Source organism: Alosa pseudoharengus, unplaced genomic scaffold (assembly GCF_046254945.1).
Source record: "Alosa pseudoharengus isolate Yale_2024_CS ecotype anadromous, Long Island Sound unplaced genomic scaffold, YU_APseudo_1.1 YU_APseudo_1.1_scf_2, whole genome shotgun sequence".
NCBI classification, from domain to species: domain Eukaryota; kingdom Metazoa; phylum Chordata; class Actinopteri; order Clupeiformes; family Clupeidae; genus Alosa; species Alosa pseudoharengus.
In genome coordinates this window covers 11,527,512-11,631,072 of record NW_027468663.1, presented here as the reverse complement: position 1 = coordinate 11,631,072, position 103,561 = coordinate 11,527,512, and the positions used below count along the sequence as shown (strand labels likewise).

General features: G+C 44.7%; 6 protein-coding genes and 1 long non-coding RNA gene across 12 annotated transcripts; 4 read left to right on the top strand and 3 right to left on the bottom strand.

Annotated features, from left to right (window-relative positions):
- Positions 1 to 1,847: 1,847 nt before the first annotated feature.
- Positions 1,848 to 14,758, bottom strand: mmp14b (matrix metallopeptidase 14b (membrane-inserted)). Its single transcript, XM_076293741.1, has 10 exons — positions 14,209 to 14,758; positions 7,797 to 7,945; positions 6,992 to 7,114; positions 6,236 to 6,543; positions 5,427 to 5,588; positions 5,059 to 5,222; positions 4,773 to 4,911; positions 4,510 to 4,660; positions 4,298 to 4,413; positions 1,848 to 3,578 (listed from the first exon to the last, which is right to left on the bottom strand). The coding sequence occupies exons 1-10, from the start codon at positions 14,290 to 14,292 to the stop codon at positions 3,118 to 3,120; spliced, it is 1,857 nt and encodes a 618-aa protein (XP_076149856.1). The 5' UTR covers positions 14,293 to 14,758; the 3' UTR covers positions 1,848 to 3,117.
- A 2,542-nt stretch (positions 14,759 to 17,300) lies between these two features.
- sall2 (spalt-like transcription factor 2) lies at positions 17,301 to 26,875 on the bottom strand. Its single transcript, XM_076293740.1, has 3 exons — positions 26,559 to 26,875; positions 18,634 to 22,655; positions 17,301 to 18,457 (listed from the first exon to the last, which is right to left on the bottom strand). Exons 2-3 carry the CDS (start codon positions 22,327 to 22,329, stop codon positions 18,110 to 18,112), a joined length of 4,044 nt encoding a protein of 1,347 aa, XP_076149855.1. The 5' UTR covers positions 22,330 to 22,655; positions 26,559 to 26,875; the 3' UTR covers positions 17,301 to 18,109.
- A 13,750-nt stretch (positions 26,876 to 40,625) lies between these two features.
- On the top strand, positions 40,626 to 49,771 carry trim110 (tripartite motif containing 110). The gene is made up of 9 exons (XM_076295773.1): positions 40,626 to 40,717; positions 44,638 to 45,007; positions 45,366 to 45,501; positions 45,672 to 45,767; positions 45,946 to 46,179; positions 46,457 to 46,479; positions 46,696 to 46,841; positions 47,184 to 47,455; positions 47,995 to 49,771. Exons 2-9 carry the CDS (start codon positions 44,646 to 44,648, stop codon positions 48,325 to 48,327), a joined length of 1,602 nt encoding a protein of 533 aa, XP_076151888.1. The 5' UTR covers positions 40,626 to 40,717; positions 44,638 to 44,645; the 3' UTR covers positions 48,328 to 49,771.
- A 1,000-nt stretch (positions 49,772 to 50,771) lies between these two features.
- Positions 50,772 to 51,669, top strand: cbln12 (cerebellin 12). The gene is made up of 3 exons (XM_076295772.1): positions 50,772 to 51,041; positions 51,175 to 51,294; positions 51,472 to 51,669. Exons 1-3 carry the CDS (start codon positions 50,772 to 50,774, stop codon positions 51,667 to 51,669), a joined length of 588 nt encoding a protein of 195 aa, XP_076151887.1.
- A 1,723-nt stretch (positions 51,670 to 53,392) lies between these two features.
- Positions 53,393 to 78,761, top strand: chd8 (chromodomain helicase DNA binding protein 8). Of its 3 annotated transcripts, none has more exons than XM_076293733.1 (40): positions 53,393 to 53,602; positions 54,460 to 54,700; positions 54,822 to 55,977; positions 56,418 to 56,720; positions 57,022 to 57,129; positions 57,474 to 57,973; positions 58,212 to 58,326; positions 58,601 to 58,810; positions 59,335 to 59,403; positions 59,534 to 59,589; positions 59,726 to 59,843; positions 60,327 to 60,410; positions 60,673 to 60,810; positions 61,025 to 61,146; positions 61,933 to 62,176; positions 62,499 to 62,675; positions 64,496 to 64,639; positions 64,984 to 65,082; positions 65,376 to 65,535; positions 65,646 to 65,856; positions 67,927 to 68,122; positions 68,285 to 68,455; positions 68,928 to 69,221; positions 69,802 to 70,022; positions 70,620 to 70,822; positions 71,868 to 72,024; positions 72,315 to 72,404; positions 72,507 to 72,610; positions 72,736 to 72,859; positions 72,964 to 73,039; positions 73,203 to 73,474; positions 73,824 to 74,056; positions 74,556 to 75,230; positions 75,419 to 75,531; positions 75,693 to 75,914; positions 76,365 to 76,451; positions 76,720 to 76,887; positions 77,129 to 77,239; positions 77,487 to 77,591; positions 77,743 to 78,761. In XM_076293733.1, exons 3-40 carry the CDS (start codon positions 54,934 to 54,936, stop codon positions 78,112 to 78,114), a joined length of 7,896 nt encoding a protein of 2,631 aa, XP_076149848.1. In that variant the 5' UTR covers positions 53,393 to 53,602; positions 54,460 to 54,700; positions 54,822 to 54,933; the 3' UTR covers positions 78,115 to 78,761. The 3 variants fall into 3 exon arrangements, with proteins under 3 accessions (XP_076149848.1, XP_076149850.1, XP_076149849.1); XM_076293735.1 differs by having other exon boundaries at positions 68,931 to 69,221; positions 76,720 to 76,845; positions 77,743 to 78,114; XM_076293734.1 differs by having other exon boundaries at positions 68,931 to 69,221; positions 77,743 to 78,114.
- Positions 78,762 to 79,243: 482 nt separating this feature from the next.
- On the top strand, positions 79,244 to 90,841 carry tox4a (TOX high mobility group box family member 4 a). Of its 4 annotated transcripts, XM_076293737.1 has the most exons (10): positions 79,357 to 80,447; positions 80,600 to 80,766; positions 80,986 to 81,051; positions 81,331 to 81,633; positions 81,859 to 82,119; positions 83,110 to 83,457; positions 83,750 to 83,830; positions 84,053 to 84,790; positions 85,264 to 85,412; positions 89,808 to 90,841. In XM_076293737.1, exons 2-10 carry the CDS (start codon positions 80,662 to 80,664, stop codon positions 89,863 to 89,865), a joined length of 2,109 nt encoding a protein of 702 aa, XP_076149852.1. In that variant the 5' UTR covers positions 79,357 to 80,447; positions 80,600 to 80,661; the 3' UTR covers positions 89,866 to 90,841. The 4 variants fall into 4 exon arrangements, with proteins under 4 accessions (XP_076149854.1, XP_076149853.1, XP_076149852.1 ...); XM_076293739.1 differs by lacking the exons at positions 79,357 to 80,447; positions 80,600 to 80,766 and adding an exon at positions 79,244 to 79,336; XM_076293738.1 differs by lacking the exons at positions 79,357 to 80,447; positions 80,600 to 80,766 and adding an exon at positions 79,244 to 79,348.
- On the bottom strand, positions 90,761 to 93,474 carry LOC143133836 (uncharacterized). Its single transcript, XR_012988560.1, has 5 exons — positions 93,429 to 93,474; positions 93,238 to 93,273; positions 92,682 to 92,766; positions 91,948 to 92,037; positions 90,761 to 91,587 (listed from the first exon to the last, which is right to left on the bottom strand). It is a non-coding gene; the product is annotated as an uncharacterized LOC143133836 (long non-coding RNA).
- Positions 93,475 to 103,561: the final 10,087 nt, after the last annotated feature.

The following is a 103,561-nucleotide window of genomic DNA, read 5'->3' as shown; positions in this document are numbered from 1 at the left end:
CTCATTACAAGAGGGTGCCATTTTCCCTTTCTCTTTGTGTTTTAAAAGGTCATAACACTACAAGACATGATCTATAGATGCATTCGTCAAACTTTATTAACTGTTTATTAAATGTGTATGTTGTGTAGGTGGAGCACAGGGGGATGTTAGCTGAATGTGTATGTGTGTATTAACTGTGCACAATAGGTTGGGTGAGTCAGTGAGCCTAGCTGTGTTATGCCATGTGATGTGTGCATGTACGTATGTGAGGCTCTACACAAACTGTGACAACAATGTTCCCATGCGGAAAATGAAGACGACCTAAACAGAAACCTGTAGGGACCCAATTGTGTTGCCCATGAAAGAATCAGCCATGATGAAGTCCACCAGTGCAGCCGTCACCCCCCGCTCTCTTCTCTGAATGTCTCCCTCGCTGTTCTGCTCCTCTCTGCTCTACTCCACTCCTCTGTGTGTCCAGCCGTGCCGAAGCAGTCAGAATTCCAGATGTTGCTCATGGAATTCTGCTCAAGTGTTGGCTTCCAAATGTGACTCAAATCCCTCTCAACCCAAAGCACAACCCCCCATCCCCCCATCCCCCGACCCCCTCACCCGAGAGCCTCGTGATCTCACTGCACAGCCAACCCCCCCAATAGCAACAAATAGCAGATGGAAATGCTAATGTAATATATTTAGGTTGGGGACAATGGCAAAGGGTGACTGTTACAGGCACTTAGCTGATGAGCTCCTGATTGCTTGAGACATTATTCAGCACATGCAATCAAACAATTGACATCCATGACCAGCCCTATGAAACAGTTTAGGGCTGAGTGACATAGACTGTGTTAGCAACACCATAAATAAATACACCTCTTTGCTATGGGTGGAAGGAGACACGCTTTCTTTTTTTTCTTTCCTGGTTGGTTCTGGAAATGTGATTATCCCAACAGGCTCACTCTCATTTGCACAGTATAGCTTAGATATGTTTTCCTGCACAGTGTGCCAAAGGGTTTACAAAATCATCATCGGTTCTGCTTTCACTTAAATCCTTGGACCCAGTGCACTTTTTCCGACCCACTTTTCAGGATTGCCTCTCTCCAGTTAGAGAGGGAGAGAGAGGGCAAAAGAAAGGGGGAGAGAGAGAGAGAGAGAGCAAAAGATGGGGTTTATTGTGACTTAAGTTGTGCTTTAGTATATATGTGTGTGTGTGTGTGTGTGGTATTGTGGGGTACATAGGAGTCCTTTCGGTACCCTGTGCCAGTCCAATAGGAATTTAGGAAATATGGAGAGTAGTTGGGAATTAGGTTAAGATAACACCCTCGCTATTGGAGCATGCCCCAGCGTCACTGATCCCAAGGGATGGTAAGTTATGTAAAATATTTTTTTTAACATGTTGTTTGGTGCCGAAGGTAACTGCTCTGGGTGTAGCTATGTGATACGCAAGAGAATTTCGATGGTTTTTAGAGTGGGATCACTGACATTGCATACCCCATCAATCTACTGAACAGCACAGACAAAAACAACATCCCCCTCCTGTGCAGACAAGAGAGGAAGATCCTTCTGTGAAGCAATAAATCAGACTGTTTTTAAGTACTGCCTGTCTCGCTGGTCCGCTATGCTTTGCACTGTAATAGCAATAAGGTATGACAACACATGAAATTTAAAAAATATTTTATTTTGATTCAGGAAATATAAAAAAGACCAACCCAAAAGTACAGGGACAATATTATTATTTTAATTTTTTAGATAATTCTCATTATCATCAAAATTATTATTATCATTATTATTGTTTTAAATTAAATAAAAAAAACATCCCCTCAGAAAAAAGCACCATTGAGTGAGCAAGAACTGTAAACAAGAGCAATAACAAGTTACTTTCATATTTTCAATTTATTTTTGAGATGTAAAAAAACAGATTTCAAAACAAATCCCCCCTCCCTTCACTTCCCAAAATAAAGGCCACTTCATAATTGCCTGTCCAGCAGGACATTTAATTGCAATGTTAAAACAACAGTCTTTACAAAGGAGAGCAACAACAATAATAATAATAGTCATAACAATAATGACATTATCATTTATAATTATAATAGTCATTAGCCATAAACATTACAGTACAATATTATGGGGTAGTACAGGACACAGGACAAACATTTCAGCATTTAGTGTAGAAAGACCATAGGCTGGGGCAGGAACTTAAAAAAAAACACAATACTGGCGCTGGATTCTTTGCTTTTTGAATGTCTTACAGGACACACATTGCCCTGTGAATGTATTTCTATGTATGTGAATGTGTGTGTATGTGTGTATGTGTGTGTGTGTGTGTGTGTGTGTGTGTGTGTGTCCATTGTGTAACTCAATATGAAATGTGCAACAAATGAGGCCTGAAGACCCAATGCAAAACATTTGGCTTTGTCCATGGTGTTTACCATGCAAGGAGACTGTCTCCATTTTGATTCAAATTCCCCCTTCGTACAACATGCTTGTAATACTGGAGACTGATGACTGTGGGCTTGTAGTCATGGATACAGTTCACAATGAAAAACAAACAAACAACAACAACTATAAAAAAGGCTAAACAAACAGCGATCAGCTGGCGTCAACTACACACTCAGAGAGGTCAAAAACCGCCAGAGAGGAGGAGAGCGAGACAGATGAGCAGGGGGAGAGGATGGAGGGAGATCATCTGCCTGTAGCCTTAGCAGAGGCAGGATTAGCATGACAGGAGTCCATTGGGTACAATGGAAAAGCCCAACATTAAGAGCTGAATATTGATGTCTTCGATACTTTTGATAAGAGTTTGTTATTTTGTTCTTCTTGTTGAATAGTTTCGACGTGAGGCCGTGATTCTGTGCAGAGCGTGTTGGTAGTGATGCATAGCTATACCTGGCTCCCTTTACTGTGATTCCGATTGGGTTTAATAGTTACATTTTCTATCTACATTATCACCACAAGCATTGATCCTGTGTTTCCTTTCCCCCTCTTCTCAATCAAGCTCTCACTCCTCCTCTCTTCTATCTTTTCTCTCTCTCTCTCTCTCTCTCTCTCTCTTCCTCTTAAACCTCTCTTTCCTCCTCCCTACTCTGTTATCTCTACCTTCTCTCTCTCTCTCTCTCCCTTTCTCTCCCTCACTCCCCAGTTCGTTTAGACCTTGTCCAAGAGGGAACGTTGGCAGTAGAGCAGGCGTCGAGGGTAGCCATTCCTACGGAAGAAGAGCAGCACTCCCAGTGTGAAGATGACGCACACCAGCAGCATGAGAGGCACCACCACTGCCGCTGCCCCGGCCCCTGCGCCAATGCCGCCCTCCTCCTTCACCTCGATGATGATCACCTCCGTCTCCTCCTTCGTCTTTGTCTCCTTGTCCGTCGTCCGGTGCGTGTCGTCTGTCTCGTCGGGCGTGTCGTAATCCGGGATGTCAGGGTTGGGGTTGGGGTTGGGGTTGGGGTTGGGCCTGTGGCCATCGTCGCCACCGCCGCCCGTCTTGGGGTCCTCGTCAGGGCAGCCCATCCAGTCCCGCAGAGCAGACTTGGGGTAGCCAGGCTCCACACGCATCTGCTGGTTGTTGAACTTCCAGTATTTGTTGGCCTTGTAGAAGTAGGTGTAACCTGAGACAGATTTAAAAAGAAGGTATGGCAGGTTCAGATTCCAGGACCGTGGCAATCGATTATCTACCTCATATCTGTGCAGGGGGGATGGGGAGCTACTCTATCAGCGCCCAAATGCAAGTCTCTTCCCTGTCCACACAGAACGCATAGGCATGTCCTCCCTGACTGGCCACTACAGGTCCTGCATGAAACTCGTAACCTGAGCACTGGCTTTTTGCCCAGCATGATGATAACCACTCATTTTCTTTGACGCTATTTACTACTCCCTTATTTTCTACCTTGCTTGCCTTATTTGCGCTGTACAGACGTGTGTGTGTGTGTGAAGGCTTTCCAGCCCAGGCTTACTATTTGAGTGCTTTGCCTATCCTTTAAGGGACCTGGGCGGGGTGCAACACAAGGGCTCTGTCTTTAGCTGTATCCCTGGTGAGGGACTCTGTCTCCCGTAACAAGCATCGGCAGCCAGTGGTGGGAGGATTGGCCCTGCCCTGTGTGTGTGTGTGTGTGTGTGTGTGTGTGTGTGTGTGTGTGTGTGGGAGAGTCCTTGAGAGACGGAGAGAGGGAGTGGCACGGTGTAGGCGTATCTGTGTGTGAGCCGCTGCGGGAATGCTTGGGGGAGCAGCAGATTGCTTCTGTTGATCTCATGCACAGACAGACAGACACACACACACTCAAAACTATGCATACAAACACACATACACACACACACAGAAGGAAATTACCTTGGTCCCTGCTCATGAAAGCGGCTTTAGGATTGTCGGGCACTCCCTGCCAGACGCTGACGGGCTTGGGATAGTCGGGGTCCACGGAGCGTGTGTCCTCATTAAAGCGATAATATCTGGAAGACAGAGCACTTGTTCATGAGCCCCCACCATTCCCACTCCACTGTGTTTCTGAACTATAACAAAGGGGACATTATAGTAGAGAGACTGACTTGTTTCCTCGGAAGAAGTAGGTCATGCCAGTTGGCGTGTACAAGAGGGCAGCATCGAGTTTGTCCTTGGGGAGTCCACTGCCCATCTCCTTTAGGGTCTTAGGGTAGCCATGCTCCAAGTTAGACTCGGCGAATACCCAATATTTATCCCCTAAGGGGAGAAAAATAGAGGAAAGGTGAGAGTCATTCTTCACATAACAATGTTTTAGGTAAAACTAATACCAGACATTTGGCTCAATGATGTTGATATATGATATAATTACCTTTGAAGAAAACAAATTTCCCATCTTCCCTTTCATATGCGGAATTAATGTTTGAAGGCAAACCACGCCAGAAGTGCCCAATGGGCATGGGGTATCCATCGAGGACTCTGTTGTTACGTACTCGCCAGAACCACTTATCCTGCAAGAGCACACAGGAAACTGTAAAGATACATCCATACATTTTCTCTCTCTCCCTCAAACACAAACACACACACACACACACACACACACACACACACACACACACTTTCCTTCAGAATGTACATATAGTGCCAGATAAACTCACCCTAAACACAAACATCTCCCCTCTGAGGATGGCCATGGTGTCGAAGTGGCCCTCACAGACATCAGGGCCGTAACGGGGGCCTCCAGGTCTGTGAGTGGGCCGGGGTGTATGGTGGGGTGTGCGCGGGGTGATGGGGTGGCGTGGGTGACCCCCAGAGCCTGACCCTGTAGACAAGAACACAACAGCCGCATTATACTAGGCCGACTACAAAACGCCTCATGAAAATTCATATCATATTCAAATTCACATCTATCTGTATCAAATCACTTTAGAATTCACATCAGTACGTTAGTAGCTGGTACTTTTCAGGGAATTTGGCATTTAGTGCAATGGCGACTTAACGTCGACGGTGATAGTCATTGACTCACCATAGAGCTGCTGAATTCCGCGCCGATCATCTTCGGGCAGCTCAAAGTTGTCTGTGTCCATCCACTGGTAGAACGGGGCCATGATGGCGGAGGGGTCGTTGGAATGTTCCAGACCGAGGGCATGGCCCAGTTCGTGCACGGACACCAGGAACACGTCATTACCTGTGACAGGATATAACTCATCAGGAACGCGACCTCCGACCTCGCATCCTACCTGAGCTCAGAGTGAATCACACAGGGGAAGCAGGAAGTGGTGGCCTTGAAGCAGGTGACACTCAAAGGGGGGGGGTGGAAAACTGATTCAGACTGTAAACATGATTTCCCCACAGTGACTAAATACTCTGCTCTCAGCAAATGGATAATATAGAGACTGCTTGTTGGGACTTGCAGTTGTCTTACCCGCTTCAGAATTCTGCTAACATATGACATTTAAAGTGCTACAGGGCATAGTGTTGAATACACAGTTTGCTGGATCCTGTGTTAAACACTGTAAATGAGACGTGTTTTGGTATGAGGTGGTATTGTTGTGCAGTGGTGGGTAAATCCCAGGGGGAGTGGCTCTCGGCAAATAGAGATAACCGGCCAAGTCAAAGCCCTCTTTGTCAGTAACCTGGGGACAAACCCACCAAATGGAATTCCCAACCACAAGAAGCACTTAAACCAGGTCAAGAACAGATCTGCTTGCCGAGACCTGCATGCTGCCACTCTAGCCAGGCGTTGAAAACAACAAGAACACAATGGACACAATGGTGTCGTGGGGGGATGGTGTCAGGAACTTTCTCACAGTGGTGCTTTTCCTGCTCTCTCACCTAAAAGGTCCCGGTTGCCAATAGTCCAGGGCTCAGCTGCGTCGAAGTGTGTGTCCCCTCCGATGCCTGCACCAGGGAAGTAGGCGTGAGCCAAAAAGCCGCCTTCGCCATCAAAGGGGCTGCTGTCGCCATGGAAACCCTCGCCAAAGAAGAGCATGATGTCGGCGAAGTTCTCGACCTTGTCCCGTATGTGGCTGTAGGGGATCTCGCGGAACTTCAGCGGGGTCACGCGCTCCCAGACTTTGAAGGCTTTCCGTATGGCTTCGTGGGTCTCATACTCGCCCACTTTGGGAGTATAGTTCTGTATACTGAGAGAGAGAAATGGAGGGAATGGAGAAAGGAAGAGAAGAGAGGAGTGCGGGATAGCAGGGACAATCGAAGAAAGTAGGCCAAAGGAAAAAGCAATACAGAGAGGGGGGAGAAAGGGAAAAAAGGGGGGTGGGGGTGATTTACATTACAGACAAGTCTCCCAGGAATTTTGGACACTCTTGCAGTAGCGTAGAGATTTTACAATATACTAAAGATTACTTTTCCATAAGGCCATTTAGGTATTTCTGAGTGGGTATCAACTTCCACAACAGTAAAGCTCTAATTTCTGATGGGAGGTTGCAATTAGTGTATTGGGTAATTATGTTGCATTATTCAATTTGCTCTCTTCTTAATGAGCAATTTCCTGAAATCCCTATTTCATTTCACATTTTTTTTTGTGACCATATTATTATTGTGTTACAAGGTACTGTGGCGGTGGCGTCTCACCAGAATGTGATTTCGTTCTTTTCCCACTTCAGTCCCTGGATAGCATAGCGCTTCTTCCTCAGGTTGGTCTTCAGCTCCGCACCAAACTTATCTGGGACACCACAGCGCGGCCTTTTCATCGCCCTGGAAACCACATCGCCATGGTGAGGTCATGCACAGTGAAGGGGGATCGAGTTTCAGACACTCCAGCTCAGGAGAGCACCACTGATTTTCTGCCCTAACATATTTTCCAGAAACCTGGGTGCCAGAACTTTGGAACTCTACTGTCAGGCCGGTTTTCTGGCTATCCAGTGCTAACGGACACTGAGCATGAGGGCCCCTGCCAGCTGCTTTCACATGGTGAAAGATGAGCTAATAAGACCCCATGGAGAGATGAGAGGGGGGAGAGAACCCCCCCCCCCCAACCCCACAGAGCATCAGACAGTGACACACTGTTATTTAGGGAGTAAGAGAAAGGAATCAAAGAGAATCAAATAACTCTGTCCTCTTTGAGAAAAACAGAGGAAGTTGGCATGTTGAAGGTACTGTAGCTCCCTATGTGTCTCTGATGACTTTATTTTACTTTACTTGAAGAGCTTTTTGAAACCTGACTTCACCATGTGTTGAAATAAATGGCATATATTGGGAAGAACATTCAGTGTGTCAACTCTGTCTAGCACCTGCTTTTCACAAATACTTATTTGGATGTCGGATTGGATTGGATAATCTTGTCTCCAAGGGAGACACAAAAGAGTGCAAGTACACAGCACCAGTGCCCACACAATCACATAAAACATAAATAAATGTGCTTAGGACAGGGACTTACTCGAGGGTACTGGGGTCGATTGTGCCGGTGACCTTCAGGCCGTAGAACCTCTGCATGGCAGAGATGGCGGAAGTGATGGAGTTTGGTGAGCGCGCGGTGTGCGTGCGCAAGTCTCCCGGCGGCAGGTACCCATACTGCTGCAGCCATGACTGAGAAGAAGGGAAATGACCGTTACCATATGGGGAAAGGGAAATGGGAAGAGAAATGACCGGGAAATGACCATATGCCCCACATTCATAGCTAAGTGTCACATTACATATAGATCCCTTTCAGATGTTGTACTACATATACACATGAGATAATATTGTCTGATATAATGCATATATATATATATATATATATATATATACACACACACAGAGTATATATATATATATAATATTAGACAAATGTAACTTGAAGGTTTGTAGATAGAGAATGAGCTTGATACTTAGGTAAGCAAAACTTCTTTATTCCACTTGGCCTGAATGTGTTTCTTGCTTTCAGCATTTTTTACCAGCCTACACAAACACCCTGAGCCACACACGAATCCCCCACTATAACACAAACACTGCATGTTCATATCACATAAAACACTCCTCATCGAAAGCGATAGGGATACATCAACAATGAAACTGGGGCAGCCCAGAACTTAAGTGTGTGTGCTGAGGTCAGCTGTTTACTGCCGAATAAAACAAGCTGAATGGACAGAATACTGGTCTCTGCAGAGTCTGAACAAGACCTCACTCGCCCCAACTACGACAATAATAACACAAAACATTAGGAGACACCCTGGAGGACGGCCAGAGGGGGTGGGTGGGGGCCTGTCTCCAAAGGGCTCCTTGGCAGCAGTTGTCGCTCTGGGCTGTTCATGTGACTTTTTTATTTTTTATTTTTGCATGAAAAGGAAGAACTTGAGAAGAGTCCCGAGCGTTGTCCAATCCTGTGGCAGGACAAGAGCTAAAAATGCGCTTTGATGTCATCATCAGCCACATGATTAGGAGAGATCTGAAGCCACTGTATTTTTTTTCCGTTCAAAAGGGGCTTTTATCAGGATAGGGAGGAGTGTGATAACAAAGCAAGCCAAGCATGGCTGTGGCACATGTGTGTTGAATTAGGTTGTTTTCAATGATTTACTTTAGTGTACGATCAGAGATGTCATGTCTGTGTGTGCACATCAAAAGGGTAGTTGCGTATACATCTTGTATTTAAAAAAGAGAAGAGAGAGAGAGAGAGAGAGAGAGCGTATTGGACACGGCCTTGTGCTGTGTTGAATTTGTATGAGACAGTTGCTGTCTCTAGTGAAACCACATAGTCAGTCAGTAATTTTACTGGGAATTTCTCTCTGATCCCGTCCAAACCTCAGTCAGAAGCTCACTCTCGTTCCAGGCCCTCAGCCTCCTCCTTCTCTGCCCACCCCCACCCGTCCCAGAATCCCGAGGGTCAATAGCTGTGTGCCGCCACACCCCGAGCAGCGACCTGACATCTCCGCTATCTACCCCTCTCCTCTTTTCCATGAACCCAAAGAGCCTTTCGAAAGTGCGGAATTTCCACGTTTTATGGGTGCGCGGCCTCTGCCGCCACGCACAAGAGCACTGCAGGTTTTGCAATGCTCTGACGCACTCTTGCGGTTCCACCTTCATCCGTCCCAGTTGCTTACATCTGTGGGGGATTTTGCCGGTTTTTGCGTGAACGCATGGTGGGTTTGTGTGCCAAACATTGCCAACTGTGTCACTACGCCTGCTGTTTAACACTGACGCAATACAGAGTTTTTATATAAATATCTCTCTCACTTCCTTCATCTAGTCTTCACATCCTCGTCTCCTCTACCCTCCCCCACCCACTCACTCCACTTTACAATCTCAAATTCACCGGGGTTAATGATGACAGTGTGTGTCTCTGTGCCCCCCCCCCCCTCACACACACACCACCCGCCTCTTTCTTTCACACACACACACACACACACACACACACACACACACACTTGTGTTTGGACTTCATCTCCAACTGCAGCCGCCCTGGCTCTGACTCACTCTCTCAGCTACAGGGCTGAAATAAAGACGCACTGTGCTATATCCATATGAGGAAAAGAGGAGGAAGGCCGGCGGCCGACATGAAAACGTGGGGGGAAGGGACAACGACAACAACACAAAAAAAAGAAAGATGAATGAAAAAAGCAAGACATAAAAACTATGGAGAAATGAATAGGACTAATTCACCTACAAGCCTACAAGGCAAACTACTGTGCACAGACAGTCCAGCGGGGGAGACTGGGGTGGCACACTGTAGATTCAATTATTTCTTTATCTCGTGGGCTTTTCTCTTTTTTTGTTCATCTCATTGCCAGTTCTTCCTGGCTTTGCGTTGGGGCCAGGGGGTTTTTTCATGAAAAAGGCATTCATGGAAAGTTCACTCTTTTTTGCTGGTCTCGGCTAATTCCACTTTGCCTCTCCTGCCATAAAGAACTCTCCAGACAAGTAGTTTCAACAGAAATCACGATTCTGGTATGCAAAGACCATCCACGTCATGCAGTCTAATTGACCAAAATGGGCCATGTATTCTTTCAGAAGCTCAGGAAGAGAGCTGCAGTACTTCTGACACTGTTGGACTGTCTCTGTAGTGAACCAATGAGTGTAGGACATTCACACATTAGCGCATCATCTACACTAGCAAGTAAATAATATGAATGAGAGTCAGAGTTACTCCAAACGGTAAAGTGTTGTGTGGTTTATGTTGTTTGCCTTGCCACTAATATGACAACCCCTGCAGACATAAGGGTCCTTTGACCATGCACTCCTGTTTCTTGTGTGGCACACACAAAGAGAATGAGAGAAAGTAAAAAGCAGAGAGGTGGGGGGGGGGGGGGGGGGGGGGGGAGAGAGAGAGAGAGAAATAGTAGAGAAATTTAAGGGGAAAGTTTTTTTACTCAGTTGTTCCGTTTATTCTGGGCCAATGGAAAAAACGGAATAGTCAACAGTAATCAAGTCCAAAGCAGTCACACACAGAGAGAGCCTCCCAACTTGCTCCTAATGCAATTTCTGATCCAAGACTGAATTAGAAACTGTATCAAAAGTTACCCTAGCATGGTCCCCCACTATCAAATTTAAAAATGCTCCACGCCCATCTACACATACCACTGACATAGTGTCACTGATATGTGGACACCCCTTGAGTAGATATGAACTCAAAACATAAACACACACTCACATACATGCCTATTGTCCATCAAATCAGTAATCCACATATCTATGCAATATGTGGATTCTATGTTCTACTTATTTCCTAAAAGAAAGAAGCATGCTGTGAATGTTAAAACCTTCCAATCTTAAAAGCCCTCGACCTAACTTATATCTGTTGCTTTTACCCTTACTTGCTTGTGGTTTGTTGAGGGACACTGAATAGGAAACTTGGAATGCAGCTCTTAATCTTCAAAACAATGCGTATGTATGCTAGTCAAATTGTTCCTTACCAAGGAGAAACAGTAAATACTTCCCTGACAATAAACAGCCAAGCATTTCAGTGTCCAGAAAAAAAAAATACCACTGTGGGTTACCAAACATCACTATAAAAAACAACCTAAAAGTGCATCAAGTAGAGCTTCCTGTTGGTCTGTCCAAGCCAGACAGTGCACAAGGCATGCCAATTAAAGAGTCATCATGATCGTAACGTCATAATAACACTGGGAGACTTCCATGTAACAGACCAACCTAACAGACCAACTATGTCCTTTAGGCACAGGAGAAGATGATACACTTGACCATTGCACAAAACAAGTGTGTCGCAAGACTGTGATTTTTAGCAATTATTGCTGCGCCCAAGGAGAGGTGCACGCGTCTCAGCAGTCCAGACGTCTAGACAAGCAAACTCCCACCTCCTGCCATCCCTTCCAGACATATCTATGCCCAGCTGCAGACACAAGGAGCGGATGCAAGTGGCAACTACGGGCATCCTTTTCCGGTCATTCTGGGGGAGCTTGATCTCATCTCACTCACTCACACATCGCACCCTCTCATTCCCACAATGACCTCATCTACGCCACGACAATGACCTGTCTGTCTTCCATGTGGGCATTGCTCCTCCCACAGAACTTCCTGTCCCTCATGGCCCTCTCCCCCTCTCTCTCATTGTGTTTCTTGAGAGACTTCCGTCAGTCTTTCTCTGTCAGCTATCCACACTAAAGCGACCCTTTAAGAGTGCCTATTCAGCTCAATATCATCACTTCAATTGTACCATTAACAAAGTATTAAATATTGATAACATCTCTATAAGCCATATCCTTCACTATCATCAAATAAATCCAGTAGTCAGCATTGGTTATTTCTTTACTACAACTAACCCTCCATGTCATATGAGGCCACATGAAGATTTCTCCCTGTCGTTTGCCACTTGTTTAGCCTTGCACAGTGATACATAACTATAGTCAATATTGGTAACTGTTTGTTAATTCTAACATGAATAATATGTTCATGCTTAATAATAATGATTAGATGCCAGATCTGGCTCTACCATAAACCATGACCATTAGTATTTCATACTACGTGTGCTTCCTTAATAGTGACAATGATAGCTTGTTCATGTTAATTAAGGCGTTACCAATGGTTAAGACTTTTAAATGAGGCCTTCTTGTAAAGCATGACGAGTGCCACCTCTCCCTCCCCACGCATCACATCCCAGATGGATCAAAGTGGGGAATAGCTACACAGGACATGACGTCAGGGGCTGTGGCCGGAAAAATACTGACCTTGTGGTTTCTGTAAGAAATGCTGGGACGCATCCTGCTGCACAACTTGTGATTGAGCAATAACCTCTTCAAAATATTTACTGAGCTGATGAGCTGATAAACTCCCACACTTCTAAGACGTCAAGTCCAATCGTGTTAAGCATGGCCTGAGTCAGCATTTTACAGGGCCAATTCAGCTGTTTTTTTTTTTGTTTGTTTCACCCTCGGTTGCGAAAGGTTTGTGTTGGAGGGATGATGGATGAGTCATTATAATTGCAACATCATAATGATTTAATTGTAATTACAAAATCCTGCCAAAGACTGGCCTACATATAAAGCAGTGCAGCTGTGAGGATATCCTCACCAAACCGGCCGGTGGACTTCCTTCTGAAACGAGATCACTTCCTGAAAATCGCTATGGGGATGGGGGGGTGGGGTCTTTCTGCATGTCAAAACCCCTCCCTCCAGCTTCAAGCATAACTCAAGACATATGTCAACCATTAGATCTCGCTTTAGTGAAAAACAGACCTCATCCCTTTTGAACCCCCATCCCCCAGACCCATCCACACCATATCTGGCCACATTCGACCACAACACAAAAGCCAAGACATTTTTCAGCCTTCCCTTTTTTGTGCATCCTCAGCATCTTGGGGTTTTCACCACCCTTGCCGTTCAACCTCCTGCCTCAGAAGAGAGCAAAGACTTCCTGAAGACTTTACCTGAAACACTTACACTTTTATGAATTATGTATGCATTCAGAAAGAAAATATACAGACCTAATGGATATGTACAAAATGTACATACTTAAGACGCCTGATATCAACAGATATAGACAGATAGATGCAAATCTGTGCATTAGCAAAGCGCTCTGGATTCAGAAAGCCCACTGACACAGGTGATGATATCAAAATATACAGACAGAAACAAGTCTGTGTATGATATTATCAAAGCTCTCTAGACTCAGAAAGTACACTGACACTGGACACTTCTGCATGACACTCCAGATGAAGATGAACAGTTGGCTCTGGCCTGTCTACGCTTTGGCCGGCTTCCAGCCATTTGCTGGACAGCAACACAGAACACAGTCCTTTGTCCTGTCTACTGTAGTTTGAGGGGGACACGTACCTATTCTTTCTAGGCTTGTTAATAAGATGGCCAGTCTTAACAATTTTTTTTACAGCAGTAAGGAAACAGAAGGTTGTTCGCAAAGGATTAAAACAGATTGAAACCAAATTCAATTATAGAGGCTGAGGGCTGTGACACCCATCATAGTTCTAGATCTAGCCTATTGCTTTCTAATTTGCTATACAAAGAAGGAAAGTAATTTGTTTACCCTAATGTTTATTTACGGTTGGCTTCATGCCCCTTCGTTTCACAAGGATAGGGCCACTAGGGACTCTTGCTTTCAAACAGTGAGTGGACCAAAGGGCATGATACATCATTTTCCTTATACCCAACCATGCCTAAACACCAACCCAAAAGTCACACTTGTAGCTGTTTTCCAACTGTGATGGGCCTTCCTTTAACATGTTGTTCTAAAACAGTGGCAGATCAGCAAGGTTTTAACCCTGTTAGTTTAACTCTGACATCAATGCTTAATATGAAGTCCTGTATTAGCTAAACACGTAGCCTACACGACTTATTGACATTTAATGCTTTATCTCAAAGGTGTGGCCATGATGTTTGCTTATCTGAGCGTATAGTGTAACTTACCTCTGCTTTGACTTCTTGTCTGGGTGCAGCCCCGTGAACGCACAACCAGCATGCGAATACGAGCAGCAACTCGGCGAGCGCCATTCTTTGGTCGACGTCAAGTAATAAAGTTACGAATTTGTGCTCCCGATTGCTTTCCCTATAGCCTACTTAGCCTATCTTTCGGTCCGACTTTTTCTCTATTTGTCAGAACATTGCAGCAACTAAAATGTTGTAAGAAATGAAGTTATTACAGTGGCCAAATGGTTGCATCCACTTTAAGGAATAAACATAGGCATGTGCATTTGCAATATATTTATAAATAGGCTAGGCTACTGCATCCAAGGGCACTGGAGTTGATCCTGTCTATTCTAAACTTGAGATGAATAACGGTTTGACAACTCTGCTAAGCGACTATGTCGGTTCCACTTATTACTTTTCCGACTGGTCTTTAAACCAAACGCTTCTCATTCCGTATCTTCGTAATTTCTTTCCGCCTTTGTTCCTGATCCTGATCTTCTCCTTCGGTCATGTGCTTGGCTGTGTTGATGCTCCACTCAAGACCTCTCAGCTGCAGACGTGGTAGGTTGATGGTCCCTTGAGGCCGTTATTCCTTTTCCAGAGACCAAAGCCCTCCCCCTAATGTTAAGTCCATCCCTCCTCCCTTCGCTTAGCCAAACGTCCTTGATATCAACCTTGTTTTTGGCTCGCCTGCTCATGAAAAGATTAATAGGCATTCTTTCCGCACACCAAGTTAGACTTTGTTGGACTATGGACTAGACATTAAAATATAGCCTACCTCTTAATGTCACTTTTAATCCATAATGTGAAGGTTTTGTTGTTTCTTGTCATCCTTTATCTAATGATGGAATCATTCTGGAGGCTTTCCTACAGTTTATGACTAATTTCACAGTTCCCGGCAGTATTTTAAATAAGTAGGCCTAAACAACATGCTTGATGCAGGCAAGTAAGTGTTCCTTGTGAGAGAGAGAGGCTTGTAAATACCAGAAATACCTTTTGGACAGTGACCCACCCGGCACAGATGAGGCAGGGAACAAGCTCCAAGCATCTGCACTCTCTCATGCTGTTGGCACATGCTTAATAAGGCCACTCTGCACACTGATGTTTCCAACTCTGCTCTAGCAGCATGAGAGTTTCAGCCTACTTCAAGGATGATTTCAGCGCTAGCCAACCTGGTCACATTCAGGGGAAAGACCAAACCTGATATCCCATTATACAAACAAAGCAAGAAAGCACATTCCAAAGTCACCATTCTCATAAACATTAACAGAAACCCTATGCCTCCCACTTGTTTTCATCTTTTATTTATACAGTCTATGGTTTTCATCTGTAGGCATTTAAGTAAAGGGGTTATTTTACATTATATATATTACATTATGGTCATATTATACATGATGGTGCAAAGAATACAGAACACAATTGTTTTGAATAACAAAGATTATTTTGAATGATTAAAAAAGTGTAGGCTAGGTTTTAAGCAATAGCACATATGTATACCTAACATAATTATGATAACCTCGTAGGCCTAAACATTCTGTACATGATGGATTGGGAAAATGCAGATAACACTTACATAGGCAGGGCAGTTGTACAGGGCTGGCTGCAGAGTTCAGACAGGGGCATTGGGGATTTCCAACAGGACACTTTTTTGTATTGCATTTTTAGAATGAGCATTTTCGTTGGGGGCAGAGGGAATCACATGCTTTGAACATAACACAAAGAAACATTACTAATGTTGTAACTCTTGATACTGCACATTTACCCCTCACCACCCACCTCTTCAAGCGCTGGGCCTGATTCTTGTCACTAGTTGAATGAAAAGCAGATATCATTTTTGCCATCTACTTAAGGAGAGACCATGAAAAAGTTGAAAATTGGAGTATATAAATAATATAATGCGGAGTGAGGATTTCTTGATTAAATGCTGGCAACCCATGATTGGTACCTACCAATACAACACCAGGTCCCACATCCACACTTGCCTATATTGCCACTCTAATGTGTTGTTTCCATTGAAGCAATTTCCCAAGGCTCAACAGAGACTCCCAGTGGTAAAAATAGGAAACAACCCTTTCTTCTGATGGCCCACACACACACATTGCTCAACTACAAAAGAATAAGTTCAAAGGAAAACAAACTGACATCACAAGACATTGAGTGTCACGCCACACACACAGTTTTCACATGCGGTTTGGTGATGACCAAGAGTGCTGTGGTTTGGTGTGAGTGTGAGTAAGTATCAGGCGGAAACCATTCATAACGATGGCGGCCATCAGCTGCCCACTTCTGCTTCCTTCCAACTCGACAGTCCACTGTTTTATTTCTCTGTTTTTCAGTGATATGTGGTACAGTCATCTGGCGTAGACAGAAGCACAACTACCACTGTTTTGAGTAGTACAACTCGAGTTATTCAAAAGAATAGTAGCAATTTAGCAAAGTTGTGCATGATTGTGTCCCATGAAGTCCTATGTTACCATATCACATGCCTTACTGATTTTGTGTAAATATTTTCAGCCTTGCTGAGGAACATTGTTTTGTGCCACACAACAGTCTTTTCTTTGAGAAATTGACTTTTGAAGTATGTATAGCCAGACATACCAACTCATCCTGTCACATTCTCTTACCCATATACACAGACAGACAGAAACACACACACACACACATACTCACACACAAAACACACACACACACACACACACACATACACAAAACACACACATACACACACAATCACAGCAACAGTACACCACTGCATGACTGTGCTGGTTGTCATGGCTTTGCAGATTAGTAGCCAGTGTGGGGCCATCTGGCCTTGCTCTGCCTATTTGCCATTCCTCTTCATTGCGCTTGGTGTGTCAGACACAGAAGAAGGCAGGGACGGTTAATTGTGTTAGGAAAGATCCGGGATTAGTGAAGCCTATATGTGAAGAGGCCTGAGAGGGTAGTGTGCCACACACACACACACACACACACACACACACACACACACACACACACACACAAACCTTCATGACAAACCACAAAGCCACTATTTGTTGATTTGTTTACTGCAGACAATGAGGTGGGGTAAAAAGTAAGACCGTACCTTCAGATAATGGTATCATTACCAAACTTTTATTTTACTCTTCAGTTTTGAGCATACACTGAAATAACAACTCACGAAAGGTACAGACTAATATGTCTGATTTACTGGTTTAAAAAGATACAACAGTAACAAAAAATAGCTCCATTTAGAGGAACTGAAACTGAAAAAACAGACAACATACGGCACTGTGGATCCAAACAGTAAACATTACAGCCAAACAATTCACAAATGGCTACCGTTAGTTATTAATTTAACTTAATACTCTGCTGAGACAGGTGGGCCTTCTTTAGTTTATTAGTGTAAGGAGGATAAAATGTAAGTCATATTGACACAATTTAATAACTGCACAGTAATACATGAGCCAGTCACAAATATCTGAAGCGTTGGGTCATATGTACAAAGTTTAGAGACCCCTAGTCTTTTCCCTGTTATTTCTTCACGTCTTAACAGATTTTCTATTTTTTTCTACTTTTGTTGAAGAAGATGCTTTCCTGATTTTCAGGTTTTGCTAGCTCACCATTTTTTTCTTCAAAACATGTCTTTTAAAACCGGGTCAAAATATTTTAATGCTGTCAAATCATGTAAAGAGTTTGTATGCTACATTTAGGCTATATTTTTTTTCCCAAGTTGTCCTCTTTGAGGAAAGAAAAAACAGCACAACCATCACATTAAACAACCAACAAATCAAGCCAATGACTCATAGACTAGCAAAAAGACTGACAAGAAGTGAAACTATATGAAAACATAAATGTACATTTTTTTGTCTAAAGGCATAGAACTGTTTAAAAGCACCAGAACACTGGTCTGCAAATCACCTCACTCATCCGTTTCATCCTCCTTCTCCAAGGAGCCAATCCCTGAAGCCATTTCCATCATCAGCTGCGACCTGATTGGAGAATCGGCTAACTGAGGCATCTCCAACCCCCCTTGGCTCTGACTGACAAGGCCGGGAGACGTGTCATCGGCTGGGGTTCCACTGTTGGTGTTGAGGAAGGCCTGGTACTGGTTCCAGAAGTTGACAGATGCCCGGGTGGCGGTAGCTGGCGGGGCAGGAAGGGGAGAGGACATGGAGGTGGCAGTGTGACGCTCGGAACTGAAGCGCGTAGATCTCGCAGGGGTGCGTGTAGGCTTGACCACTGCTCCACCATGGTGTTTCATGTGGCCCTGTGTCAATTAGACAAAAAAGTGACATATGTTTACCACATGGATGTAATGCAATGTCTTTTTTAAAAAAAACTGTACTGACTAAAACTTATTCACATGTAGCTTCTTATCATTACATTCTGTATAATATTGAGTATATACAGTATTTGTCTTTGAGTTCTGTAGTATTCTCTCACCTTCAGACCACTGCGGCTGGCGTACTCCTTCCCGCATTCAGAGCAGCAGTAAGTCTTCTTCTCTGGCCGCGCTGCAGGGTGTGGCAGAGTCGGTGCAAGGCTGATGGGCATCACCGTCTCTGCCTGTTCCTGCTCGGGACCTGCTTTTTTCCCAGGATCCATCATTTCATCCTTCACAGGAGGTGGAGGAGGAGGAGGAGGAGGAGGAGAGGAGAAGCTCTCCATCCTCAACCCTATCAGCTGTTTGAGCGCTTGCTCTGAGGCCTCTTGAGGAGGTTCAACTCTGTCCTTGTCCACAGTGTCCAGCATTGGCACTGGCTGGTTGCCCCCATCCAGGCTGGTGGTCACCATTTGGGAGATCTTTGGTGTTGAGCAGGAAGGCCCCTCCACCTTGCTTTCCTCACTGGGTTCTGGGCTGCAGGCTCTCTCAGGCTGGGCATCACCCAAGTCCACATCGAGTGAGCTAGTTTGATTCGCAGTGCCCAAGGTTGGCATCGAGTAAGGTGGAGAGCTGGCACTGGACTGAGGCGGGGGCTGTGCTGAAGAACTCTGTGCTGAAGACATGCTTGGAAGACTCTCCAGATCTGACCTGCTGCCAGCTGGAAACAAGGAGAGGAACGAGGGGGGATCGCTCAGGTCATTGTCATCGTCCCCGAGTAGACTCAGAGGACTGCTGGGTTTGGTCACCACGGGGGAGCACGGGGCAGAGGTGGCGCTTCTGGCCGGGGTTGCGGCGACAGGGTTTTCCACGTGAGGGTCACCGAGGGTAGAACATTCTGGAGAAGCAGCATCGGCAGGAGGAGGAGACGGGGAGAGAGGCTTGGGTGGCGGGAGTGGCGGTGGTGGAACGCTGGCACTCAGGACAGGCGGTTCCACGCTGCCTGATGGGGGAACGTGAGCGGCGGGGTTTAGGTTGGGGTCGGGGCTGAGGTCGGAGGGTGGGACCGGGTCAGGGCTGTAAGGCCGTCTGGGGCTGCCTGCAGTGGACAGGGACGCCCCACTGATACCGCCGCCGACAGATAGAGACACAGAGCTGCTCACAGATGTGCTATACTCTGTGCTCTGGCCATGGTCTGTGCTCTTCAATTCGCCACCCGAGGAAACGGAACTGACCGCTCTGGGCCCCATGGTGCTGGCGCCGCTCTCCGACTCCTGGAACAAAGAGAAGGAATCCGGCTCCGTGGCTTCTGAGTTCAGCTCTCCCTCGCCCTCTGGTGGCAGCTGGCCACCCAGGTGCATGCGGATGTGGTGCTGGAGCACCAGGGCGTTGGTGAACTTGCGCTGGCACAGCGGGCACGAATTCTGGGCACGAGCGTTGGGCGGGCGCGCGTGGTGTGTGGCCAGGTGTGCCCTGAGGCTGCCCTTGGTGGAGAACGAGCGTCCGCACAGCTTGCAGGGGAAGGGCCGCTCGCCCAGGTGCGTGGCCTGGTGCAGGCGGAGTGCCCGTGGGCAGCTCAGCACCCGTAAACAGATGCCACACTGGTTGGGCGCCAGGGCGGCGGCTGCGCTCATCATCCCCAGGTTGGGCATCAGTATGCCGGCCAAACCGGACGGCCTGCCAGTCGTTATGCCCAGCGCGGCCAGCATCTCCCTGGTGAAGGTGGACGCTGGTGTCAGCATGGTGGAGGAGGAGGAGGAGGAAGAAGAGGATGGAGAGGAGTTGTGGCCATGGGTGGCCCCGGAAGCGCTTGACATCATGTAACTACTGGAGGTGGCGAGGGCTGTGGCCGAGGTCATGCTCATGCTACTGCTGCTGCTACTGCTGCCGCCCAGTGCCTCCCCCGTGGAAGACAACCAGTGGGACGGACTCGGGGGCTCCTTCTCCAGCTTCTCCACCAGCCTCTGCAGCTTGGAGGTGTCGGAGGTCAGGGTAGAGGTGGACGGGCTGGCGGAGGCGGCCGACGAGGCTGCAGCCTTTGGGAAGGAGGAGAAGGGGAAGTTGAGCTGCTGCAGCTGCTGAGAGGAGGAGGAGGTGGAAGAGGAGGAGGAATGCTGGGAGGCAGCCAGGGAGGAGGCTGGGGATCGGAGGAGCCCCAGGGCAGGGTGGTGGTGAGTGGAGGCACCGGGGAACAGGAGTTTGGGAAGGTGGGCCAGCTGAGAGTAGGCCGAGTGTGGGAGCAGCGTCGGGAGCGGCGGCGTGTTCTCGTCAAACCGCTGCTGCTTGGCGCCCTTGAGGAGCCCCGCGATGGAGGAAGACGCAGAGGTGGCAGGAACAGACATCAGAGAGGAGGCCAGCGAGGAGGTGGAGGAGGTGGTGGCCAAGGAGGAGGAGGAAGACGAGGAGGAGGAAGGCGTCTGCGCACTGCGTTCCGAGGACATGGAGGCGGCGGCGGCGGCGGCGGCTGCTGCGGCCCGGTTGAGTTGTATGAGCGAGTGAGCCGTCGAGATCAGGGCGATGTCCACGCTAGGGGGCAGCGGGAGGGATGAGGGTGGGGTGCGCTGGGATGACCCCCCTCCTCCTCCTCCTCCTCCTCCTCCTGCGTTCACACCACCAGATGCGCCGATGTCCAGGCTGTCGCCGAACAGCTCGTCCTCCGCCTGTCTCTTCCGCTGGCGATGAGCGGCGGCCGCGGCAGCGGTTCCCCCGGTGCTGGAGCCCAGGGGCTGGCCGTGGTCGCCGGCGCCGCCTGCGGTGAAGAGAGCCGGTGGCAGCAGAGAGAGCGAGAGCTCAGGATTCTGCTCGCGATGGCGCAGGAAGTGCACCTTGAGGTTGCCGCGCGTGGTGAAGCGGCTCAGGCACACTGGACACTGGTACGGACGCTCGCCAGTGTGTGAGCGCAGGTGGATCTGAAGCGACGAGTCACTGCTGAACTGCTTGCCGCAGAACCGGCAGGTGTGGTGCAGGCGCCCCAAGAATGACGATGCGGAACCGAGCACCAGGGCGGCGGACGAGTTGGGTTCCGGTAGGGGCGCACCTTGGGCTGCGGCGGCCGGCAGGGCTGGATGGGACAGAGCCGCGAGCCCGCTGAGTCCACTTGCTGACAGGGCAGATTTCTCATGCATGGTACGCCCAGGCAGACCCAGGGACAAAGGGTAGCCAGAACCGGCGGAGTTGGAAGCACTGAAGGAGGTGGACGAGGAAGAGGATGAGGAGCGGGCACTGGAGACTGTATACGTCTGGTTGTCTGTGCCTCCTCCGATAACTGAGCTGTCCAGCTGGGATTTGTGAGGGCGGAGAACTTGAGAGAATGGGTGCGTGGGCTTCGGCGGTTTGGACACGGCCTGGGGCGGGAGCAGCGACGAGAAGCAGGCAAGGAGAGGGGGCACGGAGGCTGGCGTCGGGGCAGGGGCTGGGGCGGGCTGGGACGACGGCCTGGAGCCGCTCTTGGAGCCCTCCAGGCACAGCTGGGGCAGTGGGGGGAGGAGGAGCGGCAGGGAGTCCCAGGCACAGGACGCGCCGCCCAGGCGCAGCACCTGCCGGCAGATCTCCTCGGTCATCTGCATCTGGTGGATCTGTCGCTGTTGGAGCACGTGCAGCTCCTCCAGGATCACGGCGATGCTGAGGTGGGCGCGCGGCGGGCCGGGGGGCACGGCGCCAGGGCTGGGGTCGGGGGTCACCGGGCTAGGGGGTCCCTCGGGCACCGGGCTGGGACTGCCGGTGGGGGGGTGCGGTGGCGGGCAGAGCGGGGCGGCCGAGGAGGAAGACGAGGAAGACGTGGTGGTGGTCGCCGACACGCCAAGCTTGGGAGACGCCATGAGGAAGCGAGGACAGTGGCTCTGGGTGGACGGGGCTGGCGTAGGGGTCTGGGCGGGGTAGGACAGGTGAGGTGGAGGGATGTCCAGTAATGGATGGCCGTGGTGGTGGGAGCCTACAAGGGACGTAGGGGAGCCTTTGGGCTTGGGACGGCCGGAGTAGGCGGCTGATGCGGAGCTGTCACCGGGCAGGGAGGAGATGAGAGGCCCTTTGCTGGGAGGGTGGGAAGCCAGGGGGGGCTGGCAGCTCCAAGATGAGGAGGAGGTGGCAAATGAGGAAGAGTCTGTGGCAAGGGTTGTGTTGAATGACCTCACTGCAAACGTCTTTTCTGAGAAACCAAAGAAGAAGTTTTTTAAACACAGTGATTAGTAGAAACACAACATGATGATGAAGTACTACTTATAGTTTGCATTATGGGCAGACTGGAATAATTACCACAAGTTGTGTGTATTCATTTCATGATTAGTAGCAAAGCATGGTTGTGTTTGCTAGTTCTGAGAGTTCAGAAAAACTCTTCGGTATTCAAGTATCCAACTGTTTTCTATGACATGATTGAATGTGCTTGAAAATGCATCTTTACAAATGTAGCACATTCTGGTTTGACAGGATATCCTAAGTGCTCCAAACTCCAAGAGATACAATTGTGAGAACTGCCATCGTTCATTACAAGGCATTCACTGTTTTAAAAATAATTAGGCACTCTGGCTTTCGGCTCTTCCTTACATACAGCCAGTCTTTATCCCTTTATCCCAGCTCCTCTGAAATCCCATCCTTGCACTCACTCAAAACACTTTATACACCACTTACAGCCAACCTTGTTGCCACAGCAACACATGCCAGAGGACAATGGCCCTTCCCACAGAATCCACTAAACCTTCTTAACCCCCTTCCCCTCCCCATCCGGCCCCAAAACACAGAGACACAGACCCTCTGTGGGCTGGACCCTCTTCTAACCACTCACCTTCCCTCCTAACCCTGTAAGGAGTCAGAGGTCAGCCTAGATGAGGTGTTGGACACTGTAAGGAGACTATGATTGGTTAAAGGAACTGACCATCTCAACAGTGAGGTCTTTTTTTGAAAATGTTGACATTCACACAGCAACAAGAGCATTCAAATACATATATATATACAGTCCGTCTTTCATGGCAAAAGATCTCAGACACAAGTCATTTTCAAAGTTCATTTAGGCTATAGATGAATGCTTTCAAAGAATTTCCTGTACCTGCACATGCCTAGCTACTGCCAGAACTAAGGTCATGGTCCAAGGCTCAGAGAGAGACAGACAGAAAGAGAGAAAGAGGGAGACTTCCTGGCGGTAGCCATGCCTGAGTGCTTGTCCACAAAGTGCAGGAGCACAATGAGATCTAGCGCTATTTCAGTTACATTTCAAGTGTCCCTCTTCCTTGCAATTGGACAGTTTTACACAGACCATCTTTCTCGCTCTCTCAGCACAGTCATTTATCAGTCAGCAGTCTAGAATCAACTAAGTTCTTTTCCTCTTTCCATGCCTTCTCTTTCACCAAATATCGCCATGTCTAAATACCCCCCCCCCACCACCACCACCACCTGGGTGGTCTAAGCACCTGAGCCTCGAAACATGAGAAGCAACTTAGAAGAGCCAATGACGAAGGAACCTCCTAATGAGATATTTAAAAACAGGCACGGCTACTCCATTCGTCACACTCCACTGACTGGGCAAAGAAGAAAATAACTGCATTGAGCCAGGCTACTATTTGCAGTCAGGTAACCTATCTTTGAATCAGCAGTCTTAAATCTTTGCCTGACCTGTTACCTACTTAGTACTTCAGTATGTTCAAGGCTATGATTGGATACATGAAATGTTCCTTGTAGCCTTTTCTAGAGTGCGGCATCAACATTGTCATGTACAGTGTAATACACCCAATTTCATATCAAACATGAAAACTATAGCCAAAACTCTTGAAATCAAGTGAGCTGACTCCCACTGTGAGCTGAGAAACGCTGTAAGACAACATGAACATCACTTTCTCACCATGCCCGTGCATCCCTGAGCTCCATGGAGAGGAATTCATAAGCTGCTGTGGTCGTTTCTGTTTCCGGCGCGACATGCTTCAGATGGTTAATGAGAACTTGGATCACTGGTTAAAAGAGCATCGCTTCTCTTAAACGGATCTAGCTAGATCTCTTTTTTTCAGTCCTAAAAACAATTTATCTGAGGTGTTGTAGAGACACATCTTGAATCTAAGCAGTGTCTAAAAGTACGTCCGACTACCGACTACCAGTAAACAAGAGGAAACGTGTCTGAATGTGTGGCAAGTTATTTCTTCTTTTCTTCTTATTCAATCTCTCTCTCTCCCTCTCTTACACACACACACACACACACACACACATACACACACACACACAGTCACACACGGACATAGCACACAGTCTCCTTGTTCTCTCTCCACATTTGCATTCAAATGGCGACGGACACCACCTCCTCAGAGACATGTACCCAAAGCCTTCAACCAAAAGTCCTCTCTTCACCTCATTCAATCCGCTGCAAAATCTAGTAGAAAACTATTTTACTCTTCCTTCTCTTTCCCTCTCTCTCCCTTACTCTCCCTCTCTCTCTCTCTCTCAAACACCCACATACATACACAGAATTACCTCTTTCAGGAGTACAGCATAGACCTTAAATCCGTTTTTGTTGATAATATCACATAGTTCAATCTGACAGATTACGCCATGAACCATAAAATGACGCATGTTAAAACTGCATTAGATCACTCAGTGATCACACAGTAAAGGTTAATCTTAACCTGTGTGTGTGTGTGTGTGTGTGTGTGTGTGTGTGTGTGTGTCATAAGGCCTATATTTTGTAAAAGTGCTTCTACCGATAGCAAAAATTATCCCAAAGTGCACCACTGGAGTTGAAGTTATTGATGCAATTTATAAACCTCCTAAAGAAGAGACTGGCAAGGGAGACAAACTGAGTGAGAGTGTGTGTGTGTGTGTGTGTGTGTGTGTGTGTGTGTGTGTGTGTGTGTTTGGATGTGTGTGTGTGTGTTTGGATGTGTTTGGATGTGTGTGTGTGTGTGTGTGTGTGTGTGTGTGTGTGTGTGTGTGTGTGTGAGAGAGAGAGAAACAGAAAGTGTGTGTGTGTGTGTGTGCGTGTGTGTGTGTGTGTGTGTGTGTGTGTGTGTGTGTGAGAGAGAGAGAGAGAGAGCAGATGTTTTAGTCCTGTAGCTGGACTCCTTGGTCTTTCAAAAGGCAATAAATAAAAAAAAGCATCAAGACATATTCTCACAATGAGATCTTGGTGAGTTTGGTCATTAGTAGATATGAATTCTTCTACCATAAAAAAATAACATCCTTCCTTTGACTTTGATATGGTAATGATAGGGATCAAATAAATGTCTGATAACTGAATTAAAGTTTTCGGCTGATTGGTTGTTTTTCTGTAATTATAGTGTATCGTTCATTAATCTCAAACAAATGCTCCTCATGCAGACAGACTTTTTATACTGAAGAAATAAATGAAATTATAAACAAATTATAAACAAATGCATACCACAACACACACACACACACACACACATATGCAATTATTACTTACACCACCTAAGACAGTGGAGAAGCCAATCTGTTGGGTGAAACCAACATTAACATGAACACACTACATGTGCATTCAATCTTGCTGGGAACCTGCCCTTATAAGGTGTGTCCCATCAGTAAATTGTACTGTAACCATATAGTGGGTATATTGTTTAATATGCTTGCGTAAATGCACGTGTAACGTCTAAACGCTTGATTTAAGGCTCTCGTGTCAAAATAATGTTATTGTGTTGTCTGCCCTTAGATTAACCTTTAACAAAATCAAAGAAATAACAGATGTAGCCACAGCCAGTCCGACACATACAGTCAAAAAAATATATGTCATGGTTAATTTTACGATTACTATTGCCCCTAATCCCTAAAAAATATTTTACGTCTGTAGCCTATTCTGACGAATCATTTTCGCCACCCAGGTCTTTTTTCTGTCCTATGGCGAACCGTACAACTACACATTGAATATCATAATTGCGTCAGCGTAACGCACGCGATAACTTCGGCTGCCCCGCTACTGTACAGGGGACCTGTTGAGTCGCGCGCTATGATCATAACAAGTTATGATTCATATTTTTATGACTGCTAACACGACGCTGATTTGGTAAATTAACCAAAGTTATTGTGCGTAAATGTATACTTATTGTCGCGTTGTACTCACCATATAAAACTCGATGATGTTTGATAGTTCTTTCTGAAATTATAGGATAGGATATCAGACGGACAGCCTTCCTGTCGGGACATCAACATCGCCTTTTTCGGCATTGAGCCACAAAGATGCGCAGCCGTATTTGACTGCAAGGCGAAACGTTATACACTAAATTATTTACTTGTAACGTCGTTTAAACTAGGAAATAAATGTTCATATAGGCTACACGTAATTACACCGGGCCATTGTTCACCGAGTAGCTTACTCAAAGAGAGAAAAGGAGGCGGGGGCGCGGGGCTGATCGCAGCCTATATGCGGTATTGAAAAAGAATTGGATTCTCGCCTTCCTGTCATCCCCTACCCCTCCCCTCCCGTTCTTCTCTCTTTGTATTTAGTGAAAGCGGCCTGCATGTCGGCTGAAGCCTGCGTTGGGTGCTCTGCGGCAGCGATGGGTGTCTGTCCATCTGTCTCTTTGTCCAATCCGGACATTCTTCCCCGATAATGACCGTGACGGTAGTCACAGGGATACTGTGGAACAATGTCAGTGGCTTGAGCAGTCAAGAGCATGCATTTGCTCATGAACTGGCTTTAAGACAGTTATCCAGTACGGTGTAATTAAATCATTCACTATTACCCTGCTGTGTCTCTCTGCACTCGTGATTCCGTCTAGTCTGCACCGATTTAGCCCTGTGCGACTTTGCGGAGTAGCCTACTGTGTTTGGGTAGTCGTTAAAAAGCGTAACAAGACGCAGCTGACAAACATTCTAGAGACCACAGTGCGACTTCACTTCTCCACACCTATATCCCACTAGTTAGAAATATAGTGACATATATTAATCCGATTACGTAAAAGCATGGAGATGTTATGCTTTGTTTTGTTTTTCAAATGTAGTTTTCATTTCATGTCAGTGGTGAATTAACTTAACAGTATTACTGGTGTCACTAAAGTTATGGAATTCATAGCTGACACACATAGTGTGTGTGTGTATGTATGTGTGTGTGTGTGTGTGTGTGTGTGTGTCATCCATTATTCACCATAAACTGTTGCAGTGCACACCTTTTGTGCGCCTTATTTCAAACACCAAGATGACCATTGAACAGACCCAAAATAACTTAAAGGTAAGATTTATTCAGCTCTGCAGCATAGGACCTTTGTAAATCTGAGCTTAGCATTTCTTTCTGATGCATAACTGAAGATGATTCCACAGATACAGTAGGCCCATACACACAGTTGTCCTGATTAATGCAACATCCAAAAAAAGCTTGGGAGCATGTTCAAGAATGACATCGTTAGAACTCTGTGGACTATGTTTGTAAACAGCCTCTTACTGGAGATGAGTTCTTCAGTGAAAGGCCTCATCCTGATTTCTCCTGAAGTCTAATCTGAGCTAAAGGAAATCATCACATCCTGTTTAGTTAGCATGTTTAAGGATTACATCAAAAGCAAGAGAGTGAAAACATAAAAAAAGCCCTCTTTGGGATTTGTATCTATAACTATAAAAAATGTTGACATACAAATATGACTTGTTTTTATTCCTCAAAATCTTTTAATTATGTTATTAATTTATAACGTTTCCAAAATCAATTTGATGGCACATAACCTCATAACATGACAAACAGCACTTCTGCCAGTGTTTGAGTGGCTCTCTGTAGGTGATTAGCAACTTTCTAGTTTCGTTATTCATACTATTTATGCAAAAGACGCATATTTAGTTTATTTCTTCTCAACCAGAGGGGGACCCCGAGAGCAAATATTGTTAAGGGTGCCTTTAAATGTAAAGGTTATGAGTCTTCCACTCTCAGCCCATATCTTGCAGTGGGTTTCCCATATCCTGGGTGGGCCTCACAGAACTCTCAGCTGTTTGCCTGGACTCTTCCTCAGACCCTCTGGCTCTTCCACTGCAGACCACTCGTCTGAGAAGACCCCCAGCGCACAGCGAGACGCCCAGGGTGCTCCTGACATCCTGTCTCATGAATATGTACAGGAAGGGATCCGCGAGGGGGCCCAGATAGAGCACAGCACTGGTGACCATGAGTGACACGTCGCCCTGACATGTATTGTGATTACTGATGGCCGCCAGGAGGCAGTAAAGGTTCCTGGTGCAGAATGGAAGGAAGAGGAACATGTATATGGCCAGAACTAGAGCTAGGGTCCCTATAATCCTCCTGCGCTCGTCTTGACGTATGGCCCTGCAGTGGCGAAGAGCCCTGTAGGTGAGTGGGCAGAACACCATCAGCGGGAGAGCTGGCGTCAGAAGGATCACTGTCAAGATCTTCAGAGACACATTGAAATCCTGTACGAGTGTGAAATCCAGGAGGGCATAAAGCCCACAAGCTGCCCAGACACCACACACCATGATCATAGAGGACTTCACAGACCGATGGTTCCGGTACCATATGGGACAGGCCCCGGTGAGGTACTGCTCCATAGAGATACACACCATGAAACCCAAGCTGGCAGAGATCCCCAGTCACACAATGAGCCTGGAGACGCATCGCAGGATGACAAAGACAGGCAATGAACTGTCAAAGAACCGGCTGAGGATATAGTGGGGGGCCTTAAGCACATTTTTGCGCAAATTCATCTAAAAGCGCCAAATTTGGCACAGATGTAGCTTAGGTCATACTGAAATGATTTAGCTAGGGCGCCGGAGTCAGCGACCCTTGGGGCCAAGATGGCGGCAAAATCCAATATGGCCGCTGCGCGAAAAGGGTTCCGGCTGTAACTTTTGAACTACATGAGTTACAAATACAAACTTGATATCCTTTTCAGCTTAATTGATCATGGGGAATACATAGGAATGTTAATATTTATGACCCGGTGCATCTGGACCCCTTATTCCTCCAATTCTAATATGGCCGCTGTCCAAGAAAGCAGTTTTGGCTGTAGTATGGGGCCTTACACCCCATTGTTTGTGCAAATTAATCTACAAGCACCAAATTTGGCACGGATGCAGCTGAGGGCATAATGAAATGATTTAGCCAGGCCGCCCGTGCCCATGGTCCCTGAGACCAACATGGCAGCCAAATCCAAAATGGTTGTCGTCTGAAAGGGATTCGGCTATAGCTTTGGAGCCAGATGCGATACAAATACAAACTTGATGTCTATTTTACCTTTTTTGATGATGGGAAACCCATAGGAATACTTACATTTATGATTGGGCTTATCAGGACCCCCCAAATTCCCTAAATTCAATATGGCTGCTGTCCGAAAAAGGGTTTTGTCTTCAAATTTTGAACCAAATGCGCTACAAATGAGGATGTTGTGTCTATTTTTAGTTTATTGACCACAGGAAGTCCATTAGCATATTTATATGTATTGTAACGATTTGATAACAAACCACACAGTTGTCCAATCAAAAGGTTTATTCACTGGGAACGAGAGCCGGGACACAGATAGACCAAGACCAAGACACAGAACACAATGCAAACAGGGCAGGTCAAGCACGCACACACACTACACATACAGGGGAGGACGCAGCCTCCCACACAAAAAGGATCACACACGAGGGAGAACTAAAAGGGAAACATGTTACAATAAAGACGCTAACATTACACACAAAACTAAGGAGAATAACGACATAAACCCCCCAAATGTTCACCCTCGTGTCCCAGCATGCCTTTCGCTGGAGAACGCTAACACAGTCTTTATGCGCCGACGTTACACAGCTCCCCCAACAAGCCATTGCCGTCCTCGGCAATGCCCACGAGGTAGCCACATGCTAACGTCGGCGCGCGTCGCCCGCCACTCAGTTCAGTGCGACAGTTCCGCCAACTCACGTGGGGTGCACGCGCCGCAGGAGCTCACTCAACGGGGCGCCACGCTGCTAGCAATCCAGTTCGGGCGTGCTAGCAGCCACGTGGCCGACCCGCTCGTCACCAGCTCCCTCTCAGCAGCCGCCCTCAGGCTGCACTTTCCGCGGCGTGTCACCACGGCACTCCTCCTCTCCAGACGGGGCCCTAGGTGGCCTTACAACCGTTGACACTGTACCAAGCACCGGGGTTCGAGGGGGGCCAGGTGAAGCTGCGCCAACGCCACTCCGCTCCGTCGAGTCGCCGACCGGGACAGACAGGCACCGACTCCACAGCAACCGGACCGCGCTGAGCTCTCCCGCTGCAGCTACCGTCTTCGGCGTCCCTCCTCGTGTTGCCATCTCGCAGAGCCGTACTGCTCTGTTCCCAGCCCGTTCCACTCCTTCGCGGCCTCGGCGAAGGCACGACCCCCGAGATGGTCGTGCTATCGAACTCCACACAACGAACTTTTTTTTTTTTTTTTTTTAAAGGCGCCGGCCAACAGGCCAACTTGAACTAGCGCCTAGCACTGCACGGTGCCCCTCACACGCACCCAAAAGTTAAAGCACACACGAAACAGTCACACTCTAGAGAGCCTTTCCGTCGAAGCTGCCCCACCGTCGTGAGTTCGCTGCCCTCAGCGGCTCCGCCAACCGTCCATCGTCTAAGAACCTCTTCCTCGCCGCACTCCCTCGGCTCTGCTCACGCGTCGCGGCTCGCCGTGGAGTCAGCGCCCAGGCCAGCGTCGTCTTCTCCGCGACCGCTTCTTCCGGCCAGATCTCCTCCCATGGCAGCAGGCAGGTCCCGGTAACAGCTCCTCTCCTCCGGCGGCAGTCACGATAGAAGGCCTCGAGCTTTTTAGTAGCCCTGACAAGGGCTCTCTCTGGATCCTCTTGCGTGGGCCTCCACCCAGTGATGAGGTCTCCCGCTCCCAGCTTCTCCCGCTGAGTGGAGGCCATGTTCGAAAGTCGCTTCTGACACCAATGTAGCGTTTAAATAACAAACCACACAGTTGTCCAATCAAAAGGTTTATTCACTGGGAACGAGAGCCGGGACACAGATAGACCAAGACCAAGACACAGAACACAATGCAAACAGGGCAGGTCAAGCACGCACACACACTACACATACAGGGGAGGACGCAGCCTCCCACACAAAAAGGATCACACACGAGGGAGAACTAAAAGGGAAACATGTTACAATAAAGACGCTAACATTACACACAAAACTAAGGAGAATAACGACATAAACCCCCCAAATGTTCACCCTCGTGTCCCAGCATGCCTTTCGCTGGAGAACGCTAACACAGTCTTTATGCGCCGACGTTACAGTATGCTTGTGTAAGTCTGGAACCTGTATTCTTTTCAAGACTTTGGTTGAAAATCTTTTTTACCACAACTTTGAAGGTTATTCTCAATGTGGATTAATTTCCTTATAAAAGTGAAATGCTTTCAGTGTACCACAGGTGAATACATTTCGAAATGTAATCATATAAGAAAGAATAAGACACAATTATTATTGCAAGGCAATATTTATAGTATGTCAAATTGTTAAAAGAATAATATAGTCAATTTGTCCAAAACTCTTCAAAGGTTTGCTTAGCATATCAAAAAAAACTAACCTGGCCCTAGCCAGATGAATTTCGCTCCGCCTAGCTCCACTCATCCATCTGGAACCGATCCATTGAAGTGTTGCTTCAGAAGGCTGGACCTAATCAAAAAATGCTTGCATATGATTGAATAAGCCACTTGTCCGTCATCTATTGACGTGCTACTTCAACCACTCACATCGAAGCCAACCCGTGACGCTGATAACAGTCTCACAGTCGCTTCTACGCTATGTCACATCTATGAAACTCCCGCCCTGCGTCCTGATTGGCTAAACCATAAAGTTGGTTGGAGAAATCACTCTCAATGGAAGAGGTTCCAGATGGATGTGAGTGAAGCTAGGTGGAGCTAAGCGGAACGACATTCATCTGGCTAGGGCCAGGTTAAAAAAAAACAGCAATAACTTAAAAACAACAACAGTGAATTCTCATGGTCTCTCTCATTAATTTTTGCCTGAAGAAGACCCAGCAGGGTCGAAACGTTGCCTGTTGTGCATTAAATATATGGGAGTCAAAAGCAGTGTTGCGGACATTATATTTTTTCAATTGAGCAAGTTTTAATTTGTCCTGCACCAGAAGGTGGGATGTGCACACAATAACTGTTTGCTCTCTCATGAATTCTCATTCTCATGGTCTCTCTCACAATTGTAGTCATAAGAACAAAACACTTAGTTGGCTAAACACTGTTGTTGGTCATCTTCTGAGACCACAGGTGACCACTACATGGACCCATTACAATTTGCATACCGTCCAGAGGTGGGTGTGGAGGATGCCTTAATCTACCTGCTTCATAGAACACACTCTCACCTGGACAGGGGCTGGCAGTATTGTGAGGGATCATGTTCTTTGATTTCTCAAGTGCTTTTAACACCATACAGCCTATGCTGCTACGTGACAAGCTTTGAAGGATGCAAGTAGACACCTCCACAACTTCATGGATTACTGATTACCTGACTGACAGACCACAGGTTGTGAGAATGAAAGGGTGTGTGTCTGAACAGGTAGTCAGTCGCATAGGAGCACCACAAGGGACTGTGTTGTCTCCTTTTCTTTTCACACTGTACACCTCAGACTTGCAAAATACCGATGCATTTATTTGACATATCGCGCGTTGCGCCGTTAAAGGGAATGACAGATGTCATTCTCATTGGTTTAAAATGATGTTACGCCCCAAACACACCCATATGACTGATTAAAAGACCTAGGAACACCTTGTTACGCCATGCGCTCCACTTTTGATAACGAAACCCCTCCCAATGTGAACTGGACATCCTACTAAATTTGAATAGACTTTTGACGAGTGACGATGCACTTTAGAATGTCATGATGGGGCCCCTTGTCTTTAATGTGGCTAAGACAAGGGAAATGGTGGTGGACTTTCGTAAGGCCAGGCCTGAGCTAAATACCATATCAATACTGGGTGAGGAAGTTGTTGAGAACTACAAATATGTGCGGGTTCTTATAGACAATAAACTGGATTGGAGGTACAGCACTGAGGCTGTATACATAAGTATATATACTCTTTTGATCCCGTGAGGGAAATGTAACCCAATCCGTGAATTAGTGAAACACACTCAGCACAAAGTGAACACACAGTGAGGTGAAGCACACACTAATCCTGACGCAGTGAGCTGCCTGCTACAGCAGCGCTCAGGGAGCAGTGAGGGGTTAGGTGCCTTGCTCAAGGGCACTTCAGTTGTTCCTACTGGTCAGTGTTCGAACCGGCAACCCTCCGGTTACAAGTCCGAAGCGCTAACCAGTAGGCCACAGCTGCCCCAAAGAAGTGTCAGAGCAGATTTTTTGAGAAAGCTTAGGTCATTTAATGTGTGGTCATGGTAAAAAACATATATATATATATATTGTGTTTCCCATAGCCAGAAAAGGTGAAATATTTATTAATTTTACATTTGTATCTCATCTGGTTCAATCCCTTTTCAGGTGGCGGCCATATTGGATTTGGCAGCCATCTTGGTCCTAGGGGCCATTGGCTCCGGCGTCCTCGCTAAATAATTTCAGTATGCCCTCAGCTGCATCCATGCCAAATTTTGTGCTTGTAGATAAATTGGCGAAAACAATGGGGTGTAAGGCCATGTTGGAATTGGAGGATTAAGGGGTCCAGATATACTGAGTCATAAATATAAACATTTATATGTGTTTCCCATGATCAATTAAGCTGAAAAAGACATCAAGTTTGTATTTGCAGCTCATGTGGTTCAAAACGGAACCCTTTTCGGGCAGCGGCCATATTGGATTTGGCTGCCATCTTGGCCCCAAGGGTCTCTGGCTCCGGCGCCCTAGCTAAATCATTTCAGTATAACTTGAGCTACATTTGTGCCAAATTTGGCGCTTTTAGAAGAAATTGCGCGAAACGACCTATTTATGTGCTTAAAGGAGAATTCCGGTGTGATTTTGACCTAAAGTGTTTTGAAACAGGATACCGAGTGGCAGATTCCAAAAATAATTCCGTGGAAATGCATGGATTCCAGTTGCTGCTACTGGAAGAAACTGTAATCCATGCATTTCCACAGAATTATTTTTGGAATCTGATCCCTTATCATACCTGTTCATTCTTACTCGTCGCTAGACTTATCGTGACTAAATTCAAGATGGCTGCAAACGCTAAACTTCGTGAAGATACTGTCTGTATAAATCGTCTTGTAAATAAACTACCAGTGCTTTTTCAAAGTTCTCAATGTCTCGTTTTAAATGTCAGGGCCCTCGGAAGTCTATCAATGAAGTGTTGAGATACATTGAGCCTCGTAAATGGTGTAAAACAGTGATTTATTTGCATGGCTATGCCGATGCCGAGGCACCACCATTGACCGCCTTGTTGGTAGCATCGGCTAACTAGCGCCAGATTTCGGAGTGCAGGGGACAAGCCGAGATGGGCTATGAGACATACGTTCACACTCGGTATCATGTTTCAAAACACTTTAGGTCAAAATCACACCGGAATTCTCCTTCAAGGCCCCCCACTAATAAACACAGCAGTGATGACTATTTGGATGAAGTCTGAAATAAGGAGGTTGATGACAAACACAGGGGTCACATGGTCTGCTCTGACCAGGTGTCGTAATGCATAAATGGCTGCGATGATTCCTGGCAGCCCGATGATGAAGATGATCCAATCCACTGTGATACCAAAAATGTGTGAGTAGTAGATTAGATCTGTGTGTGTAAGTGGACAGAAACCTGTTCTGTTGGCCATTGTCTTTCTTCAGATGCCAGATAGGTTAGTTTCCTGTAGGTAATATATGGATTGGTATCAGAAAAGATGAAGGATTATGTAGTCTATGATAATATGCTCCACTGCATTTCTAGTAAAAGAAAATTGCACTCACCCTCATATACTTGGACTCTTTGTCCACTGTTTGGACAAAGCATCAGCAATGGCACACTCACCTGACTTCTTTATTCTTGTGAATTTTTATGAGGCAAGCAAAAGGACCACCTTTTTTTATTAGATGAAACCATTGGTTGTGTCAGTAAATTGCATCATGGATACATGCAAAATGGTGTTAACATATGAATATGACATGAATTTGCATCTGTTTGTCTTCTTCAGTTCTGCCCTGACCGTTGGCCTTTTTGTGCTGTGCTAAGGTGATAAGGTGAAATAATACAAAGCTATCACAAGCTTTTACTGTTTGCAAAACAGTTGTGTTGTATACAGAAATATTATTGTGCATCTTTGACCTCATACATACAAATGTGTTACTATTTCAGTCACTTTTATGATGTCCATAGGTATAAGTGTGTTTATGTAACCAACTACAGGCCCTACAGTAAAGCATATTCTATATCCAGTATTTTATGTTATACACAGGATAAGATGGAAACTTTGTTGTGTTGTGGTTAGGAACTACCTAACAACCTTCCAAAGTATTATAACTAGGGCTGTCAAAATAACTGATTAAAAAAAATAGCGCAGATTAATCGATTATGTATGACCTTTGACCCACGCCGTTCTAGTCAGTAACCATTAGACTGTAAAATGAAGGCGAGAGAAGAAAATTTGCTGCCTAGATCATTGATTGGAACATTTACTTTTAAAAAACAGCCTGATGGTGTTGCTAAAAATAAAGTGTTGATTAAAATAAAGTCCCCTGCAACAAGGAATTTGCATATCATCAGAGTTCGTCAACTCTAAAGTCGCACATAATGCAAAGAAATAGTGTTGACATTGAGGGGAGTGTTAATTTCTTTTCATTGTGTCCCCTAGGTTAAATCTGTGGCTTGAAATGCCTTGTATGTGAAAAAAAACTTCTTCCCGAAGCACTTTTGAATTTATTTCCTCAGCATATTAGGTCATATCATAGATTATTATGGCCATTATTTGAACAGTGAAAATAATAATAAAAGAGTTTTTTAACTTTAATGTCACTAATGCTGATTATATTGAATGATTCAATACTTTCACAGCAAAATATATGTGATTAATTTAGATTAATTAATCACAGAGTATGTAATTAATTTGATTACATTTTTAATCGATTGACAGCCCAAATGATAAAACTACATTGTGCCCTGTAACCATCACACACTTCAAGATACTACCTCACTGACAAACACACAGCGTGTGTGTGCGCATGTTATTATATTAAAGGCCAGTAAGATGGGTTTTGATTTCAAATGACCATAAGCCAAAGGGTCCAATTTTAGCGGTCTAAAACACATGGGCTGGCGAAAAGCTTAATTAGATTTAGTGGTCTAGTCCACATTGGGAGTGGTTTTGTTATCAAACGTCTGGTGGATGGAGCAACAAAGCGTTCCTAAGTTTCTTAAAGGGATACCAGGCAAGCCTGATGCTTTTTCTCTACGAAGCTCCTCCTACCGTCTGTACGTGTCAATACGTGTGCGAGCCCTTGCTCGGTCTGAAGCTCTTTTCCTTTTCTTTGCATCTTCCGTCAAGGGTTTTCGCCCTCTTCTTCGCCGGCTCTGGAATTATACACACGTTTGCAACAATTGCTAGCGTTTCGTTAGCCTGCATCTGTGCTGGGGATGCAGGATGTAAAAACTGATCCTGTTTCTCGCTATGTCTGAGACTTTGTGAGACTGAAGGTTGGCGGGTAGGATACACTGAACTTGCAAGTGGGATATTCTTCCTACGTGCAGTAGGGGCGGGCGAGAGAGTCTTCATTCGGCCTGTAATGAGTCATTTAACCATATACCGACTTACGGGCGTAACATCATTTAAACCAATGAGAATGACATCTGTCATACCCTTTAACAGCAAGCAGCGCAACTTCAAACAGCGCATCGGTATGTAGTCAGGAGCGCATTTGAAGGAATCTGCTTGAACCGTATGGAACAGATATTCAACTAAACCATGCTTTACTAAAACCTAGCAGAGTATATAGCCTACCCGCATCTGCACTTGTCTATTATTTGAACTCATTGGCAAAGTGAAACTAACTTCACTGTGCTGTGTTATAGCCTATACAGTTACTTTCACTATTGACTGACAATAGGTTACCGTCGAAAACATATCCTGAAAAAAATACACTTACCCCAATAATGTTCAAATGAATGTTTAAAAAACCTAAGGACATTTATCAGAAGAGTTGCTGCTTAGCCCTCATTTTGTGACAGTGCGTCTTCAGCTGTGCTCCATATGTGCCTCTCATCTAATCACTTTTAACAGTCATTACCAATTTGCAAATGATGGTGAATAACTACTCATTGTGAGATGTATTTCGTAATATCTTTATCATAATTATGTTTCCCATTGTAATTGTGTAATTTCTAATGTTTTGCATGGATGACACTGACCCCTTTGGTATCAGTTTTGAGATCATCCATTCCGCCCGCCGGTATGATTGCGATGCTAAGCGTATAAGCTAAGCACGTGTTTGGCATGGTAGCTTGTCGTGGTCCTGGAATGCCTGAAGCGGAGATCGTGATAGAGCTATGGCCGCTTGCACTCCTTGATAAGGAGGGATAATTTTGCGAGCGCTGCAGCGTGTGACGTATGGATAAGGAGGCCGACTTAAATATCCTGGCGGCGGAAGACAGGTGAGTTAATTGCTGTCAATCATCCCTAAGGGCTCCTCCCGAACTTTGTTTAGAAAACATAATTTCACTAGTTCGCTCGTCGGTGTGATTAATATGCTGAGGGTATAAGCTAAGAGTGTGTTTGGTAGCTGGCCGCGGTCCTGGAATGCCTGAAGTGTAGATCGCGATGGATGCTTGCACCCCAAAAGAGCAGAAAGGAAGGCCACTACCGAAATACATTAGCGCCTGCTTAGCAAAATCATAGATCCACTAGATTGGAGTGGATGTACAGTAGGACTGATAGGCATCTGAGGACCAACGGCTCAGTATTTTGATTGCTGCTCTGATAGGCCGATGCATGCGGCTGTGGTAGCAGCTCCTGTCCTGAATGAATGCACAGAGTAGCGGTCTGTGGGAACCAGATTTGACAAGGATAGATTTTAAAAGAGTCTGGAACCTGTGACGAGTAATGGGAACCCTTCGTCTGAGATGAAGAGCGGGCTAGTAGGCGATGCTTGAGCTGACCGATATGAGATGTAGTGTGATGGGTATTGAAAAGCTGAGGATCTGAGGCAGAGTTGAACATGAATATGGAGTGTCCTTTTCAGAACTGATCGGTTTACTCTGTTTGGTAGTAAACCTAATTGTGTCCTGGTCTAACGCTCAAGATCTGCAATGGGTAGCCATCGGGAATGAAATGAGACGAGGGGCATGTAAACTCACTACACCTCAGCAGAGTTTTGTGACATGAACCCCTTGCGAAGTATAGCGAGGCAGGTAGCAAGTATTGGATCTTCATTGCGTTTGCTCAGCACAGCAGTGGACATTCGTGTATTGCATAACCGTGGGAACGATGGATGTCAGGGTTCAGAGGAGTCGATGCAGGACCTGTTGTTGCATGGGTCTCAGGGTTCAGCAGAGCTGCTGCTGCGAGGGTCTCGGGTTTCAGCTGAGACGTTGCTGCATGGTCTTGGGGCTCAGAAGAGCCGTCATTAGATGGGTCCTGGACCTTGGCAGAGCTGTTCCTAAATGGGCCTTTGGGCTCGGCGGAGCCGTTGTTGCCTGGGTCCTGGGATTCAGAGGAGCTGTTGCTGCATGGGTCTTGGAGCTCGGCGGAGCCGACGTTGCATGGGTGTTCACTGTGTGTTTCACTAATTCACGGATTGGGATAAATGAAGAGACCGAATTTCACTCACAGGATCAAAAGAGTATATATACTTATACTTATACTTCATTCCGTCCTATCTGTGGCAGCCTTAAATAATTCAACCTGGGCTGTTAGAATACCATTACCTGATAAAATATCAAATATTCAGCATGATACAACACATAATACATGATAGGCACACACACACACACACAGGCACACACACACACACACACACACACACACACACACACACACACACACATATATGTAAGAGATAATGTATAGAACGCCGGTCATTATTGGGAAAATAAGTCCCAACGGGGCGAACCGGACCCCGACGCGCAGCGAGATCTCGCAAAAGTACATCGTTTTTTTTTCCTTCATGTTTTTTTCCCCATGACTTTTTTTTTTTTTTTAACCCATGTTTTTTTCCCCATGTCACCTGGGGGGCTCCATAGATGAGTGCTGTCAACTTAAAAGTTCAAATTTGTTCAAGTAACACTGACGATTAGAGTACTATTAACTTTTTTTCATTTTTGAGTGTTTACAAATCAAAAACATTGTTTTACTTGTACTGTTCGGTTTTACAGTGTACGCTAAACTTACATCCACTGCATATCTAACGTTAACGTTAAATTCCATAAGATACACACAGTGCAGCCCATATAAGCCTTTGCATGGCCAGCCTTTAAAGTTCTCCCTAAAATTATTTTTTACTTAGCATCCTACCCTTGAACAGATTAGTCTTCTGTATGGCAACAACATGTCTCTGCTATTAATATCATATCACTGGTGCTGGAAGTTTATTATGTATAAAGAAAATGAATGTTGTTGCACCTCTGTGGTCCAGGTAACCAATCTCTCTCACACTACACTCACATTTACATTTACAGAAATCATTTAGCAGACTATCCAAATAAAAGGGCCATTGTCCATGAAGCAGCTTGCGGTGAAGTGCTTTGCTTAAGGGCTGAACGGTGGAAGCCAGGAATTGAATCCACAACTTTTCAGGCTATGTGCTCACCCCCTTAACTACTGCGTGTACGCACACACACACACACACACACAAACACACACACACACATACACACAAAGCTCAAAAGAAGTGTCAAGCTGGCCAATGTCCCTGGATTTCTTTACATCCCCTATTATACTTTGACAAGAAAAAAAAAAATATACCATGGCTGATCTCTCTCAGACCAGGTGAGCCCACTGGATTAACAGGGCAGAAAACCTCATGTTTGAGAATGGAGTACAATGTACTCACAAGTAGCCTAACCCACATAAATGCAAAGAGAGAATATTTCTATCAACATTCTTGTAGACACACGGCGTGACCACTGGCACACACTCACATACCGGTACCACACAAACACCCTCCCTCTCCATAGTGGCACTCCCCTTTACCCCCTCACTCCTCCTCTCCGATGGTTATTGGGTCATGTGACCATTGTGGCTCAGTAGCTCCTGCGCTCATAGGTCAGCCTGTCAGTTTAAGTAGACATATAGAGTAGGATAAGCTTGCCTTAGCGTACTCCCTCACACAGACCACGTCTGTGCGCTGCTTCACTGGGATCACGCTTGATGGTGACCGAACTCTGACAGACATCACTGGTTGGATCCAGTCAGGTAGGCTTCCTACTGAAGTCAGCTGTCTCTTGAATGCAAGGCATGTCTAGACATGTTGAGGTTGGGCCAGATGATGGGCTGGAACTTCCAAGCACATGTAGCCAAGGTGTAGAGCTGCAGGACAGCTGGGAGTGGGGGCCGGGGGAGGGCTGATCTCTTGATCCTTAAGGTGAGACAGGCAGGGATTGAGGCTTGAGGCGAGGTGATAAATGTGTTGTCAGGTTAGTATTACAGCCTGTTGTGAAACATGGACTGGACGGAAGTTTTCCAAGGATATAATTCACGGAATAAGCTCAGTTTTTTTTATTTAACATTCCTCAAGGAATTCTTACTAGTTTTCTTCTCCTGACATGGGGCTGATGAATGAATAGAAAAGTCCTTATAAACAGGATTAAGCTTAATGTAAGGGCAGATTAAACAAGTCTTTGGACCTAGAACAGCAGACTGATTAGTAGTACTTTACACTGCCTTAATACTTTCCATAACAGTATGTTGTAAATAAATGTCAGACACACAAGAGCCCTAGAATGTAACATTGTATGCCCTGAGTTAAAAAAAGTTTTGTATCCCACTTATGCAACTTGTTTTTCTTGTATATATGTTGGTATTTGTAGATGCCCGCAGATTTGTAGATGTCTGGTTATGTTGCTGATCGGATCATATATGGCCACAACAACAAAGAAGAGAATTGGAGAATTTGTAGGTAGAGAACCCATAATGAGTGTGGAGGGGGGTGGGTCTGGGTCGCCAGATACCACTTTTGAGGCTTGTGGAGGTGTTGTGGGCCTATTCAATAAAGCATAGATGAAGGAAGGTGCTTGTAGAGGGAGATCAGCTTCACAGAAGAGAACTTCTGACGGCAAATTTGAGGAAAAGTTGGTAAACCACCCTTCATACCTAATTTGAGGGTGCTGATTCTGAATATTTTGTTTACCAAGCTCAATTCTCAGTTCTAAGCTGCATAATCAGCATTTTAACATAAAATAGCGATTATTTTTGCTTATTTTTCCCTAAATTGGGTTGATTTCAAAAGTAATCACTAAAACCAAATAAACGTGTTCTTTACATACATGTTTGAGCATTAAATAAGCCATAATATAGTTTATTAACGTATTTAATGGGAACATGATTACAGTTAACATGTAATAAACTCGGAAATTCTAATCAAAACACAACCATATTTTTATTGCTAACATAGTGAGTCACTCGTGGTGTTTAATGCATTTCATCACAATAACAAATTGCACAGATAACCTTGAACTCAGAATATATCCTACAGTACATATGAACTATAGATAGCGGCAATAAGCCTAATGCAGAACTGCATCTACCGTCAGCAACAACCGTCAAGTAAAAAACATTTTACTTCTAGTAACACTGGATTTGGTATGTGTACTTGCCTCCATACTAGCGCTTGATAATGTGCTCTTCTAATATGCCATTGAGCAGCATCACTTGTTGGTGGTAGAGCCTCCGATCCTCGACATCTAGAAAAACAGAGTGGCTCTGGCATAGTTATCACGATACCAAAATTATGACTTTGATACAATACCTGCCATAAATATCTACTCGATACTGAAGCGATATCCAAATCCTAAAATATCTGGAAAAGGAAGGCCGCAGGCCTCCTCCAAGTGTATAGAGTCATTTGTGTTGAATTTGGTGCACTTTTGGTCAATTCTGGGTTTCAAACTTCTAAGTACTGTAGTCAGTAAAATAGAAGTTTGTGTGTGATTAAGTCCTTTATTGTTTGTTATAGCTCATTTATATTGTGTGATGTTTTGGCAATAAATTACCTTTAAATAGCCAAAGTAGGCTAGATCAAGGTCAGTGTTCAAATTACTGCATGCAAATCACTTAATGCTATGCAGAAGAGCCTAATCTTTAGGCCATCTGATGTAGGCTACCCTAGGCCTTCCTGTGTTTATGGGATTTCTTTGACAGTTGCAAAGGGAAAAAGTGTAGATAGTCTTCTTTTCTCCCAGTGTAATTTAATAAGTATGTCTCAACCACTCTTTGGGTCTTAATCAGATATGACTACACCATTATTACATTACATTACATTACATTACATTTGGCTGACACATTTTTAACCAAAGCGACTAACAACATGGTAACAGTTAAGTTTTAAAGCAACTCTCTCAACAACTGGGTCTTCAGGAGTTTTTTGAAAATGGAAAGGGATGACCCTGCCCTTGTAGGAACTGGCAGTGTGTTCCACCAACGAGGAACAACAGATGAGAAAAGTTTGGATTGGCCTGTCTATTTCTTTGATAGTCAACATCATTTGCTACCACATAACAAATACCAAAGAACAATACAAAAGTTTCTTACAAACTTTCCTGCATACTTCTTTAATGTGCTGCAATCAGATGGGTGCCCTAAAGACATAACTAGATCTTGAGCATCTATTACCAGTGTTGAAAGACTTTTTTTTTAAGTGATCACTACTGGACATTCGACATTGCTAGACAGCACTTGAGTGAGGATGACTTATTTCCACTTCACAAATAACCATCGCTATCTGCAATAGCTACAGTACAGGGACATTAATCAGTTCATAGCTGAGGATTTATCCTAGGTCCACTTCCCTTTCAGCATCATATGCAGTAATGATGCACTGGAGAATGTTTCTTTTTGTTGCACTATAAAGGATATCTTGTCTAAATTATATTTTTATTTGAAAATAATGCAATCTCCATAGCACTCTTCAGCAACCCTCAAACATGCACACTCTTCCATTTTTTTGCATGGCTGGGATTTAAATGATAGGAAAGAGCACCAGTGATGTTTTATCTAGGCAAGCACAGTCGCCTTTACAGTAAAAAAAAATACAGTGTAAATCCTCTGTAAAGACTGACAACTCTTCATAATAGTTAGTGGCAAAATACTTTCTACAGAAAAATGAGCAGTCACCTACTATTCTATCAATTTATTATCAAGGAATCTATGTTGCTTCTAAACGTCATACTGAATTTTAGCTATTATTTCAATTTATATTTTAATTTTATCTTATTTTCATTTGCTACTTGAGGGTCATTGGGGTAATTCCTATCCTGTCCTACAACATATCTGATACATAAAGAGTATATTAATGCCTTATTTTTTGCAATTCCTACGATATCTGATGGCAAAACCAAAAAGTATGTGAATTATGCTAACTATGCTAATTAGCAAGCTTAAAACTCAAAATTGAGCTTGGTAAACAAAATATTTGAATTCAGCACCCTCAAATTGTGTGAAATAGCCCCTTTACCGACTTTTCCTCAAATTTGCCAACAGGACTTTTTCTGAACGTTTGTTAGCTATCTGCTCTCCCTCTACTGCTTGATAACCCCCAGTGAAATGCTCTCGAAGGCTGTTCTGTTGGCGATGTTTTTTTGCCCACAAAGGTTGTGTAAGTGATTTTGTTTTTGACAGTAAATAGGCTTGGTTGTTGACTGGCCGCTGTGTGAAATCCCCTACAGGCACTAGGAATTTAACATTGAAATATGTTTCCTCAGAATGAGAAACATACAATTATTGCTGTAGGAACAGATATGTCCTAAAGACCTCTCTACACACACACCCTGAAACTACTCTAGTAAACTGCATTTTGTTTTTCAACTTTATGTTTATTAGACAAAATGAAACATTAAATCAATATGACATTTTCCTTCTACATTCTGACTAATACAAATCCAAAGCCTTTTATTCCACCTGAAGATAATACTATACTTTAATAAACCACCTGAAGACCCAATCTGGTAAACTGTATAATACTATAATAAACCACCTGAAGACCCAATCTGGTAAACTGTATAATACTATAATAAACCACCTGAAGACCCAATCTGGTAAACTGTATAATACTATACTTTAATAAACTTTAATAAACGTAATAACGTTCTCCTCCATCTCTGCTCTCTTTCCCGACACAGCCGTTGGCATGGGCTCCATGGAGGAGGAGCTCACCTGCCCCATGTGCCGCGATCTCTTCAACAAGGCCCACTTGCTGCCCTGCGGCCACAGCTTCTGCCCTGCCTGCGTGCGGGAGGCCTGGGCCCCCAGAGGCACGGGGCAGGAGGGCAGGAAGGGCCGCTTCACCTGCCTGCAGTGCCAGGAGGAGCTGCGCGTGGTCCTGTGCGACAGCTGCCCGCCCGGGTGCGAGAAGGAGCGGGCCGCTGCGGTCAAGACCTGCCTGCGCTGCGAGGTCTCCCTGTGTGCCCAGCACCTGCAGCCACACCTGGACTGCCCCGCCTTCAGCTCACACCTGCTGGTGGAGCCGCTGGGAGACCTGTCCCGCCGGAGGTAGGCAGCAAACTAGCATACGGTAAAGCTCAGGCTACGTTTGGTCATCAGTGTTACTTTGGGACAAGAGCACACAATCTGGAGCCAAGCACCCCCACCCCAACCTCTGCTGTTTCCCGATTGGATCTGCACCATGGTTGTGAATTCTACAGTCACAAGGCTTTGGATTAGTTTTTAGAGGTTTCGGCCACATCCTAGACAATTATTCCTCTCAGCCACATTCAACCAAAATATTGTACACAGTTCTGTGTACACTGATGTCTCTTGATTTTTGGTACACATATTGTTTTGGTGCAGTAGGATTATAGGTTTTTTGAAGGTGTGTTGTGTCTCTCCTGACAGCCTGTTTCCACCACAGGTGTCCTCAGCATAAGGAACTGTTCCGCTACTTCTGCAGTGACGACAGCCTGTACCTGTGTGCTGACTGTATCCTGGATGGGGCTCATCAACAGCATCGTGTCAGGGCCCTGAAAAAGGTGGAGGAGGAATTTAAGGTGGGTTCAGATCCTGCCGAGGGTCACAACAAGACAAAATTGAGTTTAAGACAAGACAACAAGACAAAATTGGGTTTAACAATCTTTTATGTCAATCAAACCGAAAATGTGTGTTATGTATGTGCATGTATATACATGCATATTAGTTCTGATTTGCATTCTGTCTGTAGTGTACATTAAGAGGCCTTCTTCAGAAAGCACAAGATAAAATGAAAGACGGGGAGAAGATTCTCAAGGACCATGAAAAAACATTACGTACATTGAATGTAAGCTTTTTCTGTATTTGTTACATTTGCTGTATCTTTTTAAAATGATTTATTGCATGTAAAACCACATACCACATGACTTGACTTCGCAAAATCATGAAACACTGGTTTGCCTGTGAAGTCATTTGGGCCTTGTATGTAAAGCCTTGGGTTGGGGTTGGGTTGCTGTCCCCCTCAGGAGTCTGTGGAGACGGATCAGGCCCAGGCGGATAGGCTGAGCTCCGGGCTCCAGCTGCACGTGGAGCGGCTGGTGTTGGCTCTCAGAGAGAGCACCCAGCACGAGAGGCAGGACGCCCTGCAGACCCTGCAGGAGGACGGTGGCCGCCTCAGGGCCGACCTCACCCAAACCCAGGCCATCTACCACTACGTGACCGCGCTCCTGGACGAGAGAGACCCCTTCCTGCTCGTCTGGGTGAGGACTCGACTCATAGCACATGGAAAGCAGAGACAGAGTCTGATTCTAATTCAGTACACTTTTTGTAAAATTCAGCTAATTACATGTTGCTACAGATCATAGAAATGAGAGTTGTCATTTAACTGGCTATTGCCAGAGTCATGGACCACACATTTAAATTGTTTTAAAAGTTTAAATCAGTAGTACTATGACTATGTTTTCATGACCACTCTGAAAAGTTTCATGTCAGGTTGTATCTTCTGGCTCTTACTACTGGTATATTTGTATCTTCTAGGCATTACAGTGCGATGACTCAAAGTAAGTCAATAATATGTAGAATAAAGAGTTTAGAATTATTATTGTACTGTAAAGTTTAAATAGGCTAAAGATGGAAGTTCTTGCTGTGGTTTTGTATAGTTGTAGGGATGTTTAGGTGTGTGTGTGTGTGTGTGTGTCTGTCTTTCAGTCTGAGTGAAAGAGAGTACCGGTGTGTGTGAGGCAGCGCCTTTAAGATGTTTTTTTCTTTGTGTGCAGACTGATGAATGATCTGAATTTGGCAATGTTCAGCCCGAGACCAGCGAACATAGACCGCAAGCGCATTCTCGAGTACTTGGAGCACAAGTACCGCGAATTCATCACAGCCACCCTGCGCTGCCTGAGCGACCTCAAGAGAGAGCTGTGTAGGTGCTTCAACAGTTACAGAAGAGAGAGAGAGAGAACTCAGGCCTCACATGGTTCTGCTCATAGTTTCTATCTGAGGGTGTCTCAATTCTGCTCATCAGCCTCTACCCTCCCATCAGTGGCTGAACACAGATATTTGTGGCCATTGTCATTTTCATCATACTAACCTTAATCAGGTGTGCTTGATAGCAGTGATAGATAGAACACTTTCAGTGCAGGGCAGGGCATGGGGAGGGGGGAGGGGGGAGGGAGAGAGGTCCTTAGGGGAGGGATTAGGAACTGAAGGTCAGCAACCTCTGTGTCTCACTTCTCCCTTCCTTGCCTCTGTCTTTGTCGTTCAGTGAGCAGCCCCCTCAGTCTGGACCAAAACTCGGCTCACCCTCTCCTGAGCATCTCTGTGGACCTGCGGACAGCCGAGCGGGTTAAGATCCGCAGACAGCGTCCGGTCCACCCTGACCGCTTCGACCACTGGTCTCAGGTGTTGTCCTTGCAGGTCTTCTCGTCGGGAACACACTACTGGGAGCTGGAGGTCGTGGGCTTCTGGGACATAGCAGTGACCTACCCAAGCATCGAGAGGAAAGGGAAACTGGGCACAGCCTTTGGCAATAACAAGGTGGGAAATCCAGCTCTGAATAGGCTATGCATCAACTTCCTACTGTATTTTTCATTCTATTACCACTATACATTTAATATACATCATTATCAATTTCAATTTTGTTATCTCTTGAATATCTCTTCAAATGAATATAATGTGTTCTAGAAGGGGCTATCAATCAATCAATCAATCAGATTTATATAGCACGTTTAAACATACAAGCAAACATATAACAAATAAAACAGAGGCAGGCCATACAAAACACATCATAAAGCAGACGATACAAATACACGAAAGAGACAACAGTACAAGCAGGGCTCGTACTTGAGATTGGCCTTCAGCTCCGTCAGTAACCCCTGCGTGGCCGATCTAAGGGACCTAACATTAGAGTAGGGGGAGAGGCTATAGGCTATATAGGTTTATATGTTTTTCTAGAAGAAGGGGCTACATAGTTTTGTTTTTGGATTATTCTGGGGGGTTATACAGTTGAGGTGTCTGGAAGGATTGACATGCATGGTCCTTTTGTTCAATGCCAGCATTTCCATAATGATTGACAGGTGTCTTGGAGTCTTACACAGCAGCATGACCGGAAACTGGCGGCATGGCACAACCGCCGGAAGGTCCGTCTCTCCGCACAGATGACCGGCAACCGCGTGGCCCTGGCCCTGGACTACGAGGCGGGCACCATCACCTTCTCAGAGGTAGGACCGTACTCTAGGCTGGCCCATCTGCACACCTTCAGCACCACCTTCACCCAGCCCGTGTGCCTGGGCTTCGGCCTCTACAAGCCCGACCTCCACAGTCGCATCTCCATCGTCAGGATGTCCCCAACCAAACAGACTCCCCCGCCAAGTCAGGACTCTGCACAAAGCAAGGGGTGCTCAGTCTAACTCCTGAAGACCTGACATCTACCATCATTACTGCAGCCACAACTGTTTGAAATCAACATGGCGTGATCTTGAATATTCAGTGCAGTTCATAACAACTTACATGTGTAAACCTAATCAAGAGGGCACTGATACAGGAAGAGTGGGGGCTGGACACCCAGTGGGAGGATCCTGGCCTAGAGCTAGACTGAGAGGCACTGCTCTAAAGGACACAAGATTCTGTCCCTACCTGTCAAATTGCCCTACACAATGCACACAGATGAGACTGTCAATGTTTTGTTATAATGACCATCTACATCCAAAATTTCAGTTAGGCTTGTAACCAACAGAGGGGTGGGGACCTTTTTGGAGGCAGTATCCAAATCTACCACAAGGTGGTGACATGTCATATATTTTTGCTTGTCTCACTATGTAGGATAGCATTAGTTTTGGTTCTAATTTTTGGGGAGTTAAATTTTGCCTTTGCATGGAAAACAGGCAAAGTATAATTTATCATGTCTGTGAACCATGACGTTTAAGCTTTTAATTAAAAAATAAATAAATAAACATCCATTTATATGGACATTAACAACCTTGAGTGAGTGAACAGGCTGTCTAGATTCTAGATTCATAGAAATGTCAGAGTCTTGTTTGTGTTCAGGTAAATGTGATGTGCCTGTCATTGATTTTGTCTATGTAAATCATGTCTGTAATTGTTTTAAAGCCAAATATATTCACACCTGTGAATGTAGGATGTTTAAACGGTACGAAAAGGGCTATGTGTACTGTGTGTAGTGTGTGTGTGTGTGTGTGTGTGTGTGTGTGTGTGTGTGTGTGTGTGTGTGTGTGTGTGTGTGTTTGTGTGTGTGTGTGAGTGAGAGAGAGAGAGAGAGACAGACTGTGGGAGGGTGTTTTTTAGGGGAGGGTCCAGTGGCTGATGTGGTGAGTAGGGCTGTGGCAGATCTTACAAATCAAAGGCTATTCCATCTCTCTGGAGGACTGGTACACGGAGCTCACGGGCACTACACTGGACGTCCATCAAATTGAAACAGGTGAATTCACACTTTAATACTTTAATCATGGTCTTTGTTGGTAGGTTTTATGTCTTCAATTGCAAATTGTTTGAAGTGAATTCTTATGTTAAGGTAGGAAATGGAATGACACTTAATGGGAAGACACATTCCATATCACTTTTTTTGTCTTGTTTGCAGTTATGGATTTGATCTGACCTGATTTGTTGCGTTGTGTTGGATCGCTATAAAACGGGCCGTTAAAGGTGTAGAAAGTATTCTAATGCTATTCATATGTTCACACTTAATGATCTCAACAGTTTGAAGCTTCAAGGATGTAAATGACTGATGGTAAATTGAATGAAATCATAACTGGTCAATTATGACAATGTCGAAATTCTTTCCAAGCACAGAAACTGATGTTAAAATCTGGAACTGAAATAAAATGTTGAATCATGTTTTTGAAATTACATTCTCCTCATTTAGGAAGAATAGACTTTAAAAGATGATTAATGAACAGTCACGGTGAATTGAAAAGAAAGGTGGATAGCCTGTGTATACGTGGGAGGGCAGTGTGGGGGGGTGGAGGGAGGGGGGCATGTTGTGGAACGTCAGGAGGGAGGGAAAGCGTGTGAAAGACAGATGGTCTCTCAGTGGAGTTGTTCCTTTTTCTCTCTCTCTTTCTCACTCCCTCCTGGCTGGTTTCACCCTCTTGCTGACAACAATCCAGAGCGTTACCTCATGCCCTCCTCCTCTTCCGCCTTTCTCTCTCTCTCTCTCTCTCCCTCACTATCCCTCCTTTTTGCCCACTGCAGCTTCTCCTCACCTGTTCTGCTGTCATGAGAACCCACCTATAACTCCAGCACTCCCCCCCTCTCTCTCTCTCTCTCTTCTTTCCTTCCTTCCCCTGTTTTTAACAGGCCTTGTTCAGGATGATGGCTGATATCAACTGAGGCGTTTAAGCCCATTACCTTCCTTAGTCTTTGTCACAAGTTAAATAGGAGACCCTTTGATCCAGAGAAATGGACAAAGATAGGTGTGCTTGAGGGAAGAAACAAAAACGTATTATTCAGAAATTGCTGAAATCTGTACCACACGTTTTGTGCATTGTGTGTGGAATAATTTTATCCAGATAATATTCATATTTTGGCACCTCTGAAATAGGTGGGGTTTTTGTCTAGCAGCCTGTTGACAATTTTCAGGCCTAAAGTGCTTCCTCATATGATTGTAGCAATTTGTTTTAAGTGCAGTTAGCCCAAAATCTTGACCAAAATAACTGAAGTCTACATTAGTCACAAGGCAGTTGTATGAATGCTGTAAAGAGCACTTGCCTGCACACATCATAGAGAATAATTGAGTCACTCCCAGGTGAAGCTGCAGTGAATTAGAGATCCCATGGCCACTCTGTGGATGACGTGGCGTCGGCAGGCTGGGCCGTGTGGTCAGACTGCTGGGCTGATGCTGACCGTGCTCCTGGGCCTACTGCTGCTGCCACTGCCACTGTGGGGGCCTCGTGGAGTGTGTGCCCAGAACGACACGGAGCCCATCGTGCTGGAGGGAAAGTGCCTGGTGGTGTGCGACTCCACCCCGTCCTCGGAGCCCGCTGGCAACGCCCTGGGTATGTCAGTGCGCTCGGGCACCGGGAGGGTGGCCTTCTCTGTCACCCGACAGACCAACCATGAACCCACAGACATGAGCAATCGCACCATGATCATTTATTTTGATCAGGTGAGCAGGTTATTCTAAAATCTCACATGGACGTCATATCTGATGACATGAGCTCTGTATTAATTTGGATGTTTATGGCTTTCAGCCACTGTCTTAATAGTTATCTCTCTTTGCCTCTTCTTCTCCAACCAAGATATTGGTGAATGTGGGTAGTCACTTTGACCAAGAGAGCAGTGTCTTTTTGGCTCCTCGAAGAGGCGTGTACAGTTTCAATTTCCACGTGGTAAAGGCATACAACAGGCAAACCATACAGGTGAGAAATCCTCATCGCAACAGAGAAAACTACTTGAAAACAACTACACTTGTTACGAAGGCGTCCTATAAAAATGTCCTTCTTCATGTACACAGACAGATCAAATCTCAAGATATTCTCATTTGATATTTAACCGCACAGATGAATGAATGACTCAGTGACCCTTTATTGTCCTAGGTGAGCCTGATGCTGAATGGCTGGCCTATGATATCTGCCTTCGCAGGGGACCAGGATGTGACAAGAGAGGCGGCCACCAACGCTGGCCTGGTGATTATGGAGCGAGGGGATAAGGCCTACCTCAAGCTGGAGAGAGGAAACCTGATGGGGGGCTGGAAGTACTCTACCTTCTCTGGCTTCTTGGTCTTTCCCCTATAGAGGAAGAAGGGGTGGAAGGTGTAGGGGGGTAGAAGAGTTAGGGACAGTTTCAATAAAAAAAAGATGTATCATCCTTATAACGTTAATGAAAGAAGTCTCACAGACAGAAATTAAGATCTGCAATGACATATTCAGAAGGTCAACACAGAAAGCCAGAACGTTACAATCAGATGATTCTTTGTCTGTGCACTCTTGGTGAATTATAGATATTGGATTAGGTTTGGTTGACAGGTGCATGATCTATTGGAATTATATTTCTGCGGATATAATTTCCTGCTGAAATTTCCAAATTTGCCTGGTAAAATTCACAAGCCATGTAGCAGTGCATAAGATGGTGGTTCAGGACAATTGACTAAGTCCTTTATTATTTATTTCCTGAATAAAACCATCTGAAATTGAATACCAGAAATTAAGTGTAAGATGGTTTGTCTTTTCAAAGCATCTTAAAAAGTCCCCCCCCCCCCCCCCCAGTTCCTGGTAATTTGAGCGTTCCTCTTGTCAGGGTGCATTGTATCCCTATTTAACCCTTGGGATAATAACATTTAGTGCTTGCCTGCTTGTGTTAAGCTGTACATTTGCATTTATGATGAATTTGTATAATGTTTAAAATATATTAAATGGACTAAAACTGAAACAGTTTGCTGCTTGTTCATAATTACAAAGTAGGCCTATCATTTTCTGAATATCTTAATTTCTTCCAATAAAGCCTTCCAAACCATCCTCACCTGGTGCGATTGGACCATATTAATGATCATGGCAGCTGTTTGTAAATATAGCTCTCACCACCAGAGTTGGCATGCTTTTGCTGAGTTTGCTGAGCAGACCACTAGCAGGCACTCCTCACAGCGCCACCAACAGACCGCAGGCAGATGGACTTCTTTGGCAAGACTACACTCAGTCATGCTGGTCTCCTGTGGATCCAGCACCAGGCCATGTCAGAAACAGTCAGTTACGCTACTGTGGTTCAGAGGTAGAGAGAGAGAGAGAGCTAGAGAGAATGTAAAAGAGCAAATTCCATGGGAGTATGTTTATGTGTTTGTGTGTGTCTTAGTATGTGGGAGGTACATTGTTTGCAATATTAATTTCATTATGTAAGCTGCATGCGAGTTATGCAGTCACATATCATTACCCAGTAGTAAACATAAAAAAGGCCTTCGTTTATGGCGATGATGCAGTAGATGCTGTGTGACAAGAAGATTAATATTGAGGAAATGTTACTTATTATAATATGGTGCAAAAATAAAATGAATTTAAACAAAACCCACACAAGATTCTGGTAAGAATAGGCTATACAATACTCTGAATGATACGCAGTTCAAAACCAGTTGAAATTATGCCTTGAAAAAAGAGACAGAAACAACCTTTATCAAATCTATAGCCTACGTATGTATCTAAAGACCTAAGCACATTAAACATTATTTATCCCCTTTTCCATATTCAGTGAAATAACCCACATTCATGCACAAAACACGTTAATTACGAATATTTTGAATTAAAAGAAACGGGCGGATAGTAGCCATAAACGGTTATATGCAGTGATAGCTCTCAATTCACGTCGAGATGGAGGGTCATATTAGATTGTGCCTCCCTTTGCCATTTAAATGTCTAATCGCTGGTTGAGGCAACCTCTCTGATCTCAACTAGGCCGCATTTATTACAGAGTCAACCAAACTATGGCAGCGACCGATCTCCATTATCGTCTCCCGCCCAGTTTGTCCATACAACGAAATGATCGACAATGCTTTGAGCCAATGGTGTTGGTGGATATTGCCGGCCTGTGCGATCGCAAACCAATGGGAGGAAAGCGGATGGATTCGCGAGAACACTTTCGTCCCTGGTACTGGCAAGAATGTTAGTTCCTGCTCTACACTGGCCGTTTCCTGTAATCGTACAGTGTTGTGAGACGGAGAAAGCCATGTGTGTCGATGCAAAGGTAAATTTAGCACCCTGAAATTATAACGGAGAATGTCAGAGCAGTGGATGGTAACGTTATTAGCGGTTATTTTAGCAGAAAAACCGACGCAATGCCATACAAAAATCATCGCGGCCTTACCCGTGTCTGTACGTAGACAGGCTATGGTTTTTGTAGCACGTTGCTGTGGTTTGGTCCAGTTTGTTGATGAGAGGTATTGAAAGAGAACCCGAATGAGAGAGTTTGGTATGAGACTTAGTAAATGAATGAGATGCTAGCTAGATTAGACCATAACAACGTTTAACTTATCATGAAAAGAATCAATATATAGAGTAATCGTTAGCAGAGGCTAACGTTTGTCGAGGCTAAATGGAGGCTGTTGACGGGTTTGATCAGGAGCTAGCTGCCTAAGGACTCTTACGGTGCCTTGATACGAGAGTTTCATCACAGATAGCATCTCCACTGTGAACTGACGCAAATGTTACTAACAAGGTAGCATATCATGTCAGTGATGCCACTTTATTCACTGTTTACAGTCTACGATCTCCATTACTTGCTCTGTTTAGTCACTTTAAGCGTGTGCATAAAGCTAGCTTGTTAGCCCTTCATCAGTGAAGTAACGTTAACGTAAATGAGGTGTATTATAAGTCAGCTGTAATATAATGTTAGCGTGTTAACTTAGCATGTTACTTTTATGTAGGCTAAAAGAGTACCCACACATTGACTTCTAATTATTTTAGGAATATCACTTACATTTCACATATTATTTATATAGCGTAAATTTGGCGTAGATAAATGTTTTGATGCCCAGTAAGTGCCAGTTGCTAAGTTCACTTACCTCATCTCTAACATGCCGCTTTTATCCCGTTCTGTTGCAGGAAAACGGCAACAGTGGATGTTATCACTGATGGGTGTCTCTTTCTTGGGTTTAAAGAAGAGCAGGTAGATACTCAAGATAAAGAAGAGTAAAGGGACGGGCGGAAGAGGTGAAGGACTAGCAGGGGAAGCTGGGCAGGTGTTACTCCTCTTCCCCTGAGCCTCACTCCCAATTTTCCATAATCCTAAAGCATACTGGTTTGGCAGGAAGACTTTTTTTAGTCATTGATTAAGGGAATTAAGGTAAGTAATTTGTATTGCTGGTTGATTTTCTCTCTATTCTTGCCATAATTAGGAACTTATGTCATTTGTATGCCTTTTCTGTCTCCAATTTCCCCTCAGTTTCTAAATTCTTTCCCCACAGTTTCCCATCAATTTGATTGAAGACCACACAGTTCACTGCTGTTCATTGCTGGATATCAGGTATCCCACATTCAGTTCACTGAGTGGTCTTACTCTGCAGACAGTTCGGCAACATGGCCGACCCCATCATGGACCTTTTTGATGACACCCCTCTGTTCAACCTGGACTCTCTGCCGGAGGATGCTTTCTCTCACGGCTCCTCGGACCCAGTTGAGGAAGCACTGAAGCTGGCTCTGGGCCAGGTGGACCCTCCTTCAGACGCTGGCACCGTGGTCCTTAGTGACCCCATGGCCCACGTGTCTTCAGTCCCCACAGTCAGTACAGTCACAGTCCCCCCTGCGGCCCCGGCGGTGGTCTCTACAGTGGCCCCCACTGTCCCGGTCCAAGTCCAGACACAGCAGCCCATGCAGGTCTCCCTCACACAGGTCCCGGTGTCCATCCAGGCCCCCGTTTCCGTTCAGGCAATGTCTCAGACGCCTCTCTCGGTGGCTAACAGCAGTGGGACCACAACGGTGCTGATGAGCTCCCCGTTGTCCGTCTCAGGGGGACAGACCACCACCCTGCAGCTGCAGCCCCAGCAGCTCGCTGCGGTCACTCAGCAGGCAGGAGGACAAGGGGCCCCCAAGATCGTGATCCTGAAGGGCCCCCAGGGCCAGATGCTGCAGGGGGTAACCGGAGCCACCGGTTCACCCTCGGGTAAGGTTACCATCGCGCGGGTGCTGACCGGGACCCAACTCAGGCCCGGCATGTCTATCGTGTCCGGGGGGACAGTGCTGAATGCAGGTGCCCCAGGGCAGGGCCAGGTGAAGCTAGGCACTGGGGTCCAACGCCTGGTGCAGACGGCCAACGGGCCCATGAAACAGGTGCTGCTCACCTCCGTCCCGCAATCACAGGTGCAGACACAGCCGATGCAGGTGCAGATCCAGTCACAGGCGCAGCTGGGGCAGACGCAAGTACAACAGGTGCAGCAGGTACAGCAGGTGCAGCAGGTGCAGCTCCAGACGCAAGGGCAGACCCAACAGGTGCAGGTGCAGATGCAGCCCCAGACGCAACAGGTCACCCTGCAGGCGGCCATGCAGACACAGACGGTGGTCACCACCACGGCGGGCACCACGATGCGACCACAAGGAGTCACACTCACCACAGTGCCTCAGCAGGTGAGGGTCATCTTACACACTTTGTCGGCCTGCCCGACAGCAGCGCTAACACTTGGGTATCGGCATTTAGCCTCGGTCAGGCCCAGGCTCTGTTGCCTAGTTCTCTCAGAGTTTCAGGAACTGTCCTTTATGTTATTTATGTAAAGGTCAGACAATAGCCGCTGTCTGATTCCAATTACTTCCATTTTTATCCCAGTAGACCTTTCAAGCAAATTGATGGCACTCCTGTTGTCTGCCTTCCTTTGATAGATGCAGTGGTTTTGTAGTGTTTTTGAATCATTCAAGATTAGTGTGCTGATGTGGTTCTTGTGTTATCTTGCTCCCATTCTCGGATAGCTAATAAAATGCCCGGTCTCTGTCCCTCTCCCTCGTTTGACTTCCCTTTTCTCTCCTCTCCTCCCTCTGTTCATCCTCCTCCCCTCCTCTGCCTTTCTTTACAGGGGGGCGAGCCTAAGAGGATCACGCTGGTGCTGCAGCAGCCCTCTCAAGCAGGCCAGGCCGGGGCGGTGGCCGTAAGCGGGGCAACCACTGGCACCGGAGCGGCGGTGGCGACTGTGGCAGCTGGCACTGGCCAGCAGCAGCAGCCCAGGCTGGTGTTAGGGTCCCTGCCGGGGAAGCTGGTACTGCAGGGCGGTCAGCTGGCAGCGCTCACCCAGGCCCGCGCCGGGCAACCTGGGGCGCAGCCAAAGGTGCTGACCATCCAGCTGCAGGTCCAGCAGCAGCCTAACCAGCAGGGGGCCAAGGTTGGTGTGAGAGTGGCTGTCCAAGTCATCACCTTTATGCTTTTAGGGTTCTTTCTTTAGCACGATTAAACAACAGGAAATTCCCTAATAAAGGCTAAGAAGATTAACAAAGGTGTGGTTGGCATTTGGATTTGTGTCTGTGAGGCCTGTAGGTGCCCTCTTTTAAATAATGTTGTCCTGGTTTAGGATGTCTGGTGTTATTTGAAATGGAAATTGTGGTTGTACCGGACTCTGTAAGAGCTGCATGTAGGTGTTTCTTTAGTAACTAACAAATATTTGTCCTTATGTCCTCTCACTACAGTTTCAACTAGTCTCCGGTGCAGGTGGCACCCCCCAGGTTGTCCAGATCACACAAGGACAGGGGGGCCAGAGACTGGCAGTGCCCCTCAAACTGCTGCTACAGCCACAGGTATGAGAGCAAAGCAGTTGTTTGAAGCTCTCCATAATTTCCACCAGGGTAGGAAAGTTGTTCACCTCTAAGGTGCTGGCCAATTGAAGTGTATGGAATGCATAGAATTGTCAAAGTGTTTAAACCGCTTGTGTTGGCTTGTCACATTGTGATTAAGCAGGTAATGTTGTAAACTGTTTGACAGTTGTGTCAGCATATATCATCAATAGAAAAATGTTTACATTTTTTTTGCTTCTAAAAAAATGTAATTCCCTTCTGCATGTGTCCTGACACTTAAACAAAGAAATTGATTACTCCATGTGTAACTCATCTTCTTCCTCTCTCGCTCCTGTGCACGCTTGCAGACGAGTGGTGCGTCGTCGGGTGCTGGCACCCTCTCCGTGGTGAAGGTGATCAACACTTCGGCCGCCGGCTCGTCCACCACCACCACAGTGGCCTCCCCTGGCGGCGTGCGCCTCGCCAAGGCCCAAGAGCCTGTGCGGCGCGTAGAGACGCTCTGCAAGCAGGAGAAGGCCAACCGCATCGTGGCCGAGGCCATCGCCCGCGCCAAGGCCCGTGGCGAGCGCAACATCCCGCGCGTGCTCAACCAGGACGAGCTGCCCTCGGGACAAACGGCGGCAGACGCGGAGGGCCTCAGCCCGGCCACTGCAGGGGCCAAGAAGAAGGGAGGTGGTGGCGGAGGCGGGGGTAAGAAGAAGAGCCCGGTGGCAGCTGTGGCCGGAGGGAAAGGAGGAGCGGCCGGAGGGGGAGGAGATAAGAAAGGAAAGGCCAAGGTGGGAGGAGCCGTAGGAGTTGCCGGGGTGACGAGCGGAGGAAGCAAGAGCAAAGGCAAATCAAAACTGAAGTAAGAGCATCTCTGTGCGTGCGTGCTTGCGTGTGTGTGTGTGTGTGTCTGTGTGTGTCTGTCTGTCTAGGCACCTTGCCTGATATTGTTTCAGACAGATTTATTATTGATTTGACCGTAGCTTGATCATAATTGTCTAGATTTGACCTTGATGTTGCACTCCTGACCATGTTGTGTAGAGTGTTGTGTCTGTTCTCTGGCCCCTGGTCTAACCTCCCCCCCCCCCCCCCATGTTCAGCACCATTACTCCAGTGAGCGGAAAGAAGAGGAAGAGGAATGGCTCCTCAGACCACTCTGAGGGGGAGGCCAGTCCCCCCGCCTCACCACGAACACTGGAAGAGGACATGCTGCAGGTACATCTCTTCTGCACGTACATTTCAATACAAAAACACATGCACGCATGCACACACACACACAGACACAAGCTCTTCTCCTCTCTTTGATGTGCATATTATGTAAAATAGGCCGTTGGTTCTTGTATCCCTTCCACAAGATTGCAATACAAAGTTTATAGAGAAATGAAATGTAAATATGTTTATTTTTCATATTCCTTCACTTTTGGCTTCATTTCGCTCTGCTGTGCCCTTGAACTTGTTTTCTGACCTTGATCTCTGCCACCCTTGTTAGACGCGCCGCTCTAACCGTCAGATCAAGAGGAAGAAGTACACCGAGGACCTGGACATTAAGATCACAGACGACGAGGATGACGGGGACGGGGACGTGGACGTGACCACGCCGGCCGCGGTGCCTGTGGCCGCCCCGAGCCAGTCCATGGGCCAGCAGCTCCAGCAGGAGCTGGGGGTTGATGCCGACGGCGTCAACATGCAGTTCTTTGTGGTGAGTTGGGACGGATTAGATGTGTGCCGCTCTGTTGCCGTCTCTTTGCATAGTAGATAAGGCTACAGTAGTATGATCAAGCCTGGAAAGTCATGTGGCAATGTTATATACTAGTAAGTACAGAATATAGCATTTTGTTTTAAAGTATCACTTCTGGTCTGGAGAATTTGGGATTAGGTCTGCTCAAGGTCTGCCACGGCTATGATTCGGCCGTAGACACAAATGAATGTTTGGGTCGGACACTTCAGTGCAAAATGTGGAGTGATAGCAGTGTGGAGTACTAGCAGTAAAGAGTCCCAATGTGATTGTCACAAGATCTCACCACTCATCATGACTCATGGAATACCTCTCCAATCAGAGCTTAAATGGTTCAACTGGACCTAACTGTTGTATAAAATGTGTTGACATTTGAAACTGTGAAATTTGAACTGGTTAAACCATGGCTGGTATTTGGTGAGATACTGATTGGATGGTTGTCCTTTTGGGGGACTTAAACTAACAGCATGCGTGTTCTTGTCCTGCAGGAAAATCCCAGTGAGGAAGATGCTGCCATTGTGGATAAGGTGTTATCTATGAGAATAATCAAGAAAGAGGTGAGCTTACGTCTGCTTTCCTTGAACCTCACCTCACACATAACCTCACCTCCACCTCTTCATGTTTTTCATCTTATGCCCCAGTTGATTCAGTCATGTTAACTGATGTAATTTCCTGTCTGTTTTATAGGTCACTACAGGCCAGTTGGTCAATGTGGAGGAGTTCTTTGTCAAGTACAAAAACTAGTATGTGTCAACCTTGCATTCACATTTCTATAAGCAAACTAGTGTACATATATTTTTGGGCAAAACCTACACAATGAAGAGAAAGATGTACGTTTGTGACTGGTCTGTTTTGTGTGTGTGTGTGTGATCTCCTCAGCTCCTATTTGCACTGTGAGTGGGCCACACTTGAACAGCTGGAGAGAGACAAGAGAATCCACCAGAAGCTGAAGAGATTCAAGATCAAACACGCTCAAATGAGGAACCTCTTCCAAGAGGTCAGTGCTCATTTGAATACCGTTATGTTTCCTTTTGCACCGATGAATAGTCTTGTGAAGTAAAGGTATTTTACAAGCAAAGGAATGGCTACCATAGCAAACTATTCATTTATCTCCTAATTGTGCTGGTACAGGGTAATGGGAGAATACTTTGGTAGAGTTCCGGTGGTGGTACACTGTGCCTATGAAACACAATGGCATCAAGTTCAATTCTAACTTCTTTCGAAGCATAGGCCTATGCATGTCTTTAACATGTTCGGTGGTTGTTTTGTGAACCATGAGACAAATCTGCCCTCATATTGTGGTGTGGAAAAGATTACTTTTGTCAATTTGTTTCCCTTACCCTGATCATGTAATATTTTTTTTTACTTGCGTCATAAATGTTTTCACTTAACCCTTTTTATGTACCTACATTATTATCTTGTCTAGTGTTGCTGTGTTGGTTGTGTTTTGTAACGTCTGCGCTGATGCGCTTGCCCTCAGGAGGAGGAGCCCTTTAACCCAGACTACGTGGAGGTGGACCGCATTCTGGACGAGTCCCACAGCGTGGACAAGGACAACGGAGAGGTCTGCTCTGGAAGCCGTTGTCATTCTGAAATGCATGAGAACATGAGTAGTCATAATGTCAATGTTTAATAACAAGTATCTAAAAATGATGAGCTGAGTAATAAGCCATACGTGAACCTGACGAAGCAAACTGCGAAACGCGTTGTTCACGCAAATAAAATCAGCAAAATGGTTTATAAGTGTGCTAATAAATGGTTTATAGGTGTGCTATAAGCTTGAGTGTGTTTGTTGCCTGACTGATGTTTGCCTCCTGGGTTTGCAGCCGGTGGTGTACTACCTGGTGAAGTGGTGCTCTCTGCCCTACGAGGATGCCACCTGGGAGCTGAAGGAGGATGTGGACGAGACGAAGGTGGAGGAGTATAGGGTGATCCAGGACCGCCAGGCTTGTGTCAAGAGAACCGTGAGTCACAATATTGGTGCTGTAACATCCACACACAAACACACACCCCAAAGATGTCTTAATCTCTGAAAATTGAGCAATGCTAGAAAAGAGTAATGATTGAATTGATCATACTGGTTATGGAAAGGTTCAGTGGCCTCAGAGTTAAAACAGGAGAATTTAATATGACTGGACTGTCCCGCTCCATGACCCTCTCTACACCTCTGCCCTTTAGCCCCGCCCCCCTGCGGCTTCCTGGAAGAAGCTGGAGGAGTCCAGAGAGTACCGCAACGGCAATACCCTGAGAGAGTACCAGCTGGAGGGGGTCAACTGGCTGCTCTTCAACTGGTACAACAGGTAGGAGAGTCCAGTTGTGTACAAACACAAACACATACACAGACATACAGATACACATAGAATTGTGTGTTCAGTGAAGGATTTAATTCCATAGGTGCATGCATGCATTATGCATCCGTGTATTTCTAATACTTAACATGAACAGACCAGTGCATTGTCCAGAGCAGAGGCACACTGCATCTGGCAGAGATCACCATATTGGAGGGTTCAGGATCTGCTGAATGTTGCCGTTGAATAACAATCTTAAGCATTTCATATCCAAAAAGCTTCCCAGTCAATACTGCCTCACCGGGGTCTTCATCAACACACTCCCTGTTATGACTGGAGGAAAGGCCCTGACCTTGTCAGCTACTAAGATATGTTGTTTAGGGGTTTATAATAGAGCTACGAACCCTCTTCGGTTGCAACATTAACAAAACAAACACAAAGAACCCTTACCACTAATCTAACCATCCCACACACTAACTGTGTGTGTGTGTGTGTGCGTGTGCGTGTGCGTGTGCGTGTGCGTGTGCGTGTGCGTGTGCGTGCGTGCCCACCAAGTATGAAGTCAATTGGATGAATGCTTATTTGAAGGAAAAAGAGTCCAGGAATCAAGCATACAGAGAAGAGATTTCTGGCTTTATGGTTAGATGCCCAGGCTTGCGTCTCTACCGTAATGATCAATATATGCCAGCTACAGTAGAGTGCTCTCATTTATGATTAATATGCGAGACGGTGGGGTTTTCCCAGCAGTAAATGCGCAGTTAAGTGAGTGTTGAGCCTTTTTCGCCGTCTCCCCAACAGGCAGAACTGTATCCTGGCCGACGAGATGGGTTTGGGGAAGACCATCCAGTCCATTGCGCTGCTATCGGAGGTGTACGGGGCCAACGTGCATGGGCCTTTCCTGGTCATCGCACCGCTCTCCACCATCACCAACTGGGAGCGCGAGTTCACCACCTGGACCGACCTCAACGCCATTGTCTACCACGGCAGCCTGGCCAGCCGTCAGATGATCCAGCAGTATGAGATGTACTGCAAGGATGACAAGGTGTGTTTCATGCTCGTTGGACAGCTAGCTGATTGCACATGTACTGGACATTACTATACTAAGTACATCACTGAAAGAGATGCTCTAAGGAAGTCCTATCTGCATGTAATTCAAGGTTTACTTAATGGCGCTGTCAAGCTTGTCGTAGCTGCTTTAGTAAGTTCATGTTTAATTCCCTTCTGATGTGACGGAACACATACATTTGCATTTGTTTTATTCCTTTTTTCCTCCAGTCTAATAAATGAAAGCCCTAGACCCTCATTCTTATTAAAATGAGTCTGGGCTTCAGTGTGTTCCTAACCGTGTGCTTTGCTTTGTGTAGGGCCACTTGATCCCAGGTGCGTATAAATTTGACGCACTGATCACCACCTTTGAGATGGTGCTGTCGGACTGCCCCGAACTGAGGGAGATCTCCTGGCGGTGTGTGGTCATCGATGAGGCCCACCGCCTCAAGAATAGGAACTGCAAGCTGCTCGACAGCCTCAAGATGCTCGACCTGGTGAGGCACTCGAGTTTGACATGCTAGCTCTCAGCTCTGCATCTCTTTTATTTTGCCCTTCAAATGCAATTTCCTCTCTTCCTTGAAAGCTTAACCGTATGTGACTATGCATATGCACACTGCAGAATATACTCACATACTCTTATAAATAGCATTACAAATAAGTTATAAGCAATTGTTTTCACATTAAACCAAATTAGGTGCACGATATAAATTAGTAAAACTAAATTTAACATGACACAGCTGATCAAGCATGTTCATCCATACCACAAGTCAAGATCATAAACAGAAACTCATGTGTATCATATGTAAAAGTTACTGGGGATAAAACATGGGTTATATTTAGCTAATATGACAAAGGAAGTAATGGGCTACAAGAATTATCTGATCTGTGATGTGAACACGTTAAAATGCAGTTAAAACATGACAATCTGACAATAATCTGATGATAGTATTATCATCAGAAGACCCAATAGATTGTGTAGGCTACTCATGGAACGTAATTATTCAATCGATCTAACCGTAAGATAACTTTTTATTCACTTCATGTCAACAAACGCGATGGAAAGATTAGCCTACGGGGAAAAAAAATAGCGGCCGAGCGAATTAATCTTCTTGGAAGGGTGTAGTACATGGGCAAAAGAAAAGGAGAACCCAATGAACTGGTCGGATGCATGACTCGGTTTCACTTCTGTTGCATTGACTTTTGGTGGCGGTGTGCACTCCTCGAATTCCCTTACGTAATTCTACCGGTAGTTAAAAAACAAAATAGTCTACACATTTTACACATCGATTATTAAAATGTCTGCATCAGTGCATAATCGCTTTCTTTTGCATCGCGATGCATTGTGAAATTGATTTATTTTCCACAGCCCTACTTATAAGGCTGGACATACAGTAAGCGCTTTCAGACATACGTGTAAGACCGGAGGTTCTGCCGATGTTAAACGGTGGGGCCGTATATCTGAATGACATAACCGGTCATATGGAAGTCCGAATTTACCCGGTGTTTATACTACTCCCCCCCCCCCCCCCCCCCCCCCCTAGTATTTCCTCCGGACATTATGTAAATGTGCTGTGTCTGAACGAGGAGTAGAACATGCGGTTAAAATTCACACCTAGTGAGAGGGCGTGTTGGTGACGTTTCTTTCGTGCGTCCATGTGGTTAGATCTGACTTAAATGCCAGTGTTATGATGGAGTGGCATAGTGCTGTCCAGAAAATCTCCGACCTGGAAAGATGCAGACATCACGGAGCTACTGTCCATGAGGGCATACAACATTTTGATAGAACACCTGAAGGGAACGTTAGAGACACGTTAGCCTACAACTGCATGGCAAGGACAAACCAATTCAGAAGACTGAATCATCATAAGCAGAATGCGCTGAAAAGGCAGTAGCCTACAGCGACGTCGTTGACGACAATAACAGAAGTATTTAATAAATTGTTAGCCAACACGGTTTTCTGTTCATTGATAGCCTTCATGACCTGCTGAGCTCGCTGATATTCTGCGTCATATCTCGCATCTTGTGAACTCTACAAGCCCCCACCCCTCACTCGACAACCACACGGAGATTCTGTAATGTGCGTGTATGTCGTTCACACATACGTCCGTATAAGGTCAGTATTAGGTCCGCAGGTTAGCATCATATCTGAATCATCCGAAGGGTAGGACCTCCGTTTGACAAACCTCCTCATATACTCCGGAGGTTATATCTGAAAGCGCTTAGTAGGATTTAGTGGAGGTGTTGATGTGGGTATGTAGGGCAGCATCTGAGCTGCAGGATGACGTCATCTTCTTCCCTCTCCTGCTCTCCCCAGGAGCATAAGGTGCTGCTGACGGGGACTCCCTTGCAGAACACAGTGGAGGAGCTCTTCAGCCTGCTGCACTTCCTGGAACCCGCCCAGTTCCCCTCGGAGACGGAGTTTCTGCGCGATTTTGGCGACCTCAAGACAGAGGAACAGGTACGTAAGCACCAGGCCGTATGGGGTGGATGTCAATGATGTATTACTGCAACCACAACAAACAACCGTGGTCCCCAGTCCAGCTCTGATATCCTCCTCACTATTCTGACCAAATACAGAATGAGAATTTTCTTTCCATATTAATCTTCAACTGTTAAAAAGAATTCAAGTCATAACAATAATGGTAATAAGCCCGATCATACATACTTGTAATATTATAACCAGTGAACATAAAAAATCTTCACTTACGTCAGTTCTACATCTATACTGTGCAAGAGCATGTTCTGCCTAAATTTGATGCTTATGTCCTTTCTTGTGTGTGTGTGTGTGTTTGTGTCTCTCAGGTGCAGAAGCTGCAGGCCATCCTGAAGCCCATGATGCTGCGGCGTCTGAAGGAGGACGTGGAGAAGAACCTTGCGCCCAAACAGGAAACCATCATCGAGGTTCGTTTGATTTGCATATAGCACTTTATTACTCTAATCTTGCCGTTGGCCAAGTGCTTAAGCTGTATCTTAATGCTGTATGGATGTTGTCACCTAGTTATTTTTGGAAGTGTCAAAGTGGGAACCTAATAATAGTTGACTAAATGGATACTTGGCAGTGTGACAGGCGTTGTATGTATCCCCATGTGAAGGAATACAAACCCTGTGAATAGCTCCAGTTGAGCCGTTCAGAAGTGGCCAGGTCCTCCCTGGTTGTTGATCTGACCGAGTCTTTTGCCGTGATGGTGTTGTAGGTGGAGCTGACGGATGTGCAGAAGAAATACTACCGCGCCATCTTGGAGAGGAACTTCAGCTTCCTCAGCATGGGTGCCTCTAACAATAGCAATGTCCCCAATCTGCTCAACACTATGATGGAGCTGCGCAAGTGCTGCAACCACCCTTACCTTATCACAGGTAGGCTGCGTCTCGTATAAAGACATAAAGACATGCACATGCACACACGCGCACGCACACACGCGCACAAATCCCTCACTCATCTGGGTTCGGTTGTCTTGTTCACTCAGGCGCGGAGGAGAAGATCGTGGCAGAGCTGAGGGAGGTGTACGACCCCATGGCCCCCGATTTCCACCTGCAGGCGCTGGTGCGCTCGGCCGGCAAGCTGGTGCTACTGGACAAGCTGCTGCCGCGGCTCAAGGCCGGCGGACACAAGGTGCTTATTTTCTCCCAGATGGTGCGCTGCCTGGACATTCTGGAGGACTACCTCATCAACAAGCGGTAGGCACTCTTGATTTAATACAACATAAAGCAGGATACTTGCAAGAAATTAAAGAAGCCATGTCAGGGATAAAACGATTTATTATCAGAGGTTTATTTCTAATGTTCAGGGCATGAAATTGGCATATACCAAATGCGGGTAACTTTTGTGATTGGCGGGTGAAACTGTCAATCTACCTGCCACGTTGGCGGGTAGCCAATAAGACAACACAACACTGAGCAAGGAGATGCACTGTTGGGATTGCCGTATGTAGCCTATGGCTCGGAGAAAGCGAGATCAAACCCATTTGCAGGGGTGGGTAGTAGCCTAACGCGTTACAAGTAACGCACGTGAGGAAAGTAGCCTATTTTTTTCGAGGAACGGCAACTTTCCTTTTCCAAAATGGTACTTCTACTCTTACTCAAGTACATTTTTGAGCCAATAATCTACTCTTTACTCTGCTACATCTTCAATTGCCTTTCGTTACGAGAACAAGTTTATTATTGGAGAAAGTATCTCTAGTAATGGCTGGCCTATGTAGCCTACTACACAAAAGTAGATATTCTATATAGCTAACAGCTCAGTTAGCGCAATGACGTCCTGCCAGTTGCTGCATCTTCTGGTGAGGCTGCCAGAGTGCCAACGAGACTAGAGGTATGACATGACACAGAAACTTTCCCGTATATTCATTTCAGGCCAGCATCGTTCAACAATCACATTGGAAAAGGAAAGTAGGCCTACAACTTAATTTACAAGCAAAGCAAATGCACTGGAAATCGAGCATACAAGTTAGAAAAAAACCTAGCATTCATTTATGTAGCCTCAATGTTGCAGGACATGATATGAGACGGTCGGCTGAGAAAACAGATACTGTAGCCTGCTCTGTCGCTCTGCCCGAGTGGATAGGCTATTATAGCCTAAATATAGGTCTACCCATAATATAGCCATTGTTTTTAGGTTACATTGTCTGTATGGTGAAGTTATAACCAGACTTCTAGCAATGCAAAGCAGAAGAATCAGCTGCAATGTATTGGAAGTGACTACTTTTCAATCCATAGCCACTTAATGCTTATTCTGGCTATGACAAAGTATATTAAATAAAATATATTTGAATTGGGCTTTTAAAATATGTTTGACTATATGATTAGCCTACAGAGGAGGAGAAAAGCAAATAGGCATAAAGGATACTTTTGTATCCCTTTAAAGGGCCATCAAAAATATAAAAATGTAGGCCTACAAAAAAAGTTACTTGTTAGGCCTACTTGAGTAATTTATTAACAAAGTACTTTTTTACTTTTACTTGTGTAGATTTCTCAGTTGGGAATATTTACTTTTACTCAAGTAATTTTCGAAGGGAGTAATTGTACTTTCACTTTTAGATTTTCAGTACCGTATTTTCCGGACTATAAGTCGCACCAGAGTATAAGTCGCACCAGTCAAAAAATGTGTCATGAAGAGGAAAAAAACATATATATAAATATATATATGTTGCACCTGAGTCGCATGACCAGCCAAACTATGAAAAAAAGTGTGACTTATAGTCCGGAAAATACGGTACTCTACCCACCCCTGCCCATTTGTAATCAGGACAAGAAAATTATGTAATTATGTAGGTCTAGTCATAAATGAGATTAAGTTGGTTAATAACTCGACAGCACTGTAATGTGTATTCTGTACAAGTTCAAGAACCATTCTTATGCATTTTCTCGTCGTTCACCTTTATTTTGGGCACAAACAAATTTTGGCTGGTAAAAAACCACTGTGGCAAGTGGATTTCAAAATTCACCTGCCAAAGTGGCTGGTGTCCAAAAAAATTAACTTCAGGCCCTGCTAATGTTGATCCACTCTGCTTCTGTGTAGGCCTCACCGGAGTAACTAAACACAGTGGAGGCTAAAATGTCATTTGATAATTATAGTAATACTGTAGGGAAAGGATAGTTTGGGTTTGCAAGGAACAATTACTGCAGTACTTAATCTCTCAGAATATGTGTGTTTGGTATCTGTAAAGAGCCTTGACAGATAGTTGTTCTCTGCAAGAACAAATTCCCCAAGTTGGATGCACATTTGAATTGTTTTTTTGTGGTCTATAGCTACCTGTACGAGCGTATTGACGGCCGGGTGCGTGGGAATCTGCGCCAGGCGGCTATCGACCGCTTCAGCAAGCCGGACTCGGACCGCTTTGTGTTCCTGCTGTGCACCCGGGCAGGAGGGCTTGGCATCAACCTCACTGCAGCAGACACCTGTGTCATCTTTGACTCCGACTGGAACCCCCAGAATGACTTACAGGTAAGAGTGGCAACCTCAATAACTCTTCAACAGGGTCATGTGGCCCATTTATCACAGAATGTCCACTTGCCTTATGAACTGTTTACAAACTTGTCACACTGTTTACAAACTTGACTCCTGCATAAATCACAAATAACCAATCTATATGCACTACGCTTATAGGCTCAGGCTCGCTGTCACCGTATTGGCCAGTCCAAGGCGGTGAAGGTGTACCGGCTCATCACCAGAAACTCTTACGAGCGGGAGATGCTGGACAAGGCCAGCCTCAAACTGGGCCTGGACCGGGCTGTGCTACAGAGCATGAGTGGCAACAAGGAGAGCAACGTCAATGGAGTGAGACACTGATACTCACGCACACAGAGTAACAAATAGTACAGGCTCAATGGAGTGAGACACTTATACTCACGCACATATACCACACAGAGGAACAAATAATACAGGCTCAGCTGTACAAGTTTAGCATTATTATCTAAGGCTGATGGGTGGATTAGGGATAAACTAGACACAGAATGACCAGTTAATGACATTGGGTTTTCTGTAGTACACTGTAGATAGGATATGTACGTGAGGATGAATAAAATATATATGGGGGCGTGGTGGAGCAATGGTAACATCACTGCCTGACAATCAAGTCAGCACAGGTTTGCATAAAGGCTAAATACCAGTCAAAATATACTGTATAAATGTAGAAATAACTTTAGCATTAACCTTACAGTGGCAACTGTAACACATGGGAAAAAAAGTATGTACTGTATATCATTGAGGCCATCTGCTCTCCAGCACTGATCACCACACCGTGTTTTAGCAGATCCAGCAGTTCTCCAAAAAGGAGATCGAGGATCTTCTGAGAAAAGGAGCGTACGCCGCCATCATGGACGAGAACGATGAGGGCAGCCGTTTCTGCGAGGAGGACATCGACCAGATCCTGCAGCGGCGTGCCACCACCATCACCATCGAGAGCGAGGGCAAGGGCTCCACCTTCTCCAAGGCCAGCTTTGTGGCCTCTGAGAACCGCACGGACATCGCCCTGGACGACCCCGAGTTTTGGCAGAAGTGGGCCAAGAAAGCAGACGTGGACTTTGACACCATTAACAGAAAGGTAAGGAGCTCCATTTTCTGTGCATTGAAGCAGACTTACTGTAGAGAAGTAAGGATGACATTGAATTTCTGCTGATGCCAATAAGAGTAGGAATATTAGCAGAAATATTTATATGTTAATGCAGATAACAGATCTTAAGCGATTATGTGCTGAAACTGATGTTGTACCGATGATATTTTGAATCCCTAGTTGAGAGCTTGTAGATAAAAGCTCAGTGTACAGGTTACCGAATATTCCCATAATTACCGTCTTGACTTGTCACATGTAGTGTTCTGATGTTATTGTTGCACCTTTTGTTTGTTGGCAAAACAAACATCTACAGTGGCCAGGCCCAGTGGCTGCTGATTACCCTTGGTGTATGAAGAGAACCTGCTGACCAACTGTTCTGTCACATGTGGCACCTCCTTTTTCACTTTGTCTTTTAGTACTAACATCTTCTGCTCTCCCTCCTCTTTCTCTCTCTCTCTCTCTCTCCCCCTCTCTCTCTCTCTCTCTCTCTCTCTCTCTCTCTCTCTCTCTCTCTCTCTCTCTCTCTCTCTCTCTCTCTCTCTCTCTCTCTCTCCCCCTGTGATCTCTCTAGAACACTCTGGTGATTGACACGCCCCGTGTGAGGAAGCAGACTCGGCAGTTCTCCACTCTGAAGGGAGAGAGTGGGAACGACCTCACCGACGTTGACAGTGACGAGGAGTACACCCACAATTCCCGGCAGGCGCGCTACTCCCGACGCTCCGACCGCCACTCCGGAAACGGCTACGGACGCACAGACTGCTTCCGGGTTGAGAAGCACCTGCTGGTGTATGGGTAGGTGGCATGGCTCTTCCTGTGGCTCCCTTTGGCTAGGACTTATAGTTCCTTACATTTGTTACTGGGGATTCACACCATATCTCTTTTTGAAGAGCTTTTCAGTCGCCTGTCTGACGTCTGTCTATTGTTAGCAATAGAATTCCATTAGAATTAGACTTTTCAATTTACTCCGGCATGTACTGTACACGCATATTACGGGTGTTAAAAGTCGAGGAAAGCGTACTTTTATACCTCCCTTCTATTTTTAGAGCGTATGTCAAGCGTACACATAGGAAAACAAATGGATAAACACATTGTTGTCATGTTAGAGATGTAGGTAGTGTAAATTGATTTACGTTTTACTCTAGCGCATTTATTCTTGTGGTGAATTCAAACATGCTTGGACATCTGAACAACACCTCACAGGTCCCAGAGAGTTTGTTTGTATACAAGTTCAAATTTCAAACTGTGGAACAGATAATCTGTTTCTAATTAGTCTTTATGTTGCAATGGTGGACTGTTTTGTTGTGCAGCACCCTTGTATGAAGTGTGTCATATGAAATTGGTGGTGATGGTGCCTGACCCCAGTACACCTGTATTGGTTGTTGTGCTCAGGTGGGGGCGCTGGCGAGACATCCTGTCCCACGCACGGTGCAAGCGTCGGCTGGGCGAGCGGGACGTGGAGACCATCTGCAGAGTCATCCTGGTCTTCTGCCTGTTACATTACCGTGGCGACGAGAACATCAAGAGCTTCATCTGGGAGCTGATCACGCCTCCTGAGAACGGCCGAGCTCCACATGCACTCCTTAACCACTCTGGTGCGTCTGCTTCCTAACTGTCCGTCTGACTTTGTCTGACTGTCTCTGTTCCCTGCCTGTCTTTGCCCTCAATCTGTTACACACAGCATGCCCACATTTAACACACACACACACACACACACACACACACACACACACACACACACACAACTCTCCTGCATTTACATCCTGTCCATACATATAAACCATCAAGAGTTGGACAACCTAGCATCACAGAGTAAGAGTCCTACAGCAGGTGATATCTCTAATAAGCTGATCTACCTGGCTGAATAGTTATTATAATGATCAGCTGTGGTGCAAGGACTCTGAAGCGCTCCGTACATGAGTGCACTGTCACTTGTAACTGACAAGCATGGGATGAACAATGGATTATGTTGAGCAGCGCCGACAAAAATAAAACTGAATTGTAATCGACAAGGTGGCTGCAACAAAGTTCAACACTAGTGTGCGAGGTTGTATTGTAAACAGTGAAATCTCATGTTTAGTTTAGTTATCTTTGTCATTGTACACATAAAGAGCTTTCCCTTAAGGTGCACCACATTCAATGATATCATTTAAATAAAAAAGGAAAAGAAAATAGCATACACACATGACATATATACATACCCACTTCATACATACTAAACAGCATAGTCCTGAGGTTCCATCATTTCACGGATATACTGCATGGTTTAAAATTGCCCTTATAAATAAGTATCTACATAAAAAAATAACATATACATTATGGTAGGATATAAATATGATATGGAATGTTGATAGCCTATATGCAATAGAGGAGGTTTTTAATAGGGCAGGCCAGGGGGAAGATAGGGGGTTTAGGTGTAATGTAATCAAATGTTGAATGCAGAGTGCGCCGCACTCAAGTCAGCGCCCATGTGTGGAGCACTTCAAACCCTCCGAAGCTGAGTTGTCCACCTCTGTAAACCATAATAGTCCCGAGAAACTGAAGTAGGGTCAATGCTATGTTGCTGTCCTGCAGAACAGGATGATCTCTGTGTCTTACTGTCTGTGTGTCCACCTTTCTCTCTCACACACTCTCTCTCAGGCCTGTCCATCCCTGTGCCTCGTGGCCGTAAGGGGAAGAGGGTGAAGGCCCAGAGCTCTTTCGACGTGCAGAAGGTGGAGTGGATCCGCAAGTACAACCCAGACACGCTGCTGCTCGACGACAGCTACCGCAAGCATCTCAAGCACCAGTGTAACAAGTGCGTCTGTCTCAGATCTCTAATGTTCATGTCTCTTTTCAGTCCCTGTGCTTCAGAAAATGGTTTCTCTATGAACTTACCTGACAGGTAGCAATAAGTAAATGAAAGAAGCTGATACCTTTTCTGTTGTACTTTCTGCATGGTCTAGTATTTATTGCTGCCTGTACATTATGTTATGTTGCTAGTGTCGTGTGTTGCTAGTGTGTGTGGTAGTGTGGACATTGCCTTAGGTTAGGTTGAGTAGTGAAATGATGAAGGCCATATCTCCATTCCTCCTCTCCCTCCATCAGGGTGTTGCTGCGGGTGCGCATGCTGTACTACCTGAGGCAGGAGGTCATAGGAGACAACGCTGACTCCGTCCTGAAAGGAGCAGATGCCAGGTACTGTGGACAGTCCAGAGTCATTAACGTCCCTTCCCCCCTCTCCCTGCAGTGGGCACTTCATCATGCCGACACGAAGCTGACTCCTGTGTCTGTTTTTAGGGACATCGACATCTGGATTCCGGAGATGGAACAGCAGGAGTATCCATCTGGCTGGTGGGACTCTGATGCCGACCGCTCCCTTCTCATTGGAGTGTTTAAACACGGTGTGTGTGTGTGTGTGTGTGTGTGTGTGTGTGTGTGTGCCCCGTCCTTAGATCTCCGTCCCTCATACGTACTTAACTGAAGTGTAGACACCTTTGTTGATGTGTTTGTTGGCTGCCTCTCCCAGGTTACGAGATGTACACTACCATGCGTGCCGACCCATGCCTGTGCTTCCTGGAGCGATGCGGTCGCCCTGACGATCAGGCCATCGACGCCGAACAGCACTCGGCTGATCCAGAACTGGGAGAAGGGTGAGAGAAGGGAAAAAAAAACAAACCTCCAGTCCACTTGTGTAGTTATAGAGCCTTATGCCTTCTATGCGTCAAAACTGATGACTGATTGTTTGTGCTTACAGGGGGGACTATGACAAATACTCAGAAGACCCAGAGTTCAAACCCCAGATGAGACACAACAAAGACTCGTATGACGAGGTGAGAGGAGAGCCACATCTTTTCTGGAGCCTGGGAAAACACCTGTAAACATCTGAACATCTGTATTGAATAAAATGTGGTTGACTTGTATCCCAGACTCTTCTTCTTCTAGAGAATTCCCCAGGTATCCCAGATTTAAGTAAAGTTTCTGTTTTATATTCAGGGTGATTCCATGAACACTGATGAGATCTGTGTGGAAGACCGCTCTGCCCCCGTGGCGTCCGAGGGGCCATCCTCTAGCCAGACGGGCAGCTGCTATTGGCCAACCAGCTCGTCACTCACTGCCCGCTTAAGGCGCCTGATCACGGCCTACCAGCGTAGCTACCGGCGCGAGCAGCTCAAGATGGAGGCCGCCGAGAAAGGAGACAAGAGGCGACGGAGGTGTGAGCAGGCCACCAAACTCAAGGAGATCGCCCGCCAAGAACGCCAACAGAGGTAACCACCTCATTCAGACATGACCGCTACACTCACTAGTGCTTTGAGCTCCATGTTTGTGCGATGATCAGACACCATACGCATTACAGTATTTGTTGGGAGGGAATGGTTTTCATCTGTAGTGTGCTGTCTGGAAGTATTTGATACCAATCCTGTCACCTTAAAAGACCAAGGCCAATATAGCAAAACATGTCTGGTGTCTTTGTCTAGTTGTCCATCCAGAATGCCAGCTGTGTTTGTGTACGCACTTTTCATTTGAAGACATGCGCTCAGAGAAGCATAGTGATGAAGTGGAGTCTTGGCCCACAGTCAAGTAGTGAATGACTCAGCGCATTTTGTGCCACCTTAGGTGGACCCGACGTGAAGAGTGCGACTTCTACCGGGTGGTGTCTACGTTCGGCGTGGAGCGGATAAAGAAGGAGCCCGGTGTACCGGAGGGGGAGGAATCCGAGATGGACTGGAGCCGCTTCCGCACGTTTGCCCGACTGGACAAGAAGACGGACGAGAGCCTGACGCGATACTTCCGCTGCTTCACGGCCATGTGCCGTCGCGTGTGTCACCTACGTCCCACTCGTGGAGAAGGCAAGGCTTACTGACCCCCATTCATCCCTGTCACACACACATGCTCAGTGTTTTCCACAGAATTGAATTCTATTTGTGGTGGTAGGTTTGCAGAATTAACTTGAATGCAACAGTTTTTAACAAATTAGCGCACATATGTCACACACATATGCTCAAAGAAATGTAGAACACTTACACTGATTTTTCACTTACACTAAAAAAGAGTAGTCATATCATAATCTAGTCCTCTAGAAAAAGGAAGTGCTTAAATGTGATGCTGAATTTCTTTGCCATGTCACACCAGAATCTGTAAGACGCATGATGCAATGTTTTTATCTATCGGTGGGAACATGATTGATACTAATCTGAACTGAAGATATTTTGAATGCTTGAAGTCTTGCGTCATTGGATTTTCTGATTTGTTAAGAGTTTGAATAGTGTTAAAGTAAAGTTAGAGGTCATAGAACTCTGCAACTGTGAGAAGCGTGTTAATTGGTCCTCCTTTCTGTGCTGCTTACAGACCCATCTGAGATGTCCCAGTCTCTGGCTCCCATCACGGAGGAGCGCGCCTCTCGCACCCTCTACCGCATCAGCCTGCTGCGGCGGTTGCGGGAGCGTGTGCTGCCCCACGCCTCCCTGGAGGAGCGCCTGCAGCTGGCCATGCCGGGCCCTGAGCTGCCCGTGTGGTGGAGTGCGCCGCTGCACGACCACGAGCTCATGCTGGGCGCCGCCCGCCACGGCGTCAGCCGCACCGAGCACTCCATCTTCCACGACCCGGACTTCTCCTTCCAGCAGGCCCGGCTTGACTACCTCCACAACCAGCAGGCCTCTACTGCTGCCACCGCCACCACCTCCACTACGCCCAGCGGGCAGGTTTCGGTCAAAGAGGAAGGGGCCGCGGAGGAAGAGTCGCGCCTGCTAGGCTCTGACGCCCTGTGCCAGTCCGACTCCCCCGCGATGCCCCTGGCGGAGCACCCAGAGGGCAAAGGGCGCGGGCAGGCCGGCTGGGGCTGGAAGAAGAGCCGGGGCAGAGGGTCCCGACGGGGCGGCAGGAAGGAGGGTGGCAGGAGCGAGGTGGGTGAGGGAGGAGGTGCGTCCGACTCCGAGTCGGATTCCGACTCGGACTCGTCCACTTCGTCCCGGCGTTCCGGCAGCTCGGACGAGAGCGGTGACAGCGATGCAGAGAGAGAGAGAGGTGAGAAATGAACGTCCTGTTAAAACTCTTTCTTTGCCAGCCGTGACTTTGTAGATACACTCGTGACTTTGTAGATACACTAAGTCGTTTATTTTTGGTTACGCCGAAGATTCTCATTGACTTTGATGCGTAACATTAAAGTGCTTGCACTACTCTGATGTTTGGGCTGTTTTTCTCCTCCGCTGCAGCTATGAAAGTGTGTGATGGGGACGAGGAGAACAGCATGCTTTCCCTCACCCTATCACAAGAGGGTGCTCCCCCTGAGACTGTCAACGACCCGCTACGGGTGGACTGGCCTAAGGTAACGCTACAGCCTGCTGAAACTACTACCGCTACTACCACTACTACTACTACAAGATATACAGTATGATTAAACCTTTCTTTGACTGAATGTGAATATGTAGAAAAAGGTATAGTACTTCCTAAAAGGTCATTCTTGGTCTTATTTTGATTTTCCTGTAGGACCGCGTGCTAATAAACCGGCTGGACAGTCTTTGCTCACTGGTGCTGACGGGACACTGGCCATCAGGGCGGCGCTATGCGTCAGATGCCCAGATGAACCCCCCCTCAGACGAGCAGAGTGACGAGGTGGGGTACCCACGCGTGGCCCGTAGGGGTACCAGTGCGCCCGGAGCCGAGGGTCCTGAAGGACAAGAATCCGAATTCACTGTCAAGCTACTTAAGGTGAGGAGTGGAGTATGTGGGGAGGGAAGAGGTGTTCCTGGGATGCCACTGCTAGAGTTAGGTGCTAGCAGCACCAAGATCATGAGTTTGATTACTAAACATACATACTGATGATGAATGTGCTGTAAGTTGCTTTGGATGAAAGCATATCCTCAGTGAATACAAGGATACAAGGAAGTTTATTGTCACATGCATATAGTTACTGGAAGTAAGAAATGCAGTGAAATTATGTCTGGTGTCAGCCTATTTGTGCATTAATGGGGGGGGGGGGGGGTAAAAAGTGCAGTAGAAGAGGGGTTTAGTAGATTAAGTGGCAAGGGCTGCATAAAAAAGGTGGGGGTGGATTGGGATTGGGTGGGGGGCACCAACAAGGAGCACCCAAGAGCAATATATATAAGTGTAAATGTACAGAATCTCCTTATTGACGTGTCATTGCTTTGCTGTCTGTAGGAGGAAGGACTGAAGTTGACCTTCTCCAAACAGGCTCTCCTGCCCAATGGTGAGGGAGGTGGTCGGCGGAAGCGTAAAGATCATGAGGTATGCACCCACGCAGCTCACTGGAAACACATTGACCCCTATTACTTAAGTAATATGCCCTCCATCTGTAATCAGGTTCCTGAACCAACAGGCAATTTTTGCTTTCTATAAGGCCTTACAGCATTTTGTATTACATATATGTAGACATAATGTCAATATATCATTAGCGTAGTCGTCAAGCACGGGGGACTTACATTACAGGCACAGAAATGTATAGGCATGCAGATGTTCAAAAAGCTTACTCGGTCTCCCTCATCTGTGTGTTCAGCTGCTAGACCCAGAGGGGGCATCTGTGGATATGATGAGCCTAGGGGAGCGAGCCCCGCGCAGAAGGGACCTGCCCAACTGGCTGAAGGAGAACCCAGACTATGAGGTGGAAGGAGACATGCTGGAGGTGAGCATCCCAGTGACCGCTGAGCCCCCAAGGCTGCCAGAGGCAAGACAACGCTACTCTAAATCCAGTTCTAGCATACTTTGAGAATTGTCTATGTAATCCAAGATTGGATGTTACAAAACAAAGATACGCAATAATAATATAAAGTCATTGACAGTCCAGCAGTTTTATAAGCAACTGATGTAGACCTCAGATCCTGCCAACTGGAGCTGTTTGAATTTGCTCTTTTTTATAACTCTGGGACTATGTAACTTAAATGTCTCCTATGAATGCAATTTTCCAGCTCTTGGTGAACAGGACCAAACGGAAGAGGAGGAGGAGGAAGGCGGAGAAAGCAGCTGCACTTACTGGAGATGAGAGGGTGAAGGTCATCAACATGAGGACAGGAAAGAAGGTGATGATAGATTGGTGATTGGTTGGAAAACAGAGGGGAGTGAAGAATAATAAATTTAACCAAATGGATTGTCCTACACTGTTTTAAGAAGTTGGGGTTATAATTTGTTTTCAAAATTGCATTGTGGTTTATGTTTTAATGAGGTGGCATGAACAGGATTAATGAGTCACTTCCGCTACAATAATAATCGTTAGTTGCAACCCTGCTATGAATAGTTCTTTAAGTATAGATGTGTTATCTCTTACAGTATACTGGAATGTATGGCCCTGCTCTTCAAGACCTAAAGGAACACCTGGAAGAAAATCCGGACCACGCTGTAGCACCAGAATGGTCGGAAACCGTTCGCAACTCTGTAAGTCCCTTTTTCGTTTTGTAGATTGACTTTGTATAGCTTGTATGTTGTCAGTGTTGACTATACAAGCTACTACAACAAAAACACCTGTAATAAAAACATGTCCATTGACATTGTCAGTCTTCTTACCCTTCTGCTTGATTCCCTCCAGGGCTTCCTGCCAGAAAGTCTATTCCACCGACTGCTTTCGCAGCACTCTGTGATCCCCAAGAAGGGTCAGGCCTACCTCGTGCCCACCCAGCCTGACGATCCTCTTCTCGGGGGAGGCGAGGGCGAGACCCTGGTCTCGGATGGAGCGTACATGATGGAGGAGGAGGACCTGGAGGAGGGCAGCGAGATCGCTTCCTCCCACCACTTCCTCACACCTACCTTTGATGTCAAAATGGAGGCCAGCAGCCTGGAGATGGATGGTGGTGACAGCTTGTCGCAAGAGGGATATGAGAGTTCCGACCGGGAGGCCATTTTGGATGATGTCATCATGGCATCCAAACATTCAGACAGTTCCTCCAGCTCAGAGGATTGACCAAGTTTATCTCATTTGAAAAGGGTTCCCCTCCCCTAAAATCATGACATTCTTTCCTTTATATCATATTCCTCCGCCTCTATTATATTATTTTTATTATTGTTATTACTTTAAACATGTTGAATTATGAATTCATTTTTGCGTTTTTTTTTTCCTTGACTGTTTCTACTCCATACTTTTATTTAGTCGGGGGAAAAGGGCATCAAATTGTCAGGCATTATTCATGTTCTCACTTTATACACCTGTCCAATCTCTCCCTGAAGCAGACAGGTAGCGTACTAGGCCCCACAGCACATGCACACACCCTCTTTCCTCTCGTACCCCACAACTTCAAGCCCATTCCCTGCCCTTTCTGGGGCTGTTGAGCTCTCATGCTGCCTGGGATTCACAGTACAGGCCATCCTGGTGCCTAGTGTCCCCAGCCAAGAAGAGGAGGGAGTATGTTCATTGGATGTATGATATTGAGGAGGGGTAGGTAGGATCTAGTTACTGAATCAGATGTAGAAAGACAAGTGTATTGTACAATGTAGAGTTGTTCAGTTGCCTGCGATGATGCAATTATGATGCTGAATTTATTCCTGTTTTATGAACCGACTTCAACTGTCTGTGATATCGATATGAATTACAAGCTACAGTGGGAAAAAAATGGTCCTTTCTCTTTTTTTGCATGCAATTGGTTTGAGGTTCTTTACCAAAAATGGTTCTCTTAAATACCCCAATTTGCCTCATTTTGATGTAACCTCCTGAAGTGAAGAGTTGGTTTACATGTCATTGCTTATATATAAACCAACATGCTGTCTTTTATATGTATGCAGTAAGGCCATGTGATATTTTCGTATATGTCCAAATAGTTTTCATTTATTTTTATTCTGGTGCTCTCAATAGGGACCATGTGTTGCTGCAACAGACCAAGACCAGTCCCTATTAACCCCATTCATAATGTCCTCCATGGACCTTCATGACAGCCGATCCAAACACACCTTCATTACGTCTAGGTCTGTACAGTATACAGACGTCATTCCATTTGTATTCATAAGCATAATTAACTATATCATGCATATTGGATCTCTTCTCGAGATGAAAGACAAGCCTACTATAATGGCACAGAACAGCTTTAAACTGGTAGATTATGTCATTTCCTGAAGTATGTGCAACCCGGAAGCGAGCACAACAGTATCGAAGTTGCAAAGCAAACTGGCCGTCAGGTCTGTGGAAGATGGAGGTAAGACTTAAAGTAATTTGCTTAAACTGTCATTATATTACACCATCTAATCCCAGTTGTGCGATGAGTTACTGGAAATTTGAGGAAAAGTCGCTCTGGAGAAATTATGAATAAACAACCGGCTTGGTACTTGTCACATTAAAAAATCTATGTTCTATGTGTGTTTATTTCTGCAGAGGAAAACCCACACTCTGTACAATATCAGCCTCAAAAGTGTTTTATAATAACATTACATTAGGTCATGTTTTTTGTTAAAGAGTTCAATTTCAATTTTACGTATTCCTCTAACAATCTCGTTATCGTACGTAGTGTGTGGTTTCTGGTATGAATACTTTTTAGGTTTACAAATAATAACTTTTTAGTAACCTCTTAATGCTGCCTCGTTTTCGTGCAGTCTTTAAGCATACGCAACCCATGGAGCTGTTTCTCATGTACAAAATGAGAATGCTATTTTCTTCATTCTCTTGTCCCTTTTATGAATATTTCACCTTATTCTATGAGAAATGATTTACCGGTGGCATTTTCATTGACTGAAAACGTGCGATAAATGGTAAGATCTAGCAACAATGACGTACAATGATTCATCAGTGACTCTAGGTAGATTGATTAAGCCTTAAGTTCCTACCCCTCTAGGATTGTAGGCAAGAGTGCCGATCATCGATTCGTATTTTCTCGCCTGTCCAGTAACATTAGCCAACAAAGTCTGGTCTCTCTCCAGTTCAAGTTGACGTTGACACTGAATTTATTCTACTCGGGATATTTATGATCCTCCTCTGAAGCTATTTGTTTGTTTGTTTTGTATGGCCCGTAATCAAGTAGCATGACCTTAGCGATATCTTGATTAGAAAGGTATGATAACACGCAAGCTATCCTAGCTAACGTTAGCATAGTGTTGATGTTGCTATTCAACAGTTAACGTTAACGTAGCCGAAACGTTAGCTACAGCTACCACTGATATCAGTGCCTAGCATCCACCTAGCTCCATATAGCTACCAATATTTTCTGCTTAGCTAGTATTGTAACGTCAACGTTAACACATGAACACGTTTCTATAACAAATTCTTAGGAAATACGCCTCGTGATTAACGTTCTTCGCACCACCATATCAAAGGTTTGATACACAGCTTCTATACACATTTTCCTAGCTTAAATCGTTTGAGTGAACCTTAGCTTACTTGCTAGTCATTCTCGCCACGTTTAAGTTACTCTAACGTTAACACACGCACCGTCACATTTTTCTTATTATTTAACTTAAATCAACAGAAAGGGTCTTATGTGAGGACATTGGGATCCTAGACGTCGTAGAACCTAGTTTGGTTAGCTCCATGGACCTCAACTTTTATTCCGACCTCTCGGATGGCTCGAGGCAGCAGGTCGACTCGGATTTCTTGGATGCTCAGTCTTTCAATGGATACGAATCCATCGACAAGGTGAAATTAAGCATAACGTTACATTGAAGAAAACTTGTGATGATGTGAGCAATTTGTCTCAGTGGTGTTAGCTGCTAGCGTTTTTCTGTCTTCTTGATCAATTGATCACTATCCCGTTGCCAGTTAATACTTTGGTTTTTTTGTTCCGTTTACAGTGCTGTTCCCCTAATAATCATCGATCATGTTAATGATGTTTGTGATGTTTTGTTTTCTTTGTAGTTCCCAGGTGGCAGTGACAACTACATGACCATCACTGGGACGAACCATCCATTTCTGTCTTCTACGGTAGGCAAAGGATCAATATCACACTGTTAGTTTCTTATCCACGATTTTTTTGGAGAATAGAGGTATGGAAATCTCGATTAACAAAAACTCTAGTTTGTATTGAAAGTAAAATATTGAGATAATCTACAAACCTTGTCTAGTTATTCCTCCATAGTGCTTTTAACATCTATCTGAAATCATCTTAATACAGTATTGGTTGTTCTTGCGAAACTATGGCATAGTGTTTGATGTCTGTTTGATGGCTTCACCTCTGATTTGAAATTCTCTATTCCATAACAGACCTTTCACACTCCCAGCCTGGGTGATGAAGAATTTGAAATACCACCGATCTCTCTGGACCCAGACACGGCCCTCACCGTAGAGGATGTGGAGGCTCACTTTGATGAGCTGACTGACAGCTCAGGAGGAGGGGGGGGACCTCTGGGGGCAGGTGGCCTGACCCAGAATGCTGTCGTTGGGGGCACGGACCCTTCTTTTGCCTCCACGTATGTGAGTGCGCAGGCACAGGGCCTCGAGCACCTGAGTTTGGGGGTCATGAACCAGTCTGGAGGGAGTGCACTTCTGAGTTCCACGCTGGCAGTGGTGAGAGATTACTTTTTTAGATTTCCTCAGATTTTATGAAGAATTTAATCAGGCCTCGGTCTCTGTAAAGTACTTTCAAAGTAAGCTTAATTGAATTGTAGTATTTGATATACAGTATTTAGACTGTATTAATATTCAGTTGTGCCTAGCCTAGTTTCTGAAAATATGAATAACAGCCTATGCATTTCTGCCAACAGAAAGAAACTTTTTTTGTTTACTTCACAGGACCTTGGTCACTCAATGGACTCCCATTTCAGTAGCTCGTCTCCAATGCCCATTGATGTGCCCCTGGGTGATATGAGTGATGGTGTACTGAGTCACAACCAGCTGACCACCATCGACCACTCGGAGCTGAGTGCTCAGCTGGGCCTAAGCCTAGGAGGCGCAGTGATGCTGTCGCGCTCTAAGTCTCCGGACCAGCCCCTGTCTGCCACGCCCTCACCTGCAGGCTCCCTGCAGGACGAAGATATGGACGACTTCAGACAGGTGAGTGTGCGGAGCTGTTTCACTTTGCATGTCATCCAGCCTGCCAGCCAGCTCCATTTATAGGCACTTATACCATCATTTTTTTCCATCTAAAACTCAGGGGCTTTCGTCTCCAGTTGAATTGAAGCATTAAACAGTATTGTTGCACTTCTTTTCAGGGGTTTCTCCAGATCATAACTAGGAGCACAGTTGCCCCCAACACACACCTTAAATCAACATGCTAACCAAATATACACACTACTAATTTCTACTAATTTCCACTGTATTACTATATAATACTTTGATAGTGGATGCAGAAATTACAATATGCTGTTTCAAATTCAGTGTCACATTTTATTGTGCACTTTTTGAAGCTCTGATTTACAGCCTCTTGTCTTAGCAACCGGCAGTGGCTTTTTCATTTATTAACATGTCACGGCATACTCTATGCTTGAGGAAGATTGTGTTTAACTAGTGTAGTGTGTTTAAACTGCGAAGTGCCTGCACTGTCGGCAAACTTTGTGTTCCCCGCAGTTCTGGGGTAGCGACTGCAACATTCACAGTTCATGGAGTTTGTCTCCTTACAGTATCTTCCCACAGCCGTTTACGCGCGCTCGATTATCTCCCCATCCACACATTAGCCACTTGCAGTGGTCATTCCCTATCCTTCTCATACTCATTAGCCTGCCACAAATTCCGGATTCATTGACCTTCACCACTTCCATGTTTAATGTGTAAAAAAAAACATGTTTAATGTGTAAAAAAAAGGAAGCAAATTTACTGGTCGCACATGTGCGACTGGATGTAAAATTCAGTCCCACACTCTCAAATGTTGGTCTCAAAACCGACCAAAGCGACCATTTCGTTGCAGTCTGGAGCCCTGCATTGTAATCAGCCTTACTAAATGCAAAAGAATCATCCAAATGATTAAATGTGGTGGGAATCTCTGTTTGATTGGCTTTTTCTGTCTTTCTCGCCCCTTGCCTGTTGTCTTCTACACTTTCACCCCAGAGCGTGCTGATAGATCCGCCAGTCTCTCTCTCCTCTCCTGTGGTTGTGACGCATATGCCCTCGTTGGCGGGCCCCTCACAGGCCTCTGCATCCTCCCCAGCCCTTGTGCGGAGGATTGGGGGCAAACCCGCCATGGGGGCCATTGCGGGCGTGGGTAGCGGGGCAGGGGTGAAAAAGGGGAGGAGGAAGAAAGATCCCAACGAGCCGGCGAAGCCCGTGTCGGCGTACGCCCTCTTCTTCAGGGACACGCAGGCGGCCATCAAGGGCCAGAACCCTAACGCCACCTTTGGGGAGGTGTCCAAAATTGTGGCCTCCATGTGGGACAGCTTGGGCGACGAGCAGAAGCAGGTATGTGCTGTATGCCCACACAGCTTCATTCAACATGTCTTATTCAACACTTGCACAGAGGAGTCACAGAGGATGTATATGTGTTCTGTACAAATGTACATTGAAAGGCATTCATATATATCCTAGATGGAGACAGTTAATCTGAGCTTTTTAATCAGCTCTTCATGATTCCACTGTAAAGTAACTTGAGTTGTGTAGATTGAGAGGTGTATATAATGTAAAAATGGGAAGTGCTTTAAAATGTTATTGTCTATAGGTAACTTGTTAATGTCCTCTCCTTTGTGTGTACAAGGTGTACAAACGAAAGACTGATGCTGCTAAGAAGGAGTACTTGAAAGCACTTGCTGCCTACAGGGCAAATATGCTGTCAAAGGTAATTTGCATAAACAAAGATTCCAAAGTCACTAGTTTTTGTTTTGTTTTTCAAAAAAGGCAAGTTATTAGATGGCATTAGGTTTCTTGTGTTTGCTGCTGTTGTTTTTATAGTACATAGTATATATGTTTTCTGTAGACTCTTGTGCTGTATGTGGCAGAACAGGTACCCTGTTATTAAGAGCCTTTTTCTCTGTCCTCTCTCCGTTTTCTCTCTGTTCAGCCCTCTGCTGAGGTGCTGGACGATCCTGCCTCCCCTCCCTTGTCAGCGCCGTCCCCTGTGACCATGACAACCCCTGCTGTCCAGGCCCGGCCCATCCGCCTGGCCCACAACCCTGACCAGAACACTATCACCAACATCTGCGCCTCCAACATCATCCTGGACCTCCCGCAGGTCACCACCCGCTCGCGCACGGGCGCCCTGCCCGCCACCGCCGCAGCCCCCGCACCCACTACTGCCGTCACCGCTACTGCCCCTGCCCCCACCGTCACCAAGATCATCATCTCCAAGCAGATGCTGCAGGGCCTGCAGGTCCAGGGCGCCCAGATCCACCAGATCCCTACCTCCATGGTGACGGTGATCCCGGGCGGCATGCGGGCGTTGCAGACCACCACCATCGCCGGTGCCACGCGCCAGCCGCCCCCGCTGCAGCAGATGCAGCACACGCCTCCACCCCCCCGCCTCCAGCAGATGGTGCACTCCTCCGCCCTGCCCCCCCTGCAGGCCAAGCCGCGGGTCACTGCGGCCGCACCGCCACCCCCGCTCCAGATCAAAATCGTCCCCGCCTCGCTGCAGTCGGACATGGCCACTCCCGTCATCGTGACCACGGCAACGGGCATGAGCCAGACCGCCGTCTCGTCCTCGGCAATGGCGGTCTCGCTGCAGATGGCACCGGCTCAGCCCACAGCGATCGTGGCCACTCCTGTGGAGGAGGCCTCAGCAGACGAGAGCTCAGAGCAGGTACTGTCACACAGCAGGCACACAACAGGTTAAACACGACCATGCTGATGCACATGCACAGCTTACTGCACACAGGAGTACTGCTGAAATTGTTGAACCATACTGTACATACTGCATGATTTGCTACTATATGAATATGGTAGGTATATAAATAGTACATAGTAATAGTTTTCACTTTATCAATACTTGTAGTAGTTAAAAGTGCCTTTTAGAGACCTGCACCCTTAAAGCTATTATGCCTTGTGAGGGACCTTCTCTCACTAGTGTGGTTTATGCAAGGGCTGCCTTTAAGCAGCAGTACCTTCTCCATACATACTGTAAGTTGTGTGGAGCTCAGCAGACGATGAACACAGCAATTTACGCCGAGTTTTATCAGTGACTGTTTTTGCTGTTAAAAGAACTGTGTTTGATTGAAGATCCTCAGTGTAATGTATTGTTTTTAATCCAAACTATGTGCCCCCTTCCGTCTCCAGATGGAAGTCGAATGGAATGTGTCCCCAATGGCGGCGGATGCCACGGCGGGCAACCAGTGTGTGCGCGCGGGCTGCACCAACCCAGCCGTGGAGAGCCGGGACTGGGATAAGGAGTACTGCAGCAACGAGTGTGTGGCCACCCACTGCAGGTGAGGGAGTGGCGACTGAGCAGACACTTTTATCCAAAGCAACAGGGGCCGCTGTCCCATGTGGGGCGATGGTGTTTATGGTTCTTAGTGGTTTATGGTTTGGCCAAAGCGGTTGTTTGCCAGGCCTGAATCTGATTTGATCTCATAGTGCAGTGCAGTGCAGTGCAACATAGGCTACTAATGAGGTGGCCAGTGTTGGTATTTGTATTTACGTATTCCATGAGAAACCCCAAATATTTCTAGCACTGATTGATTTAGTAATATTGTTTTTTTTATTTTTATAAAAAAACACTGATGTTAGATGATGAAGTAGTGACTAGAATGTTCAATTTCAGCTTTTTTGTGGGGGGTCTACATCCGAGAGTCTAGACAATATACAGGTGCTGGTCATATAATTAGAATATCATCAAAAAGTTGATTTATGTCAGTAATTCCATTCAAAAAGTGAAACTTGTATATTACAGCGAAGGTACACCAGACGCGTAACTGAAGCGTTCCCTTCGCGACGCGTAAAATCCATTTTAGATGAATGGTCTATTTTTTTCGAACGTATGCGCCGCTATCACGTCTGGTGTAGCTACTTTCATTGATTATAGTGGAAGCTAATTGTTGCAGCAGACGCAACGCGAACGGAACGCTTCAGTTACGTGCCTGATGTAGCTCAGCCTTTATATTCATTCATTACACACAGACTGATATATTTCAAATGTTTATTTCTTTTAATTAGAGTATTACTTAAGACCAATACAAAAAAAGTTTGTATGTTGTAAAAAAAGAAATGATGGCCAATTGAAAAGTATGAACATGTACAGCACTCAATACTTAGTTGGGGCTCCTTTTGCCTGAATTACTGCAGCAATGCGGCGTGGCATGGAGTCGATCAGTCTGTGGCACTGCTCAGGTGTTATGAGAGCCCAGGTTGCTCTGATAGTGGCCTTCAGCTCTTCTGCATTGTATGGTTTGGCGTATCGCATCTTCCTCTTCACAATACCCCATAGATTTTCTATGGGGTTAAGGTCAGGTGAGTTTGCTAGCCAATTAGGAACAAGGATACCATGGTCCTTAAACCAGGTACTGGTAGCTTTGGCACTGTGTGCAGGTGCCAAGTCCTGTTGGAAAATGAAATCTGCATTTCCATAAAGTTGGTCAGAAGCAGTAAGCATGAAGTGCTCTAAAACTTCCTGGTAGACATCTGCGTTGACCCTGGACCTCAGAAAACACAGTGGACCAACACCAGCAGATGACATGGCACCCCAAACCATCACTGACTATAGAAACTTTACACTGGACTTCAAGCAACGTGGATTCTGTGCCTCTCCTCTCTTCCTCCAGACTCTGGGACCTTGATTTCCAAAGGAAATGCAAAATTTACTTTCATCAGTGAACATAACGTTGGACCACTCATCTCCAAGCAGCAGTCCAGTCCTTTTTGTCTTTAGCCCAGGCGAGACGCTTCTGACACTGTCTCTTGTTCAAGAGTGGCTTGACACAAGGAATGCGACAGCTGAAACCCATGTCTTGCATATGTCTGTCCGTGGTGGTTCTTGAAGCACTAGCCCTTTTCACACAGAGATCACGCAAAATTTGCAGGAAGAGGGGACGTCTTTTTGCAGCATCGTGTGTCTGAAAGCGAGGTGAAAATTTGGAAGGGAAATTGCTGAGAAGAGTTTCCCCCTGCATTTGCCGTGATGCCCCTTTGAAAATCGGAGGTTCACAGGCTACTGTGGCCTTGGTGCCCCCTTATTTCGATATTCTGCTTTACGTCTGACCAGCGATTTTTATTTATCCTATGGCCTGGCAAATTAAGCTTAGCATTCACAGCGCAATTAATTTAGTCTTTTACGCAGTGGAAGAGAGTGCGTCCACATGTACCCATTCTTTGCTGAAGAAGTAGCCTACTCATCAAACAGACATCACATGTGTCACACAAAAGAGCTTTTTCTCAGCTTTTAAACAATGTTAGTCGGTAGTTGTTGTGGTAAACGGTTCGCGAGAAAAGCAACTTTAATTTAATCATATTAAATTCTGCGCCCGTCTCCCTATACCCATTCATCTCAATAGAATACTTTACGAACTTTCCCTCAACACATGACAAACCATATATCAGAATAAACAGCAGACCTTACCGAACACAAAGGTGTAAAGCATTCCCCTGTACAGTTAGCCATTCCCGAGTAATCCGGTTTTACATTCACAGCAATGTCCAACTTTGCGGTTTAGGTTTCACAATGTGTTTAAATTGTTAAATTTATATCAGGCCAAATACAAAATAAATTTTACAAATAACGCCTAGATATCTGTAAACATTAAAATCAGAGGATATATAGGATTTTAGGATAGCCTATTATAGCAACCGATTGCATTCCGAGCTACAGTCAACTCTAGCAGGTGTTAAATGACTGGAGACTCTGTGAATTTAAAGAAAGTCATAATGTGCTGTCTCTGCTATTGCTGCTTTTGATCAGTTAGATTTGCAATCTCCTGTGGTGGGCTGAACATAGCATCAAAATGCCCGCCCAGATTCCCCTTCCGTCCTTAACGCATTCACACTGGTGCCAAAACGGATTTTGGCACCAGTGTGAAAGGGCTCACTGACTCCAGCTGCAGTCCTCTCTGTGAATCTCCCCCACATTTTTGAATGGGTTTTGTTTCACAATCCTCTCCAGGGTGCAGTTATCCCTATTGCTTGTACACTTTTTTCTACCACATCTTTTCCTTCCCTTTGCCTCTCTATTAATGTCCTTGGACACAGAGCTCTGTGAACAGCCAGCCTCTTTAGCAATGACCTTTTGTGTCTTGCCCATGTGCAAGGTGTCAATGGTCGTCAAGTCGGCATTCTTCCCCATGATTGTGTAGCCTACAGAACTAGACTGAGAGACCATTTAAAGGCCTTTGCAAGTGTTTTGAGTTAATTAGTTGATTAGAGTGTGGCACCAGGTGTCTTCAATATTGAACCTTTTCACAATATTCAAATTTTCTGAGATACTGAGGCCACATTTACACATAGCCGGGTATTTAGAGAAACAAATATTTCCCCCCTCCGTTTTCAATAATAACATCGTGCACACAACATTGTTTTCAAAAAACTTGTCATTTACATCAACCCGCATAAATACGCTGTCGAGCGCCATAATAACTATGCCAAAACTATGGGTGGCAGTGTAGGGAAAGGAATAAAGCCATGCTGGCCAATGAAAATCCTCAGAATCGACACCGACTAACACGAGCAGTAAAAATGCTGACCTCCGTGCGATCCTTCGCCTCTGCTCCTCCATGTAGAGCAGTTGTTGCAATGCAAACAGGCCAGAAGCGTTTGCACAAAAGTAAAAATTAGTAGCACCTTAACAGCATCCATGATAATCCTGATCAGTAGCCAAAGAAATTGTAAACATCAGGCGCTCACATGACGTTAAGGATTTTCTGGCGCATAATGTGACGTTTAAGAAGCTAAAACGCCGTTTATCCCTGTTGACACGGCAGCACATAACCGGCGTTATCAGAAATCTCCACTTTGGCCGGAGGTTTTAGAAATAATCGTTTTCTGTGATAAAAACGGGGTTTTGGTGTAAACGAGAGGCCAAACCGCAGGGGAATATCTGCGTTTTCCCTTCGTGTAAACGGGGTCTGAATTTGGGGTTTTCATTAGTTGTCAGTTATAAATAAAACATCCAAATTAAAAGAAAACACTTGAAATATATCAGTCTGTGTGGAATGAATGTATACATTATACAAGTTTCACTTTTTGAATTGAATTACTGAAATAAATCAACTTCATTCAACTTTTCATGATATTCTAATTATATGACCAGCACATGTGTAGACAATCATTATGCCGTATTCTGACTGTGGCCTTGGATGAAAGCCAGTGTTTCAGCTGCATGGTTGTCGAACCTGTTACATCTTACATGTGAAAGGTTTAAAGAAAGGTTTTATGTGTAGTTTTTTTGTTGTCTAAAGGAGAATACCGGTGATTTTTCACAGATCTCTGTTTCTCGAGGTCATCGAGTACTGTCGGTACAAAATAAAACGAAAACAATCGGTTCTACCTAGCTCAAGTTGCTGCAGTGAACAGCTAGCGCTGCCAGGCAGCTACAGTGCTACACTCATGAGCCCCCATGTTCATGCCCCCAGAGTTTAGCACTGTAACTGTTGGAAGAGTCAGTGGAAGAGTGCTGTGTGGCTGCATTTAGACAGCTTGAAACATAGAGTTGAATTGCACATAGCTGCTTTAAATCATCATGTAATTAAGTTGTAAATGTAAATCATAGCCTCCAAGTGGGGCCTCTAACTGTCTAATATAATCCAACAGGTCTAGAGAGAACGTAGTGGCACCTGGATGTTAACTGTGACTGATTGAAAATGTTTTTATTTATTGTTTCATTTTCATTTCCACAGGGACATCTTTATGGCTTGGTGCTCCATCAGAAGCCAGAACTCCACAACGGTCAAGTGAAGAAAGAAGTCCTGGAAGTGGGCGAGACGGGAACGAACAAACATGATGGAACATCTTGGAGGCTAACAAGAAGTGATGAACAAAAGATTATGTAGAAGAGAGGCTTAGTTGAAAAAAACTTTTTTTTTTTCTCTTTTTAATGTTTACCTCTAAAATGAGGATCTGTACGTATTTGTAAATAGTAATAGGAAGGAGCACCGGTACACAAATCAACACCAGAATGCAAGGACAGTAAAATGTGTAGTTATTCAGGTGCCTTTCAGCTCTTTGAGGATGTGGAAACACAAAAGTTCCTCTGACCAACTGGAGTGGACTTTTCAACTCTAAATGATTGCTCATGACCTGTGTCTCTCGGTCCTTTGTTTCCTGAATGCTACATTCCACTGCATTTACAGTCCCCCAGAACAGTCAACACACACACACACACACACACACACTCTGCCTGTGCCATGACACTCAGTGCCATAATTAAGAAAAATGTAAATCATGAATAAGGGCAAATGGAACTCAAGGGCAGTGGTTACTTTTGTACTTTATTTTATTATCTTTCTCCAACTGTACAGGCACTGAAATGGCATCAGAATGGAATGGTGGTTCAAATGATTTTGGCATGCGCTGGTGTAGTTAGCCTATTGCCTGCAATTCACTCTGTCCATTTGATCCCAACCACCAGCATCACAAAGCTGCCCCTTAGTTTGTCCAGATGGTTTCAACGTGAGGCATATGTACATTGTTTTTTCTGGCATTCTACATGTTTAAATAGCCTAGTATCTCTTCTCAAAGATTCCTTCAGTGAAGTTTTTTTTTATTATTATTATTATTATTATTATTTCATCAAATGGCTAATGGGGCTTTTGCTTTTCTGTTTTTTGTTGTCTCAGGTGGTCCACAGTGATTTCTTTGCATTTCTGTTTTATTTGGAAACTTGTAGATCACTGTCCACAATGAATAAATAGACAGACATGTAAACGTATAAGGTGATGGTGGAGTTTGTATTTGTTGTTTCTGTTAAGTAATGTTTGTCATCAATGATGAAACTTCGGTGACTGATTCAAACAAGAAGAAAGTCAAAGCTCACTTGATAATTGCTGACAAGCCGCACATAGCTGTGTATGCATCCAAGTCTCATTTGTTAGTCTTTACAGTAATCCGATTTACACCAATGTGCCGTCATCAGATGAGGTCTCAAATTCCACTGTCTGAAACACTCCTGACTATAGACATTGAACTCGGGGGATCAACACTGTATAGACCAACGGCCAGGCAAACAGACTGGGTTAGATGAGCCTCAAAGGTGTATAGATGGCTGAGTTTGTGTCCTACTTCAGCAAAGTGTATGGCCCCCATATCAAAATCCACAAACACAGCAATTCTCTGAATGTCTGGGTTTTAATGCAGCCTTTGGATCTTTGTATTCTTCTTCTTGTGGTAAGCGGCGAGATTGCCCATCTTGTGGCTGAGGCTCCAGGAGGCCTCATTTGTTCCCAGGCTAGTGCCTTTCCCGTTTCTGCCGATGCTCGGGTAGGCCACGCCGACGTCCCAGTAGTCCTGCACCACCAGCCAGTAGTTAGACCCAAAGCGTGCACAGTTGGTGGTGAGGACCTGGGGGTGCTATAGAAGCGGGAGGGGTGTGAAGAGTAGGGCAGTCAGCTGGAGAGACAGATGGCAGATTGGATTCAGTCACCATCAGAAAAGGACTCGCAGAGTCCAAGTCCAGAAAATCTGAAATGACAAATGGAGCAAGTTAAAGTATGCATGATACACCCTGCCATCAGAGGAGCACAAATATGCAGTCTCTGGAAGAAAGTTTAATTTTGTTGTGGAGAATTGACAGAATTCTATTTACAATGATGTGCATCAAGGGAGAAAATAAAAGTTTTCACATGAAGATTCACCAGCATCTCTATAAGGTTACTCTATGCTTAAAAGGAAAAAGGGTGTCAAGCAAGTCCTATACATGAAAATGTAGGTGGCTAGTCAGAAAGAAGTAAGACTACTTTATTTACACACTGAAAACAAACTCTGCTTCTATCAGCTAGAACACAGAGGACACAGAATGCAAATACAGTATCACCAACTTACCTGTTCTAAACCTGTACTGTCTGAACTGAGCCTTTGTTCGAGGAAATTTTGTGTCCCGAGCTTGGATGGATTTAGTTGTTTTCTCATGACCTTGTAAAATGTCAAAGGGAGGATAAAACTGATTTTCATTTAATTTTTCATCAGGAAATAGGTACCCGGTATAAAATACATCTAAATTAAGAACAGCTAAATAATGTACATAATGCATAATGCAGATTAAGATCTAGCAAAGTATAGTGATTTATTCTGATCATTGTTCAGAACACCTGCTTGTTAAATGTGAACACAATTTCTTAAATATCTGTTCTAAACAGATCTTGTTTATGGGGATTGTTCTGGTTAAGGTCTTGGAATGGCTCAGGTTCTGTTTTAACATCAGATGCTTGGCCTGTTAGTTAGATGTGTCATGTAAAAAGGAGTAGAGCTTTTACATAAGCTTCTGGCCTTTGGTGTTACATGTTTCCGGAAAATGACTGCAGCACCATCTCAGATGTAATATGTTGTATATGTATGTAATATTTGTATCTTGAAAACTAAAGCCTCTAAAATGTTTTTTGTTCAATTGACATTTGTTTGATGAAATGTTATTAGTTTCAAAAGTCTTGCTCAACAGTTTACAGAACTTCATTAACAGGAGTCTATTGGCCAGGTTTCCTCAGCTACTGATATCTTAATTAAACACACAAACACATACACACACACACACTCACAAACAAATGTCTGAATGGACTCACCAAAACTGAAGTAAATTGCGACAATCAGTATGATTAGTGATGTTGCCCAAAATAAAGTTGAATAACTCTTGTTCTTTTGGTGTGTCTAAATAAGATAAGAAAGTAACTTCCTACTGTAAAGCCATCCACAACCTTAGATATCACAAAATACTGTAAAGCCATCCACAACCTTAGATATCACAAAATACAACAGCACTTGTGTATATGTTATAGCCTATATCACAAAGCACTGAATTGGTCCCTGAATGACAAAGACATTGCAGTTATATCTTCGTTTAATATAGGGGATATGAACTCTCATGCATAAAACGGATGGATTGGTTGTGATTGGTCTTCATGCATGCACTTAGATATAAGTGCAAACAGTTTGTTCAGTGTACCAAGCACAAGGACATAAAATATTTAACAATATTAATTAAAACAGTTACAAATTAATATTGCATAATGATGAATATAAATTACAATAGAAACAATATATGGATCTGTGTACATCTTGATGAAATTTAGGAATTTCCATCTACTTGTGTGTAAAATACAAACAAATAACCAGACAAACCTCATGACAGGTTCTGATGTTTGTAGCCACAGGCACCTGGAATGCAAAAGCAGTTTGTTCAAATCGCAATTTCAAGAACAAGATCAATGCCTTGAGTACACATTTTCGTTGCAGTGTGAAATTATAATGTTTTCTGCCATGCATCACATCATGAAATATCAATGAAATGAACAAGAAAGGAAAACCCTTACATTGGCTGTGATGTTTCTCGTTGGAAAGCGCACAATCTATCTTTGCTGAAATGCAAAGAAGTATTATTATAATTAAATTACCATTTTATAAAGAAATTTAGTAAAACAGTATATTGAAGTTGAATTTTAGTTTTAAAATATGTTGCAAAAATATTTCCAAAAAAGAAAGTAAGACAAACCCTCAGAAGTTCCCTTTGTATGATCAAGATACGTAGAACTGCAGCTCTCTAGAACCACATAAATGAGGATGAGGATGTTACAACGTGTTGCCGTAAGTGCTTTGAGTGTCAAGAAAAGCGATAAATAAATGTAACCAACAAAAATCAACTGTATAGTCAGCAAGGTTATTGCTGACTATCCAGAATTGCACTGCAATTCAACAATGACTTATGTACACATGGACATTGAGCATATGTAAATATATAAACAGTATCTGCAAATACTGCTATTTAAAAGCACCAGAGATCCTCAATAAAATGGGATGAGGATTCCGACATGCAGAAAAGCAGATCTGCAAATCTGCAACATTTTGTACAAAGTAATCTCCCAAAATGAACACAAATGTTTTTGTTATTTTTGTGTAGCAACTATAATTATATATATTTTTTTTTATGAGTACTTCTCTGACTAGAACATGTATGGTTACAAAATGGTTTAAACGTGATTATAATGATTATAACATCAAATAAAAAAAGAAATAAAAGTATATGCAAATAGATTTAATTAGACGACCTTGTTTATTGTCTGCATTATATATGATTATTATCATAATGTTGGCTAAATTGTACATTTTCAAAACAAAGATGATTGAACAAAAATGTGAATTATGTTGCGTTAAAGTGCCAATGCTGATGTTAGAGCAGGTGGTCTGCTAGTCCAGCTACAGGTGTCACAGCACAAAAAGGCAAAGCTCATGCATGTTCCTCAAGTTGTCCACAGGGGGGCGTTCAGTGGGGCGAGCAGCCGTTGGCTCCTCCAACAATAGCAGACAAATTTGTACCATAGAAAAAAGCTAGGGTGACCAGACGTCCTCTTTTGCCCGGACATGTCCTCTTTTTGAAACTTAAAAATGTGTCCGGGCGGAATTTCAAAGTCGTCCGGGATTTTGTTTATTCTAGCCTCAAACGTGCAGCGAATTTGCATTGCTCTCTCTTTCATTCATGTTTCATTCATGGATAGCCTATATATCTATGTCTTTCATTCACATAGCCTACTAGTCACCCCTGCCCCTACAGTTTGCTTTGCATTGAGTGGAAAGTGTAGTGTTGAGCCTGACCTTAGCTACCGTCATTGGTCGATAATCTCAAACATTTAATTGGTCAGTCAGTCACCTCAATAGCGCAAACTTCCTTGTTTAGTGTAAGTTCACTGACGAATTAAAACGTAAATTTCCATGTTTTTGTCTCGGTCGATATCAACATGAAGCTGAGTGCCTGACCTGCAAAGCAAGCACTTACATGTCGGTCGCAAATAAAGGTGCCAACGACCGACCTACAGGTAGGCTACACAATATTCAGCAAAGCATCGAAACGGCAGCGAGGGGTGAGAGCCCATCAGCTAAACTGACAGAGTTTTTCGACCTTAACATTACGTCTCCAAAAACATTTTGATGGCACATCAACTCATAACCATAGACTGTAAAAAATATAACACGACGAACACTTCTGCCATTGTCTGAGCGGCCTTCTCTGGACGATTGCCGACCTAGCAACTTTCTAGCTTTGGGTAGGAAACTGCACTTTGGTTAAACTGCCTTTAAGGGATAGCCTGCACACAACAGCAGATGTCAATAATCCTCTATCTATATATGCAGGTGAATTAAATATGTTGGCATAACATAAGGGATAGATGTAGGCCTATTTCTTTACAAAAAAAAACCTAACAATAATGGGTTGAAAAGAGGCCTATAGCCCAGACATGATTGAATAGATATAAGAAAATGGACAACATATCCACATCAGTCCCCATCAACACAACTGTTTTCACAGGTCAGGATTATTAAGCTCTAAAACAGATTGTTCAAAATTATAGAGCTAGGCTACTGTAAAAGTTTGTATTTTCAGAAACACCTTGGATCAAATTTAGAGATATGCAACATTAAAGATGGGTTGCCATCCAAATATATTTTGCGCGTATATATTAAGCTCTTTATCATACATAGTCACCATGTCTGTTGACCCCCCCCCCCCACACACACACACACACACACACTGAAGTGTCCTCTTTTTCACAAACCCAAATCTGGTCACCCTAAAAAAGCAGTGTCTGTTAAAGGCTATTAATTGTTGAACTGACTGCCCTAATAAAACTTTGATAAAATGTTTGACAGTGTATAATGTGACATGGCAGTTTGCATAGCCTAGCCTATTATCTAATAGCACACACCTATGGGCACATTTAGCCTAATATAATCTGCATTACACACCTCAAGGGCACATCTGAAGCTGTCCACAATGCTGTTCACTGAGAAGGTTTTAAATAAATTAACTCTTGGAAAGATAGTCCTGCAATCAGGGCAGCTGAAAACCTGATTCCCACATTGCAACTCTGACTGGTATTTCAAACAGCTCTTGCAGAAACTGTGACCACAACGAAGCTGGCTTGGGTCATCAAAGATGTCCTGACACACTGAGCAGGTTAGCAGCTCTCTCATTTGGTTGCTCAACCAATTGTTCTCCTGTGCAGAACATAATGTACATTACAGCTTGCTATGCCACTAGTTATTCTTGGAGACTACATCTGTATCTAAATCAACCTGTCATCTGTGTAAGACTACCGGTCTCTAAGATATGCAAACATGGTCATGAATGATGCATTCAGCTAGCTAGCAAAAATCTTCCACACTGTAAACTGTATAACTTACATGCTTGATATGTAGCCTAAATCACCTCAGCAAGCCTAAGTCAATGTAAAGCAAATAAATAACTCTGAACAGGCTTGATAGACATTGTCTACAAGCCTGAGAATCATGCAATAGGCTATACATATAAGTCCACCAGCTGTGACCAAGTGTTTGAATTCAGGTTTGAATATTCATGCTCATGTCTACCCTGACCACATTTGTTGGTTACTCCTTGATTTCCTGGTCCAGACTACTGATAATAACACAAGCCAGGACATGATAAGCAGGATTATACAAGTGAAGACAGGTTGGAAAGCTGTGCCAGGGTGTTGAAACTGCATTACTGGCCCAAAACAAAACCTGCAGATTGGACACTTGAAAAATTGATCAAATTGCATTGATATGGCAAGGTTTCTAATACATCCCAAGCAGAAGGAATGTCAACACAAAAGCTGACGGGGATCATCAAAGACATCCTGACAGAGTGAACAAGTCAGAAGTTCCCTCATCTGCTTCTTAAACAGATGCTTCTTTGATATTCTGATTTTAATCCTTTTGGCAGAAAAGAAAAAAATAACGTTGTGAATTTGATACAGAAACAGGGTGTTAATGTATCCCCTTGGTCAGATGTGCTTAAGTGCAGCCTTTTATAGGCTACACACAGCCAAAGTTCAAAACAGTTTTGACAGTGATTTCGGAGGCGTGGCCTTCAAAAGAAGGTGCTTTTTATTGTTCCCGTAAATGCCTGCTCAACCCTGCCCTGGAGATTGTGTGAAATTTTCCATGGCAGACTTTTTTTAAGCATACAAGGGGGTGCTGACATCATGTAGTGTGTTCCAAGACTGGACTTTTATATTTATGAACTGTTTGTGTGTTTGTATTATTCCACACTGAGGCAGGATGAAAACCTTCTCCAATATCACATAGAAAATGCATAATTATATACACATCTAGCCTATACACCTTTGTTGAATTCTTACAAGACTCTTTATCAGAATTGTAAATTTGCCATCCCTGCCTGAGATATCACTGGAGAAAGGCAGGAAAGCACTTGACAAAGGCACCAGTTTGCAGTAAAGCAAGATATCTCCCAGATTGATTTGGTGCGTGTGACAGAAATCTGTTGAGCCCTAAATTGAGAAAAGAGGCTAGAAGAAAATGTCATTTATACTTTTTCAAAATTTGAAATGTTACATTTGAATTTAAATATCTTGCTGTTTTCTACTGATGATGTAAAGTACCTTAAAACTGACTTGGTAAGAAATGCACAATATAAATAAAGCTGCCTTGTTTTGCCATTAATTTCACATACTGACACCCTCATTGCATCCACACACGCATGCCATCCCATTCATTTCCCCCTAGACACTGTCTGTTTGGTAAGTTCAGTAAGTTCAGCAAGTTCAAGTTTATTGTTATGTACTCATAAAAGGATTTATCAGTAATGAAATTTCTTATGTTCAAGAGCCAGCTCAACTTTAAAGAATACATTAAATAGTAATTAAAAAGGTATATTATGTGTGTGTGTGTGTGTGGGGGGGGTGTAATGGGGTGTGTGGGGGAGGGGTGTACCTGTGTTTGTATATGGAGGGTGTTTTGGGGAGTGTGGTTACCTGTGTGTGTGTGTGTGTGTGTGTGTGTGTGTGTGCTATGGTGGAATGGATGATTCTGTGAGTGTGTGTGCATATGTGCGTGTTTGCAGTTTATGAATGTGCATGTGTGTGTGTGTGGGGGGGGCATTGTGTATGTGTTTGTGGGGTATGATGTAAAGGTGTGTGTATGTGGGTTGTTTGTGTGTGTGTGTGTGTGTAATGTAATATTACTATTTGCTTGTCTTTACTAAATTATCCTTTGGTTCAAAACTTGAACCTTGTTGTGTGTGTCCCTCTTTATGTTGTGGTCTGGGAACAGGCTGGCCATAACAATTAGGACTGATGTCCTTTTGCCCTGTGTTGCTAACCGACATACAGCCTACGGGCAATATGGGCAGTGACGTCTAGTAACGATTTGAGGAAAACTGGTTATACAACAACAAGGCATGCAGGTTATTTTCATTATTCCTGTAAATTGTCAGTCAGTGTTTTCCTGACTTCAGCTACCCCATACATTCTTTGATGTTTTTCCGTATGAGGTAATTTAAAAAAAAAAAGAAAAGTTCTGACATCATATGCACCTTTGTGTGTTCCAAAACCAGACAGATTCTGGACATTGCATTTGTCTTTTTTTATTATTAAAGGGAAGATTTCTACTTCCCACAAAAGTCATTTGAATAAAAAGGAAAAATCAACTTACAATTCTAGTTATACAAATTTCAGATTGTGTTGTTTGTCATAATCTTAATCAAGTTTCGAATTGAAGTCTATTGTCTGTTAGCAGATCAAACCAGATATTCTTGTAAGATATCTGCTGCTGCAGTAGCCTGACGTTGGACGTTGTCATACTCAAATTCTAGTCAGAATATGAGTCTGATACTGCTCCATTGGGACGTAATTATGGGGCGTGTTTCAACCGATACAGGGGGGGAATGCCTCTGCACTCAATTGGATAGACCTAACCAATCAGAGCAAGAAAATAGCTTACCGTGAGGTGTAGGAAGAAAACACACAAATCATCCTTCTGCTCCTATATCCCCTCCGTTTTAAAAAATAATTCTGTTGAACAGTGATATGCTACAAACATGTTAAACAGCTGGGAAAGGCTGGCACAAATCCCTCGAACAGGTGGTCAATCAGAGATTTCAAACGAACGAGGGAACATGTCGCAATGCAACAGCGCTGTTTTCCCTTGATGAAAGTGAAACTACCAGTTTTCCCACATCTCAACTTTGGCCAAAGTTTTCAGAAATAATTGTTTTCATTGATACAACCTCATTAAATAATATGAATTTTCCATATGGGGTCTTAAAAGCCATGTATCCTTCTAGTCACAGCGTTTTTGTTTCAAACATAAGCCTAATCTAAGCGTGCTCAAATGACGTGATAGACCAGGCGCTGTTGTTCACCTGTCCATCATCGTAAAGCCTGATTTGATTGGTCCACCCGATTTAGGGCGAGCATACTTCCACCACAATGGAGCAATGCCAGACCGAACTTCCCGTGGGGCGGGACTAAGTTCGGAATGGCACCCAGGCTACTGCTGCAGTGTATCTTGTCCAGATATATGCATGCCAAGGTTGTGCATGAATACATTGATGTCAAAGATCAGTTATCTCTAGCAAACTACCTCTTTGTCCCCATATAGTCAAGGAGATGACGCAGACACAGTGCCATGTCACCCCCTTAAAGAAAAATTCCAGCAATTTTTCACATAGATCTCAGTACGAAAAAAATCGATGCTTCCTAGCTTGAGTTGCTGCAGCTAGCAGTTAGAGCAGCCAGGCAGCTACAGTGCTACACTATGAAGTAATAAAAAATACTATAACAACTATACACCTATCTCACTATCTCTCTCTCTCTCACACACACACACAAACACACACACACACTCTCTCTCCTCTTCAGTAATTCATATAGCATTAATTTGATGATTTATTCAATCATTATTATCTGTAATGGAACAACGGTCACCACTGTGTAGCTTTGAAAAGCTATTCTGAAAGGTACAATATCCTCTTAGTTTTATATTTCTTCATTTAAAAATGTGTATATCATTGTTCACAATGGATATGCACGTAACATTAACAAAATCATTTATTTTTTTATCCATGTCATTTTGAACCCATCCCAACTCTACTTTGCAAAACTTCTACAGCTACAGCTGAGTGTAACATTGCTCATGTTACAGTGATAAACCAAAGCTGAATTACAGTTTTTCTCAGTCGCTTTGGTGCTTTTTTCAGATCAGAATGAAAATTCTCATAACTATTAGTTCAACCTCCACAACATTTAGTCATTTGTGCACATCAGAGTAGCAAATTCTCCTTCCTCTGAACAAATTGCAAATGCTTTTGGACATGTATCAGTTGCTTTCATACAATTCTCTGCTGTTTTTTTAACATTATCATTTGCTTGAGTCATTACATACAAATTTGTTGAACTAGTTATCAAATTCTGATTTGATGATTGTCACAATGCTGTAGAATTGCAAAGAGCATACAGTAAAAATTTACGTATTCAGTGTCTTGTACTCACTTACTTAGAGCAATGTGTAACTTTACTGTAGTTTTCAAATAGCTGTACAAGTACTGTATAGTGCTGTCTTGAGTATGTTCAGGTAGCGTCACCGAGTTCTGAACAGGTTGAGGTTCAGTATTGTAGCAGAAGCCATTGGTCATGTGTACTAATATAGCATGAAAAACAGTGTAGCAGTAAAACAGTAAAAACATTAGGCTGTGGACATTACACAACAGTAGTAGAACAGTAGTAAAGCAGTAGTGGGCAGTCAGTACTCAAACATGGAGAGGGTGGAGAGGCAGACAGACTAAGCAGAGAAGTCTATCTCTCCTCTTCCCTTTAGTGAAGCATTGAACAGTTCAATGGCCTTGGGGACAAATGACTTCCTCAGCCTTTCAGTTGTGCATGGCAGTGAGCGAAGTCTCCAGCTGATCAAGCTCTTTTGCTTTTTAATAGTGCTGTATGAGTGGATGACATTCATTGTCCAAGATGTTGATCAGTTTATTCAGGGTCCTTTTGTCAGATATTGAAGTGATGCACTCCAGTTCAGCTCCCACTACAGAGCCAGCTTTCCTTACCAGTCTGTCAAGTCGCCCAGCATCCTTCTTCTTTGTGCTTCACTACACTACACTACACTTCAGTAATGAGGTCGATATGAAAATGTAAAATCCAACCAGCTACTTTTCATAAGTTTCGACAACAGAGGCTGTACTTTGGGGCTTCAGACTGTACAGGCCAAATCCAAGACAAACTGGCTGATCAAAGGAGGCTTTGAAACCATAGAGACTCTCCAACCTCCGACTAATTCCCTTCCTAGCAAAACTGATGGCCCCCCTCTCAAAATCAACAGTGACTGATATTTTCTGTATCATAGAGCTATCCAGGTGGGAGTGATAGCGCTGATTTGATGACACCCGCACAGCAAAGGTGTGGTCGCTGGTCACTTTCAGGAGAGGGTTTACCGTGTGCATATCCAGAGTACATTCGGTAGCTGCAGAATTTGAAGAGAAACATTATTATTGCTTCTAAATAGATGATATACAATGAAGAAGTGATAATCCACAAACACAAAGAACAAAGACAGCTTGAGAGATTAGATGGTCTATTTTAGGAAATAAGCTCTTTTTGTACAACCCCAAAACAGAAAAAGTTGGGACGTTGTGTAAAATGCAAATAAAAACAGAATGTCATAATATACAAGTCTTGTAAAACCATATTTAGCAGCAAACAACATCAAATGTTGAAAATTAAAATGTGGACTTTTTCATGGAAAGTATATGTTAATTTTGAATTTGATGCCAGCAACATGTTTCAAAAAAAGTTGGGACGGGAGCATGTTTACCACTGTGCTGCTTCACCTCTTCATTTAACACAATTCTAATGTTTGCTACAGTTTTGATAATGAAATGTTGTCCCATTACCCCCCAATATAGGATTTCAGTTGCTCAACAGTATGGGGTATTCTTAGTCATGCTTTCCATTCCATTATGCACCTAATTTGACAAATCTGGACTGCAGACAGGCCATCTTAGCACCTGGACTCTTCCTCTATGGAAAAATACTGTTTAAATATGTGCAGAATTCATTTTGGCATTGTTTTTCTGAAGTATTCAAGGTCCTCCCTGGAAAAGACATTGCCTGGATGGCAGTATATGTTGCTCATAACCTGTATACATCATTCAGAATTGATTGTGCTTTGCTAAATGTGCAAGATGCTGTAGGCATTAATGCTCCTCCACACCGTCATAGATGTTGGGTTTCAAACTGAGCACTAAAACAAGTTGGATAGGTTGGATACTTGGATAGGCCCTCTCCTCTTTAGCCCAGATGAGTCCATGATTTCCAAAAAGAATGGCAAACTTTGATTGGTCTAACCACAGGACCTTTTTCCACGTTACCTCAGTCCATTTTAAACAAGCTCAGGCCCAGATAAGAGGGTGGTATTTTCTGTATCGTGTCTCAATACAATTTTAGCTGTTACAGTTTTGGCTGCAGTTTTTGAATTGAGTATCAAACTGGGCACATAGACAATGGTCAGAGGTTTTCCTGAGTCCATACAATGACAGGTCTGGAAAGAGGTCTGGTGTTGATGCAGTGCCATCTGAGGTCCAAAAGACCATGGCCATCCAATTTGTTTTTCAGCTATTTCCCTTATTTGCAAAGATTTCTCTGGATTCTCTGAATGTTTTATTATATTATGTCCTGTAGATGATGAACTCCCTAAATACGTCATAATTTGATGTTAAGAAGCATTAAAATTACACTGTTTCATCATTTGTGCACACAGGTTTACTCAGAGTGATGAATACACCTACATCTTTACTTCTAAGGGACTGCCTCTCTGGGATGCTCTTTTTCATACCCAACCTCTTCCCAGTTCCCTAATTAGTTGTGAAACATTCTTCCTTTTGTTTTCTTTATCATTTCACAACTTTTCCAGCATTTTGTTATCCCCGTCCCAACTTTTCTTGAAACATGTTGATGGTATCAAATTCAAAATGAACATATATTTTCCATGAAATAGTCAAATTTATCATTTTCAACATTTGATATGTTGTCTGTGTCCTTTTTGCAACTAAATATGAGTTCATGAGATTTGCAGATTATTACATTCTGTTTATTTTACACAACGTCCCAACTCTTTCTGTTTTGGGGTTGTATATTAAAAATAGACAAATTACCATGTAAAGTATGCTATACCATTCATATTTTTTTCTTTTCTTTTTGGTTTACAGACCAAATCATGCTCCATGAAATTAACCAGCAAATGTAAAGGCGAGACTCACATTGTTACTTCATGAATACAAATCATAAATAAAATTAAGAAAAAACATTATGACAACCATTTTTTTTGTTCAGTTTATGTTCATCAGCTTTTTCCAAAACCAGGGTCAAATGTGACCTTGCCAACCATAATGTAACAATTGTCTTAGGCATGACATCAAATATTTTCCAGTAATTAGCTCAAACATTTTGTCGACAGATTTCCAAATTATTTTACGTAACGTTGACTGTCCCATGATCTTACCCAGCGCTGGCGGGAACATATAATGTATGATGTCTCCACTCAGGTAACTGATGCACGCCCCGCCTTGTAAATGAGAAGAATACACCCGCATTACAGCTCAGTCTGGACCTGCTCCACAAAGTTATTATAGTTTTCAAGTAACAACATCAAA

Coding starts and splice junctions, on each gene's coding strand:
- mmp14b (XM_076293741.1), bottom strand. CDS start 14,292: ATGGCGCTCGCCGAGTTGCTGCTCGTATTCGCATGCTGGTTGTGCGTT. Junction 7,115..7,796: donor ATCGACCCCAGTACCCTCGA/GTAAGTCCCTGT, acceptor TGTGGTTTCCAG/GGCGATGAAAAGGCCGCGCT. Junction 5,223..5,426: donor CGGAATTCAGCAGCTCTATG/GTGAGTCAATGA, acceptor TCTTGTCTACAG/GGTCAGGCTCTGGGGGTCAC.
- sall2 (XM_076293740.1), bottom strand. CDS start 22,329: ATGGCGTCTCCCAAGCTTGGCGTGTCGGCGACCACCACCACGTCTTCC. Junction 18,458..18,633: donor CCAGCCGCAGTGGTCTGAAG/GTGAGAGAATAC, acceptor TAATTGACACAG/GGCCACATGAAACACCATGG.
- trim110 (XM_076295773.1), top strand. CDS start 44,646: ATGGGCTCCATGGAGGAGGAGCTCACCTGCCCCATGTGCCGCGATCTC. Junction 46,480..46,695: donor TTACAGTGCGATGACTCAAA/GTAAGTCAATAA, acceptor CTTTGTGTGCAG/ACTGATGAATGATCTGAATT. Junction 46,842..47,183: donor CGACCTCAAGAGAGAGCTGT/GTAGGTGCTTCA, acceptor TTTGTCGTTCAG/TGAGCAGCCCCCTCAGTCTG.
- cbln12 (XM_076295772.1), top strand. CDS start 50,772: ATGCTGACCGTGCTCCTGGGCCTACTGCTGCTGCCACTGCCACTGTGG. Junction 51,042..51,174: donor TGATCATTTATTTTGATCAG/GTGAGCAGGTTA, acceptor TCTCCAACCAAG/ATATTGGTGAATGTGGGTAG. Junction 51,295..51,471: donor ACAACAGGCAAACCATACAG/GTGAGAAATCCT, acceptor TTATTGTCCTAG/GTGAGCCTGATGCTGAATGG.
- chd8 (XM_076293733.1), top strand. CDS start 54,934: ATGGCCGACCCCATCATGGACCTTTTTGATGACACCCCTCTGTTCAAC. Junction 65,536..65,645: donor CCACCCTTACCTTATCACAG/GTAGGCTGCGTC, acceptor TTGTTCACTCAG/GCGCGGAGGAGAAGATCGTG. Junction 72,405..72,506: donor CTGAAAGGAGCAGATGCCAG/GTACTGTGGACA, acceptor GTCTGTTTTTAG/GGACATCGACATCTGGATTC.
- tox4a (XM_076293738.1), top strand. CDS start 79,244: ATGTCATTTCCTGAAGTATGTGCAACCCGGAAGCGAGCACAACAGTAT. Junction 79,349..80,985: donor AGATGGAGGTAAGACTTAAA/GTAATTTGCTTA, acceptor TTTTCTTTGTAG/TTCCCAGGTGGCAGTGACAA. Junction 81,634..81,858: donor TGAGTTCCACGCTGGCAGTG/GTGAGAGATTAC, acceptor TTTACTTCACAG/GACCTTGGTCACTCAATGGA.